Here is a 144,179-nt window from a genome sequence, read left to right as displayed (position 1 = left end):
CTTTTAATGAGTGATAGTCAATTAATTATATGTCATTGGGTAAGTAAGGTATAATATCCAAAGTATCGATATCTAGGAGACTCACTTTAATGAAACTAGAGATTTTTATGGTGTCGAGCATAACCAGTAGTGTTTCATTTTTCCTAAAGTATGATGAAATATCCAGTGATGTTGGGGCAAATGGAAAAACCCAAAGGAAGTTATCAGCAATTTCGTATCTTAATTCTACTTAACTAAGTACGAAGTGGTGCTCATTATGATTGAGATCTCATGTGCATTTTCTGTGATGGGCAGGTTAGCATCAAGTTAAAATGCCCCAAACAAATACAATGGGCATGTCAGTCTCAGCTGGCTTCACTTAGACCAGCTTCTCATTAAACACAGGAACTAGTCTCCTAGGAGCCTCCAGGTCAGGTGTCTTGCTTGGGTTATGATGACTGTTTTTATAACTCCATAAATAAACAGTGTTTCTCAACAGTTTTTGTAACTTTTAAAACTTATGTCCCACTTGGTAAATATAATATTCTTATAGTTCCCTCTCCCAAAAAATTGGATACTAAAACCTCCTATTGATAATCTCTATCACCCTAAAGATAGTCTATTTTCAGAGTATCTTCACAAAGTCAGTCTAGTTTGTCTAGCTTATTTTCTGCAGTTGTATTAAAGAAAACAACAATGTTTTGTTTGCTTTGTCTTAACATTGCATCATAACAGGAATATGCTTCTAAAACTGTACAACCTGCCTGTCCCTTCCTCAGAAAAATCCTGATTTTCTTCTCCCCAGAAGTCCTGGCACCCTCGTTGAGAATCACAGTCCTGAAGTTTAATTAGCTACAAAAACAAAAGAGGAAACTGCCTAATCTCATCATGAAATATATTCTCTCACACTTGATGGGAAAAGAAAGTGCTTGAGGAGAGAGGAGCTGAGGATGGACACAGAAGGAGGATATATGCCTTCCCTTTAGAGGAGCAGTCCAGAGCTCCCTCTAGAGAAGGTGGAAAGGCAGACAGGAGAGGCCTCATAACTTGGCCCTATTTACCAAAGAAACTGAATAAATGTCCAGCTCTGCATGAAAGTGGTGACACCCAAGTGGATTCCACAGACCCTGCTCACCCTCACTTCCTCTACGTGCTGAGGAAGCAGGCCCACTCCTGGACCCATTCTTCATTTATAAGACAGAAGGGATTTATAAGAGGGAAAGATGAAAGAAAGAGAGGGAAATGGCAACAGGGAGGAGGAAGACTTATACAAAGATAAGGAAGGTGCAAGAGGAAAAGGAGGAGAAAGGAAGAGAAGAGCAACCGATGGAGGCATCCAAGAAGTTTAGACCACAGAGAATAGGAGGGATCATTCCAATGACAATTTTCCCATTGGTAACAATAACTGTCATTTATTGGGCTCTTGCTATGTGAAATGGATAAATGGATGGATGGATGGATGGATGGATGGATGGATGGATGGATGGATAAATAAGTATGCATATATACATACATTCATTTAATTTAGTTTAACTTCATTCCAGTTAACTTAATCTTAACAAACACCTATGAAATGGACATTCCTATCCCCGTTTTACCCTGAGGATTCTGAGATTCGTAGCTAGTACTTCTCCAAGGCAGCAGAACTAGAATTTAAACCCATTTTGTCTGGCTCCAAATCCCATGCTGTAAATTACTACACCACTTATTTGTAACAAATGTCAAAGAGTGGGGTACTCTTAGTTGCATATTTTCTTGTTCAAATTACTCGTCTTGAGACATGATGCTGTTCCAGTGATGTTGCCATTGACGAAAATCACTTGGCGATCCACTTTTGAAACTTCCCATTACAGTCTTAAGCACATTCTTTATCTTCATTGATGACATCTCCTCATGCTTTGAGAGTGGAACTTATTTAGGGGACAGCCAAAAGTCACTCAGAGCAAAGCTGGTTAAAAACTGTGGATGACACTGGTAGGTAATATCATTTGAGCTTTAAGGAAAAAGAGTGTGATTATTTTGTGTGTCTTACCTTCTATCTCAGAGAAATTCCCAAAGGAGACTTGCCAGCAGATCCTGATCAATGGCCGCATCACTGCAATACATACAGAGACCTAAGACAGCCTTCAAAATTCAATATTAAACTGGTATATTCGTTAAAATACCATTCTTGTGACAATAAAGTCATACCTTAGTCATTCTTCAGAGAAAATCAATTTGATGTAGCTTTAACCACTGGTGAATGGAACATTCTATAAAAAAAGAAAGAAAAAAAAAACCAGTAAGAACCTAACAGTCTTTGATGTTAATACTGTTAAGGCATCTTGTAGTCTAACATCTTGCTGAAAAATCCAAAGAGAAATGATAATGCCCTTGGGGCATTATTACCTTTAAACTTCAAACTTCTGGTCTTCGTGAGCAAGATGATGCATAACTAGACATTTGAGATGGAATGGTCTGCCCATCTCCCGCCCTGAAACTGACTAACCTCTGGGCATCTAACAGTTGCCTCTAATACATTTGAAGAATGGCATCATATTTGAGCTGACGAGTTTCCTCTGCTGTTCATGGTCCATGTAGCAAGTGCTCTCCTCTGAATGGTTACTGTTTTTCTCAAGAGCTGCCAATTTTCATTACAGCAATGGACTGGAGGAGAGCTGAAATGCCATATGAAAACAAAATTACTGGACAGCCCCCTTTTTTTCCATTAGAATTTCAGCAAAGCGAGTAAGGCAAGGGCAGACAAGATAAGGAAGGGGTTACACAGGCATTTATTTCACTTTCATTTTTCCTTTGAGAAAGTGTTAATAAAATTAGCAGTGTTAACAATAACAGCAAGGATTATAAGAGATACATTTATCAACAATGTGCAATTTTCCTACTGGAATAATTATAATATTATATATTATATATAATATTATATATTATATAATATATAATATTATATATTAATAATAATAATAAAATGCATTTTCAAATGCAAATCTCCTATCAATGAACATATAAAGGGGCAAGATAAAGAAGGGGAAAAAGTGACATTAAGCTAATTCTCAGTCAGCTCTGAAAACTAAAAGGATTAAAACTTTCAGTTAGCTGACAAATCTCCCCAAACTTAATTTTAAACTTTCATTGAGTTTTGCTCTAAGACTTCAGCCAAAGCTCCTTACAAGGAATCATGCTAATTCTTTTGAATTTCAGGGAATGTGTCAAAAGCATCAATGCCTTCCCATCACCCACCACACAAAGCCAAAAATCCTCTTACATGTCCTCCAAACTCAGGCCCTGTCCAACAATTAAAGCCCTCCATAATCTGGCCCACTGTGCCCCCAAAGTCATTTCTCCTGTTTGACCATCACAAATCCCCAGCTACAAACTGGTCCCTTCAAGGTCTATGATGCTCTCTCCTCGATTTTATTTCTGCCTAAATCCTCCACATCCTTTGAAGCCTTTACAACTCAGCCTTGCCTTTCCCTTCTAGATCTCACCAACCTCTCACCTCTCTTATGTCGTGTGAACCAACAATTCAGAACCTGATAATAAGCCATTTTGAATGCATCACAGCTTTTTCATGGATACCACCTCCCTAGGGGAACAGTATGCTCCCATAAAGCAGAGACAGTACAGGGCACATACACATGATAAGCGTTGTTGATTGCATGATAGTCTCTATGGCCCTATTCCTCCTTCTGTAGAGATACAAACAAGTCAAAAGATAGGCAGAGAGAAACAAGGGAAAAAAAAAAAGAGAGAGTCAAGGGACCTAGATACTCCAGAAACTGGGCAATCAACTGGACATTGGCCTAAATAAGCCTGAGTTTACCATATTTTAAAGGAAAAATATACAGATGGCCTCTGCAATTTACATTAAAAGTATTTTGAGAAATATGATGATTTGTTAAATGCTGATTCAGTAAACCTAATGTAAAGGGCACTTCCAGGAAAAGCAAATAAGTAAACATAAAATATTTCCTGAAATCAAATACTAAAACCACAAATATGCTAAAGAAAAATTTCTCCCCCAAATCATTCTAAACTCAAAGGGTAAATTCATTATTGAGATATTCATACATGCTAATGATGTTGATCGTTCCTGCTGATAATAAATGAAAACACTGAAGTCTTCCAGGAACATGACGAGTGCGTTTTCACAGAACAATCTGAAGCCTCCATCTGTCTTTCAAAAGGCTAAGGCTGCACTGGATCCTTCCTGAAAAACCCAAGGAGATGCTGCCCATGGCAAGAATGATGCTAATGTTTCTATCAAACCAAAGCAATAACAATTACTTGAAAATGCCAAGTATCACAATAGAAAGCTGAACTGGTGTTAATCTGGAGATGCCAAAATTCACGGTATTTTGTGTGATGAAGTGGTATCCCTCTCACTGAAGCAAACTCTGTGAGCATAGCACCAGTTCTCGCCTCGTCACTTTTAAGGCAGCAAAGTTTCATAAATATAGAGGCTGAGATTCAGCCCAAGGCAAGTCACCAAGAGCAATTCTATAACTGGAACGTGTGGCAGGCCAACCAACTTTTTCATCTTTTACGCAGATTTTTTACTCAGCAATATTTCTGAAAGGGACTATAACTTGGGATGGTTGCAAATTTCAGCATGTTACCAAGAAATGCTTTTAGGAGATTAAGTACCAAAATAGTATAAGATTTATGTCTCTAACCCATTTCCACTCCACAAAAACATCCTTGTATTTGTTTGAAACGCATATAGAAATAGAGAAGAAAGACATAGATACTGAAAAATACTTTTTAAAAAAGGCACAGCATGGAAGACAACTATATTTACATTTCTGTCTGAACACAAATGACCACAAAAGGATCAGAACAGGATGACTAATTAAAACCGAACTTACTCACCCAGCATGCCAATGTCACACTCAAGTTGAAAAAAAAAACATATATATATATATATATATATATACACACACACACAGTCATGCACTGCATAACAACATTTCAGTCAACAATGGACCACATATACAATGGTGGTCCCATAAGATTAGTACCATATAGCCTAGGTGTGTAGTAGGCTGTACCACCTAGGTTTGTGTAAGTACACTCTGTGATGTTTGCACAACGACAAAATCGCCTAACGATAATTTCTCAGAACATATCTCTGTCATTAAGCAATGCATGACTGTTTAAAGATGTGTATATAAGGAGACTAAAGGGTCTTTATTTTACTGTACTTGGGGAATTCACTTTGGGAGTCAAATTAGCATTGATCAAAGCTACCTTCATATCCCTGTGGACTGATCTATACTGACTAGATAATGCTTCTATCTTTCATTTTGCCTTGTTGACTTGGCCCTTTTCTATGTGAAAAACACATTTAAGGAAGGGTGGCCAGTCATTTCTATGACTCCTCATGCATGCAACAAATATTTACTGAGTATCTGATATGTTCCAGGCCTTGTGAACAAGAGAGACCCTACTCCTGCCCTCGTACAGCCTACTACCCAATAAGCATAGAGCAATCAATTATTAGTGAGATTTGCGCTACTTCAAAGCACAGTATTTTGCAAAGCCTTAAAGCAAGCAATCCCAAAGTACCTAGAGTGATGAGGAAGACTCCATTGAGGAAGTAAAGTCTAAGCTGAATTTTTAAGTTGAATAGGAGTTGGTTGGGTGAAGGGGAGAAGGGAGGATGGGAAAGTGTTCCTAGTAGAGAAAAGCACATTTGCCAAGGACCAAAGGCAGGCAAGAGCTTGGCATATTGCTGAAGGAGAGTCAACATGCCTAGAAAAGAGAGATTGAGTAGGACAAGGAGGATCCAGATTATGCAAAACACTGAAAGTCACGTTGAGGATACTGGACTTTGAATCACGAAATGTTCTAGGCCCAGGAGAAATATCAACAGTTCGCATTGTAAATGATCACACAGGTTGCTTTAGGGGACTGGGTGGAGGGTGGGTGGGGAGCAAGATTAGCAGTAAGGACACTAAGAGGCACTTGCAGTAGTCCTGGAGAGAGAGAAATAGCTTGCACTAGGCTGACAAGAGGAAGAAAGCAGATTCAAGAGATACTCAGGGAGAAGAAACAAGACTTGGTGGACTGATGTGGAGACTAAGAGAGAGAGAGGAGCCAAGGTAGACTCAGAGGTTACTGGCTTAAGGAACTGGGTTGATGGCAGGGCCACATACTGAGGTGTGGTAGCTTGGAGGAGAACCAAATCTCAAAGCTGAGGGATGAGTGAATAGCGGTGATAATCCTGAACATCAGACTTGGTGTCCTGCAAACAGGCTATGTTCTTAGCTCATTTAGACTTAAAAACGTGTTGATATAGAAACTTAGAAACTTCTCCATCAATCACGGAACTACATAGTTTGTGACCATTAAGGAATTATGCAGATCTTCAAACTGAAATAACAATTTATGGGAACCAGCCACCCCAAATTCGAAGGTACAAGGTTAGTCCCAGCAATTTCTGAATTATTACTGACATCATTAATACTTCTAGAAACAAGGGATTTGTCCACCTGTGTCCTGGGCACAAGTCCCAAGGTCCTTTTAAATGTAGAATTCACACTGAATGCCAGTGTTCTGGAGCAAACAAATCCATCAGTTGCTACAGATTTTATGTTAATATTTTCAAAAAGCTTGTGGGAATGCCAGAGGTCTTTTGAGTTTTTTCACTGAACACGGACCCCTGGAGTTGTATTGATTGGATGAGATCAAGCAGAAAGCTTTCATTTTCCCCAAGTGTCTACTCCCTTGTCCTATTTCTCAAAAGAAATTCACTTAATTATTTTAGCCCTGGTAAAAAGTGGGTGAAAATAACAATTTTTAACTTGCTTATTCTTAAACAATTCTTTCACACAAAAATAATCAATTCCTGAAGCTCTTGGATCACACACTCAATAGTGCCCAGGCTGTCATCAGCCCAGAGGCCTTTCCTCTTGGCTGCCATACGTTCAATAGTCACCTTGTGCTGAAGCCCTCGCTCAGCACTTTTTATTTTTCTAATGTCACAGGTTTCAACCCCAAATGGCACTGCCAAATCTCTCTCTTCTCTGACATAATCTCTTTCTGATTTGAATGAACATTTTCTCCAGGCCTATTATAAATAACACAAGAGAGCAGCTAGGAAAGAGAAATGGGCACTTTAGAGCAGGTGATTTGGAAATTCAGAGAAACACAAAAATTCCGGGCAGAGAGAAAGGTGTAAACACAGAAAGGAGGTTAGAAATATAGGACAGGACCTACTATATATGGCCTTGATATCCCTATGATACATAATTTCCTGTAATGGAGTTTAATAAATCGAGGCCAAATTGATAGGGGTTGGGCTCTCAGCAGCCAGGAGATAGACTGCATTGGCCCAAAGACATCATACCTGTGTCTTTGGGGAAGGAATAGGAGGGTGGCACTGCATTCCAATGGAGCAGTGAAGACTGACAGGACAGCAAAGCCCCCAAAATCTCTATTTAATGGAATAAATACAAGGAGACTCTGTCTGCCATGAGCAGATATGACTATGTGCCTGAAATTAGTTCTTTGGAGGTACATGCTCTCTTTTGCCAGTATTCTGGGGAATCATGCAGAGAAAAAAGATATTTAGTTCAGGGACAGTGACTCTAATATAGAGACTGGGGTCCCTCCCAGGATTTGAAGTCTTAGTCTGGGGGAATTTAGAATCAAACCACTAGTCTTGGTTCTGGTAACAGAATCTTTGCTGACCCACCTTTGATAACCTGTTCAGTGCGCAGAGAATGGTGTAAACGCAGAGAGGAGGTTAAGTAAGGAGCCAGGTCCTGTGACACCAGGCCCTGCTTTGCCATTATCAGTGACCTCACTTAACCCTTTCCCTATCAATGACTGGCATCTTGACAGTTGCCTAGTGTATGGTTGACACAAGGGGAGAGTGGGTTGATGGGAATATACCAATATACACAATTAGAGAACATACACACTCTACAGATATTTATTGTGTACCTTCTATCTGCAGGCTCTGTTCTAGACATAATGGATACATATATGAAAAGTCAAGGACTTGTATTCTCATGGGCAAGACAGACAACAAATGGATGTAGAGCTCCTTTAATGGCAAAGCGGGAAACTCATAGAGATGGCACAAAAAAGGAAGCAACACAATAGACTCCCACATGGAAATGTGACACCCAAGTCCCCACAGGAATGTGCAGTACTGGTGATCCCACCATGAGAAGTGAGGATTCTAGCAGGTACAAAAGGGCCTCCTTTGCCACTCACATGGTCACCCACTGTCCCACAGGCTTTAGCTACAAGCCTGCCTCCTCAACAGGAGTAAGTGGAACTACTGGTGTGGACTGTGAGACAAAAGAAATCAATGTTCAATTTTCCAGGCCTAGTGGTCCTTAGCAGACCCTAATCTCAGGCCTGATGAGAACTGCTCCTAAAATAGGGAAATTTCTTAATATTCTTTTTGAGATCACCTTCAGGAGAAATGCAGGAAGAGGAAACCAGGTGTCACCTTGTGTGAAAGCATTTACCACTGAATATTTCTATGCTTATTTCATCTTGGAAATAATACCACTCTGTTTGGAGTTATATATTGGGTTTCTGATTTGGTTTAAAACATACAAGGAATCAGAGAAAGTGTAGATGAATCAATGAGACCCAGCTAGAAATAGGTACTGATTTGCAGCATTGGCCAAAAGCTCTATTGAATACGATAAACCAGCTAAGACAATAATAATTAGATAACCAGTCTTCTGCCTTAGGAGGAAATAAGCTTAAGAAAGAGTTTATTTTTGCTTCTGGGGAGGGGTGGACCCATCATGTTTTGAAGGACAGGAGTCATAGATCAACTCATCATGGAGCAAGCCTGTTGAGGATGACATCTACTCATCCTTTTCAGATGCCACTGAGACCGCACACAGCTCCTCTAAGTTGTTCCCTAAACAGGAGATTTATCAGGGACCCAGAGCAGACAAATTTTGGTCCAGAAGGAGCTATATCCTCTATTGGTCACACGCATCCTCAAGGGGAAAAGCTCAAATTGTGAAAGTTTCCTTTCCTAGAACAGGGGCAAGAGAAGGGGAGAATAGGAAGTTTGTGCCGCTTTCTACTTCCAAAATCATTAAGCCTCCCTTCCTTGGTAAAGTGTCTAATGTCAAGAGCACTCAATTTGATGAATACATGAGGCTAAGTTACATTTTGGCCACAGCCCCCACGAACTCCTGCACCTTGGCTTGAACGCTGTCTCTTCTGACAATCTCACCTGCCTGCCCCAATATCTTAACACTGGTCCCTCAGAAGCCCCATGACAGGACACTGTATTCGTTAGCACCACTGGCCTGAGCACCTTTGGCCTGCATGCAGATGCTCAGAACACGGCTGCCATCGGGGTTGGGCTTTTCCCAGCACATGCAGCAGATCTTACTTTGCAGCTGCTCCCACCCAGTGATTTGTCCATTTCCATGTCCATTCCCCTCTTGGGATGTCCCTGTCCAAGTCCAGTTATCTTACCTATGTCTAAATATGCCACAAGATATGACAAGAATGGTTTAAACCCTTTGTGTAAAACATGATTAGAATTGTAACATTCAGTTCCTCTGAATTCCTATAGCTTTTACTATCTATACAAATCATTTAGTAATTCACATTTATTACTCTATACCATCATCTTTTCATATATGTTACATCCATACACGCAAACATACTTCCTCTCCAACTAGATTCCACACCTTTTTTTTTTAAAGATGTTTTTTACTTCTTTTTCTTTTTCTTTTTTTTTGGAGGGAGATTGGCTCTGTGACAACATCTGTTGCCAATCCTCCTCTTTTTTTTTCTCCCTGAAGCCCCAGTACCTAGTTGCATATCATAGTTGTAAAGTTGTAGCTCTTCTATGTGGGATGCCGCCTCAGCATGGCTTGATGAACAGTGAGTAGGTCAACGCCCAGGATCCGATCCGGTGAACCCTGGGCTGCCCAAGCGGAATCCACGAAGTTAACCACTACACCACCAGGCCGGCCCCTGATTCCACACTTCTTAAGAGCAGGGCTCATAATTCATATTCTTCATCTTCAGCATCTTATATAATACCTCCCATTTGTAAGTACAACAAAATACCTACTACCAGTGGTGACAATGATAAAGATTTGTCCAAGACTATCTTAGTAATCTCAGTGAATAATAAGCATTGAGATGGTTGCACCTGCCCGTGAGCAGTCTACACAGATGAAGGGAAGAAAATCAACCCACGAGTGGGCTCAGTCAACAGGGTAAGCATCAGACAAAAATCAGCTTTGGCCATTTTGAGCCGGACCTGCAACAAGAACAAAAATGCCTCTAGCTTTTTGGCTAAAGAGATACTTCGAATGTACAGTGGATGCTCTTGTAAGGGATCTCCATTAACCAAGTCACCATCCTCTTCCATTTGCTCTACAAAACACAGAGGCTGACGCGCGTGTCCAATCCAGGCACATGGCTAGTAGGCCACTTTTAAAGCCCCTGTGCTTTTACGCCCACCAGTGTACTCTGTGGCTGCCAAGAGCAGGCTGAATTTGTTCTTTAACCTGTTGTTAACATTTTTACATGCTATTGAAATTAAATAATATAACTAATTTATATAAACTGATGAAATATGAGTGAATAAAGAGAGCCAATTCTATGAAAATTAGGTTGAATACTTTGGAAGGATGCTAACGTTGTGTTTAATTAGGTGGGGGTGAAGCAATTTTCAAAGACTAGGAAAATTACTATAAATAGATAGAAGAATTCTGTGCTCAGATTGCTCTCCAAGGGTCTAAGTTTCTCCTCCACTTTGAGAGATAGAAACTGAGCATGGTTGGTAATGTGTATGCAAGAGTATAGCCTCAACCCTATATCAAAAGATTGGGAAAGGAATATGTGTTCACAGGTTTTTAGGCTAAAATAAAAGGTTTGAGCTGTGTATGGATCATTTTTTCAGATTCTCATTTTTAACCACTCTTTATGTTAAAACAATTACAGGTCCTGCCACATCAGATAAGAAGGCTTTTACCATCCACCCACTCCTACCTTAGTCCCAGAACCCAATTGAGAAATTGCTCAGAGCTCAGGAAACCAGAAGCAGTAGGAGTTGTCACCTAAATTGTGATAGAAAATGTAAGAAGGAAGTCACTGCTAGGGATTTTCTTCTGTTCTGCTAGCTTTCATTTTCAATCTTAAATATGTGTGTGTATAAATATATATATATATGTGTGTATATATATATACACACATATATGTATATATGTGCTTTTGAAAGTGTCTGGGTCTATGTAGAATATTTATAGAAATACAATACGTAATTAAAATCAATAGCAACAAATGGGAATCATGAATTACCTGCCAAGCTGAGCAATTCACCTTCAACAGATCACTACACAGACTCAACACAGTCAAGCACTCCAGTGGTCAGTTAAGCAAACAGGTAGAGTAGCGTGCATAGGATCCAGAACCACGGTGCTGGGATGATACACAGAAGAGATTAGACACAGTTCCTTTCCCTGCAGAGCTGACAGTTCAATAATCAAACTGAGGCCATCAAGTTGCATTTAGTTCCTTATAACGACAGCAAGGCAGGATTAAGACGGAGGGGAGGGAAGAAAGGAGCCAATTTTGAGCTTCCCTCCTTCAATAATTCCACATTCACTGCCAAATGGATATTGGAAAGTAGAGAGCATTAGGGTAGAAATATTTTGTAGCATATTACTGTAGAAATATTTTTCATAGATTCATAAAATGTTAAAATAGGAAGGATGATCTTAGAGACATCTTGTCTAACTGCCTTATTTTACAGATGTGTAGACCAAACAGAGTAGTTGAGTAAAAGGTAACACTGCTAATGAGGAGCAAGGTTGGGACCAGATATCAGATATCCTGACTCTAAGTCCAGGCCTCTTTCTAGAACACTGTATCGCAACACTCCCTCTCTTTTGGTTAGCATCCTCTCTTCTTTATTTCATGACCCCAAATCTATCCAGAACCCCTGAAAGCTCAATTCTAAACAAGTCAAAACTCCTAGATAAATCAGTTTAAAAACTTTAACAAGTTGAACAAAACATCAAGTTGAACAAAGTTTCATGCTATTTGTGTGGTTTTATGTAGACAAAATATTTAAAATTCTGAAAGAATCGTTAATTGAGCTAACTTGAGAACATAGACCCCATTTACCTGGAAGAAAATTCAGGTAGAAAACTTATCTACTGATTTACATTTCATTCACTCAGCATATACTCCCTCTCCTCAAAAAAAAATGTAAACCTCACCAGAATTATTACAGGAATTTACATTGCTTTCTGTGACGCTGGTCTCTAAATAACTCAATTCAGCAAATATTTCATGAGTGCCTACTCTGTGCAAGGCAGTGAGCACCCACTGTGTTCAAGGCTGGGTGTCATGGGTGACATCAAGGAGAGAGTCTCACGTCTCAAGGAGCTTATAATCTAGTCTTGGAAGCTGTACTGAAATAACAAACAGACGGGTTGTGGTAAGGGTTACAGTGGAGAGAAGAATGACCTGGAAACACAGAGAGGGAAAGAGGTATGGGGGGAAATTTCATAGATGAGATTGCACTTGAAAATAAGAGGAGACATCACCTAGAGAGAACTCAGACATTCTTAACCTAAAAGAGTAGCCCACCGTCATACGTTTTTCTGCTCTTTGCCCTTGTTCATGTCTCAGCTCCTTGAAACTTCCACCTCCCACCTCTGAGTTAAAACTGTTCTCACTAATTTCTCCAGTGACCTCCTAGTTGCCAGATTTGATTGCCATTTTTTCAGTCCTGATCGCAAAGTATCCCTTTGTAAACCCTGTCACCCTTGACCTTCTTGGAACTCTTCTCTAGTTTTCATCATCTGCTCTCTCCTGCTGCTTCCCCATCTCTCTGAAAGCTCCCTCTCAATCTTCCTCTTCTCCATAGTTCCTTGCTCACATCTTTTGGTTTTTGGCTCTATAAATCCTACCTACATAATTTTACCACCTCCATGGCTCCACCTACCTTGCACTGACAACGTATCAATTTAAATTTCTAGTTCCCTATCTTTTTCTTAAACTCCAAACTCATCTTTCCAAGTATTACTGATCCGCCAATGTGGATAACCTATAAACGCCCCAAATGCAACATGTCTGAAACCTAACTCATCATCTTTCTCCCTAAACTTCCTCCTCATGTTCCTTATTTTTACTTAGAACTCTAATGCACACTCTTTAATATCTCTGTACCTTTTTACATTCTATTCCCTATGCTGGAAATTCTTTTCTACACATGAACTACTGAGAAAAGTTCATCCATAAACAATTAACACACTTGTCATCTCTTCTGTGACAGACCAGGGAGCAACATGATGTCCCGAAAAAATAACAGATCCAATTTCGAATCCTGGTTCCCAGTGTTTACTACGTAGTCATAGAACCTTGACCCCACTGAACTTACCTTTCCTTGGCTGCACTATCTACCTCAGAGGATTATAAGCTTCAACCGAGATGGTATATATGATATATATATGAAGAGCCTAATGCAGGAAATGGTACTTCCATGAATATGTGTCATCTTCCCCTCGCTGCTGTCTCTGGGTTACCAGAGCATGTGCACCTATTGACTGTAGCCCTGGTTCTATGGTGTTCCCATTCTAATCCTCCAGACCCTGAGCTCTTCAATGGGAAAGCCTAGAACCCCGCACCACCAGTGGGCACTCAGTACTTATTTATTTAATTGCAGTAAGACTGGAGACAGCTCAGCAACCAACTCTAGGACTCAGAGTCTTGAGTCTGTGTCATTGAGGAAATGATGGTACTATTAAGAAAAATAGAGAAATCGAGGATGAATTCCTTTTGGGTATAATGTGAAGAATTCCGTGTGGGGCACGCTGACTTTTAAAGAGCAGAAGGAAGACATCCAGAAGGCAGTTGGGGCTGTGCCTAGAGGAAGCCCACATTTAAGTAACAGGGAGAAGGGACAAGTGATAGCAACAAAGGAAAGAGGTGGGGGACATCAGGACAATACAGTGACAGAGAAATGAAAAAAGGAAGGAGTTTCAGGAAGAAAGCAGAGGGCGCATGGTGCTGAATACAAAAGAGAGATTCCTAGAATTAGGATAAAATGGGCTCTGTGTTTTGGTCAAGGAGGAGCAGATGGTTTCATAGAAGAGCGACGACAAAACAGATTGCAATGGGTTAAGAAGTGGGTGGGAACAACTGAGGGAAATTCCCCAAGGTAACTAAATCACGTCTAGCATCTGTATGCGTGTAAATGTGCAGAATTTTCAATTCCTGACATTTGGCACCATCATCAGCAGGGCCAAGGCTAGAACCCAGGTTTCCTGCCTCCCAGTTGTCATGATTCTGCCATGCCATACTGGAAGGCACTTGGGTCATTTTGTATTCACTTATTCTCCCCACCTCCACCCATCACAGCTACCTCACTCTTATCTAGACATCAGCCAGCAGTCTCACTCTGATGGATTCCTGCCTTCCGTCATTGACAGTTTCATCACTCATGACACTGAAGGAGCCACTAGAGGAGCAGCTTTTCCTCAATTAATTTTAATCAACAATCAGCCTTGAATGATAGAGTGGAGGTGATAGGAACTTTAGGAGGAAAGTGATGAAATTGTCTTGTAATAGTCAAGGAAGGGAAAGCTGGTCATAGTCAGATACAACTCATGGAACTTAGGAGAGTAGATTTTTATGTTTAACTGCCCACCCCTTCATCCCTGAGGCATGGAGTTCCTAAGGGCAAAATATAGGGCCCTGAACCCAGTGCTGACTGTTTAGTTTATTATTACTATTATTATTATTATTACTATTAATGACTTGGATAAACTCATGCATATCAAAATTGAAGAGGCCGGGGTCAGCCAGGTGGCGCAAGCGGTTAAGTGCGTGCGCTCTGCTGTGGCAGCCCAGGGTTTGCCGGTTTGGATCCTGGGCGCGCACCGATGCACTGCTTGGCAAGCCATGCCATGGTGGCGTCCCATATAAAGTGGAGGAAGATGGGCATGGATGTTAGCCCAGGGCCAGTCTTCCTCAGCAAAAAAAGAGGAGGATTGGCAGATGTTAGCACAGGGCTGATCTTCCTCACACACACACACAAAAATTGAAGATGACATAAAACAGGAAGAGAACTTAGAAGACTGGATCAGGACCTCAAGATCACTCAAGAGGCTAGCAGGATGAATTGAAACTAAAAAGACTAATTTTATTTAAAAAAATATAAAGCTCTGCCCTATGGTTAAAAAAGGAACAGGAGAGACATACGATGGGAATAGGATAAAGATATTAAATAAATTTATGCTTTAAAAAATTAGAAAGGATTATTAAAATTGTTAATGATAAGCACTTAGAAACTGGGAATATAATTTATAACTTGTAGAGAAAAAAAGTATGGGAACTTTTAAAATCAAGCAGAAAACAAGAAAGCAGGAAAGAAGGACAATAAAAGAAAAGTACAAAATAGATGACATAGATGCGTCCAACTATATCGTTCTTTCAACAAATATAAATAAATAAACTCAGAGTAATAAATTCAGAGTAAATATAGGATCTTTTAAAAACCCAGCTATACACTATATGCAAGAGATAATCCTAAAAAAAAATAATATTGAAAATTTGAAAATAATATAAAGGCAAAAGAAATGCAGGAACAACCTTGGCAGAAAATTTTTAATAGAGTAATATTTTCATAAGACAAAATAGACTTTAAGATGAAAAGCATTCATATGAATAAATAGGGCCCCTCTATATTAATCAAGGGAACTATTCCAATAACAGACAACAATCATTAAATTACAAGCAGAAATGTAGGATGGAAGAGCTCAGTTTAACAGCAGTTCATATGAAAATGATGTGCTTTTGCTTTCATAAGTTTAATAATGGCCACGGGGTTAACACAGTTGCCTCCAAAGTCATTGCAATCTTGACAGTGTGCAGAACAGCTCAGGTTAAGAGCCACTTTCTCTGCACTGTCAAAACTTATCTAGAATGGAGTGCTCAGGTCTGGCATGTCATCTTGAGACAGACAGTGTCAAATCGGAGAACTTCCAGCAGAGATTGACCAGGATGAAAACAGCATGAAAAAACATTACCTAAGTAACAGTTGAAGGACAGGAGATATGATTCAAGAAAAGAGAAATGTTTAGAGGAGCATGCCAACCAATGTGGTGGACCCAGGACTGGAACAGAGCAAATCTCACTACAGAGAGCATTCTAACCATTCTTAACTACTCTGTCCTACATTACCTCTCTATAAAAATACCAGAAGAAAATTAAAGAAATAGTTTTCATAATATCAGAGTGAAAAAGACTTCCCTAACCATATGTGAAGATCACTGCCCTAAGTGAAAAGAGGATTCTTTTAAACGAGGTAAATTTTGGAAATTTTGCATAGAGAAAGATACAGTAAACAAAGATTAAAGACACAATAAACAACAGAGTAACAATACAAAATGCTAGTGAAGATGCAGAGAAACTGTATTACTCATACATGGTTGGTGAGAATATAAAATGGTACAGCCACTTTAGAAAACAGCTTAGCAATTTCTTATAAAACTAAACATTCATTGACCACACAACCCAGAAATTGCACTCTTAAACATTTATTCCAGAGAAATGAAGACTTACATTCACACAAAACCTGTACACATATGTTTATAGCAGCATTATTCATAATAGCCAAACAGTGAAAACAACCCAGATGTCCTTCAGTGGGTGAATACTTAAACTGTGATACATTCAGACCATAGAACACTACTTAGCAATGAAAAGAAACAAATTATTGATACACACAAAAACTTGGATGAATTTCCAGGGAACTACGCCAAGTGAAAAAAGTCAGTCCCCAAAAGTTACTTAGCATATGATTCCATGTATATAACATTCATATAATTATAAAATTATAGAAATGGAGAACAAATTAGTGATTGCCAGGGATTGGTGGGAGGAGGAGGTAGATATGGTTATAAAAGGGTGACATGAGGGATCCTTGTGGTGATAGAACTGTTCAGTATCTTGACTATGGTAGTGCATACATGAACCTACATATGTGATAAAATTGTATAGAACTATCAAAAAGACAGACAGCAACAAGTTTTGGCCAGGATGTGGAAAAACTGGAACCCTCAAACATTGCCAATATGAATGTAAAATTGTACAGCCCCTTTGGAAAACAGTTTGGATGGTCTTTGAAATGTTAAACATAGAGTTACTATATGACTCAGCAACTGTACTCATAGGTATATACCGAAGAGAAATGAAAACTTATGTCCACAAAACAATTGCACATCAATGTTCATAGCAGCATTAACCATAATAGTCCAAATCAGAAAACAACCCAAATGGTATCATCTGATGAATGGATAAAATAATGTAGTATGTCCATACACTGGAATATTATCCTGCAATAAAAAGGAATAGAGTACTGATACGTTTTACAGCATGAATGAATCTTGAAAATGTTATTTATTCTAAGCGAAACAAACCGGTCACAAAAGACCACATGTTGTATAATTCCATTTATATGAAATGTCCAGAACAGGTGAATCCATAGAGAAAGCAGATTAGTGATTACTTAGAGCTGGAGGGATGGATAGGGAGTGACTACTGATGGGCATAGAGTTTCTTTTTGGGTTGATGGAAATTTTCTAGAATTAGTAGTGAAGGTTTGCACAACTCTGTGAATATACTAAAAACCATTGAACTGTATACTGTAAATATTAATAAATTATATAGAACTAAACACACATGCACATATTAGTACAAGTAAAACTGGGGAACTCCAAATAGTATAGGCAGATTGTATCAATGTCAATATCTTGGTTGTAGTATTATACTACCATCTTGCAAAATCTTACCATTGAGGGAAAAAGTAAAATGTACGCAAGATTTCTCTGTATTATTTCTGACAACTACATGTGAATCTACAGAAGCTGCTGCAAAACTTCACATTCACCTACACACCCTCGCTCATCAGTGCTAGAGGAGCAATACTACCTTCTGCTTCTCTCTGCTTTTCAGTCACATGTGAGTCCTCTCACTGACAGAGTCTAAATTAGAGCCCAGCTGGCAAAGGATTCTGGGACATGTTGTCATAGGCTTCCAGCACCTGATACAAGGAGAGCATAGAAGAGAGTAGGTGAAGGCCAATTATAATTAATATAAATATAAATTAATATGTATATATGTCTGTGTGTGTGTATATATATACTAAACTCATGGCATAATGTTTAAACGAAATCTGTATTTGAAATTGTATATAGTGCCTTAACCTGTATTCTCCCAAGAGTAACATCTAAAACAAAGTTTGATATGTGGGTGGTTTATTCAGGAATATGATCCCTGGAAGCAAGAGTGGAGGAGTAGGATTGAACAGAGGAGGGAGAGAGAATATAAAGATAAATATCGTGTTGGCCACTACAAAGGGAAACTGAGTGCTCCATCTCTTTCTGAGAATCCTAAGGAACGAAAGGGCATATCCCTTTGGTCAAGATTTGGGTTGCACATGTCAAGCAGTTCTCTGAGACTTGTGGCACTGACACCAGTATATGAGAGAATCAAGAGGCACGTGGTATGTGCCCAAGGTGAGGCACTGTTGGGTTATACTGAGGAAACTTATTGAAGCCTGCTTAGCCATGGATGGCGAACATGAGCAGACTTGAAGCTGTGCACCAGAGGTATCTGATAAATATAAGAAGACCGCAACTACATGAAATACATATATCGGACTGAAAAAAGTCTGGAAGGAAATTGAGTAATACGCTAGCAGTGTTTATCTCTGGGCTATAGAATTACAGATAATTTTTGGTTTATTTTTTATATGTTCTTATACTTTCAAGTTTTCCACAGTAAGTTGATACTGTTTCTGTAATCAAATGCAACAGAAATTATTTTTAAAGAACTGAGCTGTATGGTTTGAGGATGAATGTTTCTACAAAGACCAGATGACCCAGAAATAGGATTCTTCTACTGGACGGAAGGCTGGACCATTTGACCTCTCAGATCACAGGCTAGGACTCTGTGATAATCCATCTGACTGCAAAGCCTAGGGAAGTTCCAGGCACAAAGTAGCCACTCAACACAACAGACAGTTGCCAAAGAATGAATGTACTGCAGCAGCATAGACAGAGAGAGTTGAAAAAAACTCCTGCTCCCAGGAGCTCATAATCTCTTAGAGAAAATAAAAAGCAGAGACTTCAAAAGACAGAGTTACCACATGACCCAGCAATTCCACTCCTAAAAATTCAAAACAAATTAAAACATGTCCACACAAAAACTTGTACACTATTATTCACAGCAGCACCTTTCACAATAGCCAAGAGGTGGAAACAACCCAAATGTCCACCAACAGATGAACAAAATGTAGTATATCTATATAATGGAATATTATTCAACCATAATAAAGAGTGAAGTACCGATATATGCTACAACACGGAAGAATCTTGAAAACATTATGCTAAGTGAAAGAAGCCAGTCACCAAAAGGCCACATATTGTATGATTCCTTTTACGTGAAATATCGAGAATACGCAAATCCACAGAGGAAAATAAAAGAGTAGATTAGTAGATGCCAAGGGCTGGGGGGAAAGAGGAATGGAGAGTGCTTACTTCATCAGTATGAAGTTTATTTTTGGGTAATAAAAATGTTCTGGAATTAGATAGTGGTGATGGTTGTACAATATTGTAAATATACTAACAATCACTGAATTGTTCACTTTAAAGTGGTTAAAATGGTAGATTTTATGTTATGTGAATTTTATTTCAATTAAAAATGACAGTAAACAGTTCTAGGTAACACAAAATGTGTGGCAAATAACGGCATTAGAGTCTGGGGGACAGCGAGAGATCACATGGGCCAGGGGTCATCAGGGATGGCTTCCTGAAAGAGGTAGGAGTCTGGGACTTTGAAGGAGCAGGATAACAGACATTCCAAAGATGCTCAATAAATGCTTGTGGTATTGAATTCAACTCTAAGACATTCCAGAAAGAGTTATCAGCAAGGGCATCAAGAGAGCAAGATGCAGGATGAGGCCTGTGGATGATTAGTCAACTTCTCTGGGTATGGAAGATTTTAACAGTGCTGGAGTGGTAGCAGATAAAGCACAAGAAAAAAATATTTGAAATTCATATAAACATTTAACGCTGAAAAACCCTGCCCATATAATGCTTTCTCCAATTTCTATTGTTTTTATTTCTAATTAGAGAAATAATACAAAAGAAGACACTCTGGTGTAATTGTTTAAAGATTCTATGCCAGTCATGCTGCAGAACAAATAACCCCAGGATGTTAGTGGCTTCCAGCAGCAATAGTTCATTTTTCACTCCCTCTACATGCCCATGATGGATGGGCTGTGGCCATGCTCTATGTCATCTTCACTCTGGAACCCAGGCTAGCTGAGCAGCCTCTACCTGGAACTGTCATTGCAGCAGAGAATAATTAAACTGCTGCTGATCCTAAAGTTTCTACTCAGAAAGGACATCTCTTCCACTCTCCTCTCATGGCAAAGTCAATCTCATGACCTTGCCCATGGTCAATAGGTTGGGGAAGGGACACCACATATGAGTGACCAGAAAAGCAATTTATCACAAGTTCCAACCCTGGCCATGCTCCTTAACAGCTTTTGGCAAAGTTCTTTATATTCTCTGACCTTCAGATCTTCGTCTATTAAATGAGGATAATTACTCTTATGCCATGGAATTATTGCCAGGATTAAATGATCATGTAATAAAATGCTTGGTGCAATGCCAGGCACATAGCAATTGCTCACTAAAATGAACTGCTCCACCAGATGATAAGCTCCTTGAGGGTAGGGATTTCCCCTTACTCACTGTTTACTCAACACCTAGCACACTCTAAGTACTTCAATAGATGCTTAGTGATGAAGTGAATGAATGAATGAATATATGCTCACTAAAGAAAATTTAGAAAGCATAGAAAAGTATTCAGATAAAAATAAAATAAACTTACTCTTTTTAACTAATGGCCAATGCACAGGAAAGGCACTGATGAGCAGGTTATGGGTCCTGTGGGAGATCAAGATTTGGCCACCCTGAAATCTATCTCTTTACCTTGGTTGTTTTCTCTGAAGGACATTTGACCTCCCCGACTAACTGCCTAAAGAATTTGACATGGTGGCTCCTTCCTAGAACAGATCTATCATGACTGCTATAAAGATAATGTAGGATAGAGGTTACAATAAGAAAGGCACCAACAAGCCCATCTTATCGGGAGTTCTGTCTCTCTGGCCACATTCTTTGGATGGCCCTGCGAGGAGTTGCCAGACAATCATTTACAAGGGAAGTCTCCATCTGTAAAGGTATCTCCCTCTCTGTATTGGGAAGAGGGGGGATGAGCTCATTTCTAGTGACTTATCAATGTGGAAGGTGAGGCCTTGGGGCTGCATAATAAACCTTACTCTTGTTTACTGTGCTTTAGTGGTAATCTCCTGTAACTGACTCCCCCAACCCCCAAAATCCTCCTTTGTCATTGGCTGAAAATGATATTTAAGACGAGAATTTCTGCTATTGTGTTGAGAAACTCAGTGTCCCTGCTTTCTCCCATGTATACATGTTATTAAACTTGGTATTATTTTCTCCTGCTAACCTGTCTTATTAATTATTTGGCCAGCCATAAGAACCTTAAGGAAAAGGGCAGAGGGAGATTCTCCCTCTTCCCCCGACAGTCCTTTTTAATTTATATCCTTTCTTGCCCTGGCTCACACCTGATGCAGAAATCCAAGCTTAAACGCACAGGCTCTGCCTGTCTTTTGGAGGGCTGGACACTATTTCTGAATAACCTTTCTAGCTCAGCAGGGGCCTGGCGATTAACAGTCTTTATGGAGCTCAGTGTCCAGACAGGGCCCTGGATTGTGCTGGGAACCTCTTGAAGGTAAGATCAACAAGTGACAGGACGTGGCAATTACTACCCAGTTTGGTCCTTCCTGTGATGGAGTCTCCAAAGAACGGAACCCCTCTCTCCCAGGATTCCATTTACTTGTCATCAACTCAAGATAATATAAAAGTTCTTTTTGAGATTTTTTAATTTTTTATTTAAAGACCCCAAATTTAAATTTATGCCAGTAGGTATGGAAAAGAGGAAATGCCAATAAAAATTACAAATAACTCCACCCTGACTAAATGCAAAATCATATCTACTTCTTTTTTCACACTTTTCTTTCAAATATATGAATTATATATTAAATTTGCTTTTGCAATCTAAGAATTTTCATTACTTGTAGACCTTTTGATTGGCATGGCCCATTAGTACAAGGGTTGCTGTAGCTAAAGTAATATTTCCATCACACACACACATACACACACATACATGTTCACTCACACACATGCCCAAGCACTCACACACACACGGACACCTACACTACATATATGAGAAGAGATACAGTGGCTTTCTATTGTAAGGGCGCCTGTAAGGAATAGACATTGTTGTTCTGTGTAGACTAATTGGTAGAAGCCACTGGGAAATGTTTCTCAGTTAAATAAATATCTTTTCAAACAGATAGCCTTTAAAGACCCTTAACTGAGATGCAATGATACTGGTAACAGCCTGATTTAACATGAAGAGCCCACAGGGCAATTGTTCCATTGTATTTATGGCTTCTTTCTATTCCCTGAGGGTCTGACAACAAAGGCTTGTGAGCCCTGTGCTCTGCCCCCAACTCTGCTAGGAGTTATAAGGGAAGTCAGACTCAGGAGCACAGTCCCTCCCTCTGAGGGATTGACCCTCTACCTGGGCCAACAATAGACACCTATAGGAAGTTCAATGACACAACAGCTCACAAAGAGGAATGTGGTTAATTGCCAAGAAAGTGCCCCAGATGATCAGTGCAGAGGGATGGATAAATAGATCAAAATCCACTGTGGCCGCTGCCTAATCTACAGTTTTAGATTAAATACGCTGTCGGCAAAACAGATTTTTCAGGTTCTGTCAGGCAGATGTTTCAGAAAAACTTCTACCCCATTCTCAAGCCACTGATTCCTCTCCCAACACCAGCACCTCACACACACACACTTGTTACTGCCCAACGTGGGGCCTTCTGCTCGCCGCAAGACATGCCAATAGTCAAGAGGCAAGGTGGTAGGAGAAAAGGACTTTTTCATTACAGCTTGCTAGCAAGAGGGAAGATGGCCAACTCATGTCTGAAAAAAACCATCTTAAGGGGCACAAAGTCTTACAGCAGTTATATAGGCCTGTGGGTTATAGGGGAGCGGTTAGGAATGTTGACCTTCTGGTGTTACAGACTGGGAGTCGCCAAATCAGATCTTTCAGTTGTCATTGATGATAGCTATTAGCATAGATTCTCTGTGCTGGGGTCATCACATTCCTAAGGAACTCAAAAGAACAAAGTTATCATTTTACCGCAGCTGGGAGGTACATGCACAAGCAGGGGTCATAAAATCTACAGAGCAGTTAGATCTCCTGGGGGTGCATATCCAGCTGGGTTAGTTTGTCAGAGGTCATTCAAAGTTACAACAGAGTTTTTCTTTTCTACAATGTGGCTTCCCTTATGTCAACTTTGTCTTGAGCTGGTATCACACTCACAACTCCTCAACTCCCCACCCCCCACACACTCACAACTCCCCAACACCACCTCACACAAGGACCCCCGCCCTCCACATGCACACTCACACTCACACATTATTACTTTGTGGGGGAGGCTTTTCAATGGAATGGTACCTGCACTGTGCATTGTGCCACCTTCGTATTTCTCTCCACATTTTACCCCTTTGATCTGACCACTTGTTCATCGCTAAAGCCAAATGCTTCCTTATAGGGCTTTAGAACTTGGTTGGACAATCAAAACACTGCATCTGATCTCTTACAGAACACAGGCAAGATTTGAGAGGGACAGAGTTTTGAATACGAAGGATTCTGAGAAGTTGGAGGACAAGACTACTGTTCTTCATAATATTTAAAAGGAAAAAGCAGGCTTGTCCTGCCTGACCTCAAAAGGTAGAAGCTAGGCCAATAAGGTTTGGCTCAACCTAAGGCAGGACTTTGAGCGGGCAGTGCTGCCTGGGTGTGGCATGGGCCACCTTAGGAAGTCTTGAGCTCTTTGTCACCAGCAGAACTCAAGCTAAGGAGTGGCAAATGCCTGGCAAGGATGACCTAGGAGCTTGGCCTCTCTCAACCCAGAGAGTCTCTTCTATGTGCTCCCAGGAGTGCTGTGTCAAGGAAGAGTGACTAGAGCTGGGTCATGGCCATGGACTAATAGGTAAGAAGCAAGGGACAAAATTCTTGGGACAAAATCATGAGAAAGAGCATAGGGGTCAAGATCATTTGGGGAGAATGGAGGGATTAGGCCAGTGTGTCTGAATGAGAGGCTTCAGAGGGTGATGACTAGATGACAGGGAGAAGTTAGTTCAGGATCTGATTTTAGATGACCTTGAGTGCCAAGATTAAAAAGTGTGAGTTTTGTCTTAAAGGCCACTGGTTACAAACTGTTGGCCAACTGATGCCTTGTTACTCAAACTGCCCACTGTTTTAAAAGACATTTGGTTCCAATACAAGCAGTTTAGGGCCCAGTGTCTTACATTCAACAGACTCTACATGTTTCTATTACCTGCCATCCACTGTGACTGCTGCCGCAGATGATGATAAATCACTGACGATTTTAAAGTGGAAAAATGGAATGAGCACAATCAAAGGGAAATCGGTACAGCAGGGATGTGCGTGCATCTTAAATTTGAGGCAAGGGAGCCTAGAAGTCTTTCTCATTATGATAGTCCAGGCACGAGACACCTGGCCTAAACCTGAAGAGTGACAGTGGGAGAGGAAATGCAAATAGAGATGCAAGATGGGTCTGAAAGTAGAGGTGATGACAGAAGAGGAGCATCCACAGGGAGAAAGCCTTTACTGTGCTCAAATCCCCATTCAGCCAAGATAAGCTGTGTGACTTAGGGAAAGTTACCTGAAAGCTCTGTGCTTTATTTTCCTAAGATACACAATGCGAATAAAATTTGTCTATCCTGCAGTGCTGTTTAAAGGATTTGTAATAATTTATGTAAATCTACAAAAAGTTCCTAGCACAGGCCCTGCCACACAGTAAGCATTTCATAAATCATAAAAAATTTTATTGTATATGATTATTAAAATAAAATTGTATGATTGTGTGTGGTGTATTAACAGATTGGAAGTAGGAAAAGTCAAAAATTACTAATTTTAATATAAATTTGAGATGCAGATTTGAGGAAAAGATGAGTAGTTAAGCTTTAGATATTTTGAGCCTGAAAAATAATGGTTCACAGGACATATCCAAGCAAAATTTTCCAGCTGGAAATTGACAATATGTGCATACAAGTGGTGAAAAGTTGGACTGAAGCTTCAGATTAACTGGGGAGGTTTGGGCTGCAAGTAACCAAAAACTCAAAACCTTAAACAATAGTGGAAACAGATTAGCTCCCATAATTGGAAGTCCAGAGGTGAGACAGCTCAGGATTATTTATTTTAAGGGCTCTGTGGTGTCCTGAGGGATCCAGGATCTTTCCGTCTTTCCCCCAGCAACCTAAATGTGTCGGCTTATCTCTAGGCCTGCTATCCTCATGGTCACAAAATGGCTGCAGCCATTTCAGGGATTACATCAAGACGCAACAATGAGGCCACTCTTTCCTGGGAGGAAATATTTACTAGAAATCCCCCAATATATTTACCCTGTCTTCTCTTTGGCTATATTTGGGATAAATTCCCCTCCCTAAACCAAACATTGGCAAGAAGAATTGGACTCCTAATTTTGGCTTAGATTAATCCAGATTAACCCCCTGAGCCAATAGGGGGAGGAGTGGATATCCAGATGAAAGACAAGAATGGCTGCTGGGTAGTGGCGTCTCACCATCCTGCATCACTGGCTGAGTCTTGGGGTCCAACGCCTGGGGAGATGGCTCTTGATGAACTCTTCTCACTGTCATATGTCTCCTGCAGAAGACAGCTGACGTCTGGCTGCTGATCTCTTCCACCTCCTTTCCAGCATCTGGGTTTTCATGTCCTTCCAGGTGAGACAGCTGTCCCTCAGCTCCTCCAGGCATCCAGACTGAAGTCATCGCCATGGTCCTGGAACTAACTCAATGGAGAAAGGCAACAGTGGTGGCAGTTTCTCACTTCCCTACCACCACCTGCAGCAACCCCTAATCTGGCGTTGTCTTTGCAACACCAGGATGGATTGGCTCAGTTACATGGACTGCCTGACTTCCCCCACTGAGTCGCACAACAGGCAGGAAGCTGGATTGGCTGGCTGGCTGGCAGATGGTGGCAAGGGGTGGCTGGCAGACGGCGGAATGTTGCCCAGTTGCCAAGAGCAGCAATAAACCCTGGTCCTAGCAGAACATAAGCCCTTTGTCTCCTTGATCCACATGACAAACTCATTTTCCATCAGCATATGATTCCTCCCCTTTCCTGAGGTCCCCCTTGTTTATGACTGACAGAGAGGTGGCATCAGAGTGTTGGACAACACAGCTGGCCACCTGAGGTTCTCCAGATGGAGCAAAGGGGAGGAATTCAGATGAACTAGGAACCCTCCCCTCACTCTCACCGAACAGGAAACTCATAACAAGCCAATCTGAAAATGCCGGCAGGAAAAGATCATTAACCCATCTCCCTGTGTTTTGCAAGGTCTGAATCTAAGTCATCTCAGAATGACAGCATTCTCTTATAACATTTATGAAATACCACAAACTTTCCACGAACTCCCTTGGTAACAAACACACCACTAGTGAGACAGTTTGTTTTAAAATTTAGCCTGTTGACTCCAAAGCCTTTCATAAGTGGTCCCCCAAGACCATCATTCATTATTTTTTCCCTAGGTTTGGGCCACATTTTGAAAATTATTACCTTCCAAGCTATTTTCCCAGCAACAATTAATTTCCTTTTCCATCTTATATTATGAAAAGTCATATTTAACTGGGTGTGTAATAAAAACCAAGAATGGCTATCATATAATTTCCATTAAACCTTTGGTGGGGGTTGCTTAAATGTTTTAAATACTCTTTCCATTAAAAGTTTTTTTAAATTTTACTTGAAGTATAATATGGTATAGAAAAGCACACATATCATAAGTGTATTGCTCAATTTATCTTTGCAAACTGAACACACCCATATAACCAGAACCCAGATCAAGAAACAGAACACCATCAGCACCCTTGATTGTCGGCACCCTCACCCTCCCTTCCAATCACTATGCACCACCACTCCTTAGGGGTAAACCCTATCCTGACTTCCAGTACATAGAGTAGTTTCCCTGTCTTCGGACTTTCTGTAAATAGTTCTCACAGTATGTATGTCTCTAGCTACTTTCAGTCAACATTAGCTAAGATCTATGTTATACATCATTAAAGATCATGCATTCTCAGTGCCTAGTGCATATTCTATTGTGTGAATATATTATAATTTATTTATCAGTTCTACCATTGACAGGCATTTGGGTAATTTCCAGGTGTTGGCTATTTCCAATAGTACTGCTTTGAACATTCTGACACCTGTCTTTTGGGGAATTTATGTAAGCCTTTCTGTATCTAGTTTCGATACCTAGGAGAGGAACTCCTGGGCCCTAGGGTATGTGTGTAATCAGCTTTAGTAGATAGATTCTGCCTAAGTGGTTCCATTAGAGATTAAAGATTTTTGAAATGTGGAAAATAGCTTGTGGACTCCACTACTGCCTTCATGGACCCTCTAGAGGTCTAAAGACATCAATTAAGAACTTCTACTTAAAAGAAATTTATCATCTTGTTCTGTCCTCAATGAAAACAGGTAACACTTACTATTCCTCATAAAATGCTCTTCAATTATTTTGACACTGTGATGAAATCCTTTCTCAGCACTCGTACCCTGGGCTATAAAACCTTTCCTCACGGGTAATGCCTTGCCAGGGTCTTTTGCTCACCTGAGGTCTGTTTGTATGATGAGGACCCTGAGGCTCAGAGCAGTAGGTGATCACAGTGGGGGTGGGGATAGCTCCAGAACCACATCCTCTATGACACACAATCTCTCTGTTCAGTATCGGGTGGAAGGCAAGGCAGAGCAGGGTCAGGAAGGCACACGCTTTGGGGTAGACAGGCCCAGGTCTGGACACCAACTTGGTCACTCTCTGGTATAAATGTGGGGCGTGTAATTAACAAGGACAGTTGTCTGGTTCCATCCAGGAGCCTATAATTAATGTTGCTTTTCTAAATCCAGAACCTTCCTTCTCGTTGGTTGAAAGAGGCGATTGGAATGAAATGTAAATTCCTGACCTTGCTTATAAGACCCCTCTGACTTTCCCCTGACCTCGCCTCCTTCCACTCTCTCCTTTGCTCACAAGGCTCCACCTGCACGGGTCTTTTTCTTCCCTCAAACAACGGCAAGTGTGTTGTATTTTCAGAGCCTTTGCACCTGCTGTTCCCTCTGCTCTGGGTCTTCTCTCCCTTGATCTCCATGTGGCTGCCCCTTCCTTGTGGTTCAGGTCTCAGCTTACAAGTCACCCCCTTGGAGTGCCCTTTGCTGACCAAATCTCATAAAACAACCCCTGCCACCTTTTTCTATCCCATTAGTCTACTTAAGGTTCTTTACAGCATACATCATTATATGACATCATTTGCTTGTGTTTATTGCCTTCCACAACTAGAGTGAAAGATCCATAAGGACATTGCTATATTTCCATCACCCAAAATATCCCCGGCACATAGTAGGTGCTCAATAAATGTTTGGGGAATGAATGATTGAAGTCCAAGTGAAAGAGTGTGCTGGCCCCGATTCAGCTATCATTGATTGCCTTTGGGAAAAAAAAAGTGAAAGCCTAGGTCCCACTCACCATAGTTCAACATCCTGCCCCTCCTGAGCCCAGGATCAGCAACTGTGATGACCCTAAAGACACCCACTCATCTGAAGACCCAGCATCTCTCTTACCTCATTTCCACAAATCAATGTTACAAACTTTCTGTTCCACACAAACTTGCACTAATGCCCTGCAGTGAATCACCAATATACCAAGAAGACTGTTTAACTCGTCAAAAATGAAAATTGTCAGCTATAGTAAATGCAAACCTAGAGCCTGAATGCTCTGCAAGGCCGAGACGCTGTCCCTCCCAGCTCCCCGGGATCTGGGAGCCAAGACATGACCAATGGGGAAGCATCCCAGGAGGGCGGACCACACGTGATCACAGGAGGCTGCATCTGCCAAGCCTAGAGAAGGCAAGGAGAAATAGTCTGCTCGTTGTGCCACGTGGCCACGGCCAGTAGCTTCAAGTGACTCCCAAAGCTTTGCCAGGAAGACAAAGGGGCTTTATTTGCTGGAAGTCCTCAGATTTAAAAAATAGTATGTATCAGTAATTTTGTCTTTTCCCGGAAAGTGTCAGTTCCATGGGTATCAACTAACGTGTTTTTGCTTTGCTAACTTCGGTGCTGGTCAATACTTGTAAGAGGTCCAGATAAAATGTAAGACAATGAAGATGTTGAGAATCTATAAGTATTCTTCAAACAGAACACTTCAATACATAGGTTTCCTCTGAACAGAAAATGATGTAACCAACTCCAACTCTAATTCCTGAGAATTTTAAAGTTGGCCTGGCCCAGGCACTTTAAGCTGACATTTAAATAGGCCTCGAACATTGTCTGATTATTCACAGCTTTGATCTTAAAGCTCCTATTCCAACCCATTTGTGAACCAGAACCCAAACCGCCCCAATCCCACAGGCTTCTGGCAGGGCCTCTCTCCAATCAGAACATAACCTTGCCTCCCCTCTTGACCAGGTCCACTGCCATAGGCTCTAATGTCAATACTCCCACTGTGTTCGTGTCAGTCCCAGGTGAGAAACCCAGACAGATCAGAAATCATTTATGCCCACACTTCCACCTGAACCAGCTATTCAGAACTCCTTGGCTAAGTGCGTGATGTGGGTCACTATAGCCATGAGGTCAGACTGCATCTAGTGATGACTATGAAGGTCCCACTGAGGACCCAGAAGCACTGGGTGAGATCTTTGCTCAGGGTCCTTCTGTGTCATTTGTCCAGTGTGGACACATAGAGACTGCATTACATGGCTAGAATCCACACGTAGGTTTCCACATCAAAGACTCCCAGTGGAGTAGATGGTGAAGCTGGGAGGAGCAGCATAGGCCTCAAGAGTTGAGGTTCTGGGGGCTCGTGGAGCCCAGCTGGGGAAAGCCTCGCCTCTGGCAGAGCTTCAGTGTGCATGGGCAGCTCAGTTCCTTTCAAAGAAGGACATGGAGGGCACCAAAGCCAAAAGAAGAATCACTCAAGAACCGAGCCAACTGTGCTCAGCTGGTAGGAGATCAGGCCAGAAGGGAGCACAAGGAATGTTAAAGACAAAAAAATAAAAACGAGGAAACCAGGATGGGAACCTGGAATTGGCATGGAAGCCATAGCAATTAGTGCAGTCACACTGGTGAGGCTTGGGAGTCCTAGGCTGCCTCTTAAAGTGGCAGCGACCTTGCAAAAGTTCTTCAGAGACTCTGGTACACAAACCTTTCATTATATCCACTTTCGCACGATCATGGCTTATATCATTATTATTGTGTGGTGTTCACTCAGTGACCTAAAAGGGCTAGGTCAGAGATTGTAAAAGCAAATGGTATGCAGCCCACAGATGAGGATTTTTTTTTTTATTGATGTTTTAATAGTTTTTAACATTGTGAAATTTTAGGTTGTACATTTTTGTTTGTCCATCACCATATATATGACTCCCTTCAGCCCTTGTGCCCACCCCCCACTTCCATTGCCCCTGGTAACCACAATGCAGTTTTCTCTGTTCATGTGTTGGTTTATATTCCACATGAGTGAGATCATACAGTGTTTGTCTTTCTCCTTCTGGCTTACTTCACTTAACATAATACCCTCCATGCTCATCCATGTTGTTGCAAATGGGACGATTTTGTCCTTTTTTATGGCTGAGTAGTATTCCATTGTATATATATACCACATTTTCTTAATCCAATCGTCAGTCGAGGGACACTTAGGTTGCTTCCACTACTTGGCTATGGTGAATAATGCTGCAATGAACATAGGGGTGCATAAGCCTCTTTGGATTGTTGATTTCAGGTTCGTTGGATAGATTCCCAGTAGTGGGATGGCTGGGTCATAGGGCATCTCTGTTTTCAATTCTTTGAGGAATATAATTTCTTAATCTTATTATTATTTTTTTATTATTTATTTTATTTTATTTTTTTGGTGAGGAAGCTCAGCCCTGAGCTAACATCCATGCCAATCGTCCTCTTGTTGTTGAGGAAGACTGGCCCTGGGCTAACATCTGTGCCCATCTTCCTCCACTTTTCTACGGGGCGCTGCCTCAGCATGGCCTGACAGGTGGTGCATCTGTGCGTGCCCAGGATCTGAACCTGGGCCGCCAGCAGCGGAGCGTGCACACTTAACCGCTACGCCATGGGCTGGCCCCAGATGAGGATTTTTTTAACGTGAATTATTTGCCAACATTTTTACATTGAGAAATTGTATGTAAAAATCTATATTTACAATCTCTTTTGAGAAATGTAAAAATCTGACAAAAGTGAGCCTGTAGTCCAGCATGGCAACATTCGGCCAGAGCTAAGTAGCAGATTCCTCTTTGGTGAGGCCACAGGCTCTAGGTTCACTGCTGTCCACCTGGACTGCTTCCTCATTTAAGCTGCTGGCCCAGCAGGAATTAGAGTTTGAGACCCCTGAGCTTAGCTATTAGTGCACCAAACAGTGGGTGCCCATGTTGTGGGGTCTGGGGTAACATTAATCGCGGTGGCTGATGTAATTGCTATTGTCCTTGTTGTCATTGTCCAGGGTTTGCTGCTGAAGATTCTATGTGGTACGATACCCATTTCAGGGGGACAAGATAGGCATAGATCTTCATTGCAGGAGATTTAAATCAACGGAAAGATCAACGTAGGCTGATTTTGTAAGATACTGCAAAAATTCAAAGTGACAATGATTGATGGGGTATAGGAACAGAGGCTCCATAAAGAGAGTGGGAGATCATAAACTGGAGGTTCATTGCTCACTGTCACATAGGGAATGAAAGATTCAGCCTACAGTCTCAGATACAAGACAGACAGATGCACCTGGCCCCTCTCCTGGGTTTTAGTTGTAAAGTCCTGGGATATCCATAAAGAGGAGAACCTCTGACTCCAAAGCCTGACCTCATGTCAACTCAGGAGGCCCCTAGGAGGGGGCAATTTTTGAGCACTTAGTATGTGCTTCATTGAATGATGTACTTCACCTACATTGGTTCACAGGGGAGGCAAATTGTGTAGACTGGGAGCCTGGGCTCATAGTTGGCTGACTGGGTTCAAATACTTGTTCCATCTTTACAAGTTGTCTGAACTTAGATATTTAAGCTCTTTAAAATGTCCTTTCCCAACCTGTAAAAGGGAAAATTAATAGTATACCTACCATCTTATTGTTAGGAGGATTAAATTAAAGGGTTTAGCATAGTAGCTGGCTTATAGTAAATACACAATAAATAACTATTATCGTTATGGTTATTACTAAGCCTCCTTCTTTCTATAAGGTGAGGAAACTGAAAGTCAAAAAGGGTAAGCAACTTGCCCAAGATTATCATATAATAAGTAATAGAACAAGTTCACCTGCCTGAGAATATCTGTGGTTCCGGCACCTTCTTCTCAATGATGTCTCAGGGCTGCCTGACAAAGAGTAAAGATCCTAAATGAGAAAGAGAGAAAGAGTTTAAGTAATGCTTTCAAAGTACAGCACTAAATCATTCCTGGTTTCTATAACTCTTTTTTTCTAAATCCCATTGTTCTACCCGTCAGTGAAGCCATTTTCCATGCACAAGCTAAGCCCAGTTCTCTGTGGAAAGACAATGTCACCCATCCCAGGCACAAGTCACGCTTAATAGAGGTGGCAGGACAGGTCACCAGCAAAGCTGCCTGGATCTCAGCCAGTCCTCCAGAAGGTGAACTCACTCCCACTCAACCCCACTGTCCTGGATGTTCTCCAGGAATGAGTGACAGGTCCTGCCATGTGGGCAGTCAAAGGCATGGGGGCAGTGGAGATCATATGGGAGATGGAAGAAACACATCAGGGATGGGCAAAAGCCAAACAGATAGCACGGCCTCACCGCAGGTGGCTAAGAAACCACAGAAGCAAGCTGACTAATCGGGCACACGTACAGCTGGGAGAACCAGGAAAGGGACAAGGAAGTCAAGTCCCAAAGGCACCAACTTGGCAAAGAACAACTGCAGCCAGAAAACTAACGGAGATGCTTGTGGACTAGGAAAGAGTCAAACCCCAGTGGTGTGAGGGGTTCAGGATTGGCGGCAAGGAGGATATGGAGCAGAAGTGGAATAATCAGGAATACACAGCAAGCAGCAGTTGAGAGCAGCAGCCAGAAGCTAGCTTGGCCAGGTCTAAAAAACCAGACCAAGGGACTACTAACACAAGGATGGTGGGCAAAGTTAGGAAGCCTATAGACTAACACCAAGGGGTCTTCTTTTGTCTCAGCAACGGTAAGAGACCAGTTGGATTTCTGTTGGAAGCAGTCGCCATCCCATTTCTCAGAGATATCCATTGTTAATGGGCATATGTACATATACACAAACATACATCTGTGTCCATATACAAATATACCCACATATATCTTCTCAGACATTCAAAAACGGGATTAGACTATACACGTGTTGTCCAATATTTCTTCACATAACCAGATCAGGAACATCTTTCCACGTCTGTGAACGTACTGCTGCATGATGATTTTAGTGGCCTAGTCGTATGCTATCATGTATATGAAGCACAACCTACTTAGGCACTCCCTACTGAAGGGCATGTACAATAGGGGATGTATAGTTTTTCACTGTTATAAGCAATACTATAATTATCATCTATTTCCTTGGGATTAATTCCTGGATGTAGAATTTGTAAATCAAAGGACATGGCATTTTTAAATCTTTTACTACATAAGAAAAAAAAAGTGAAAGGCTGCACCAATTTACCCTCTCACAAGCAATATGAAAGGACAGTTTCTCTACACCCTCCCCAAAACTGGGTATTATTATTTTGCCAATTTGCTAAGAAAAGAATGCCAAGTCACTTTGCTATCTGCATTCCTCTGCTTATTAAAGAGATTGAACATTTTTATAAGTGTATTCATGACTCCTAGGTACAAGATTGATCCTTCTACTGAAAGATGGCATTGAAGTGGTGGGTGAAACTAGCTGGCCAGCTGCTCAGACCTGGCCCTAAAGAGAGATTTCGTCTTCATGTCTGCAGGTTCTATCAAGGGTCCCAGAGACTGTACCTCAGCTTTGCAGATGCAAAACCTGACTTCTTCTGTTGACCCAAGTGTGGCACTATTATTGGCTATGGGAACAGATGTTCACTAAACCAGGATGTTAACTATCAGCTTACAATAAAGAAATATAGTCTTTCTAATAATGGGAATATTCATGTCCAATATCTAGGATACTCTTCTGGAGAACAAACTAGGAATCAGAAGGTTATTTAATTAATAAAAACTTATCCCCAGAGACAGAAAGGAGCAGCGAGAGAGCATTTCTAGAGACCAGAATATATCTGCAGACAGTTAGAGTCCCACCCCCTGAGTGATTCTTTCTCTAGTTCCATATGTCTTGAGGACAATTACTCTCACCAAGCAGATCCAGAGACCCACTCCCTTCATAGACATGGCCAGGAGAGGGGTCTGTGGCTGTGGATGACCCACATGATGACCAAACTAACAACTTCAGTCTCAGTTACCTCCTGCTCCAACCTGTAAAATTAATCAGCCACATAGGCCCATGGGCACCAGTAGCCTCCATTAACACCCTGTTCTAACCTTCTGGTCCAATCAATCAATCAATATCTTTCTTCTCTCTCTCTCTCATACACACACTCTTGATTTCTTTGATTTCTCATGCAGTGGTACAAATGTTTTCTATTTTGCTTTAGGCTTCTTTTATCACATGAATCCGTTTTGTCTCCCCAGCTTACACCTGCCTGAGACCACCCCCTGGTTCTAAAATTGGGATGTTTGTTCCCTGGAAGGCTCACCAAGGTTTGCTGAGTTATACTTAGAGCGAGAGGATAAACATGGCTTATCTAAGAAACTCATTTTTCTAAATGTCACATAATGTAGAACATCTCAAAAGTAGAGAAAACATATATAGCAGAATACAAAATATATAGTATTCATATCAAATATTATTTTTGAAAAAAATAGAGATTCTCAGAAATTCCAAGTTGCCTACCATGTCTGATTTAACCCCTAACCAGCCTTCACCCTCCGACCTCCACACCGCACCATGGGAGGGCTATGCAACCAAGCTCCTCTGCCTCTTAAGAGCACTTTGGTGGGAAAATTTAGGAAGCACTAATAATCCGTTAGGGTAAAGGTTAAGAGCAAAGATCAGATAGACCTGAGGTCAGAAGGACCTGGCTTGGAAAACAGCACCCCCTTTACTAGTTGGGTGTCTTCGAGTGAGGAATTTAATGCCTCTAGGCCTCAATTTCCCCATTTGCTGAAGGGAATAATAACAAAATAATTGATAGAATGTCAGATAGTCATGGGAGTTTATAAAATTTGCAAAATTAATTTTTAAAAATTTATTTATAACTGATCTCGGCTCAGCTCTTGGGCTTCCATTTCTGTTGATAGTGGAAAACTTTTACTCCCCCAGTATAAGATAATTCAGTCTTTTCTAATTCAAGACTTTCTTTGGGGGAAAATATTGACTTAAATTCAAATTCACCCCTCAAACTTCTTCATCCCTGGAAGGCATCTGAGTACAAGGGGATTCTTCATGGTATTAGGATGGAGCAGTGTCTGTCACATCAGTGCCCCACTGCTGGAGTTCATATCTGTTCTGGTCCCAGTGGTAGAAGTGTCCACGCCAGCCACAGGCACAGCCTGGAGTCAGCAGGGAGAAGGCAGGCCTCCTTGTTCCACCCCTGGGTTGATCTAACATTGGTGGTCTCTGCTACCATGCCTAGGTGGTGTGTGGTTTTCTCTGGCAGGATTCAGCTGCCTCCCAGCCTCCTGGTATGCAGACCCTCAAAGGAGCAGCCAAGCCTCCCTGTGAGGCGCATGCACCACTGGGGTGTCCTCCTTGGTGTCTCAGTCGAGTATCTCCTGGGCACACTGGCACTCACTCCTGGGCTAATGCTCACACTTCCTCCACTCAAGGAGCTGGAGTGGAGGTGGGGGAGGTTTGGGGGTGAGGTTTTTGTGAAGTCTGGTAGATATTCTCCCAAGGGTGGGAACATCTAGAACCCAGGACAACTCTGCCATTCATGAAGAAACTTCCTGGTTTATCCCCTGCTGAAAACTCTAACTCTGAGGAACATGTCCAGGTAAGACGTAGGACCTTTGAGGCCAGCTCTGAGCCACAAGCTATTCAAATAGCAGTTGCACATTAAACAAAAGTCGTCATGGGTTCCCAGCCCACGAAAAGTACAGGAAACAAAATTAAATAGAAGTTTTAGTGATCGAAAGTGAAATAGCTACTGACGAAATAGCAGACAGAGAACACTTATAAACTTGAAACTTATACAAATCACGGCTTGAAATGATACTTATCTCTAAGTAGCATGAGAATTAACTAATGTTGAGCTCCTACACAATGTAAGTGATATATAAATGCTAAACAATTTACGTTTGCTGAACCACTTAGGATGCTTACTGAAACATCATGCAATACTGACATTCTAGAAGATTAATCCCCCCCAAAAAGCAAATGACTTCCAAAGTGGCTTGACAAATGACAAGGAAATAGTAGTTTTATGAATCTGATACTGATGTTTTGCATGAGAATGGAACAAACATTAAAAGATAAAAATCTATCAATAACTCCAGGATAATATTATGGTGTCTGGGTAGCTGCACCTGGCTTTCTGGAGAAAGCCATACCAAAATAACAGCTTTCCCTAAACGTGCTGGCTCATGAAGAAATGGATTTGCTATTTCAGCAAACATTTTGTGAACACTTACATGCTGGTACTATGCTTAATGTTGGGAATACAAAGATAAATAAAGCATGACTCCTGCCCTGAGGGCGCTCACTCTCACTTGCTATTTTGCCTATGTCCTCTATCTTCAGAACTAGGACCATCCCTGGGACTTCCTCAGTCTCCCTGACCTCAACAACCTGGCAGTCACCCTGTACTCCTCCATGTCCCTCAAATGCCAAATACAATTAGTCACCAAAACCAAGGGTCACTGCTCCAATCTCTCCTTGGTTGCGAGTCGCCCTTGGGGCAATAACTCCCCTGAACTTCCAGGCTGCCTTGGCATTGGAGAAGGCCTTGAACAGAGAAGCAAGGAGGGCCTGAAACTGTCCTCCACAGCTGCAGTGAAATCACAGGGAGACTCAGGGATGTGACATGGGGCACTCAAGTGTCTGTTCCACCAATTGTCCTAGTCAAGGAGGGCCATAGGGCAGAAAGATGATGACATGAGCATTAAATGGGGAGATAGTGGGGATAAGAGACTAGGGAGGGGTGGGGGAAAAAAGAGCAAGAAGGTGGAGAGAACAGGGACAGGACGGAGATGGAAAAGAGAAAGGAAGGAGTCCGGAAGCCAAGCGAGAGGCAGCAGTTAGGATCCCAGGAAAAGTTCAATCTACCTGCTCAGTGGAACAGGATGAAGGGCAGAGAGTAGATTTTCAGACAAATAAGACAGTGCCAATTATCAAAACAGGGTTAGGAGCTCTTATGGGCCTGCAGGTATGTCTCCTAGTGGACTTTCAGATAATGGAGGTGAAAGTCAGGAGGGTATCATGAAACCTAGTTGAGAAAATTAGAAAAAAAAAAAAAAGTGACACTGGGCTTCCCCCCAAACTACTGTCATATTCCAAACAGAAGGATCTGAGAATTTTAAATTTTAAATTTGCAACTTCAAGGAAGGATAAGCAAAGGCAATTACCTGGCTTTTATGTCCCACAATGATTGGCAACTTTTACTGCTGGAAAAAGTGTGATTCTTGCACTGGTCTGAGATTCCTAATGCAGTGTGACTGGGGGTTGAGGGTAGGGGAGAGAGCCAGCACCTGGAAGGCCTCTCTCCTTCAAAACTACCTTTCTCACCACCTCACTGATGCCTGAAATTCTGGTTTTGTTTCGGTAGAAGGAAAGAAATGACGACCAGATGTTGAGCCTATCCTGTGTTAGCTCTATGCAAGGGGATTTACATACATTATCACGTTTACTCCTCACGACATCCTCTGAGGAAAAGATGTTGAATCCTCATTTTACAAATGAGAAAATTAAAGCTGAGAGTAGTTAAGAAACACTTCCAAGGTCACACAGCTAATTAGAGGCAGAGCCACAACTCAAGCTATATCTTTCTGCATCAAAGTTTCCAGTTTTTCCCCTATATCATGCTGCATCCATTGGGCTTAACACTTTATCTCTTGGTAACAATGCCATCACCCCTAAAAAGAATCACACACTTTCAGGCGTCACTAACTTTGCTCATTCATTCCATGCACATCTACTGAGCACTTTGTTAGATTCATTCATTCAAGGTATTTGCAGAGTCCTACTATGTGCCAGGCACTGTGTTAGGCACTGGGGATACCTCAGTGAATGACCTGCATGTGATCCCTGTGCCCTGGTAGGAGAAAGAGACACAAAACAATTAAATTAAAAAAAATACAAATTGTGGCATGTGCTAGGAAGGAAATAAACAGGAGGCTGAGACAGAGAGTACTAGGGCATGGGTGGCCTGCACTGGAAAGTGACATTCAAGACAAGCTCTGAAGAATGAGAAGGGCGGCCATGGAAGCTGGGAGAAAGGGATTGTAAGCAGCAGGAACAACCCCAGAAAATATCCCGGAGCATGAAACAAGCTTAAAGAAGGCTTCTCTGACTGGAGAATGGTGAGTACAGGAAATGAGTTTGCAGGGTGCTTGAGAAACAGACGGGACTGATCCTACAGGGCTTTGTAGGCTCTTTCGGGATTCGGGGTTTTATGCTATGGGCAAAAGAAGCCATGACGAATTTCAGTCAGAGAGCGGACGTGATCCAACTATGTTTTTAAAAGACTTCTCTGGCTGCGCATGCAAAATGGACTGTTGGAGGCCAGTGGTAAAGACAAGGAGAACAGTTAGGAGACTGCTGTAATATTCCAGGAAAGAGACAAAGAGGGCCTGGATTCCAGTGCTAGCACTAGAAGTTGAGGGAAGTAGCTGGCTCTGAGACCGCTCGGAGGCTGAACCAAGAGGACTTGCTAATAGATCGGATATGGGAAGAGAAGAAGGTGACTGTTGGGTTTCTGCTGGAGCAATTAGATGGATAGTGGGGCCATATGTTGAGATGATTTGATAAGGGAAATAGGGGAACATAGTCTTGATTTTGAACTCTTAAGTTTCTGAAATTCAACTTGTCTATGAGACATCCAAGTGGAGATACCTAGTAAAAATCCGGCTCTGTGAGTCTGGGGCTCAGAGGAGAGATCAGCTCAGGAGATACCAATTTTGGAGTTGGAAGAATGAACAAAGAGAGAGGAGAACCCAAGGAAGAAGCTGATATTCAGACATTTAGTGCAGGAGGAAGATGCTGCAAAGAAAATGAGAAGGAGCAGCCAGTGGGGTATGAAGTGAACCAGGAGAGAATGATTTCATGGAAACAAAGGACACCATCATGGGCATCATTCTAAGGTTGCTGAGAGGTGAAGGAAGCAAGAGTAAAATGATGAATGAGACAGAACGCTCATCTCACAAGAGTTCATGGTCTGATGTGAAAGACCGATATGATTGATGAAGGAATAAAAAGCTAGCGTAACATTTATTGAGCACTTGCTATGTGACAGGAACTATGCTAAATTATCTACATGCGTTATCATCAAAGCTCCAGTGAAGTAGAAATCATTATTACCCTCATTTTACAGATGAGGAACTAAGGCTCAGAAAGAGTTGGTAGTTCAGCAAAGGTCACAGAGCTGGAAAGAGGGGGAGTCAGGGGGCCAGCCCGGTGGCGCAAGTGGTTAAGTGCGTGCACTCCACTTCGGTGGCCCAGGGTTCACAGGTTCGGATTCCGGGGGTGCACCAATGCACCGCTTGTCAAGCCATGCTGTGCCAACGTCCCATATAAAGTAGAGGAAGATAGGCACAGATGTTAGCCCAGGGCCAATCTTCCTCAGCGAAAAAGAGGAGGATTGGCATCGGATGTTAGCTCAGGGCTGGTCTTCCTCACCAAAAAAAAAAAAAAAAAAGAGGGGGAGTCAGGATTTAAAGGTAGGCAGTGTGACTCCCAAGGTACACTCCTAACCACAAAGGTACCCACCTCTAGTTGGAGACATAGACATGGAGCCCACTCCCTTATTACTCCCCTTGGTTCTTTCCTGCCTGACCTACTCCTCTCCCTGTTCCCATATAGGTCCTTTCTCGGAACCTGGGATGGCTCTTCTTCCTGCAGTGACCTTGTTCAATCACCACCTTGTAGGCATGATGCTCAGAGAGGCAGCCCCAGCATTGGGGCTCTCATGGCAGCGAGCTTTCAAGTCCCCTCCAGCCCCTCACAGCTACAAGCTTTGCCTTACCAGGACACTAAACCTCTCTCAAGGTCCCCATACGTGCCCAAAACCCAAGATCTCGCAGAGGGATATTTAATCTTCATTTTAAACCAGAAACTGACAGATCGGTCTCAGGCACTTTGGACGCTGGTTGACTTGGCAGAGCAGCAAAGGGAGTAATCATTGCTGATAAAACTGAGAAAAATGGAAGAAAAAGCAATTTTAGCTTAAATTGTTTCCTATAAGACAGTTTTGAAGGTAAAAGGTACTATCTTCTTGTCAGTGTCAACATTCCTCTCACTGGATAAGTGAAATTATGTTTCTACCAGTGACGAAATCTCTCCAAAAGGAAGGTGACATTTTGTTTGGTTTCTGGCAAGGAAAGATTAGGTTGATGAAACTGGTAACTGTATGGATGCATAAAAGAACATTTGCATAGGACACAAGTGAACATCACTAAATTTCTACTGTCTGCAATGAGTGCATGCCCAGAACTCTTAAATCTTGCTACACTAATATGGCTCAATTGACTTGATGAATATTTTTCACTGAATTTGTGCCAGCTGTTTGGGTGACAGATACAGCCAGAGACTGTAAGCTACTGCTTTCTCTCTATTACCTATTATCCAAACTCATCACCTAATTGTCAGCAGCCAATATCCAGATAGACACCTTTGCTCTCTCCTCCATAACCTCCAGCCGTACCATCTTGCTGATCCAGCACCGTAGTCTATCACTAGTTCATCTGAGTTCAATTGCATCAAAAATTCAAAAGGAGTTTAAGCAATGCCTCATCCTGCACGAAAATTCAACATTCAAGGCTCCTGACCCGAGGGTGCCAGGCACTGCATTTCCAGCTGCACTTTGTCTCCCTCTGTGTGATGGATGACATGCCAACTGAGCCCATGATAGTTAATGCCTTCACCTCCAAGTGTAGGTCCCCAAGACCTAGAGCTGCAGAAAGAACCAAAGGAATTGCTCTGAAGTGTTAAAAGCAATTCCCTCCTGTGGGAGAGAACCAAGACCCCTTTATTTCATAGCTGGTGAGCTGAAGCTTGCAATTGCTTGGCATCTAGCATGGGTTTGCATCCAGAAAACCAGAAATGAGAAATAGAAGCAGAAGCACAGCTTGGGCACACATCAATGTGTCTGAACTTAGCAGAAGTGGAATTCTCTAAGATATTAAGGAGCATTTGTGTCCCACCTCATGGTACAGCTCTGGGGCTGTTCTCAGATCTTGTCATGGCTGATTCTTCTCAAATTACCAGTTGATCTAAGTCACGTGCACCTTTTGGAAAGTTGTAAATGTGGAGCTCGCGCCAAGCCGAAATCACAAATATATGAGAAGCAGAGAAGGGGGAAGAGAAAAAAGTGAAGGAAAATTCAGAAAGAAGAGTTTAACAATTTTCACAGATTCATCCAAAGAATATAAGCAAATGTCATTTTTATTTCCAAATAATCATACAAATAAATAATAGGAACTGAAGTAAAAAAAAAAAAAAAGTTTTTTCTAAATTATGCCATTATACAAGGCATTATATTTTCTCCCACTTCTCTCCTCTTCCTCCTTCTCGACTCCCACTCTGCCTCTAAATACAGCACATTTACAACCTAAGATGTGGCTGATTATAATATGCAACATTATTTTGTGAGCCATCAAGAAAGAAAAAAAAAATGCTGCCAATTAAACCCTGAGACATACCTTGGTTTCAGAGATGTTAAAATGTGTAAAAGAGCATTTATCATAAAATCTATGAACCACAGCATAAACACGCACACACACACATCACACGCGTCAATGAATTTCTCCAGCAAAGGTGGAAAAACTGTCATCAAGAACCAATTTTCCAAACAGGCTAGATTTGTGCCACTCCTAAAAAGGAGGGAGTGGGGAGTATGAAGTTTATTTTATGGCATATATTTGCTGCCTAAAGACCACACAGAACACCACTGACAGATAATGGACCATGTTTCATATCTGAGAAATGTGTCTTATTTTTAAAACTGAAAGCAGAGAAAGTCATTATTTTCATCATACCTGTTCCTCTTTGTTTCCCTCATTTTCCATTTTCCTCTTTTCTTTACATTCATCTTTATTCTCACTCTCTCTTTGTTGGTTTTTTTTTTTTTTTACTTAAAATCTCATTTAGTTGTCTCCATATCTCATTAATGTGTCTGCCTCAAAGGTCCTTAATAATAACATATTGTACATGTTTATTACACTTGATGGGAAGTAATTTTATTGAAGCCACTTTTGTCTCCTCGTTTGCAAGTAATCTTGTGTCTCCACACCGGTAATACTGTCCCTAAGAAGGCAGTATTTTTAGTGTTATACTTGTTTGTTATACCCAGGGAGATGATAATGAGAATTCATGAGGCTGAAAAGTAGGTACAGAGACTCCATCTCCAAAACAACCACAACCCAGTGCCTGACTATAATGAAGATGATTTATATTCATTTGGCATAATGTTCCTGACAGCTAATAGGGGCCATTTTCTCTTCAAGACTAAGGATTTGTTTAGATCAACTTACTTGTTGCATTGGTTATTTGTTAAAGCCTTAACTAGATCACTCATACAAAAAGTTGGCGCCAATTAATTGAAATTTAATTATTCATCAAGTAAACATTTATTAAATGTCCAACCTTTGTCCAGACATTCTGACAGGCACCGAGAACAGGTCAATAGCTAAGATATAGTCCCTGACCTCAAGTTGAGCAGAAAAGGGAAACACATATGAATTAAACATGGCCCAACATATGAGTCCCTGTCAGCTGCTATAACAAAATACCGTAGACTGGGAGGCTTATAAACAACAAACATTTATTGCTCACAGTTCTGGAGGCTAGAAATCTGAGATCAGGGTGCCAGCATGGTTTAGTGACGGCACTCCTCCAGGTCACAGACTTCTCATTGTCTCCTCACATGGTGGAAGGGGCTAGGGAGCTCTGTGGGGTCTCTTTATAAGAGCACTAATCCCATTCATGAGGGCCCCACCCTCACTACCTAATCACCTCCCAAAGACCCCACCTTCTCACACAATCACATTGGGCATTAGGATTCAATATGTGAATTTGAGGGGGGACACATAGCACCCAACAACCCTCAGACAATTAAATTAGCACTGTCCCTCCCTTATTTCCCCCACTTGACTAGCAATTACTACCTCCTCTAGATTCCTGTTGCCCTCAACTAAGACAGCCCAAGCCTGTGTCTACAGTATTCCCACTTCCTAATCCTACAAACACCCACAAAATATAACTTAAGAAAGAAAGAAAAATGGAAGCATCAATGAGAGACATAGTCTATTCCATTATTTATGTCCTCTGTTTCATTTCTCTGAGCCTTCAAACAGAAACTAGAACATGTCTCAATTTCGCAATAATTTATTATGGAGATTTTCAAATATGTGAGGTAGAAAGAATAGACTATGAACTCCAAGTACTTATTCCCAGCTTCAATAATTAACAACAATTCTGCCATTTTGATTTCATCTCTGCCCTCCGCCTTTTTTCTTATTGGATTTCAAAGCCTAGATCTCCTACCATTTCACCCAGAATTACTTCAGCATGTATCTCTAAGTGATGGGGACTTTTTTCCTTTAAACTTCACCACAATGCCATTATCTCATCTAACAAAATTAACAAGAATTTCTTATTATCACCTAATAACCTGCCTCATTTTCCCCTGATTATCTCAAAAATGTACTTGTTAATACAGTTAATTTCTTCAAATCAGGATCCAGAAAAAGTCCAAATAGAATTTGTTTGATTAGTCTTTTAAGTCTTTTTTTATCCAAAACAGTTTTCTCTCCCTTTCTTCTCCATGCCATTTATTTGTTGAATAAAATTAGTCATTTGTCCAGTGGCTGAATGCATCCTTGTGGAGTCATCCAACACATTCCCCTTTCCTCTGTATTTTCTATAAACTGGTAGTTGGATCTAGAGGCTTGATTACATCTAGGTTCAATATTTTTAGCAAAAAGATGCCATAGACAATGCTGTGATTTCCTATTGCATCACACCAGGAGGCACAGAATGTCTGGCTGTCCCACTTTTCATGATAATCAATGGGTTCAGGTGATGTCAACCTGATTCCCCCACTAAAAAGTCTCCCCATGAACTTTCACCTAGTGTTTGTGTGGCCATTGATAATCATTGCCTGGAGCCCCTATTCCATTAGGGATTTTATTTAGATTAATTGATCCTTTCAACAGAGTGAGATAATTTACCCTTGAATTGGTAAACCAAAAAAAACTAAAGTTCAAAACATTTTTTAAAGCACCAAAATACACTTGAGACAGTTATCCAAAAAAAAGATAAAAGTGGCAGTTTTCAACCCATAGATTCCTGAACCTCTTTTGAGAACAAGAATCCTGTTTCAATGTCTAAAAATTTCACAGACCCCCTACTTGATAGTAGTTGTCCTTTGAATACTAATTGATTAGAAAAATATAAATGATGAACAGCTTCTATGAATTCAGTGCCCCTCTAAACAGATTTCTATCATATTGATCATAACAGTACTCTATATACACTTGAAATATAGGAAAGCGTGTGTGTCATAGAGATAAAATAAAACATTTAAAATTATACAGGTTGCAATCTTTCCCCCTTCTGTCTTACCTCCCAAATAATGCCCTCTCCAGAGAGGAAAGATTCCAACCTGCTCATCCAGCCCCGTGCTCTCCTCTGGAGTACAGATTCCCAGTAATGACCTAAGAGGCGGGAGGGTATGGCTGATTCAGCCCAAAGAAGCCAGGGAGGTTGAGTTGATAAACACAATAAAGAGCTGATCAAGAAAGAGAGACTGGTGGGGGGAGAACTTCTTCAGGCTAAGTGTCAGAGAGTCTGAGAAAGTACACAGAGAGCAAAAAGCAAGATTTTCTGTCCAGATTTGCTCCCCTACCCATCCTCCACCCTTTGATACTTTTAAAGGAGACTGCAGAAGCCTCAAATTCCTATTCCACTTATTCTGGACACCAGGATTTTACATGACTTACACATGTATGTGTGAGACATAGCCCTGACTCAGCTAACAATGTTTCCTTACAGATCTATAAGGAATAACTCTAGGAAGCTCCTTTCCTTCTCCCCACTCCACTGGGGTCCACAGTCCAGCAACTGCCCACTATGAGTATCTGGTACTTTGGTTCCTAACACATCACCTATAGGCTCTACCATCATCATCCCACAATAATATTAACAGTACTCTCCATTAAGTGCGTTGTCTACATAAATCCAGAGGGCAAATAAGCATATTCCCTCCATAAGGGCAACTTTTAAGCTAGAGGTTGATCCCCCAAGACCGACCAGACAGCCCAAGGCACCATCAGTCCTTGTGATCATCAAGGTAAGGAACCCCAATGGTCTTCTTTCCCACTGGGGCCAAAAAAACACACAGTGCTACTGCCTGGCTAGGCTGGTTGCTCACAAGACAAGCTAGGAGGCTAATTGGGTCAGTGATCTAAACTCTGATGTTTGCAACACACACTCGGGAGCCCCAAACTCAAGCCTCCTTCCTCCAAACAACACACCATTTGATGTTTCTGCTGATATTCTTCACTCAGTCGAAGGCATTTTACTCAAGAACTCATGAAGTGAAACTTTTGAAATTGTGAAGGAATGAAGCAATTTGTTGCAAGCAGAGCTGGCTTTACAGACACGCTGAAAAGATGGGGATCAGCTTCAATCCATCAATCAGAAAGAATTTGCAAAACATCTTGAATGAGTCAGTTCCCTGGAAAGACAGCTCAGAAGAGGGGTTGAGGGGCAGAGTGGACCTGAGGAGAATGGTAAGGCTGCCAACTAAACAAGGGTTCCTGTCCCAATCCTCAACTCCAATTCTGTTAACAGAGCTCTTTCCCCAATATTCAAAAAAAACAGAGGGGACAACTTGCCATGAGACAAAAGGCTAAATTCACTGTCTTCATCAAGCCTCTAACCCAATATTCTTCTTAACGTTTTTTTAGAATTGCTCAGCCAGAACATACTCCTGAAATGCAAATCAGGCGGAAAAAAACAGAACAATATCATGGTGATACTGATTCCAGCCTTGAGAAATGAATCTTGACAAGAAGAGCCACTGTGTCTGTCTCCCTCCTCCCCTAAGTGAAATTGGACAGTAACAAAGTCAGGCTCAGCATTCATTCATCCAACAAATGCTTATTGGACGCCCCTGTGCTAGCGGATACAGAGATGAACAGGACCAAGCACCAGTCCACAATTTCCTGATCTAACTATGACACTAACCCCAGAGCCACACAATGTGATGATGCCAGAGTAGAAGCGAGTCTACCATGCTACGGGTGGCGCATCCTAATTTTTCAGTGGGGAGTAAGGGAAAGCTAGGTAGGCACTTTAGAGTCTTGCTTTTGCTCTTGATTAATTGCAGCTGCAGGCTCTGGCTCTGAGATAAGAAGAGACTGGGTCCCACTTATCCCCCAAGAAATTCCACGTCTCAGCTTTCCAGGTTTTCCAAGGTCAAAGCTTTTACCCAAGAATTGCAGTCACCTGAGGAGAGCAATTTCTATAGAAAGAGGAGAGTGACTTACTCAAAGCCAAGACCTCCTCCCCAAGGTGATTATAGAGGAAGAAAGAAGAAAGGTGACTTTTAACAAAGATCTACTCCAGATAGGTGAGGGACAGCAAAGATGAGATGAGAAAGGTGAAGTCCGGGCCCTATTTTATTAATTAAAACTTTTATTGAGATAATTGTAGATTCACATATGGTTGTAAGAAATAATGCAGAGAGATCACTTGTACACTGTTTCCAGTCTCCCCCAATGGTAACATTATGAAAAACTATACTATACTACCACTGTCATAGGATATTGACATTCATACAATCCGCCAGTCTTATTCAGATTTCCCAGTTTTACTGTACTCATTTTTGTGAGGGTCTATTCAGTTCTATACAATTTCATCACCTGTATAGCTCATGTATCCACCACGACAGTTCCAACACCAAAGGGCCTTGTGTTGCCCTTTTATGACCACACCCACCTCCCTCCCTCCACCCCTAACACCTGGTAACCACTAACTCTGTCTTCTATTTCTAACTGTTATATAAATGGAATTATACAGCGGGTAGATTCTTGGGATTGGCTTTATTCGCTCAACATAATGCCCTGGCTATTCATCTAAGTTGTTGCATATACCAATAGTTTGTTCTTTTTTATTGCCGAGTAGATTCTACGGGATGGATATACTATAGTTTAACTCTTTACTCATTGAAGGACATTTAGATTGTTTCCAGTTTGGGGCTATTATGAATGAAGCTGCTTTGTACACATTCATATACAGGTTTTTAAATGCACAGCACCATGGAATTTAGAGACCACGTTCTGAAACAGGCTCCATTTTTAAATGGCCACTGAGCACTGGGGCTCACTGTGCACAGATGAACTGTGGAGGTAACGCATTTCCATCCCTTAGATGCTGGGCTGGCTGCCGAGTCCCTGGGCTTCAAGAGTGTGTCACCATGTGCCCTCCAGTCAGCACTAGGACTGGCTTGAATGAGTCTCAGCAGCGCTGGCAGGAAGGCACACCACGCGTCCGATGCTGCTCGGTATGGCTTCTAGGTATCCCACATCCCTGTGCTCCCTAGGCTTCTCCAACCATAATGTACAAAGGAAGCACCTGGGGAGTTCCTGCAATGCAGATTCCTGGGCCCCACCCCAGAAATTCTGATTTAGTCAGTCAAGGGTGAGCCTAACAACCTGCATTTATAACAAGCTAACCGAGTGTGGCTCCCTGGCCCCTCCCCCTTCCTGGTGTTTACATTTTTGTGTATTCCTCTTCTGGAGTGTGGGTGGGACCTATGACTTGCTTCTCAACCAAAAGAATATGACAAAGGTGATGGAATCTCATTCCTATGATTAGGTTATGTTAGATAAGCCTCCATCTTGCCAGACTTGCTCTGGAGACCCTCCTTGCCAGCTTGATGAAGCAAGCGGCCATGTTGGGAAAGCCCATGTGGCAAAGAACTGCAGGCAGCCTGTAGAAGCTGGGGCAGCCTCCAGCCTCCACCAGCAAGAAGACCATCAGTCCTATGACCACAAGGACATGAATTCTGCCCACAACCTGAGTGAGCTTGGAGGTGGATGCTTCCACAGCCCGGGAAGTCAACATCTTGATTGCAGCCTCCTCAGAAACAAAGCTGAGAATCCAACTGAGCCCTGCCCAGACTCCTGAGACACAGAAGCTAAGATAACAAATCTAGGTTGTTTTAAGCTACTAAATTTGTGGCAATTTGTTACATGGCAATAGAAAACAAACAGACCAGGTTTTATGGACTGAATATTTGTGGCCTCCCACAAATTCATCCATTGAAATCTAATCCCCAAGGTGATGGCATTTGGAAGTGGGGCCTTTGCAGGCGATTAGGTCACAAGGCCAGAGCTCTCATGAATGGAATTAGTGCCCTTATAAGAAGAGGCCAGAGACATAGCTCAATTTTTTTCAGCCATATGAGCATACAAGGAGAAGTTGGCAGTCTGCAACCCAGAAGAGGGCCTTCATCAGAACTCAACTATGTTGGCACCTGATCTCGGACTTCCAGCTTCCAGAACTGTGAGAAATAAATATTTGTTGTTTAAGCCACCCTGCATATAGTATTTTGCTATAGCAACCTGAGTTGACTAAGACACCAGGTGACTCCTATTTACACAGCAACAGATAACCAACATACCAAGTGACCCAGATGCAGAGTAGCAGGCCCTACCCTGGACCACGCCTTCAGAACCACTGACCCAAAACAAGGTGAGGTTGAGCCTCCTTAAAAGAAACTCCTGCCTTGAACCAAACCCTAGAGATCTTCTTGACATTAAAGACCTGCCTATTGCCTAGGGGGGATCCTTCAATTCTTCAAGAGTACTCTGGAGTTTGAGTAACAACTGCCTTCTGTCCCCTAGGCTGCCATCTGACTCTCCTACCCTGAGGTGGCCCAGGATCATACATGCGGAAATCAAAGAGCAGACAACTTTGTGGTTTGTCCTCTTTCACCACTCTTTGAGATAGTGGGGAGCTTCTGGAAAAATCTTCAGGGTTTTAAATGCCTCTATTTAGTCTTCTAATATCTTATTGATCATAGGATCAGCTTTTAAATGGCAAAAAGACTGGCATGTACAATATGTGTACATAAACAAACATGTATATATATATATATACACATATATATGTATATATACATATATGTGACAGGCCACATATATATATATATACATGTTTGTTTTAGTGTCTATCTCCCTCTACACACACACACACACAGAGAAATGCAAGCACCATAACATAAGGGCGGGGACTTTTTCTGCAGTGTTCACTGATGTATCCCCAGAGCCTAGAACTTTGCCTTACACATATTTGTAGGAAGGAAGGAGGGATGGAAAGAAGGAGAAGGAAGAAGGAAGTGGGGGAAGAGAGGAGGGTGGGAAACTGTGGTGGTCTCCTATCAGTACAGAGCCAAACTAATCAATGAAATTAATCCGATGCTAATGGGTGATCATTAGTTTCATTCTTTTACACCTCAAAGAAGTAGCCAGTAGAAATATTCCAGGACTGTGACATGGTGATTCACATTCCAAAGGCAGTTGTCCATTCCATCCCCTTTAAGGGACAGCAGGGCATTTTGACTGCATATTTATCTATCATAAAATACCCCTGGTGCCCTCAATCAGCCACAATTTGCAGCCAATTGAAGACAGCATGCATATTTTTAGAAACCTTTACAGTGACACACTGCTGTTCATCCATAAGACCGCTTATCATGATAATTCACTTCCTGTCAAACAGTGGAGTCACACAACACAACAGGATGGCCCACTGGGGAAGGGCCTCCTCGTTAATGCACAATAGCTTTAATGGGCCCATCTTTAAACAGACTGCCCAGTATGGAAGCTGATTAATAGAACCAAGTCTGAGAGAGAAGTTTCTCTTTAACTTTCAATTTCCTTTCCTGGCTGAAGACAGATCTGTGATATGATTTTAGCATGGCTGTTTGCAGATCCAGATTTCTTAAGCAGTAAAACCAGCTTTGTGGTAATATTTTTCCTCCACACTTCCCTAGCTTTGGGGATCAAATTCTTTTGAATCTATCTACAGATGAATCTGATGAGTTTCCTGCATTATTTATCCTCGAGTAAATTAGGAAAAGCATTACCAGCTTGCCTCGTGTTTCTTGGCAAGTCTAACCATTGAGCACACTGATGTCCTGTTTAATCAAATAATTTTAGACAGAATTGACATTTCTATTTATACTTCACATTAAAAACAGGAGGAAAGAAAAAATTGTTAAATGTCTAGTCTTTAATTTGGAACCTGGTTCACCACTATCACCTCTCTTTACTCTGGGGAGTGGGGCAGAAGGAAGGGAAGGTACTGACTGGAACACGCACTAACCCATGTCTGCCCGGCGTGCTGTGCCTGTGTGTGCTTGTGCGTGGGAGAAGAGTAAGGATTCTGTCTTGCACCATACACCTTCCCTACAGCATGATGCTCAACCAAGCTCCTGTAATTTACCCTAGATTCCAAACAAGAGATCTGAGGGCAGCATTGAGGCAGGCCATCTGCCACCAGGGTTCTGGAGAATGTTCTCTGACTCCCTGTGTCTGTACATGAAGCAACAAATACTAAATGCTCATTATATGTAAGGGACTGAACAAGGACAATGTGAAGACAGGCCACCAGATGGGGAGAAGGGAGCTACTATGTGCCACACTCAGTGCTAGGCACCGACACATTTTCTCCTTTAATTCTCATGAGATACAAATTTGTTCTCCCCCATTTTACTCAGGTGGAAATTGAGGCTCAGAGGAGTTAAGCAACTGGCTCAAGGTCCCACAGCCAATTATGAACCCAAGCCCATCTTCTTCCTGCTACATAACAAATTATCCCTGCTCTGCTATTAACTACTGCTCTTCCCCACATCTTTGTTCTTTATGCTTCCTTCTCCATTCACAAATGGTCAATGCTTTGTCTGGCTTTTTTTTTCCTTCTTAATACTGCAAGATTAGGACTATTCTCTTCCCAGATATTTTCCAAAAAGGTAGCTATTCATGTTACTGCTAAATGCATCCAACAAGTTGGGCCAGATTTGGGGCGAATGGGATGATTTATCGTCAAAATATTTAATGTAAACCCCCACCCAGTACAACTGTACAAAATGTAGGCTATGACTCTTCACACCACGAGCTGAGAAACAAGTATGTGACCCCTACGAAGAACAAATTTTGGTGGCACAAACCCTTAAAAACATAACCTTTATTTCTTCAACAGGGGTCTTTCCTTAAAATTGGACAGGTAAATAACCAAATAAACAAACAAATAAATGAATAAATAAATAAATAAGGCTTCCAAGGAAGTAAGGACCATAAAGAAAGCTGAAGGGGAGCAAAATTTGTCACCTTAAGGTATGCCACTTTGGCATGAGGATTATTTTGAGCTAAAACCCAGCAGATTTGGGAAAAGCTCTTTTCCTCCCCCTCAACTGCCTAAATTTACACTGGAAAGGGATCCTGTACCAGGAAGAGAGTTATTACCAGAGATATCTTTTTACCTAAGAAACTTATCTGCATAACAGAACAAGCTTTGTTTTCCAAACATCTCCTCTGCCTTCCTGAGAATGGCCTTCCTTCCCTTTGCATCCCCAGATTCCTTCCCCTTTCCTTAGTTTAGGATGTTATATAAGCCTCAATTGCCTTTTGAGTCTTCATACCTTTATGGGGCTCCTGTATATACGGAATTTTATTTGTGTTTCTCCTGTTAATCTGTCTTATATCAATTTAATTATTAGACCAGCCAAAGAACCTAGAAGGGAAAAGTTTTCCACCTCTAAAGTTGGCGACCACAAAGAGACCTTCACTGTCTGGACACTGCTTTCTCCCGGACGGATGCAGCTGAGAGATCCTGGGACCCCTGACAAAAGGCCGCAGAGGTAAGAATTCTTACCACCTTGGTCTCCTGGATCTCTGCCTGCAGGATCTGACAGAAATGAGTGGCGAAACTCCTTTTCTTTTTCTGAATTTAGATAACCAGGAGAAAATATTTGGGTGAACGTGTTCCTTGGGTGTAGTCACTTTGGTAAAAATTTGTTATGAGTACTCTTGTTTTCTATTGATCCCTTTCCTCCCAGAGATGGTCACTGTTTTCTTTTGTCTCTGTTGTCTTGTTCTATGTCCTGAGAGCTATGCTTTATGACCAGTTAGAAAATTCTCTATAGTTTCTGCCAACTGGAGGATGCATGTACAGGCATGCATCTGGTGGACAGCCAAGTAGGCTGTGGATCCAATCAGCAACATTCCCTTTGTCCGACTGTGCCAGCTCTCAGGGGAGTTTATCCCCTGAGGGGTTCCGGTCCATAAGGGGCCTTTGTCATCTCAACCTTCATTGTCTTGTTAGTTCTGGAAAAGTCCCATTCCAATAGCACCTGCCCGGTGTCACAGATTAGCAGGTCTGTGACTGGAGGGGTCTCATGTTCTCATGGGAAATTGGAGACACCATTTGCACTACACCATTCTTGCTGCCTGTGATAACAAAGGTCTTTGCTTTTTTAGGCTAACTCTGGGAGTGAATTTTTTGGATCTTGTGAGGGCTACGTCTTTTGCACTGTCCTTTGGGATGCCTCTTGTGTCCAGGGTTAAGCCATAAAAAGGTTTATTGATTTGAGTTGCTATTGAGATTAATACAAGATCCTACTTGTCAATGGCCGGATGACGGACCCCTTGAATTGGCTGTATTTAAAAGAAAAAAAGTTTTTTAGAGAGCTCTCATCCTACACAATTGTCCTAAACTTATTGGGACATATGGAAAGACCAAGTTGAAAAGTAGATACAAAAGAATATAACGGCTAGCCTTAGGGTCTCCCTTAATAAGATGAAAGAACAGAAATTGGACTTAGAACAAAAATTAAACTCCACACCTAACATAAATTCTCCTTCTCTACCCTCTTCTAACCCCTTTATCCCCAACTCCCTGTTCCTGACCCTCTGGAAAATCTTTTGGCTCTCTGGGCCTCTCTAACCGCCCCCTCAAAATCTGGCCCCATCGCCTCAGCAAATTCCTTTAGATCCCCCAAATCCTCCAACTTCCCCAGAAAATCCCTTAAACACCCAGCTGCCTGTTTTGACTTCCCTTTCTTTACAAGATTTACAGAGCACATTCCAGCCTGATCTCCAGGCCCAGGGGAATACAAGTTACTTATGTAAATGCTAAGAGCCAGGAAGTAAATTTAACAGAAGCACTGAGATGGGTGGTAGGGCTCACTTTGCTGTCCCTCACAATTCCTCCTACTTTCCAGGGCTCTGTGATCAGGCTCTGCCAGCTTTAGCCCTTCCTATGCATTGTCTTATGTGAATGCATCCTGGGCCCTCACCACAAAGAATTCATGTCCCCTGGACAGCAACAGATCTTCTAATTTCTAAAGCCTCCACTTTCAGAAGATCCTACAAATTTAGAGAGGAATTAGAAAGATTAGTGACCATTCACAACTCTACTCACAGGGACCTAGATTGGCTGTTAAGGGGTGTTCTTCCCACCCATGATTATACTGTAGTTATCAGACAAGCCAGGCAGCCCCCTGGGGAAAACCTCCCTCACGGAGGAAATAGGGGCCAGAATTTCTCCCAGGCCCTCCTACAAATGATCAGGAAATGACTCAGCTAGACAATGATAGTCAGGAGCTTATAGGAACAAGAGTAGTGGCTTCTCCGCTAAGGTGCTTTGGTTTAAGGTTGAATTGTGCTCTCAGAAAGGAGAAGAGTGTTCAAAGGCCTTTGTTGAATGCTTTATACTAACTTTTCAAAGGCATATGGCACTAAACCCTGAAGCTCCGGAACATAGAAATCTTTTAATTTCCGCCTTACTAAGAATTTTGTCCATGATATAAAAAAAGCAAAATCAAAATAGTGTGGTTGAGTAGACTAGTCAACCTCTAAGCATTATAATGGAAAGGTCTACCCAGTTCTTTGAAGATACCTTGCAAGAATGCTGGAGGAAAAAAAAGAGTTAAAATCAACGTCTCGATTTGCAACTTGAATCCTTAGAGAAAAAAAAGCATAATTCTGAAAGCAACTCAAAGTCCACTCAGATTCTTTCCTATTTTCCTTCAGACATTTGCGGATATCGTTAAAAATCAGGACACTGGAAGTACAATTGTCCTACACTTAAGAAAAATGAGGAAAATTTTAAATAGTAATTACTCTAGACCTCTAATAATAGGCAAATATGCACCCAAAACTCCATCTTGGAGAAAACTTGAATACTTTCGCCATGCTTTCATGATGTAGATTTTCTACCCCCACCTTCTCTAGGACCTAAGACCCATTCTTTGAAATGCAAACTTCAGGGAGAAGTTTCTCATCAGAAGGATTAAAAAAGAACTATTTGGAAATTGGGCTAATGAAAAATCTTAAATGCCCTCTCCACAAATATTAGTAAGAAGCTTTAGCCATCTTAAGTTAAGTTAAGTTAAGATAAGTTAAGTTCAGCTTTAGCAGATGAACTTAACTTATCCCAACTGCCAAAATAAAATTTATATACAACTGTTCCTTTATATTGTACCTGACTTGTGGCTAAAATTTTAGAACAAAAGTTATAAAGATCTCTGTATGTTTCTGTCTGTATGTTTATGTGTGTCTACATATGTATGTTGTAGATCTGAGATATTTTTCTACCTCTGGATGGTATTGTGAAATTAATTTGTAAAAGAGTTCTATTTAAGTTGGCTAAAATGGAATGAATTTATTATAAGAATTATGAAATTAAGCTTTAACATCAGTAGTGTACTGTATGTAAAAGTGAAACTTAATTTTTTTCATCTGTTAAAAGGATAAAGTTTTCTGGACTATTGCTCAGCTCCTAATAAGAGATTGTAAGAGGTTATTCTTTACCTTTTAAGTAATCTGCCTAAAAAGCAAAATTCTGTGTTTTATCAAAGTAATTTCCTGTGCTTTTTTTTTTTTTTTTTTTACAGATTTATTTATTTTTCCCTCCAAAGCCCCAGTAGATAGTTGTATGTCATAGCTGCACATCCTTCTAGTTGCTGCATGTGGGACGCGGCCTCAGCACGGCTGGAGAAGAGGTGTGTCGGTGCTCGCCCGGGATCCGAACCCGGGCCACCAGCAGCGGAGCGCATGTACTTAACCGCTAAGCCATGGGGCCGGCCCTCCTGTGCTTCATAGTATCTTTATTATCAACTCTTTGATTATTTAGGAAAACTGAGTCGTCTTAATATTACAAGAACTAAGTTTTACTCACAACTATATAACCTTCTTCTGTATTCGCCTTTGAAATCTTTTACTGTTGTTTTGGTCAATTAGTAATTAAGTATTGTCTCATAATGATCTGTGATCCTATTTAGTCAAGTGTCCAAACCTTTTGATATTTTTGACAAACTTCTCAAAATCAAATTCTAAATGAAGTCTTTTTGATCTGAAATTAACTTTGGGATTTTCCACAGGCCCCTAGAACATCTCAAAAGACGCTTATAAAAGAAAAAGGGAGGGGGTATTAAACTAATTAGGCTTATTTGATGTGTTAAATTACGTGGAAAGCACTATCAAATAAGAAATAATGTTGAACTTTCAGATTCTTTTTGTATGGATATATGTTATTAATATGTGTTCTAGAAATTGTATAAAATTACTAGAAATCTGATATGTCCTGGTATAATGTTATCACTTGTTAATTCTAGTTATCTTAAAATGCTGTGTGTCCAGCCAACATCACACTCAACAGGGGAAAATTGAAAGCCATCCCTCTGAGTTCAGGAACAAGACAACGGTGCCTACTCTTGCCACTCTTATTCAACCTAGTTCTGGAGGTTTTGGCCAGAGCAATTAGGCAAGAAAAAGAAATAAAAGGTATCCAAAATGGCAAGGAGGAAGTGAAACTCTCGCTGTTTTCAGATATGATTTATATATAGAAAACCCTAAATAATCCATTGGAAAACTATTAGAAATAATAATCCATTGGAAAACTATTAGGAATAATCAACAGTTACAGCAAATTTACAGGGTACAAAATCAACTTACAAAAATCAGTTGCATTTCTATATTCAAATAATGAACTAACAGAAAGAGAATTCAAGAATACAATCCCATTTACAACTGCAACGAAAAGAATAAAATATCTAGGAATAAATTTAACCAAGGAGGTAAAAGACCTATACAATGAAAACTATAAGTCATTATTGAAAAAAATTGATGATGGCATAAAGAAATGGAAAGATATTCCATGCACATGGATTGGAAGAATAAACATAGTTAAAATGTCCATACTACCTAAAGCAATCTACAGATTCAATGCAATCCCAATCAGAATTCCAATGACATTCTTCATGATAATAGAACAAAGAATACTAAAATTCATATGGGGCAACAAAAGACCCCGAATAGGTAAAGCAATCCTGAGAAAAAAGAACATAGCTGGAAGCATCACAATCCCTGACTTCAAAATATATTACAAAGCTATACTAAACAAAACAGCATGGTACGGGTACGAAAACAGACACACAGATCAATGGAACAGAATTGAAAGTCCAGAAATAAAACCACACATATAAGGACAGCTAATCTTCAACAAAGGAACTAAGAACATACAATGAAGAAAGGAAAGTCTCTTCTATAAATGGTGCTGGGAAAACTGGACAGCCACATGAAAAAGAATGAAGGTAGACCATTATCTTTCACCATACACAAAAATTAACTCAAAATGGATTAAAGACTTGAAGGTAAGCATGATACCATAAAACTCCTAGAAGAAAATATAGGCAGTACACTCTTTGACATTGGTCTTAGAAGGATCTTTTCGAATGCCATATCTACTTGGGCAAGGGAAACCAAAGAAAAAATAAACAAATGGGACTTCATCAGACTAAAGAGCTTCTGCAAGGCAAAGGAAACTATGAAGAAAATGAAAAGACAACCCATCAATTGGGAGAAAATATTTGCAAATCATATATCCGACAACGGGTTAATCTCCAAAATATACAAAGAACACATACAACTCAACAACAAATAAAACAATCAAAAAATGGGCAGAAGATATGAACAGACACTTTTCCAAAGAAGATGTACGGATGGCCAACAGGCACATGAAAAGATGTTCAACATCACTAATCATCAGAGAAATGCAAATCAACACTACAACGAGTTATCACCTTACACCTATTAGAATGGCTATAATTACCAGGACAAAAAACAGCAAATGTTGTAGAAGATGTGGAGAAAAAGGAATCCTCATACTCTGTTGAGGGAAATGCAAACTGGTACAGACACTACGGAAAACAGTATGGAGATTTCTCAACCAACTAAAAATCAAAATATCATATGACCCAGCTATACCACTACTGGGTATTTAACCAAAAAACCTGAAATAAACAATTCAAAGAGACTCATGCACCCCTACGGTCATTGCAGCATTATTCACATTAGCCAAGACATGGAAGCAACCCAAGTTCCCATCAACTGATGAATGGATAAAGAAGATGTGGTATATATATATATATATTATATATATATATATATACATATATACACAGTGGAATACTACTAAGCCATAAAAAAGACAAAATCATCCCACTCACAACAACAAGGATGGAACTTGAGGGTATTATGTTAAGTGAGAGAAGCCAGACAGAGATAGACAAACACCATATGATTTCACTTATATGTGGAAGATAAACAAATACATGGACAAAAAGAACAGATTAGTGGTTAGGGGAAAGGGGTTAGGGAGTGGGCACAAGGGGTAAAGAGGCTCATATATCTGGTGACTGACAAGTAATAATGTACAACTGAAATTTCACAATATTATAAACTACAATGATACCAATAAAAAAAAATGCTGTGTGTCACAGAAATAACCAAATTTCTTTGTCCATTGCATTATAATGAACTCTCATCAGATCTTTAACCATGGCCATTTTTAAGTCTTTTGTCATTTACAGTTATTGTTTTACTCTGATGCATTTGCGAAAGTGTTCCTGCAAAAGTGCTTCATCTTTAAGATTCATGGCAAGGACTCGGGTAAGTACAGGTTTCTGATAACTTTAAGATCATAAAACTGAACTGGGTAAGAATTTCCAGAACTAATATTAAAAAACTGGATTCAAGCAGAACAAGAATTAATAACATGGGATTGAATGAACAGACGAGGATAATTATAATTTTTATGACTTTTTGTTTGAAACATTACTAGTTCTTTAATCCTTTGTTTTCCAGGTATAAGGAAACCTTTCATCTTAAGCTAACTATGACTTAAAGCAATTTGGTAAGTTATACCTCTGTAAGCAGAATTAAAACACGTATCTTTTTCTCCCTACCTGATCCCTCCAGAATTCAGAAACTCTTAGCGAGTATTCTCATTATCATGGCAATATAGTTATTTGCAAAAGTTCAATAAGAATCTGTTTTCCTTATAACAGGACACAATTGCAAACACTGGTATATTAGCAAGGCTTTGACTGGAACGTCATATTTGAGAGTGAGGTTCATAGAATCAGATATGACCAGACAGCTTTGAGGAACCAAGGTAGACTTTGTGGAGCCAATAAAGCCCCTTGGACAAAACAGCCTGGTACCTTGCTTACAGGGTTCCCAACAGCCCAGCCAGGTGAGTAAGGAAGATCACCTGCTGGCAGGTGCAAAAACCTCAGGATATTTTGGGGACCTTGAGAAGAGAGAAATTCACCCAAATCTATAGGCATTGCAGGCAAAGTCTGATGGCAAGTCCTTGGCTTGGCTTCCCCACCTCAAGAGACTTTTAAAAGTCCAAACTAAGATTCCTTATGAAAAGTTCCAGCAAAGCAGATTAAAAGAGCCTATTTGGTCAATTGGTACTCTTGCTTCACTTATGTAAATAATTACGCCAAGTTTATTGAAACTAGAGTTATTTTGCAAACGAAGTCTTAATTTGGCTATCTTTGGTAGAAATGGGAATGATTGTACAGAGAAAAATTATGTTTCAGTAGAAACTATAATACACACTTCTGGATATTAGATTTTAGTCCTGTTAACTTCTTGAGGTTTTGCTTTCTACCTGTAAACTGAACTGGATCCTGGATTCATCTAGTTTTCTCCAATATTTGGCTATACTTCTCCAAAGTAACATTTCCAATTTGCTCCCATCATTTTGACTTGGAATCATTGAGAACTAACATTGCCCTTTTTCCTGAAGCCCTGCAAACTCAAGCTAGATGACTTGATATAAACCTCAGAGAAATTACCACAATGGCTCATGTTTAGGCAATCTTCTTTGCTCCTGTTGCTGTATGAGCCACTCAGAAAGTTTACCAGTACACCTGATGATATCATCAGAGACATTCAAACTGCAAAACAGAAAAATCTGTCAGATTGACACTGCCTGCCCTCACTCCATCTGAAGATCCTTCAAGCCTGACATCCAGAAATCTTCTCAGCTGGCAGCTCTCAAGACTCAGACACTGGATTTATAATTTGCTCCAACCACTAACCTTTGTTTTACTTTTGTTTCTGTAGAAACGCCTCTTATTAATTACCTGATTGCTTGCACAATAGAGGCCTAACTTTGGAAGCCTAGCTACCAAGACCACCTCCTGAAGTAAGATACAACTGTTTAACTGAACTGACATATTCTCAAGACTGAGACCGGTTTAATGAGATATGGAGCAACCTATCAACTTAACTTCCAGACTGGAAAACTTCTTATTTGAAAGGCAGGACTAAAGGGGAGCAAAATTCATCACCCCGAAGTATACCACTTTGGCATGAGGATTATTTTGAGCTAAAGGCAATCAAAACGCAACAGATTTGGGAAGAGCTCTTTTCCTCTCCCTTAACTGCAAAAATTTACATTGGAAAGGAGGCCTGTACCAGGAAGAGAACTAGTAACAGAGATACTATTTTACCTAAGAAACTTACCTGCATAACAGGGCAACCTTTGTTTTCCAAATGTCTCTTTTTGCCTTCCTGTGAATGGCCTTCCTCCTCTTTGTACCCCCGGGCCCCTACCCCTTTCCTTAGCTCAGGATGTTATATAAGCCTCAATTACTTGGCTGCTTCTTGAGTCTTCATATCTTTATGGGACTCCTGTACATACATAATTTTGTTTGTGCTTCTGCTATTAATCTGTCTTATATAAATTTAGTTATTAAACCAGCCAAAGAACCTAGAAGGGAAAATTTTTCTGCCCTTACAAAGAATAATGTGCTCTTTCTTTGCTATTACTGATCAAATCAACAACCCCTCAGTGCTCTGGGGTGTCTCTTGCTCGCCTATGCATTCGCCCATAAGAGCAATGACACTTGTTGATTACACCCATTTGGTTTTTAGAGGCCAAGGTGGATTGTATTCACCTTTCCTATTAGCTTACCAACACCTCCCTGTATTTTTTGCAGTAGATTTTCTGAACAGCAATAGGTTCTAATCAATCTTCCTGGCTTCATTTCTCAGAATCTCACAGTCTCCTCAAGGAACATTTCAAACCTGATTTATCATCATTACCAGACCCTAAATATTCACCAGATTCTATATTATTTATTACACCTAGTTAATTTCCCTGTTCTGGCCTTATGGGTCGAATCACAGAGCATGTGAAAGATTATCTCCACAATATGTCATGAAGACTCTACTCTAATGCAGAGTCACATTTAGAAAGAAGCATTTCGCCCCCCACAGAATAGCTCTGAACAGTAGCTGAGCCCATCTGCTTCTCTTCAAGACTCTGCCCCACATCCAGGCACAGGCTCCAAGCAGCCTCTGAACTACACGCATGCAGACACAAGCAGCAGCAACTTCCTCACCTCCCTCCAGCCAAGCAAAAGCCCCATCTGTGCTGCTATATTACAGAGCTTTGCAAGGGGCTGGGCAGGAGAAAGTGATTCCAGGTCATTCTTGTGTGGGGATAAAGTGTCCTAAGGTTATAATGAGGTGAGAAGTGGACACAGGTCACAGTACTACACTTCTGGGACAAAACAACACCCCCAGTTTGACCTGTCCTAGAAAACAAAGGTCTCCCAGTGGTGACTCTCTGAAGGAGACATGTCGCGACCTGCACCCCAAATGCCTCCCAACAGGCTAATTGTGGCTCTTCAGTCCACACCTCTCAGCCCACTCTCTTTTCCCCAAATGAGAGAAATTTGGCTCAGCCATGAGCAGTCCAAACTTGGGTTCCACCCATGGCACACAGTAACGATAGAAGAGGTTTCATTTGAATTCTCTTTTAGGAAAATGTCTCTAGCTCACCCAGGGTTCTGTGCTCTAAGAAGACCCTTCAAAGCCCTGACTCTGCCCAGGAAACAGCAGCCTGCTGTGTGTTGGGGGATGGGAACAGGCTCTTCTGGGTCTAGAGCTCCAAGAGACCAAAGATGTGTTCCATGTTGCTCCAGATGACAGAATTAGAACCAATAAGGGAAGTTGAGTAAGAAGTTTCTTCTCAATACAAGAAAGAGCTTCAAACAGAGTCTTTTTCAGAACAGTCTGTCTTGCGGAAGAGCTAAACAGAGATTAGGTAACAACCACCAGGGATGGTGCATGAGAGGCCAACCAGATACCCACTAAGACCTCTGTCAACACTAAGTTGTGTGACTCTGAGGATATGGTCTACATTAAACTCCCACAGCCACAGCATTCCGTTCCTGGAACAGATTTCTGAGTTCATCTTGTCTAGAGTTGCAAATTAGCAACCTCAAGCTGAATTCAGCCCAGGGAGAAATTTAATTTTGTTCACAAGAGTATTGGTCCACACAGGTTTATTATCTCATCCAATACTTAGCAACCAAAGATTTCACATAAAAATCTGGATGTTTCAGCTTCTCTTTTAAAACAAATCAGTAGATCTAGTCACACAAGGCCTGTGTTCAGCTTGAAGCTGAATAGTAGACTGTCCCCTTTAGATGGGGCTATGCTCTGCCATAGTCCCCACTGTCTCCTAGGCTCACATGAAAACTGGGTTTTTGTTGGCTTTCTGTTTCCTTGTTTTATCTTGTTTTCTTCCAATGCCTCTTTATATACACATCTTTTCTGTCTGGCCCCTGTGGCTATGAGTGTTTGTCACTGCTGGCCTAGTGAAATCCTAGATGAGCTAAGGCTCAGAGAAGTTAAGTGACTTGTCCAAGGTCACACAGCCAGCTAGTACAAAGTAAGGAGCAGAACCCAGGTTTCCTTGTGATCCAGTGCTCCTTCAACTTGGCCACACTGCCAGACTTGAAACTGCTTACTCCCCTGGACTGATCTGACTGTTCATATTCCGATTATGCAAACTGTTCCTCTGCACTTCCGTTTAACATATTCTAGTGATCGAGTTTCTACATTTTCCCTTAAAAAACACAATAACACAATAATAATAGCAAAAAATAACTCTTCTTTCTAGCTGACTTTGCAAATAACTAGACCCAAAGATCAAACACCCTTTTGTGTGTCCAATAAAAAATCGACCTGGTGAACACATAAGATTTCAATATTCCTTGCAAAATCAGGAATAGGCCAAAACCTTATTATTTCCAACTCTGCATTGACAGTCCAAATCAATAGTGCAAACGAGATTTCTGGGGGAAAGGTTAAAGTAATTGGCAGAACACACTGATGTTAAGCCTCCATAAACACTTTCAAAGCAAAGAATTAAATACAAATAATTGATAAGCTCAGTACAAATCGTTCTTATCTATCTATATATCTATACATATATTAAGGGCTTCACAAGACATCTCTCTATAATCTAACTTGAGTTACTGCCTGCACTTGAAAGTGACATAAGTGACCGTCTCTTAAAATCTTCTATAATCAGACCTGTAGCTGATTTAGGCTGCCTATGCTCCCAATTAGTCAGGATTTGTAAGGATTGAGTAAACCAGAGAAAAGACTGGTTAAGGACTTCTTAAAGATTTTACTTGGGGTGGGAGATCTCTCCAGGCAGGGCCCAGGTTTACTCCCTTTGCCTATGTGCTAAGCAGACTTGTGTTTTGCTCTGGCATTAAACAGAGATGCAACTTGAATTGACTTGCTATCAGGTCCCTACAGAAGAGGGAGTTGGACTTGGCTGAGTCAGGTCACATTTAGGCTCACCTTTTGGTTGAGACTAATTTAAACAGAACAAGTTAAAAGTAAGATTGCCTAATCACTAAAGCCACAGATACTGAGCTGTCCGACTACAAAACTGGGATTGGGGATTACCTTAGCTGTCCATTAAGCCTAACACTCAAGTAGACACATACCAGACTTAGCAGTCACTGTTGGCTGCCTACCCAGGATCCATTCTCTCTTCTTCCTTCTTAGGGAAACCCACATTGTGGTTAGGTATCTAGGATTGATAATCAGCTAGTACACAACAGACGGACTTACTGTTGTTTATAGCTAGCATCCATTCTGATTGGTCATGTCCAAACTGTACTAGATGTAAGGTATCTAGAATTTCAATCCTCTCCCAAGGTAGTCTACATACCAGTCCTGACTATAGAAATGAGTCCTGATTAGTATTAGCCAATCTCAGTAATCCCATCCTTTCTGCCAGTGATTGGTTTAGGTACCCTGGCTTGAGCCAATCTGTGTAGAGTATTCCCTTTGTTGACTCCCATTGGTCCAGGGTTGGACCCACAGCCTAACTGACCCAATTAGATTGAAGAGAAGGAATGAGGGAAAGTCCATGATTGAGGGAAAGATTTTTCTCTCACTCACATAGAACAAAGAAGTCACTTGTCCTGGCTGTTAATGGCAGTCCTCTTGAAGCCCTGAGGGACAGAGCCTACACACGGAGAAGGGTGAGCAGGGGGAGCATGAAGGCTTCAGAGAAATAGAGCCATAGTCCTAAGGGTTAGGCTACTGTGCCTGGAGCCTGCCCTACCTCTTGTCCTCCCTTCCAAGAAATAGTAAATCTCCTCATTGTTTAAACTAGTTTAGGTGAAATTTCTGTTCCTTACAGTCAAAAATATCCTATATTTGCACAAGCCAATATATTCAAAGCAGGTTAGAGGGGCTTTCCAGGTGAAACCAGTGTCTTCACCCATCCCCTTACAGATTTTTTAATCAGAGCAGATAGAGCAACTGTTTGGAGCTGCAAAGGAAGTTCAAAGTTTGTAATGTACCCACATTGTGCACATCTGCACTTGTAATTGGGGAAGGAAGGAAGGTTAGCAAAGTGGAGAGAACATGGCTCCGGAATGAGATAGGCTTGAGTTCCTCTCAGCTCTGCCTCTTATAAACTCTGTACAAGAAAGTGTCAATATCTGTAAATTATGGGACTAATACTTATCTGACAGCATTGCTCTGAGAATTCAATGAAGTGCAATGTACAAAATATCTAGTGCACAAGAAAGAAGCTCAAACAATAAAAGACATTTTCCTTCTCCTTTCCCCACCCCATCTTTCCAGATCTCCTGACCCAAAGTCTCAGATACTCCGATTACTCCAGCTTCTACTTCACCTCTTTTCTCTCTTCACCTCGAACTCCACATGTGTTCAACTGTCTATCCCTGTTATGTTTTGTGTGGTTGATAAATGTTTTTCATTGATTCCATTTGCTGGTACTTACTATGTGGCAGGTACCATTATGATATTTAACCCTCACGACCACAATCACCCAGTGAGGAACACGATATGCTTGCTTCATAGTTGATGAAATGAAGCACAGAGAAGTGCTTTAAACCTCCCCATGGTTTGTTTGGGGAAGTTTGATTGCTTTAAAAAGGTGAATTACAGAGCAAGGAATTCTAAGCCAACGTGACTCTAAAGGCTGTGCTCTTAGCTACTTCATTATGCTGCCCAACCCAGGAGTAATTTATATATATATATACATCTGTAAGTCTCTTCCAGTGGACTGAGACTTCTTCAAAGCAGAACTATTGTTTTCTAAGGGAAGGCAGGTAACGCAAGGACTGGACAGTCACCTATTCTAAGCCATCACTGACAACACACACTTTGGATTGTCCATTGTGCAAGCTTCCTTGAAGCCTGGGATACACAAAGAGGCATGAGACATTGTTCTTACCCTCAAGAGGCCCAAAACCAGATGCAGAAATAGGATCTCTGCATAGAAAGCAATATGATATAGCATATCTTATCTCTCCAGGGAGAAGTGCCAAATACAAGTGCCACAGGAGGTCAAAGGAGGGAGACCAGCAAGAGCTGGCTCGGGATAAGCAGAGGTGGAGTAAACACTGCAGACCCATGGGGACTAAGTAGGACCTGAGAGGGACCATCCTGTGTGCATGGCAGGAGGTGGGGGGGGGGCAATGATGGGGGCAGGCAGTGGAGGCAACACAGACAGAATACAGGAGGTGTCACAGATAAAGCCAGACACTAGTTAAAGTGGTAAGGACAGATTTTAATCAGTAATACACTACTGCAATAAGGAAAAGAGGCCAGCATGAACTGAACTCAACTGCAACTTGTACAGAGGTGACTGGATGTTTTAAATGGAGGGAATGGGGAGGGGTGAGTGGTGGCTCAGTAGAGTCATGAAGTGAAAAATCACAAAAAGCAGGAAGGAAGGTTGGTCCGTGTGAAACCCACTGGGGTTTGCTAACTGGTGCTTATTGAAGTTCAGCTCCCACCCTCCCACAGAGACAGGAAGATGGGGGCCCTATCTCAGGTGTTGACTGGAACAAACAGTAATTCTTTTAGCAGCCCTGAGTTTTCTCAGGCAGGCACTTTAAGGGGGCCTGGGGTCATCCTAGGGACGCAGCCTTGAGCTGTTAGCAACTACGTCAGTGTTTGTTCAAGTCTTTATAGGCCAAGGTTGAGGCCTGGTGGAGAAGAGGGCTCAGAGGAGCCTGGCTGGAGTTTAATCAAGGAGAGAGTCTGTCAGAGGGCAGCTCTAGCCAGCAGGCCTGGCTTTGACTGAGTTCCCTACATAGAAGAGCAGGAGATAGGATTGATAATGAGAGAGAAAAAACGAGGCTGGGATTTTGAACTCTCCTTCAGGGAGAGGGTAAGCACTAGTCCTGATTTGCCCAAGACTGAGAGGTTTCCCAGGATGGGAGACATTTGGTGCTAAAGTGGGGAAAATTAGATAAACAGAGACCTGTTGATCATTACCCTACTTGGAGGCATCATGCACCTGGGAAAGGTTATTGAGCAAGAGGCAGTGTATGTGACAATTAATGGTTTCAGCTGTAAAATCCCAAGCCTTGTGGGCCAGATAGCGGGTGTCACTGCAACCTGTGTGGTGTGTCACTAAGCCCTGGCATGCTAGTTCTGGGCATCTTAGTCTTCCAAAGTTTCTAAGCTGAGATGGGTCTCTCTCCTTTGCTTTGGGAACCTCAAACACACACCACTGTGCTGCATGAATTGTTGGAGAAGGTAAGACCACTCACTGCTAGATCTGCATTTAAAGAACATTGAGGAATTTGACTCCAGTGGCAGAAGGACTGGGTTGGAATTCCCTTGCCATCAATATCTAGCCATGTGCCCCTATGCGTGGCCTTTCCCTTCCCTAAGCCTCAGTGTTTTCATCTGTAAAACAGAGATAAAAACACCACCCAGCCCGCAGGGTTAGTGGGAGAATTCAATGAGATTATGCACGAGAGGCCCTTAACAGGGTGCCTGGGACGTATCATACATTCAGTGAGTAGCAGCTATTGTTATAACTGTGGCGGCTGTTTTGTTGTTAAGCATGGAAAAGAAGCACGATTTTATCCAAAGTGTTTAAAGGTCAACATCCTGAAACATTTCCACTGGGTTAGATTTTCAGGTGAAATAAACAAACATCAGGAATCTGTCACATAAATAGAAGTTGATCCTGGGCCCCTTAGACTTATGTAATGGCCACCTGGAGACTTCTGGCAAAACAAAGTAGACTCATGAAAAATGCCTGTATTGCCCCTGGGTGCCATCCATCAGTGGGAGAGGCCTCACCCACGACTTTATTTTCTATGTTAGGGGAAGGCCAAATGAAGGGGAATAAAATTCAATTAACAAAAACATAATTGATTTCAGAAATTCATGAACATAGGGCATCATTCTTGCTCTTCAAGGAAAGCTCTATCAGCATCAAGTGTAGTTAACAACACAGAGAGCTAAACATTTATTTTTTTTTTAAATATGCTCCTCTTGTAAAGCCTCAGGAACGAAGTATAATCAAATCATTCTGTAAAACACTGACACTGGATTATTGCTGCAGTAATGAACAAAATTCAAATGAGCAGCACAGCAAGGCACCTGTCAAAGGCCCCTGAGTCCAAAGAGCCCTCTGAAAGGGGAGGTGTGAGCAGCCAGCTCAGGACCCTTTAAAACGCAGGAGCATGTCCAGGCCACAGCACAGGCGCCTCCATCCAGCCCACCTGGCTTCCTCCTGGACTCACAGCCTGAATGAATCCTCGTTGTCACTTGCAAATTTTAGCACCAGACTTGACCTCCCTAACGCCTCAGTTTTCTCAGCTGTACAATGAGGAAGACAATACTTATTGCCCAGAATTATTTTGAAGATTAAGAGGACAGGCACGCGAAGTCCTTAGTTCGGTGCCTGGCACACAGCGAGCACCCAACGACTTTTTCCTCTGTCTTCTGAATCGCTTAGTCCTCCTGACTCGTCCAGACCAACTTACACCCTTCCCTAGAACATTGTGGTGTTGGTTTAGCAAGTATGTTTCATTTCCTCAGTATACACTTTTCCAACCTAACAACAGGGTAAATTCTTTTTTATTTTGTGAGGAAGATCAGCCCTGAGCTAACATCCATGCCAATCCTCCTCTTTTTGCTGAGGAAGACCGGTCCTGAGCTAACATCTATTGCCAATCCTCCTCCTTTTTTTCCCCTTTTTCTCCCCAAAGCCCCAGTAGATAGTTGTATGTCATAGTTGCACATCCTTCTAGTTGCTGTATGTGGGACGCAACCTCAGCATGGCCGGACAAGCAGTGCGTCGGTGCGTGCCTGGGGTTCTGAACCTGGGCTGCCAGTAATGGAGCGTGCGCACTTAACCACTAAGCCACAGGGCCGGCCCCCCAGGGTAAATTCTTCAAAGCCAGAGACAGTTGACTATTTAATAAACACATAGCATGTATGTGCCAATATTGGCTCTAAATCTCTACAAACATTGACTTGTTAAGTCCTCATAACAACCTATGGGGTCAGTACTGTTAGGATTCCTGTGTTACAGATGAGGAAACTGTGGCAGAGAGAGATTCGGCAACTTGCCAAGGTGGCAGCTTGTCAGCTGTTGTGCTGAGATTTGAACTCACGAGGGCTGGCTCCAGAGACCGTGCTCTTAACCTCCAGACCCCCTGTATTTTAGACTTCTGTGCCCCACTACCACATGGAAGGCCCTCAACAAAGACCTGTGAACAGAAAGATGATTTAGTCAACAAGTATCACTTTGCACACCAGGAAACTGAAAAACAGTGAGGTTACATAGTATGTCCTAGGTCAGACAGACAAGTGGGAAGCAGATTACAGCCCAAAGTGCCAGATCCCTAGTGGCTTTTTCTTTCTGTCACACCAGTGGTGGCCTTTTGAGGGAAGAGCTGCCCACTGATGGAAGGAGAGGAGGGGAGGGCACAAGAGCCAGCCTCTGTCCATGATCCCACACCCTGGCCAGGTGAAGGCCACACTTCTCTCACTCCACGACCCCACCCACCACGTCCCAAACGGGGTCTTCACACTTTGGGTCAGCAATAACTACTTACTGGCTTTTATTTATTTTGGGGAATACTTAGGGTTGGGCATGTATAAGAGAGCCAGCTGAACTTGAGCACCCAGGCCACTGGCAGGCCAGGCGAGTGAAGCAGAGGCCCAGCCCAGAAGCCTCGCAGGCTACTGCTTGGGGCAAGCCTTTATTGGCTTCAAATAAGCATCTCAAGTACAGGAGGTTTTCCAAACCAAATTCTGCTTCTGGGGGGCGGCAAAATTTTCTTTCGAATATCATTTCTACACCTTTTCACAATTCAGTAAATTAGTTTTTAAAAACTCAAGAGAGTATGGGGCCGGCCCGGTGCCACAGGGGTTAAGTGCGCGCACTCCGCTTCGGCGGCCCAGGGTTCACAGGTTCAGATCCCGGGCATGCACCAACACACCGCTTGGCAAGCCATGCTGTGGCAGTGTCCCACATAAAGTGGAGGAAGATCGGCATGGATGTTAGCCCAGGGCCAGTCTTCCTCAGCAAAGAAAGAGGAGGATTGGCATTGGATGTTAACTCAGGGCTAATCTTTCTCACCAAAAAAAAAAAAAAAAAAACCTCAAGAGAATAAATTCCTAATTTTAACCCTTTCTAGTCTATCAGAGTGCTCCTTGCACTGTAAGGAAAACTCACTGTTGTATGGACCTGGGCACAGACTCAGGATCCAAGGGCCCAGATTTGAATCTCAGCTCCTGAACTTGATAGTTGTAGGGCACTGGGCTTTGTGCCTCAGTGTCCTCATATTTAAAAGGGTAATAATCACAGTACCTACCTCATAGGCTTGTTTTGAGGATTAAATGAGCTTGTGCATGTATATATGTATATACACACATATATACATGTATACATATACACAAATACATATATATGTGTGTGAATATACTATATATATGCATAAATTTAACTATACATATACATAATTTTGGGTTGAATCATGTTCTCAAAAATTCATATGTTCAAGTCCTAACTCCCAATACCTCAGAATGTGACCTTTTTTGGAAATAGGGTCTTTACAGAGGTAATCAAGTTAAAATGGAGCAATGAGGGTGGGCCCTAATCCAATATAATGGGCGTCCTTGTAAGAAGGAGAAATTTGGACACAGACAAATGTACAAAAGGAAGATGATGTGAAGACACTGGAAGAAGACAGCCATCTACAAGCCAAGGAGAAAGGCCTGGAACAGATTCTTTTTCACAGCCCTCGGAAGGAACAAACCCTACCGACACCTTGGTCTCAGACTTCTAGCCTCCAGAACTGTGAGACAATAAATTTCTGTTGTGTAAACCACTCAATTTGTGGTACTTTTTATAGCAGTCCTAGAAAACGTGTGTGTGTGTGTGTGTGCATGTGTGTGTAGAGAAAGAGAGAGGCACCATCACTCAAAAAGGTAAGCAGCACATGTAAGTAGTTGTACTTAACTGTTAGCTAACAATAGTAGTAAATATGTTATTAATCAGAAAGCATGTGGTTTTACACTGCACTTTTTAAAAATCCAGACCCGTGGATACAAAATCACATACAAGGAAACATAGGATGGCTGCAGTCCACATGGACGCCACTGAAGGCCAGGCTGGCCAGGCTCATGTCTTCAGATCTAGGTCTGACCGTCAGAGCTGCACCATGTCAAGTAACAACACGGAGTCTTGATAGCTCCTTCTAAGTCCTTAGTGCTTTTCTCTGACTCTTGTAAGTTAAACATGAGCTGATATCTTCATTGATTTAACTTTGAAAAAAACATTTCCTACCGCTCCTTTTTCCAGCATCCAAATGAGTTTAATGGAAATGTATTCTGTTATATCAAGACAACCTACAGAAAAAAAGTTATATTTTATAGCTACTTATCTGTGAATTCATCTCAGTACTGTGCAATCAAATCACAATGCAGAAGTTTGGGACCTGAGGCTGATGTAAGATCGCAGCTGCCATCCATACCCCTTGTTGCTTATTTTTGTGTTCACCAAAACAGTCTCATTTTCCCACTTTGTTTATTATTATAAGTATATTATAAGCTTGAACTCTTGATGTAATATAGATTTGTCCTAGTACAGAATCCTGATTCTTATCTGTCATGAATTACAGAACTGCAGAAGATTATGTCTGAAAAAGAGGGAGATGGTGATGGTTAATTTGTTTTTTGTCAACTCATCTGGCCACAAGGCACCCAGATATTTGGTTAAACATTATCCTGGGTGTGTCTGTGAGGGTATTCCTGGATGAGATTAATGTTCAAATCAGTAGACAGAGTAAAGCAGATCACCCTCCCCAATGTGGATGAGCCTCATCCAATCCATAGGAGGCCTGAATAGAACAAAAAGCCTGAGCAAAGGAGAATTCTCTCTCTCTCTCTCTCTCTCTCTCTCTCTGCCTTTGAGCTGTGACATTGGTTTTCTCCTGCCTTCAGACTCAAACTGGAATTACACCATCAGCTCTCCTGGGTCCTCCAGCTTGCTAATTGCAGATCTTGGGTCTTGTCAGCCCCCATAATCACATGCCAATTCCTTATAATGAATTTCTTCAAAAGATAGAGATAGATCTCCTATTGGTTCTGTTTGTCTGGAGAACCCTGTCTACTAATACAGGAGCTGTTCTGCTCCTGGTTAATATTCCCCATAGCACACTCTGAGAGAAACTGCTTTTTGAATTTCATTCAAATAAACTTTGCCTCCCCTAAGTACCATTGCTTTGTTCCTTCCATTCTGATGAACAAGAATGGTGGCCAGGAAGCTCAGACACAAGATCCTGTTCAACCACAGTGACAGCATTGACCCTCACAGTTGGCATCTTTGCTTTCCCTTCATTCTCACGCTGCCTTATAGGCTACTAAACTGGTTTACTAAGGTCATTGTACACACCAAATCCTTTTTGGAAAAGTGAAGGTATAGTCAATAAATTAACCCATAGATCCAAATTTAATCTGCATCTACCCTTCATATAACAATGGTCACGTATTTTCCATGAGAGAAACAAATGAACAACTTTTGGTTTTTCTTTTCCCACTCTTTTCTGCATTCCGCCCATAGGTATTTCCTCCAGACTAGAAATGAATAATGTAAAAAAGTATGATTTGAAAATGTCGTATCACCTGACAGTTTCTGAAGCATCACCATGTTCTTTATAATTATTTTTAACTGTAGGTTCAATAGGCAGATACATTGGCTTATCTCCTCCTGCCCAGGCTCCTGAAAGACAAAACATAGCAATTACTGTTAAAGGAAAGAATTACAAAAATCATGCATCTTTAATGAAACACACAGGAATAGAAATGTTATCATCTAGCTCGGCTGGTTCCCAGTTTGGACTTTTATGATCCTGTCCTGCCAGTAATTCTGGGGGTAGTGGAGAGAACCTTGGACTAGGGTGTCAGGATCCTGGGGTTCTGGATCCTGGAGTTCCAGTCCTGACCCCCACAATTAAGTGGCTAAATCACCCTGGGCAAGTCAACTATTCTTTGCAGATCTCAGTCATCTGTAAAACTGGGAGTCTGGAATCCATCATAATTAAGGCAGTTTAGCAGAATGGTTAGGGTATGGGTCCTGAGCTAGCCAAGGTAACCTTGGATAAGTTACTTAACTCTTTGCTTCTGTTTCTTTATATGTGAAATAGAAATAATAACAGACTTCCCTCCAAGACTCCTTGTGAGATTTAACCAAATTAATACATGTAAAGTGGTCAGAATAGTACCTGGCCCAGAGCAAAGCTTTCCTTTTTAAATGTCAGCTGTTATGATTATCTCCAAAGTGCCTTATCATTTTAAAATTATTCAACTCTATGAGTCTGATACCTCCCCACAAATTCTTAGTATTCTGGGATTTCACCATTGGGATAGGAAGTGAACACAGAAAGAAAATATTGAAATCAAAGAGTCATATTTTTCTCTCTTTATCATTGTATTAATAGAAAGTTAAAAGTCACAAAAATGACTCAAGTATCAAACAGATAAAACATGCCATTGGTATAAAATGAGAAATTTCACATAGAAAAGCCTTAAAAAGAGGTGGGAAGAAGATGGAAAGAAATATTTTGTCTTTCAGAAGAAAACAGCATTCACTGAGTACCCGGTATCTGTTGGGGACTATACAACTTCAATTCACTAGATCCCCCAATATCACTCTGAAACAGTCATTACTATCCCCATTTTACAGATCAGGAAATTGAGGCTCAAGGAGGCTAATTACAGTTCCAAAGGCATATGGCTCTTCAAAGGCAGACTCACATTCCCCCTAGAATCTGAGTCTGGAATTCCTCACTCAAGATGGTAGCGGTTAGGGAGAAGTTGGTTTTTACAAAACAAATTATAATTTAAGTGCACTAGAAGAATTTGCTTTTTAACAGAACCTTTACATAAGTTTTGCTATGAAGCAAAAAATAAAACAATCTGCTGCAAAATACTATATCACTTCCTAATTTCTTAATATCAGTAACAGGAAAGTAAGAATAGTTGTCAAATTAAGGGTTGAGGTGGGGTAGAATTGGAATGCAGTGGGAAATTGGAATGCAGTGGGAAAGAATCTGAAATCAGCTGACCTAGTTTTCAGTCCTACTTTTGACACTTACTAGCAGAATACGGTCACTATCACTATCTCAGATTTAAATCAAGATAACTGCACAGCATCTCCCACACTCTATGAGGTTGGAGTGAAAGATGAGAAAGACTCCAATTTCTGCAATGCCAATTATTTGGTTTTGTCTTAAAGAAAGTGTTTTTTAAAGTGTCTTACAAGTTTGAACACTCAGATGCAATCTAAAATAGCACCTTTTCTACGAATTCTTTCCTTGACTCCTCCCGTCACCACGTGCAACTGGGAATTACTCCCACTCCCAGGTTTGGGCCTCACCATTCCATAAGTATCTAAAAGACTTGACTGCAAGTGTGTATCCTGAAACCATGTGCGATGGCCCAGGGAGTAGAGAGCAGCTCCTTCATTTTTTTGCATCCCCTACGCCTGGTATACTGAGTAGATGTTCAGTAAATGATTGCCAAATGAGTGAATGAATCTCTGACTTCCATTTCTGTGCCTGGATACAGAGCCAGCTACATAACTTACAGGGCCCAGTACAAAATGCAAATTCAGGGTCCCTTGTTTAAAAAGCAGGGGAAAAAAGTGATGTTAAAGGTACTAAAATATAAAGCTTTTTCGTTTGTTCTGGGGTCTCTCTCTTCACTTCTCATGATGTCTTTTACTTGCTATTTAATGTCATTCTAAATAAAGACATATTAGATATTTAAATTATTGGCAAGAATCTTGTTCATCTTTATACTGTATAACCCTAGCTTTAAATGCAGCTGTAAGAGTGAGACTTCACAGGTCACATGCTCATGAAGGTGGCCCAGCCTGAGTACAGTCCTAACAAATTAAGGGATAAATGACAAAATTCAGGTTATCTCCTGGCATGAAGTTACACAACAGTAGCAAGCAAAGTCAGGGAAATCGGTATATGATCAGCAGAGGGCTTTGTGGAGTAGCTTTCTTCAACTTGTAATAACACCAAGAAAACCTTCCATTTAACTCATTGCCAACCAAAGTATCCCCATGGAGATGAAGTCCTTCAATGCTACATAAAATGTTCTCGTAAATAAGTTCTATCTTCTTCGGAAAACAAGAGAAAGAAAATATGCCATTGATATAAAGAATTATGGATGGTGAAAATTGCTGGGTTTTATTTACTTAGCATTCCGTTTTACCTTTGTTCATGCAAGAGGCTGGCAAGATATTATATCATAATTATGGACTCCCCTAGCAGTTTGAGTATCAATGGTTCCTATTGTTCCCAGCCTTTTGCAAGCCCATGAGCTCCCACATTGCATCATGCACAGAAAAAGAGCAGGCGCTAATTGCATTGCATATGTATACTTCCCCAGTTCCCACCATTACCCACATAATTCCCCATGGGTTCTAATTAGCTCAATCAGGGCTGGGGGGGAATAAAATTTTAAGCAATTTTAAATAAATATGGGGTTTGCTACCACCACAAAATTTGGCAAAATGCTAACCTTACCCAACTACAGTTTCTCTCTCATTTCTGAAGAAACTGGATAGCTTTTTTTTTGTGCCTAGATTTAATCAAGGATAAGAGCTTCTTAAATAATATCAACTTCGGTGGTTTGTATTTTAGTGTTTTCCTGAAAGTGGAGGGAAAAAAATCCATTTTAAATATAATTTTTCTTGGACACTTAAGTGATAGCTACGAAGATAATATCCAATAACTCTTCTGTGCTTCCTTTCCTCTCTCGTTTTATAATCTGCAATGCCCAGAATCCTTACCTTTTAATTGTGTGCAAACTATAATGAACGGTGCTTAGGAAAAGGATTTTCCTAAAGGGAAAGCTTCCTAAAGCTCTGAGAAAAGGAGCTTAATTAATCCAGGTACCAATTAGTGATTTAAAGTTTTGAGAAATTTCTTCTTTTTTAACTGAAAGCACCTAAAACTTCTCTTAACATAAACAAGAGCACGGTCAGAGTCGCTCCTTTTCCCCCTCACCTCATTATTAATTCATCTGGCTTCAGAATCGCACTTCTAATCAGGGAGATGGCTCCTGCGGCTGCACTTAGAATCAGCTTGATGCCAAAACGGCCTCATGCAATCACCCTCCTCAAATCTACAGATGACTCCTAATGAAGAAAACCATTTGGAAGGCAACTGGTATGCTGAGACCCACTTTGTGGGGTCTAACGGCGAGAGCTCGGGACTCAGACCAGCTTTCTTTTCCTTACATGTCCAGTCTCCATCTTGGCGAAGGTCAGGCAAAGCAGGGAGAGGGAGCCTTCCAGAAAGGATCTGAGGAGACAACCCAGACCAGAGGCCAAGCCTGGCCACCCAAGGACTGAATGAGGTCTATAAAAACATTTGGTTTTTCCCACCCCTCCCCCCCAAATCCATAGTATTTTATTAGTGACTAACATTTAAATATTGGAAGTATTTACACAAAACTCCAGGGTGCTAGCTTCTTTTGAACATTCATATGTTCTGTAAATGGCAGGCCTGCATTCTGACATTTTAAACATTGGTAAATGCTGAGTCAAGGCAGCCATCTTTCCACAGAACAAAGACTCCTGGTTCTCTGTCATCCCCACCCCCCAGGCTGGTTCACTCTTTTACCTGCCTGGCTCCTATACACATATAAGTTTGTTCCCCTGAATCCAAAACCCAGGCTTCACCAAACGAGCTTTTTCTCCAAGTTTCTCCAGGTGGTGGTTGGCTTGGTCCAAAATGTCCAAGAGGTAATCAGCCCATAAAGCAAGAAAAAGAAATAAAGTGGAAGCTTTACTCAAAAGGATTCGTTTATAGGGACTTACATGAAGGAAGAATCAGGCATCATCATTCCCACATTCAATACTTATTTACTGAGCACCCACCATGTGCCTGGTACAGTTTGAGGAGCTGGAGATACAACAGTAACAAGACTAGATCCCTGCCCTCACCAAGCTTCCCTTCTCTTGCAAGACAGGCAATAACTTGAAAAATAAATATGTATCACATCTGGTAAACGGTAAGAGCTGAGAGACTGAATATACAAACAGATGATGGCCAGACTATATATAAAAATAGAATTCTGACCCACAAGCTGCAGGAACCTGCCCAGGAAACCAACCCTGGGAGCCAGCCTGCGATAAGTCAGATTTGTATGAAGTCCGACCACTGTCTCTAGTGACAGTCTAGAAAGCCAAACAATAACCCCTGTAACAACTGGGCCAAAGTGGCCAAGACTTGATTAATAACTGGTAGCTTCCCTTACTTTTACCTGTTTCTAACCTAGGACCAACCAGAGAAAGCCAAATATGCGCCCTTCACCAATCGCATAGGATGCCCCTTCTAGTTTAGCCCACCTACAGCTTCCCCAGGACAACAGCCTCCATTCAGGGCACACCTGAAGCTTTCCTTTTTCCCACTATAAAGCTTTCCCACTGCTTTGCCTACCTTTGAGTCTCTGCCAAACGCAAGGGATGGGAGCTGACTCCCTTGCTATAGCAAGCTCTGAATAAGTAGTCTTCGCTTGTTCTCATTTGGGTGGTCTTCAGGTATTTCCATAGGGCTTTGAAGCAAAATAAGGCAAAGTAAAGGGATAGAGTGATGGGTGGATGGGGAGGTTGGGAAGGAGGTGACATTGGAGCCAAGTCCTGAGAAGACAGAAGGAGGGAGGGAGGGAGCCATATGACTCTGGTGGAAAAGCATTCTAAGCAGAAGGAATAGCGACACAAAGGCCAGTGGAGAAAATAAGTTGATGTGTTCTAGAATCATGGAGCAGAAGAAAGGAGGGAAAGAATGCTAGGGGAGGAGATCAGTGAGGTGGCTGCAGGCCAGATGCCAGGCTGCGTGGGGCTTGTCAGCCATGGGAAGGACTCTGGATTTTCCCCTCTATGTTACAGAAAGGCACTGTAAGGTTCTGAGCAGGCCAGAGACACATCCATACTCCATACTTAGCATGCTATGTGGAGAGAAGGGCAAGGGTGGAGGTCACGGAGCAGTTACAAGGCAATTGCAATGATCCACGTGAGAGATGATGGCCACCAGGACTAGTGTGGACAATGGGGGTGGTGAAAGGCAGCCAGATTTAGGATATAAATATTGCTGAGGTGTTGAATGTGAGGTGATAAAGAAGTAAGGAGTCAAAGATGGCTCCTATTCCCCCTTTCTGAGGAGAGAACAACAGGAATTATATCAGCCAAGCCACGATGGTCTTTGTGCAGAAAGTTCTGAGGACCCCTTATCTAAAATGCTCCACCCAAGTCAGGAAACCACCAGGCCTCTTAGAGCACCTTCCTTCAGAGGGCCCAAAGGTTTCTCTCTTGATTTCTCAGTCAGCTTCACCACCCTTTCCTAGTGGTCCCAGTACCTGGTGGCTGACACTGTTGGTGTCCACACCCTCCGATCCCCTCACCATGTCTGTGCAAGTCAGCCTGACTTCCAGCCACCTTTCCAGCTAGAGGAACCTGGGAATGAATGCCTCCCCACAACCCCCATCCTTACCCACCCCAACCCCCCACGCCCACACAGCAGCCCTGGACCAGCGTCTGACAGATGCGGGATGTAAACACTCCAGCTTTCTCACCCCTTGGCCAGGGAAGTTTTGAGGTGTGTGTTTTGCACCATTTTCCAAAGTGACCGACTGTGGTAGCTAGCCTGATAGCACCCTTCCTGTCTCACCCTACCCTCACCTACCGCTGCCCTTCCCAATCAACAGCTTGCCCTTGAATTCTTGGCTCAAGGTCTGCTTCTGGAGAACCCAAACTCAGACCACCTGCTATGGTCTGAATGTTTGTGCCCCCCCAGAATTTCATATGTTGAAATGCTAATTCCCAATGTGATGGTATTTGGAGGTGAGGCCTTTGGAAGGTGATGAGGGTGGGCCCTCATGAATGGGATTAGTGCCCTTATAAAAGAAACACCATAAAGCTCCCTAGTCCCTTTCACCATGTGAGAATATGAGAAGTCTGCAGTCTGCAACCAGGAAGAGAGCCGTCACCAAATCCAACCATGCTGGCACCCTGATCCTGGATTTCCAGCCTCCAGAACTGTAAGCAATAAATTTCTGCTATTCAAAAGCAACCCAGTCTATGGTATTTTGTTACAGCAGCTCAAACGGACTAAGACACCACCTACAACAGATTTTCTTTTTTTTTAATTCTTAGAGAGTATCCATGTAACGCAAAAAAAAAAAAAAAAAAAAAATCAGCTCCAGATCATGGTTTATAATTACCTTTGTCTACTAAAAAGAATCAGGGTCCTTGGAGGAAAATGTGATTCCAGAGGTGGGGCAGGGTAGGTACAAAACTATCATGGAACATCTTATTGTACCAAAAAGTGAAGAAGTACTCAAAGAATGATGAGAACATGTTAAAAGGACATAGGAAGCAGCTTGAAGGGGTTCCCACCAGTTAAATTTGGGGAAATTGAACATCAAAATAAATGAAAACATTAATGGACTACAACCCATTGAAGAAAATAAGAATCCATGAGTCTATACAGATAATAAATAAAGTTAAATAAACAAACATGAAAAAAGGGAAAGCTCTTCCTTTTAATACAAGGCTGACTAAAAATAGAGAAGGAAAAATAGGGCCGGCCCCGTGGCTTAGCAGTTAAGTGCACGTGCTCCGCTACTGGCGGCCCAGGTTCAGATCCCAGGAGTGCACTGACGCACCGCTTCTCCAGCCATGCTGAGGCCGCATCCCACATACAGCAACTAGAAGGATGTGCAACTATGACACACAACTATCTACTGGGGCTTTGGGGGAAAAAAAAAAGGAGGAGGATTGGTGATAGATGTTAGCTCAGAGCCGGTCTTCCTCAGCAAAAAGAGGAGGATTAGCACGGATGTTAGCTCAGGGCTGATCTTCCTCACAAAAAAAAAAAAAAATAGAAAAATAGAATTAGTAAAACTTCATTTTAAACCATCATAGCAAAAATTGAGGCAAAAAATCATCCATGGATGCTAAATCTAGCAATTTTGACAAGGAATAGGATATTTATATGGTCTCAAAGTATCTCCCCACAAATTACTTATCAATTACAAAAGGAAAAATAGTAACTGTACAATAGAGAAAACGGAATAAAACAAAGACCATTCCCTTAGACATGCCCAAAGATTTTTACTTATTCCTTACAAAGAAGGGGATAGGAAATAAGATGAGAATCCCACTGACTCTATCACATATATCTTTGTTACATTTGCCATGTTTTTGTTAATGCACTAGTTACATGTACATAGGGGTAGGGCCACTCTTAACTACTCCCTTTACTCTTTTCATAAAGCCTAGGTTTTGTCAGAGAACCATGCCACATGCAGGTGAGCCCCAACTGATCATTCTTCAAAATCACCAGTGTTCAGTGCTGAGAAAAAGAGAGAAACTGTGGGTGAAACTGCGTGAGCTAACTCTTTACTGATGCAGCCCTAACAAAGCCAATGGCACCCAAGCAAGCTACAACCACATTCAGTGCCCGAATGAATATGCATGCTATCCCTTTTGTGCTCCTTAAATCATCTTCCCATCCTGTTTTATCTACCTAATATTTAAACATCAAATCGCAGCATAATTGTCTTTCTCTGCCTCCTCCCCAGCCCAAAGGTTGAGGCTCTTTCCATTTTCTTTTTTTTAAATCAATTTTTCTTGTTTATCATTTAAGATCAGATGTCCACATCCTAATCCCCAGAAATTGTGGATGTGACCTTATTTGGAAAAAAGTGTCTTTTCAGCTATAATTAAGTTAATCAATTTAATTTAATTGATTTTTCAATTAATTTAAAGATTTGGCGATGAAGAGATTATCCTGGATTATTCCTGTAAACCCTAAATGCCATCACAAGCGTCCTTATAAGACAGAAGCAGAGGGAGATTGGAAACACATTTCCAGAGGAGAAGGTGATGTGAAGATGGGGCAGACAAGAATGCAGCCACAAGCCAAGGAATAACAAAAGCCACCAGAAACTAGAGGAGGCAAGGAGTAGATTCTCCCCTAGAGCTCCTGGAGCAAGAATGGTCTTGCCAACAACTTGCCAACAACTCCAGATCTGTAAGAGAATAAATTTCTGTTGTTTTTAAGTCACTGAACTTGTGGCAATTCGTTATAGCAGCCACAGGAAACTAATACACAGCAGAAGTGTTCTTTCAAATGAAATCTTACACCGATATATTGAAAGCGTTCTTTCAAATGAAATCCCTCCAATATGTAAAACAGATCAAAGCAGAACTATTGGTATCAAACGGGGGTGGAGAGCAGTAGCCTCCCACCACAGGGAGGGGACCCTCTCCCTTCCTACTCTCCCATTGACCCAGGACCTGAAGCCATACTCCCATTGGCCTGGGAGCACCAAAGCAGCTTTATGGAACAGAGTTTGAAAACCACTCTTCTAAAACATTTGTCACAGTCAGTATTCTAATGCTTTAATTCCCTGGCTATACATCTCATCCCATATGTCTGCTTTTCCTCTCCTTGCTTTTTTATTTAACCAACCCTTGCCTTACATGAGTGTCCTTTGGAAAAGGTGACAAAAATAGGCATGCAGGTTGAGCAGATGGCTCTCAGTCCCTGAGCCACAGCCTCTGGGACAGTCTCCTGTTAACGACAGTTCATTCTGGTTCCTGTCCTCTGTTTTAAACTTGTGGTTTGGTGTCTTCCTCTCTTCCTCAGCCTCCAATTTTGATTCCACCTCCACTCCCAGGGTCTGTCTTTCGCCTGTTCCAGAATCTCCCTCTTGATTTCACTTGTTGTTTTTCAGCCTCAGGCTTCTGATCTTGACCTTGGCTTGCGGTTTCATTTTGCACTCTCTGAAGCTCTCCTGCCTGGGCCGAGTCACCTGCTCCAGGCCACACATTACCTCTCCACAAACACAGCAGGTGTTTCCTGCCATCCCTTCTAGGCTTTCTGAAGCCGGTAGAATTATTCCTTCAAGTACCATCCAGAGTTGATTCTAGAGGTTTCAGTGCCACTCACGGCCACGATTCACACTCAAGATGCAGAGGCAAAACCACTTGCCTTATAAAAACTCTGTGAGTAGGACACGGAAGCAGGACAAGAACGAAAGTGCCTCTAATTCAGACAGTCTTTTAGATGATTCCTGCCATCACTGATCCTATTCTCAGAGCCCTCTCAGATTCAAGTAAAACCTGGGGACAGGTGGGGATGAAAAGAAAGGGTAAGAGAGAGGTGAAGAGGAGAACTAGAACTTCATATCAAATAACCAACTTTGTAATGCAATTAGCGTACACCTGAGGTCATCACTTGAAGACTGCCGGCACGTTCTTCTCAGCATGTTTATCCTTCAGTTTTAAATGGCATTGACCTAGCAGCCACCCATGCAGCCTCTCCCAACTTCTCATGAAATATAGAGGCACCTCAGTTTTCATATTCAACTTCCAAACAATCTGTACATTCACACATGATATACTATCACTTCAAGCGTCTTTTCATATGCCAAATTCTGACTTTCATTCAACAGCCAAGGAATGATCAATTCAAGCGATCACATAGTGGTGTTATCTGAGAGTGACTTGTTCTGTTTCAGTCCAGAAATGTTTGTGCAATTATTTGGATGTTTATTCTACTTTGCCCTATTATTTTATAAAAAATGAATAGAAAAAAGAAAAATGAGACTGTTGATACAAGTGATAAGACGTATAGGTCATGTAAACCTAATGCAATTGAGACAAAGATGAAAATCATTAAGCAGCCTGAAGACAGAGAATCTTTCACCTTAATCAGATTCTCATTGGACTTAGGCAGGTCAATTGTGTGTTCAATTAATTGTGAAAGAAAAGAACACAATTAAAGAACATGTACTAAATGTTGGCAATAAATCATAAATGATTGTGTTTAAAAAACTGAGGTGTAATTAGGGATCTTATCACTCTTTTAGCTCTCTGGGAATGAAACTCCTACCTCTTTTATATCAAGTAAATCTATTGTCTGGCTTTCCCATATTCAACTCTTGTACAAATTTTCAGGAATGTATTATGCATGAAAGGAGAGAACTGCCTGTACTTATGACCAAAAAAAGAGAAAAAAATACTGAAGTCTAAACTGATATCAACCTAATACCAGTATCTGAGGGAATTCACTTGTACTATAAAGCAAATAAAGCTGAATGGAGAAAACCTAACCATGGGCTTCTCCCCAGACCAGAGATCACCTTAACAAAAATATAACAACAAAGACCCTAAAGACAAACCTCCCCAAGTATGAAATAACTTATGCACAAGGTTATTTGTGGCTGCAGCATTTGTAATAGCAAAAGGCTGGAAACCTAAATGTCTCTCAGTAGGGGACTGGTTGAATAGTCCATAGTACACAATGGAGAACCATGTAGCCATACAGCATAGTCAAGATCTCTATGAATTAATGTGGAGTGACTTCCAGAAAATTTTGCTAAGTTAAAAAATCAAAGTAGGAAATATTACATGGAGTTTGGCATCTTTTACGTAAGAAAGACAGGGGAATAAGTATACACAAACAATTTGCTTATTTTTCAAAGAAACATAAAAATTAATGGTTGTCTACAGAGGGTGGTGATAATAGGGTGGAGAAGATAGGGATAGAAACTTCTCTAAATATATTTTTTGCACATAATTTTGATTTTTGAAGCATGTACGTATTTTGCATATTTAAAAATCAAATTAAATCAAAAATAAGCCTGAAAATAATACACAATCAGAAACAAACACAATTGCATATAAAATTGGTAACCATACAGAAAAAATCAGTATTCAAAATTTCTTTGAATACAAAACTGACTGTACCTCCTTAGGGGTGTATATTCTAAAAAGAAAGAACAGCAAAGAAATTGTAAACTTAGAGGGTTTACTGTCAACATTAATATTAGAATTCTAATTTTTAAACTATTTAACTATTTTGACAGGAGCAGTTTTTAGCCAAGAATTTTATACCCAGCCAAGTTGTCTCTCCAATGTAAAGGTAAAATATGCTACCACATATTCTTCTGTGGAAACAGAAGTCACTTAACAATATGCTTCAGGAACCAAGAGAAGAATCACATTTAAGAGATCAAAAATGTGTCAGTTGTGGTATAAAATGATTTACCAGTCTTCCCTTCCGCAGTTTGGGCCTCAAACAAGAATGTCTGTTGGATTTTGTGTTCCCAGATGGATTCCACCTCTCAGGATATAGGTTGGCCCTGCAATGCTACTCTTGGCTGCTTTCTCTATCTTACTAATACCAGAAAGCATGTTTCTTGAGTTCTGTTCTTTATCTCAAAGTTGATATAAAAGTTTTTGCCATATTTGGTTACCACTTAAAATAACCTATGTTATTCAGTTCTAGTACTTGCTCTAACAATAGATAAACTATTTACATGAGTACAATGCTGTGCTGAGAGAATCACTAACCTAAAGCATTTTTACTTTCTTCTTTCATAAAATTATAGCTGCATTGAGCAACATAATAACCATTTTCATTGCCAAAGAACTCAAGTAATGATTTTCTGCAACTTTAAAACTCATATTGAATGACCTAAGTCTCAGAGTTGTTTTGTTTTTCCTAAATGATAAAAACTAAATAAAAAACTACTCTATAGCAGATATCATCTTCTTTAATCCCTCTTATCATCTTCCACCTAATAGTTTCAAATGCCCCTGCATTTACTATATTTTAAACTTCTAAACAAACATATTTTAAAATGCATACAATAAATGGAGCATTTAAACAAATACATTTTAAAATGCGCACAATAAAATGGAGCGATAGCATTTATCTCTGGATGGTGGAATTCTGTATAATTATTTTTTCTTTATACTTTTATATTTTTCAAGTTTTCTACAAAGCACATGTATCACTTTCATATGCACAAAAATAGACGTTTATATCAGTACATGCAATTTTGTATACATGATATGATCATAATTATGATTTTTAAATAGGTACACACACACACAAACAACACAGTTACTTTTTCTGATAAGACTATGACTAATTGTTTTCTCCTTCCCTCTGCTTTTCCGTATTTTCCAAGTTTTCTATCACAAATGTATACTAGTTTATAAGGCTTAGGGGATTTTTTTGTGGTTGTTTTGGTGGTGAGGGAACGAACAAGTCAAAAACCTTGATCAGTAAGAAATCACCAGGCTAACTGTTACTAATATGAAAGGAGGATAGGGAATAGGCAAGAAAGAGACATTACGGCATACTTCTGCTCAGGCACACTTAGCTGCCACATCTGCTCCAGCCACACACAGCGAGCAGCACATGAACATCCTGATAAATACATGGCAAGCAATAGGATATATTGGAGCATATGAGGAAGCCATTTGGGGTAAAACTAATTAGGCCTGAGTTTGTTTTTCCAAAAGGGCCTGTGGCCTGCATTGGCTATCTGCTTTGCCATGTCCCAAAGAGAAGAGTAAATGCCCTTAAGATAAGGATGCAACTTCCCCCACATTGACATTTCCTTAAGGATAAGCATATCTCCCTAGGCAAGGATTTGACTGCTGCACTTATCCTGTCACCACCCAGCTCGAAACAACAGACCTGACACCAGTCACGCCCCTCAAGACAGCAGACCTGCTCCCCGCTGTGTCCATCAATAGCTATTCTGGCAGGGCGATCTTGTGGCTATTGTAAAAGGGACATTGCAATCATATGTGATACATGCTCTTTGACGGTCTATAACCGCACTGTACACCCCACTTCTTCAGTGCCCTTCCTTAAAGGCCCTGGGCCACGGTCCTCAAAAGTTGCCTCATAATAAACTCACCCCAATTTTGATTTATAGATTGATTATGGATTATTTATGTCAACAATCCTTATCAGACTGATATTACTCATGGTCCCAGTTTGCAGTTCTGCACCATTGTTGGTGTAGGAGGGAGGTGGACTTTATTACCACCTTTCCCTCCCCCAATTTTCCACCATGCCATTAAACCAGCACAGTCCAATCACCACATTAATACTCTTTCCACCTGGCATGTGAATTGGATAGCTGTGTGTTTATTTGCAAAGAAAGAAACAGTTGCCTTGTAATGCCCAGAATTAAGTGCCCGCAACAGATTTTGGTTTACAGGACTCTTTCAAACTGCATTACTTTTCCCCTAATTTTTCCTCCTTGCTGCCACAGTAGAGAGGAACATTTTACCACTCGCCTTTAAAAATGATATGGCAGGAGGCTGATTGCGCAATAAGAAATTTGATTCCCCTGATGAAAAAAGCAGCCCTAGCAAATGTTACTCTCTAGCAACTAATAGCCTCTAAGTACAGATACCTCTGTTTTTTGAAACATCCCAGTGTAAATGCCTGCTGTGCATTTTGTAACAAATTAACAAGTTTTCTTCTGCTAGCGTGTTAGCCTGGGTGGACTAAAACGAAAAGAAGTGGCTGATCTACCATGGGCTTTAGAATTATTTTTAATAATCCGCGTTGCCTCTTCACTCCATGATGACAAGGAAGACACAGGGGTGGCAGCTATTACAGGTCCTCCTCCCTCGAGTGTTTGCACCAGCATTGCGTTCATAATCATTCCTCTTCGAGCTGTGCTGCAGGCAGAATGATATTTTCTTTTTTGTTTTATTTCTCCTAATACCCTTCACTATGGTATCCAATATTTCTTGGCCCCTCTGGGGCACCTTGGACCAATTTTTTCAGAAAATGCATCTATGCTGCTTTATTAATTCCATTTTTGGGTTGTCATTTTATCTATCTCTGCACCTACTCCATACTCCAAATGAGAGGGACAGCTTTTCCCATAACAGAAAAACACTGGGCTGTGGAGCTGTTACTGAACCAAGTGGGCTCGCCTCCTAGCGAGTTAAATAAGACTACATCAGTGGAAGTTGTCTCACAAAGTAAAGCGTATTTGCAGCAAATAGGAGGCCATGAGGAATAATTGCCAAAGTCATGGCATCCCCGAACAAAGGGAAACAAGTACTTTTATTTGGTTGGAGAATGACTGTTCAAAAGGGAGGGGCGGGTATTCCCTTGCACAGGCTCAGCTGGAGAACATGCTTCCACATAATGAGGCCCAAGCTCCCCCTGGAGAGATCTTTGCATTAAAAATAAGGGAAAGGCCATGGGCACAGGTCTTGTGGTGAGGCTTGGTCAGTTTCAGGATGGCTGGTGGTTACATCTTCTTAACATACAAAAGGAAAAGAAACAACTTGGAAAAGCAGTGCATTGCTTCCAAACCCACCCTTGAGTTTCTCAAAGCACCTAGTGGGGACAGAGCCAGACACACCTTGATTCTAATCCCAACTCAGCCGCTTACTGGGTTAATAAATTAGAGGAGGCAACTCACTCTCTGAGATTGAACTTGATCACTTAAAAGATAGATAAATAAGTATCATTTACATCACAAAGCTGCTGCAACAAAAAGAGATACAGTGTGGAAGGTTCCAGCCAACAACAGACCTCAGGAAAGGGCAGATGTTATTCTAATCAGTCACATTATTTATTAGCCCTTGTCCTCGCTGACCCCTCCTGTCAATGTCTTCCTTGTAAGACATCGCGCTAAGGTCTTTCCTTATTGCCGTGTTATTTCATTGCTTAGATGAGGTTAGTGTTGTTCTGAGCTCTACATATTTCCCTATGCGCTTTCTCTTCTTTATCACCCAAGATTATTAAATACCGTGGATCTGAGCACCAGTCCTTCTGGGTCTCTGCCGTTAAACCTTCTCTAGTGAAAAGTAAAGCTATTTTTCCCTCTTTCGTTTCCTATGTTGACCTAAGTATGTATTCAGCAAACACGACTGAGTACATGGACTTGTCCTGACATGTGAAAGCAAAGCTCTGCCTGCCCAGAGCTTATAGTCTAGGAGAGGGATAATAATGTGCACACTCATAACTATCCTGGAAGAAGCGGGGCTGAACTTTTTATAAGAGATTTTATTTTGGGAAATCAAATAGTAACAAGATTGTACAACCCAGCCTGACTTGGCTAAAGCCTGAAGCCATGCTAAAGCAGGAAATGTCTGAGCACTTTCTTGTATTTCCAGGTTGCAAATAAAAGAGGAGGAGGTGAAAAAGATAAACACTGTATCATTCCATTTATGTGAAACACCTGGAATAAGGAAATTCATAGAGACAGAGAGTAGATTAGAAATTACCAGGAGCTGGGGCAGGGTGGGTGGCGCAGTGGTTAAGTGCACGCGCTCTGCTGCGGCGGCCCGGGGTTCGCAGGTTCAGATCCCAGGTGCGCACCAACGCACCGCTTGCTAAGCCATGCTGTGGCGGCGTCCCATATAAAGTAGAGGAGGATGGGTACGGATGTTAGCCCAGAGCCAGCCTTCCTCAAGAAAAAAGGGGAGGATTGGCATCGGATGTTAGCTCAGGGCTAGTCCACCTCACAAAAAAAAAAAAAAGAAATTAGCAGGGGCTGAGGAGAGGGTGGAATGAGGAGCTATTGCTTAATGGTTTTAGAGTTTCAGTTTGGGGTGATGAAAAAGTTTTGGAAATAGTTGTGATGGCTGCACACATTGTAAATGTAATTGACGCCACTGAATTGTACACTTAAAAATGCTTAAAATCACAAATTTTATGCTATATATATTTTACCACAATAAAAAAAGTGAAATCAAAATACAGAGTTACAAATAGCAAAGTATCTCCCTTCTCCCATCACATCCCAGCCCCCCTGGACTACATGTGGTTCCGTACACAGCCTTTCATAGTAATTTAGTCAGTAAGTGTGTTTTGAAAGCCCAATGTGTGTCAGGCACTGTGTTAGGCATTAGAAAAGAACAAAAAACATCTCAGGCCTGTGCTCAGACCAGACAACATCCAAAAATGCCATTGTTCTTTCTGTCCCACTCGAGTGCCACCTCCTTCAAGAAGCTTCTAAGATCACCAGGTTGGAATGAATTGCCCTCTAGTCTGTATCACCATTGCTTTTGTTGCCCTGTTGTCTGAGCCCTCATTTCAGTCTTCCTCATATTTTGCCCTTTACATGTCGGTCTCTGCCCTGGCAATCTCCTTCCAGGTCTAGAGTCTATCTTTTTCACTTTGCACCCATCCATTCACACAATGCATGCACAGTAGACCCTCAATCTCTGTTGAGTTCAACTGTCTGGAGAGCAACATTTTCAGAGCCTGCCAAGGACACAGTAGCAGCCCCCTCCCACTCTGCTTTAATCCCTTAATCCTCTCATCCCTCCTCACCATACTGCCTCTATAAACCGCTTCTTAACCACCAATTAAAAGACCAAAAGTGACTATTTCTCCTTTGTGAATTAGCCTTAGCATCAGGAGTGCTGCGATGTGCTCAGCACAGGTCCCCCATCCCCAGCTGATAAATGGAACACACCTATGAGTGTTCAATGCACAACAAATATTTTAATTCTAGACAAGGTCAATCATTACCAATCAAAGAAATAAACGTGCTCAAGAGGAGAAGGGAAGTATGAGGGGGAATATTCAATTATACAAACAGAAAGAACGTTTATAACAAATGACCAGCAGTCCTAGAGAGCTGATTTCTCCTTCATTGAGCTCTAACCGAAGCACTTATACATGCAAAGACTTTGGAAAACCTGGATATAGTATGTTTACATTTGTATTTCAATGTACAAGCCTTTTGTGAGGACAAAACACTGGCACCATTTACTAGGTACTTACTACATGCCAGATACCATTAAAGCTGACATATATTAGCTTACTGAACTCCTACAACAATCCCGAGAGGACATAAATACTGTCACCCTGAGGACACAAGTGCCCAGAGAAGTAAGTCCCTTGTCCAAGGTCACATAGCTAGGAAGTGACAAAGTCAGGATTAAAATAGGCTTTCTGATTCCAAAGTTAATATCTTATTCAGTACCCTAAAATGACTGCTCACTGGTCATTAATGTCCCCTGTTTTTGCCTGTCTTTGTACTTTTGCCAAAAACCCAGCAGTCATCTCTGATTCCTGCCTTTATTTGCTCCATATTCAATCAGTCATCAAGTCTTGTTGGCACTGCCTCCAAAACGCATCCTGAACCTGGCCCATTTCTCTCCTCTTCTACTGTTCAAATTCTGATCCAAGCCACCATCACGTCTGGCCTGGACCCCAGTGTGGCCTTCCAGCTGATCTCCCTACTTCCACTCTTGCCCCCGACATCCTATTTCTCTACGTGGCAACCAGAGCGATCTTCATAAAGCACCAATCAGATGTTACCACTCTTCTGATTAAACCTTCCAAAGCTTCTCATTGACTTTAGAATAAACTTCTAAGTCTGACCATGGTCCACAAGGCCTGTCCTACACAGATCCCTGGTTTTGACATCATCTCCTTGTCCCTTCCCTCCCTCTTATCCCCCCAACACTGTCCACTGTACTCCTACCCACTGGCTTTCTCCTACCCCCTCCAAACATGCCACTGTAGCTTACTTGCCTAGAATACTCTTCCCACAGGCCTTCTTTTCATCGAGGTCATGTCAGAGAAACCTTTCCCACCCTTTCTAACTAAAGTGCCAGCCCCCATCCTCTGCCACCCCACCTAGTCCTTCTCTATTCTATGCCATATTTTATTTTCTCCATAATACCTTTATCTAAAATCGTATCAGTTATTGATTTAAGTATTTATTGGCTTCCTAACCCTATCCCTCAACTAGAACATAAGTTTCATGAAGGCAGATATTGTATCGTCAGTGTGTGGAATTGTGCCTGGTACATATCAGATACTCGATGATTACTGGGTAAATTAATGTGAGTGGCTCCCTCTGCATAGCCTTCCCTCCCATCTTCACCTAACTCCTACTTGTCCCTCAAAACCAGCTCAGAGATCATCTCGTCTGAGAAGAGTTCCCAGCAATCTCAGCTGAACTCCCCTCCTCTCTGCATCATCTACTCTCTTCCATCAGAATACTTATCAAACTACTGTAATTGTCTCTCTTCCACACTGGATCATGACCTCCTCTGTCTTTTACTTCTATATACCTACTCTCTAACACAGCCTGGCTGCACAACAGCAGCTCAATACATGTTTGATGAAGGAATAAATGATCAAATCATTTTTTATTATTTTTTGGCAAAGGTAACTAACGTTCATGTGCGGGAACTTCTTGGAGTACTTTTAGAAGAAACTGTACTGAAAAAACTAATTTTTTAAAAATTAGGCCGAATGTCTTAAGGCTTATATTGAGAATAGCAGTCAAGATGAAGGGAGGGATGTTATAATCCTAGGTAATGATGCACAGGAAATGATTAGCAAATCCTGGTTGGATGATTGGCAGTCTGACCTGAATGAGGCTTCATAGACATGGACATCTCAGGTGGCCAGCCACCACACAAATACACTATTTCCTTGACACACACAGTAGGCCATGGTGTGGCTTCATGAAGCCTTTCCCATGACAGAGCACATTTTTCCAAGGAGGCTAAATGGCTAAAGGCTCCCAGATGCTCTGCCTTTGTCCACTGAACAGCATGAGTAAACCAACCAAATTCTCAATCCTTGGATCCCCTTTCCTTTAAACCCATGACAACAGCCCCTTCTCTTAAGAGAAGTCTTTCTTTGGCCATGTTAATCCATCTTTCTGGCTACAGCCATGCCCTGCTCTTCTGGTTTGGGGCCTATTTGAGATGCCTCTGCAGAAGTCTGATCTCACCAATGTAGGGCTGACTTTTCTAGCTTATGTCACAGAGTTCTGGGGATCCCTCAATTTTCACCCCATGCCATCTACACTACAACAGTCTAGAATTTTCATTTTGTCATTTATTAAATCCCAGTGCTCTCCAGCAAAGAAGGATTATTTCCTCTTGCTGCCTGATCTTTACCCTTTTCTGCATCTTTATTTGAGTTGTTGATAGAATTTTTCCCCCTTGATCTATTTTGATATCATTGTGTGCACAATGGCATGCCATAAATAATCCTCGTCTCTAGGATTGTACTGGCTTTCTCCCTAAATTGCATTCTCAGAAGCAACTGCCTCATTTCTCTGAGTTGAGTCTATTTAGTCAATATGGGGTCAAAAAGGCTGGGAGGCTGGAATTTATGGAAGTTCCTACCTACAACTCAGTAGTAAATTCTTCTAACACATTTACTAGACATTGTAAGTTGGATTCTATTTTGCTGGCCCTTCTTACTTCAGATGTTGACAAAACAATTATTTCTTAGCTGACGCTGAACTCCATTACATCTTACTTTTGTGAATTCAAAATATGGATTGCTGGGGTTTTTTGTTTTTGTTTTTGTTCAGTTTGCTTTTTCCCAACTTTGCGGGTTTAATATTTGCTTCATGTTAAAAGAAAGCAGTGGAAAAACTGCCTTCTTATTGATAGTTTTTTAGTCTCGGCCCCTTTGCTAACAGATCCGAATCTCAGCCCATCCAAGTCCAGTCACTTAGAAATCATTCCTCATAATTCTGTCACCAAACATGAGCTCATACTCATACTTATCAAAATCCTCCTCCATTCTGCAAGGACAGCAACCAGAAAAAAGGGAATCGAACCATCTTGAATCTTCCTCAGTGTCAAGACTCGAGAATCTCACCATAAAACTGGTAACAGGAGAGCAGAACCAAGCAGGAGTGCTTCCGGCCTGCACTTTATCCTACGGAGTTTTATTACTGAAGAGTCATAATGGAGACTATGCCAACGTCATGATCCTGAAGCTCTGACATGTGATCTTCTGGAGACAAGATGAATCTATGCACTCAGTAGCTCTTCTGGAGGGACTGAGAAAAGAAAAAATGATGCCCTCAACCTGAGTGATATTTGGAACATTCTAAGTAGCATTTCCAACTAATGAAGAAATAGTCCAGCACCCACAAGGTTGCATGAAGCATTTGATTCATACCCAAGGTTTTAGCTTTGTTTGTATAGAGTAGTGATAACCCTCTTTAACAGGCAAAAGGGGAGAAAACTGAAATCACTAACTCAATGTAATGGCCAAGGCTCAATTTAACTCAAACACTGAGTGCCTGCCGTGATCAGGTATTGTGCAGGATGGTATAGATATGGGAATGCAGAAGACAGTCCCTACTCTCAAGGAGTTTGAAATCTATGGGAAGAAACAAACATATAAATAATTAAATACAATTTGGAGGTGAAATCATAGATGTATACAAAGAACAATATGGAAAAATGTGGAACGGCATTCAGCCCAAGGGAGGGGTCTTAAAAGAACAGTAAGAATTAACTTTATTTATTTATTTAGTTTTTCCCCCAAAGCCCCAGCAGATAGTTGTATGTCATAGCTGCACATCCTTCTAGTTGCTGTATGTGGGATGTGGCTTCAGCGTGGCCAGACAAGCGACACGTCGGTGCGGGCCCGGGATCTGAGCCCGGGCCGTCAGTAGTGGAGCGCGTGCACTTAACCGCTAAGCCACGGGGCTGGCCCCCAGCACAGCAAGAATTAGATTCATTATTCAAATTCCCTTCCAGGGCAGTTTATAATTCTTACTCAAAGACACCACAATAGTTTATGCCTAGTCAAAACATAAAAATGATATTTGGAAGGCAGGAGGATAAATATTACAGGCAAAAATTTATATGAGCCTTTGAATCGTCAATGCATGAAAACTACGTGGGTGTCTGTGTGCATGTGTGTGTGTGCTTGTGCACGCACAGGTATATTTGATAAATGTAGGCTTAGATAATAGGTACTTTACTGTACTTTTAAAACATAGGTTGACAAAGAATTAACTGAATGAGAATTACAACCCACACATGTGTAATATATTAGTTTCCTCACAGATTTAGAGATAATCAGCAATCTGCCCACACAGGCAAGAATCTACAGCAAAATCCACTCACAGATTAGCTTAGTTATGCCTTCTTCATTTCAGAACGTGCCTTTTAGGAGAAAGGATAGTATGCCCCAGTCACACTGAAAATGAATGCTTTGGGCTCGAGCTTCTCATTTTTCAATCTCACTTTTTAAGGGAAAGAAAAATAACACTAGTTGAACACCTCCTAAGTGCCAAACATAGATCCATTACCTATATTACACTTGGTTAATCTTTATAGCCATTCTCAAAGGAAGGTATTGTTATTCCCCAGCCCTATGCCCACCACACTATACACATTTTACACATGAGGAAATGAAGATTTGGGGAAGTTAGGCATATGACAAGGGTCCCACAGCTAAGTCTGACTTCTTCTAAACATGTGTACCCTGTTTTCCCAAGGACATAAAAGATTCTCCAATGCAAGGAGTATGCTTTCTATTTCACTTATATCTCTCCGCAGTGCATCACAGAAACAACAGTCTAAGTCAATAATAACTATGTTGGTTACCTCAATCTACCTGGCAGGCGGAGGCTGAGAACAGGTTTACAGGTGCTTTATTTAGGCAAGAGAAAGTTCTAAAATATGTAATATCCCTGTATCCTAGATTTTCCAGAAATAATTCTAGTGTAAAATATTATAGTATGACCACCACAAATCACCAAAATTATAACAAAAATAGAGCTTCCAGTGAAAATGGCCTCTCTCATATCTTCATGGAAACAACTCTGAAGACATACTCCAAGAAAAGATAAGACTCTCAACACTGAAACCAAAACCAAGAGTCAAGATATTGCAACAAAAATGAGGGACCCATATTAAAAACTTGGCCCACTGATACCAAATGGAGAAGTAGTTGAGAAAGGTGGAAGATCTTTTCCCTCCTCCTGCACTGTCTGCTTCCCAGTTTACCAACACACAGTCTGTGCCAATCAGATCTTTAAGACATGGGTACCACTCTCTGAGGCCACCATAGAATTTCCCCTGTTATCTAAATTAGTGGTCCTTTTTAAAAATTTTGGTAAAATATATATAACATAAAATTTACAGTTTTAGCCATTTTAAAGTGTACAGATCAGCGGCATTAACTACATTCACATTGTTCTGCAACCATCACCATCATCCATCTCCATAACTTTTTCATCTTCCCAAACTGAAATTCTGTACTCATTAAATAACAATTTCCCATTCCTCCCTCCCCTCAGCCCCTGGCTATCTACTACCTACCTACAGGTTGCCTACTTTCTGTCTATGAATTTGACTACTTTAGATGCCTCATATAAGCGGAATCATACAGCATGTATGTTAGTAATTTAGTTATTTTACTTATCATAATGTTTTCAAGGCTCAACCATGTTGTAGCATGTATCAGAATTTCCTTCCTTTTTAAGGCTGAATACTATTCCATTGTATGGATATACCACAATATACCGCATTTTGTTTATCCATTCATCCATCAGTGGATACTCGAGTTGCTTCCACCTTTTGGCTATTAGGTGAATAATGTTACTATGAACATAGTTATGAACTGCTGCTATAACATGCTATGAACACTAAGTTAGTGGTCATTTTATACACATAATTGAAGGCTACAACTCCTAATACCAGCTAGGGAGAAGATAGACAAATTTGGGGTGGGGAAGATAGCATTAGCATATAAAATTCTGAGAGATGAAAGTACCTCCAGTGAAACATCAAGGACGTGATAGAGAAAAGTAGAAACCCAGTGGGAGTGCACCCAGGTAGCTACTGGGTCAGGCAGAGAAGGAAGGAGAGAATTCCAACTCAGCCCAGGAGAAGTGCCATAGAGGACACCCTGATAACACCAGATTTAGGGATAGGGCCAGTGCACGTACAATCACTCTTGAGAAGGGGATGCGATCAGCACCAAAGTGGGCAGACTATGGGGCCAAGTTCTGACCTCTCTGTAGTCAAATACTAACTCTATTTAGATCTCTCTTTGTTTGAGGGTGAGAAAACAGAAGAGGAAAAAAATGAGATTTATGCAAACTCATTACAGAACAAGGGAAAGTCATACCAAAGACTAGCAAAAAAATAGGCACCTCTGAAAATGAATTACTACTAAAACCAGATGAAAATTATTAAAATCCTCATGAGAACACCGACAGACATAGCCTTTGTGGAACATGTCAGAAAATCACAAGAAGAAAGATTGAGATATAAGAAAAACAGGGTGATACGAAAACAATAACGTGATGAGAGATGGCAAGGTCACTAGAATGCAGTAAGAGAATTTAAACCCACAATGCAGGTAGTAAATAACAGAAATGCATTGTATAAAACAAAATCAACGGCAAAGAGAATAAACCAAGAGTTGTAATAGATCATGAGAAAGAAATCCAGAATAACTGAGAAAGACGAAATCAGTCATAATAAAAGAAAACCTTCCTAAACGGAGTAGAAACTGAGACTTCAAATTGGAATGATTTATTCACTCATTTCTTTACTTGCTATTAATGAGTGCCTGCTAAGTGCCAAGTTTACAGACGTGAGCATAATTGCATTTCAGGAAAAATAATTTAATAAGAGATCCACACCTAGTCTCAACATGCTAAAATTTTTGAACAATTAAGTAAGGTTAAAAATCTCACATGTATTATAGCAGTTTTTGCTATAATGGAAGGAAAAAAATTTAGGCTGGCCTCAAATTCTCTTCTGAAATAGGATATGGAGCAACATGTTCTACATTTTGAAGGAAATTTTGAGCTAAGAATTTTATACTCAACTAAGAATTCTTGCTTATGTGGAAACAACAGAAAGATGTCCTTGGGTACGTAGGGTTTTATAAAATATAAGCTCCACTTACTGTTGAAAAATTTAAGAAGATAATCCACCAATAATGAAATTGAATGAATAAATCTCTTCTAGTTCAAAATGTCAGGATGAATGCACATGTTTCTCCTCCTAGTCTTAAAACAGATTGTAATGGCCATAAGAAAGGGAATACATTCCTCAAAGTGCTGAGACTTTTAGGGAGGGATATCAGTAGACCAAAGTTTCTAATACATTTCTGAAAGAGAGAAGAAGGCAAACAGGATGAACTACAGCAGAAACGCACTGCTTAGAGCATGCACCAAAGAAGGCTATGGTGGAGGTGGGAGCCTTTCTTCATGGAAGAACTCTCTGAAGGTGGCAGGAACTCAGAACAGGGATGATACGAGGGACAGAAATTGAGGTCATCGATTAAAGAACTGTGCCATAATGGCATTTGCCCCAAGGCTGAAGGCACAGAAATACTCTCTGAAGAAAAGGAGTAATCTGACAGGTGCAGGCTGGAGCTCTCAGAGGGGCTGACACCCCAAAAGTAAGATCATCCAAGGTCAGGGGCGTCGCCTGCCTTCTCGTCCCCACTTGCACAACCTAAAAGCTTCCAGTAGACAAGCCCTGTCCACAGAAACAGGGCACACTCTCAGCCCTCATTCAGCTCTGTACTGACAGAAGAAACCCACCTAACTACCCATTAATCAACAAGTCTTTCCATTGTAACTATAAAGGTACAACCAGATATTACCAGAAATTTGAGTAAAAACAGAAAGACCATGAGAAACATGAAGATAAAATACTAAAAAACAACCTGAAGGGACTATTTAATTCAAGGAAAAATTTTAAAGTATTAAAAATATATAATTAGTGTCTTTTGAGAAGTATTATTTCCAGATAACAAGGTCGTACTTCTGAAAAAAGAATAAACCAAGAACAGAATTAATGGAATTAAGAAATATGATTGCTGAAGTAAAATATTCAATAGAATGACTGAAAGAAAACATTGAAAAAATTACCAGATTGGAGAGTGAAAAGTCAAAGCTTAGAAAAAAGGAGAGAGAAGAGTGATATCAGTAAGATGGCAGAATAGGAGGTCTTCCACTCATATTCCCCTCAGCAACAACAATTTGGCAGCCATCCATGGACAAAAGTACCTGTGTGGGAGCTTTGGGATCCAGTTAGGAGATTGTGAAGCCTAATGGAGTCCAAGACCAAGGAGGGGCATTTTAAGAGGGCAGGCCTATGCCCAGGTGGCTGACCTGCCTACGTCATCCTAGCTACAGACCTGGAAACAGCTCTGTACCCGAGGACTTGGCTACAGCCCCATTTGGCTTGGTCCTGCCACCAGCCCGTATGTCAAGGGACCTCAGAGGAGTCACATCCATCCATGCCTCAGGTAATAGGCCCACAGACCTTAGTCCCAGCTGGTGGACCCTGAAGTAGCAGGTGTTCCAGCTCCAGCCCCTCAGCCACAGTCTGGGAGCCCTTAGAGGCAAACCTGCCAAACTTAGTGTAACTGTAGATTTTTAAATGACCCAATAACTGAGCTCCAGCCCCTGCCACCCCCAGTCCATGAGCAGTCCTGCTAGCACAGGGACCCACCGGGATACAAGCCCTCATCAGAGGCAGGCCAAACAACCTCAGTCTGACAGCAGATTCTGAAATGGATCTGTGACTTGGCTCCAACCCCTCCCAGCCAAGGTCCACAAACAGTTTCCTCCACCCAGAGACCTACCAGGAGACACACCTGTTCATGCCTCTGGAGCGCCAGCCTACTGAATAAGGTCCTGGAGGTAGACCCATCCACTCAGAGACTAAACAGGATCCACACCTGCATGAGCTCCTGGAAACAAGCCCACCAGCTGTGGATCCCTCTGTGGTCCGAGCAACAGCCTCCTGACCTGCCTCCAACCCAGCACAACTGCAATTCCAAAGGTAATCCTATCAGCCCAGGGAACCAACAGGAGCTATTTATTTGCCAAAATTAGTCTATAAAGACCGGAAGAAGTGTTTGCTCCTTCAAATGCACAGACACAAAAACAAGGCTACATGGGTCATGAAGAATTGTGCAAATATGACATATGACACTACCAAGGGAAACTAATAAAACTCCAATAACTGACTCCAAAGAAATAGAGATCTGTGAATTGCCTGACATACAATTCAAAATAATAATCTTGGGGCTGTCCTGGTGGCATAGCAGTTAAGTGCACGCGCTCCGCTTCAGCAGCCTGGGGTTCACAGTTTCAGATCCTGGGCGCACACCAATGCACCACTTGTCAAGCCATGCTGTGGCGGCATCCCATATAAAGTAGAGGAAGATGGGCACAGATGTCAGCCCAGGGCCAATCTTCCTCAGCAAAAAGAGGAGGATTGGCGACGGATGTTAGCCCAGGGCTGATCTTCCTCACAATAATAATAATAATGATAATAATAATAATGATAAAAATAATAATCTTAAAGAAACTTAAAGGAATGCAACAGAGCACAGGTAAACAATTTAAATAAAATCAAGAAAACAATGCATGAATAAAATGAGGAGTTTAATAAAGATATAGAAACCATAAAAAGAAGCAAATAGACATCTTGGAGCTAAAGAATACAATGACAAAACTGAAAAATTCAATTGAGAACTTCAACAGCAGACTTGGCAAAGCAGAAGAAAGAATCAGCAAATTCAAAGACAGGTCACTTAAAATTATTCAGTTAGAGAATTAAAAAGAAAAAAGAATGAAAAAGAAAGAAAGCCTAAGTGAATATCAGACACCATCAAGAGAACTAATATTTGCATCATGAGAGTTCCAGAAGGAGAAGAGAGATAGGGACAGAACTCTTATTTAAAGAAATAAAAGCTGAAAACTTCCCAAATCTAGACAAAAGAGAAATATGGACATCTAGGAACCAGAAGTTAAAATGACCACAAAGAAGATTACCCCAAAACACATTATAATCAAAATTTTAAAAGTCAAAGACAGAGAGGACTTTGGAAATCAGCAAGAGAAACACGACTCATTATATACAAGGGAACCCCCAAAAGGCTATCAGTGGATTTCTCAGCAGAAAACTTGCAGGCCAGGAGGGAATGGGATGATATATTTAAAGTGCTGACAAAGAAAACCTGCCAACCAAGAATACTCTACCCAGCAAAACTTCCTTCAGAAATGAAGGACAGATAAAATCATCCACAGACAAACAAAAGCTAAAGGAGTTCATCACCACTAGACCTGCCTTACAAGAAATGCTAAAAGGAGTGCTTCAAGTTGAAATTAAAGGATGCTAAGTAACAACATGAAAACATATAAAAGTATAAAATTCACTGGTAAGGGTAAAAAAAAAATTCAGAGTACTCTAATACTGTAATGGTGGTGTGTAAATCACATTTATCTCTAGTATAAAAGTTAAAAGACAATATTATTAAAAATAACCACAGCTACAATAATTTGTTATTGGATGCACAATATCAAAAGATGTAAAGTGTGACATCAGTGGCATAAAAGGTGGGAGGAGGAGAAGTAAAAGTGTAGAGCTTTTGTGTGTGATTGAAAGTAAATTGTTATCAGCTTACAAAAGACTGTTATATCGATAAGATATTTTATGTAAGCCTCATGGTAACCAAAAAGAACAAACTTTTAGTAAATACACATAAGATAAAGAGAAAGGAATTTCAGGACACCACAACAAAAAAATAAATCACAAAGGAAGACAGCAAGAGAGGAAGAAAGGAATAAAGGAACTAAAAAATAGGAAAAAATTTTAAAAATGGCAATAGTAAGTCCTTACCTATCAATAATTACTTTAATGTAAATGGATTAAATTCTATAATTAAAAGACATAGAGTGGCTGAATAGATAAAAAACAAGATCCACCAATATGTCACCTACAAGAGATTCACTTTAGCTTTAAGGACACACAGAGGCTGAAAGTGAAGAGATGGAAAAAGATATGCCATGCAAATGGTAACCAAAAGAGAGTAGAAATGGCTATATTTATATCATATAAAATAGACTTTTAGTCAAAATCACTCACAAGAGTCAAAGGTCACTATATAATGATAAAGGCGTCAATTCACAAAGAGAATATAACAATACAAATTATACATGCACCCAACATTGGAGCACCTAAATATTTAAAGAAAATATTAACAGAACTGAAGAGAGAAATAGACAGCAATACAATAATAGTAGGGGATGTCAATACCCCACTTTCAAATTAGATAGAACACTCAGACAGCAATTAAAAAGTAAACAGTGGACTTGAATAACACTAAAGACCAAATGGACCTAACATACATATAGAGAACATTCCATCCAACAGCAGCAGAATACATATTCTTCTCAAGCACACACAGAACATTCTACAATATAGATCATATGCTGGGCCACAAAGCAAGTCTTAACAGATTTAAGAAGATTGAAATCATATCTTCTTTTCTGACCACAATGCTATGAAACAAGAAATCATTAATAGGAGGAAAATTCACAAATATGTGGAAATTAAACAACACACTCTTGAACATCCAATAGGTCAAAGAAAAAATCAAAAGAGAAATCAGAAAGTATCTTGAGATAAATGACAATGGAAACACAACAAAGCAAAACTGAAGACGTAAAGCAAAAGCAGTTCTAAGAGGGAAGTTTATAACAATAAATGCCTAAGAAAAAAGAAAGATCTAAAGAAAAAAGAAAGATCTAAAATAAACAACCTAACCTTACACCTCAAGAAAATAGAAAAATAAGAACAAACTAAACCCAAAGTTAGCAAAAGGAAGGAAATAGTAAAGTTTACAGCAGAAATCAATGAAATAGAGACTGAAAAGAAAATAGAAAAAAATCAATAAACCTATCTTTTGAAAAGATAAGCAAAATTGACAAACCCTTAGCTAGACTTAGCAATAAAAAAAGATAGGGGACTCAAATAAATGAAATTATAAATGAAAGAGAAGACATTACAACTGATACCACAGAAATACAAAGAATCATAAGAAACTACTATTAATAATTATATGCTAATAAATTGGTCAACCTAGAAAAAATGGATAAATGTCTAGAGACATACAATCTACCAATGATGAATCATGAAGAAAATAGAAAATCTGAACAGACTAATAATGAGTAAGGAGATTGAATTAGTAGTCAAAAACCTCCCAACAAAGAAAAGCCAAGGACCAGATGGCTTCATGGGTGAATTCAACCAAACATTTAAAGAAGAATTAATGCCAATCCTTCTCAAACTCTTCCCAAAAACAGAAGAGGAAGGAATGCCTCCAATCTCATTTTATGAGTCCAGCATTACCCTCATACTAAAGCCAGATAAGGATACTATAGGAAAAGAAAACTACAGGCTAATATTCCTGATGAATGTAGATGAAATATCCTTGGGCTGGCCCCATGGCATAGCAGTTAAGTGCGTGCGCTCCGCTGCTGGCAGCCAGGGTTCAGATCCCCAGCGTGCACTGATGCACTGCTTGTCAGGCCATACTGTGGCAGCATCCCATATAAAGTGGAGGAAGATGGGCACGGATGTTAGTTCAGGGCCAGTCTTCTCAGCTAAAAAAGAGGAGGATCGGCATGGATGTTAGCTCAGGGGTGATCTTCCTCACAAAACAAACAAACAACAAAAAAAATTAATTAAAAAAGAAATATCCTCAACAAAATACTAGCAAACAATTCAACACCAAATTAAAAGGATCATACATCATGATTAAGTGGGATTTATCCCTTAAATGCAAGAATGGTTCAGCATATGCAAATCAATAAGTGTGATACACCACATTAACAAGAGGAGGGATAAAAATCATATGATCACCTCAATAGAGGCAAAAATCTATTTGACAAAATTCAACATCCTTTCATGATAAAAACTCTCAAAAAACGGAGTATAAAAGGAACAAATCTCAAAATAATATATGAACAACCCACAGCTAATATCATACTCAATGGTGAAAGGTTAAAAGCTTTTCCCCTTAGATCAGGAACGAGACAAGGATGTCCACTCTCACCACTCCTATTCGACGTAGTACAGGAAGTTCTAGTCAAAGCAATTAGGCAAGAAAAAGAAGTAAAAGGCATCCAAACTGAAAAGGAAGAAATAAAATTGTCTCTGTTTGCAGATGACATGGTCTTATAGATAAGAAACTCTAAAGACTCCACCAAGAAACTGTTAGAACTAGAAAACGAAGTTGCAGGATACAAAATAAACATATAAAAATCAGTTGCATTTCTATACACTAACAACAAACTATTTGAAAAGGAAATTAAGAAAATAATCCCATTATAATAGCATTAAAAAGAATAAAATACTTAGGAATAAATTTAACCTTGGAGGAGGTGAAAGATCTGCACACCGAAACTATAAGACGTTGATGAAAGAAATTGAAGGAGACATAAATAAACATAAAGGTATCTCGTGTTCTTGGAATGGAAAATTTAATATTGTAAAAATGTCCATTTTACCCAAAGTGATCTACAGATTCAATGCAATCCCTATCAGAATTCCAATGGCATTTTTCACAGAAATAAAAAAGAAAAAAACCCTAAAATTTGTATGGAACCACAAAAGGCCCTGAATAGCCAAAGCAATCTTAAGAAGGCAGAACAAAAGTTAGAGGCATCACACTTACTAATTTCAAACCATATTACAAAGCTAGAGTAATCAAAACAGTATGGTACTGACATAAAAACAAACACATAGAACAATGGAACAGAATTGAGAACCCAGAAATAAACCTACACATATATGGTCAACTAATCTACAAGAAGGGTGCCAAAAATACACAATGGGGAAAGGGTAGTCTCTTCAATAAATGGTGCTGGGAAAAATGGATATCCAAACACAAAAGAATGAAATTAGGCCCTTATCTTACACCTTACACAAAAATTAACTCAAACTGGATTAAAGACTTAAACATAAGACCTGAAACCCTAAAACTTCTAAAAGAAAACATAGGGAAAAAAACTCCTTGACATGGTCTTGGCAATGACTTTTTGGATATGACATCAAAAGCACAAGCAACAACAACAACAAAAAAAACAAGTGAGACTAGAGGCTATACTGAACTGAAAAGCGTTTGCACAGCAAAGGAAATAATCAACAAAATGAAAATGCAGCTTATAGAATGGGAGGAAATATTTGCAAACCATATATCTGATAACAGTTAATATACAAAACGCATAAGGAACTCATACAGCTCAACAGCAGAAAAACAAATAAACCAATTAAAAAATGGGCCAAAGACCTAAATAGATATTTTTCCAGAGAAGACATACAGATGGCCAACAGATACACAAAAAAGTGCTCAAAATTACTATCATCAGGGAAACGCAAATCAAAACCACAATGAGATATCACCTCACACCTGTTAGAATGGCTATTATCAAAAAGACAAGAGATAATAAGTGTTGGCAAGGATGTGGAGAAAAAGGAACCCTCATGCACTGTTGGTGGGAATGTAAATTGGTACAGCTGTTATGGAAAACAGTATGGAGGGTCCTCGAAAAATTAAAAATAGAACTACTACATGATCCAGCAATCCTACTACTGGGTATGTATCTGAAGGAAATGAAATCAGCATCTTGAAAGATATCTGCACTCTTCTGTTCACTGCAGCATTATTCACAACAGCCAAATTGGAAACAACCCAAGTGTCCATCGATGGATGAATGGATAAAGAAAATGTGAAATACACACACACACACACACACACACACAGGAATATTATTCAGTCATAAAAAACACAAAATTCTGCCTTTTGCGACACCATGGATGAGCCTGGAGGACATTATGCTAAGTGAAATTAGCCAGACAGAGAAAGACAAAGACTGCATGATCTTCACTCATACGTGGAATCTAAAAAAGTCAAACTCATAGAACCAGTGAGTAGAATCGTGGTTACCAGGGGCTGGGAGGGTAGAGGGAGGGAATTGGGGGAGGTTAGTCAAAGGATACAAACTTTCAATGATAACTTATAGGGACCTAACATACAGCATGGTGACTATAGTTAATAATACTGTATTATATACTTGTCCTTTGCTAAGACAGTAGATCTCAAGTCTTTTCACTATAACAACGACAACAAAGGATAACTATGTGAGGTGATAGATGTGTTAATTAGCTTGACTGTGGTAATCATTTCACAATGTACAGATATATCAAACTATCACATTGTTGTACACTTTAAATATATACCATTTTTATTTGTCAATTAAACCTCAATAAAGCTGGTGAAAGAAAAAGAAAAAAGGAGTGAGAAGATAAGAGAAGATTGATTCAAGAGGGCCACATACATCCAATAGAAGTTCCAGAAAGGGAACCAAAAATATGCAAGGGATGAATTAATCACAGAAATAATCAAAGAAAATTTCCCAAAACTGATGAAATACTCAAGCCCTCACAACTCTTCTCATATTTAAGAACACTAAATCTAAATGCAAGATCCAGAATGAGGGGAAACAGTTTACCTGCAAGGGATAGATTTTGTTTTAAAAATTGACAAGGTCTTCTAGCTATTTTGGATATTAGAAAACAACGAAACAATGCTTTCAAAATTCAGAAGGAAAAATGATTTTGAACATGGCATTCTATACTGAGCCAAATCATCAATCAAGTTCAAGGGCAAAATAAAAGACATTTTTTCAGACATGCTTTAACTTAGAAAGTTTAACTTCTATAAACACTTTCTGAAAAATTTATTGAGAGTATACGCCTCTAAAACAAAGAATGGAAAATAATAATTAAAGAAAAAGTAAGATATAGGATCCTAGAAACAGTATAATCAAGTTAAAATACAATGAAAACAAATCCCAGGCTGACACCTGCGCAGCAGGCCTAGAAAGACATTAGGATATTCAACAAGCATTTTGCTTTAAACTGAATGAGCTCAGGTATGTGGTGAAGAAGGCATACGTTCCTCCAGTCAACAAGAAAAAACAAAAAAGGAAGGCAATTACAAACTTTTAGCAAAGTAAATACGTGTTCCTAGAAAGTTGTATTCGAAATATGAAGCAAACCAAGGCATAATTTTGAAAAGAATCCTTGAAACTTGGAGTGTCTTCCTTTCAATGGCCCAAGTTTGGTGATATATTACATATCCTTTTCTGAAGGTATAGTAATTCTAACCATTCCTACAATAAACATTATAAATGATATTGAATCTTGATATTTTATTTAATTAAAATGTAATATAATGTAAATGCTACAAAACTTTGTAATAAAAACGTATGGGGAAGGTTGACCAGCTGAGAGGTAGATGAACGAGAGACAGTGGGAAGTGCTGAGGCACTAAATTTCTCATAGAGATTAGAAATTAGAAAATTAATAAAAATTAGGAGGAAGAGTGATCAGATTAAAAGGGTAATGAAAGTGAATTTCATCCCCATCTGTTTTATTAAAGTATCAATAAACACAATTTAAAGCTGATGAATGAATTGAGGTATATGTTTATTATTTAGAATTATGCTTCCTAACACGAACAGAACTGGGTTGGGGAGTATTTCACTATTCATGCTGTACCATTCAGTACTAATATTTTAATCTCCATATACATCTACTACAATAACAATAATATAACAGGGGGCATGAGTTCACCACTGTCCTGGCCCAAGGGACAATTTCCCACTGGTTCTGTCCAGACCCCACTTGGCCCCATCTTGATCAAGAGGCAAGGCTTTCCTCTTCACATCACCATGGCAACCTCTCGAGGGTTACAATTTCCCCAATCTCTATCCCCAAAGGCTTACAGTGGCCCATGACCAGCAGCACGTTATGACTGGAACAGGGAAAGAGACAGAACAGAATCTCCTTGGCCTGGCCAAGCATCACTTTGACCCAGACACTCATGGCTGATAGGCCAATCACTGGCTGTTGGTGATAGCAACAAGCAGGACAGCTGAGTCAGTCTACCAGGAGTCCTTGCACACAGTCCACAAGAGGTCATGCCATCACCCCTCTCCAACCCAGGCTTGAGGGTTTCCCACTCTTTCCTCTTCCCTCGATCCTTCAAATTCCTCCCTCTCCTTCCCCATATCAGTCATATGCAGTTTATAGAACTACATAAGACTGTTTCCAAATCCTGTGTCTGACTCTTTCATCTGACGCTTTTACAAGCAGCTTCTGTCTTCGCATCTTAGGCTCTTAGCTGCTGCCTCTGAAGCGGTGACCCAAGTCCACAGATCTGAGCGCGGGAGAAGGGAAAAGGCCTCAGGACACAAGTCAGAGACCTTAGTGTTCTAGTGAAGCTGAGAAACATGCAGGAAACACACAGATAGAATCCAGCTATGACAAGAACGACAAAAACAACAAGAGTAACAATATTGCGCAGATTAAAAACAAAGGCTTCTCAGAGAACCAAAAAAACTGCTTCTATCCTACCATATTAGCCAAATCTTCACTGAGCAGGAGAAGCACTTGGAATGCCTATAGGAACCTGATATATATAATAAAGACATTATTATTTTAGGATAGTATATGGTTCATAAGCCTTATGATAATATGGAAATGGCTTTGTACCCTGTGTAAACAAACGCTAAAAGTAAATCTACTGTATGTGGGTACATAAGTCGATTTTAAAATGATGGAACCATTCATTGACAACTGGTATGCAGAACACTCCATGTCTAAACACTAAAATAGATGTCCTTTATTAAGAACCTTGAGTTTTCAGCAGCCATTTCCACCACGTCTCCAAATTTCCCCTTTTCCATTTTACTGCTGCTTCAAGCTCTAAATTAAAAGATTAGGAAAATAAAATCCAACCACTCTTTAATCCCATACCTTTCCAAAAGGTTTGCTGGCTCCTCCACCTACCAGTCATGTGACCCCAGGCAACTTCCCTAATCTCTGTGTGCCTCCATTTCCCCATCTGTAAAATGGGGATAATAATAGGGCCTATTCCTCATAGGAGTGTGATGAGAATTAAATAAATGTAACGGACTTAGAATGAGCCTGGTACATAGTAAGCCCCTGATAAATGTTATATGCTACTGTTATTTCATTTTAGCAACATAAAATATTCTTTGGACTTGATAATGGCCATCCCAGCACCCACCACACTCCCTTTACCACTTGATATGTGAAGCTGGAAGGCTTCTAGGTAGAAATTCAGCAAATTTTCACAGAAATCAAGGAGTTTCTTGGGAGAGAAGATACCGAGATGCTGACCCATGTTTCCCTTGAGGTTCAGCTCTTTTAGAACATCTTTGCTGGTTCTAATGGCTCCAACTCAGATCAGAGAGGCAGCAAATTGCGGTGGTGGGAGCTTGGGCTCTGAAGAGAGAGTCTGGGGTTTGAATCTAGGTTCCACCATTTACTGTCTGACCTTGAGCAAGTTATTTAACCTCTGTGTACCTCAGTTTCCTTCTTTGTAAAACGAGTGAGATGGTAATAGTATCTACTTCATAAGGCTGTTGGGAAGATAACAGACAATTTCTATAAAGCAGCTGTCACAGTACTTGACATATAATAAGCACTTTGGTAAAATGTGATTGCTATTACTATAATCAGCGGGCAGGAAAGAGCAGCAAAGGCCCTAGGGTAGTCACTAGTGCTGTTTGACACATAGTCTGCCTCTCCAAATTCTGGGCACAGGGTGTGGCCATGTGACTAGCTCTAGTCAATGACATGATGTGTGTCAGTTCTGTAGGGAGGAAAAATACTTTTCCTATACTCTTTTATGTTCAGTGACTGAGAACTGCAAATTAAACTGACAAAAGACAGATTAACAGGAGAAAAGGTTTATTTTGCATGCACACAGGAGTTTCACAGGAAAGAAGTGAAAATGCAAAGAAGTAGTTAGGCTTGAGAGCTTATATACCATTTAACAAGGGCAATAAATTATGAAGAAGTGACAAGACAAAGGAAAAGGGGTTTGGGCTTCTAGGGATTTTAAATTGTGGGAAGGTAAATATATGCAGGAAACTAATGGAAGATAAGGGTTTTTTACTAAAGTTAATATGCAGACTCAAATCAATGTCATCTCTAGGGATGAGAGTCATCTCCAGTAATTAAAAGTCACTCTTGGGCCGGCCCTGTGGCTTAGCGGTTAAGTGCGCACACTCCGCTACTGGCGGCCCGGGTTTGGATCCCGGGCGCGCACCAATGCACTGCTTCTCCGGCCATGCTGAGACCGCGTCCCACATACAGCAACTAGAAGGATGTGTAACTAGAAGGATGACCTACAACTATCTACCTGGGCTTTGGAGCGAAAAAAAAGGAGGAGGGTTGGCAATAGATGTGAGCTCAGAGCCGGTCTTCCTCAGCAAAAAGAGGAGGATTAGCATGGATGTTAGCTCAGGGCTGATCTTCCTCACCAAAAAAAAAAAAAAAAAAAAGTCATTCTTCTCTTCCTGGTATGGGAGACGGGAGGGGGCAATACCTTCACCCTGCTTTCAGAGAGAAAGTAGAGAGGGCAGAGAGTTCCTCCTCTGTCTGCTGTTTCTCAATTGCCTTCAGCTCAAAATAATCCTTATGCCAAAGTAGGATATTTTGGGTTGGCATATTCTGATCCCCTTCACTTCTAAGCTGAAGCATTTAATTAACAGTGCAAGACCCTCTAGAACTCTTTCCCTCTGATATGACGACCATCAACTTTCTAGATGGTGGCTGCTCAGTCAGCTTGGGGCACTGAGTACCTACAATAAAAGCAGAGCCACCTCTGTGACCTACAAAGGGCATGCAGCACGAGCAAGAACAGAAATCAACCTTTCAACCTTTATTATGTTACACCACTGAAATTTAGGAGTTGTTACCATAGCATAGCCTACCCTATCCTGACTGATCGAGCATAACTACCACCCACCCCACTGCCAAGGGGAGCCCACCTTGAAGGAGGAGGGAATTTGGATTATTGACTGAGGCTAGGGCAGGGGTTAGGGATGCTGTTTCTGAGCAGTGTGTGGGGCTGAGACTGAAAACCCTCTTCTTACTCAATAGACATTGTATTAGTCATCTATTGCCGCATAACAACTTATCTCCAAACTTAGTGGTCCACATGCACAGACCATCACACCATACTGTCAATATTCAGAGCTGGATCTCCCACCTCTCCCAGCTCCTGTTACCTTCCTCTCTTTCTCTACTGAATTTATACTCTGCAGCATGTGGGGATTGTACAAAATGTCAGGTATAATTCAAGTTGCTGTGAAAGGAAAGAAAAAAAGCTTACTGTGTCTCAATGCTTAGAAAAACACATGGATAAAAGACCACTGTGAAACACAGGTATGGGAAAGGTGTGGGCAGAGAGCATGAGCCAGGGGTAGGTCACACCTGTACCCTTGGTTGGTGGGGTGAACAAGCACATAAAAATTGTGTCCCCCACGGGCTACCTTTTTTCCTCATCTGACCATCTGCCCACTGATGTTTCAATTGCTTCTTTCATACAGCTTCCCAAAGGTGTTTTCAACATAATCTTAACAACCTATCATGCCAACATATTATCTTACAAACAATTATACGAAAGAGGCCACTAGAGAATGTGCTGACCACCTTGCCCCCTTTAGCTACATCTGGGCCACCAAACATTGTCCCAGCAAATCCTAGCATGCAAGTGGGCAAGTCTAACAAGGGCCCTGATTTAATATCCCAGAATTCAGGAACCATAAAGAGTTACTGAACACCAGAAAATGCCAAGCAAGAGGCTGCATCAAGTGATTTAATATTAACAAGGCCAACACCCCTCCTTCCCAAGGAAAAAGATGGCTATTAGTGGTTCCTCCTCTCCCCAGTTCCATGCACAAATAATTGCTTCAGGAAAAGCAGACAGGGAACCACTGGCATATTCTACTCTCAGATAGCCTGCCACTCCCACAGGCAGTGTTTCCAATCAGGGTGTGAGCGAATGGAGATGACAGAGTTCTTCCCTGGAGACAAAGAGGTGTCATTTGCAGAGAAATGGAACAGGGTGGGAAAGGGATGCTAAGAATCAGGCGACTATTCCCCAGGCATGGTTAACAAAATAAGTTAAAGCCACCATTTCAAGATTAAGGCAGGAAACATACAGACACAATGCTATAAATACAGTGTCCCTCTGAGCACCAAGTCATGGATCTTCACAAGCCAAGGGCTAAGTGGGACACATGGTGGGTGCCCATCGCTGTTGGGCCTGATGGATTGATAGGCAGACAAATATGAAATGCAAGGCTTGCAGCCAGGCCCTGCCCTGGGTGAAATTTTATTACAATGCACATCAAAGATCACATGGCAGGAGTAAAGAGTAAAAAACAAAGCAACAGCCAGCTTAGAGGGTTAAGAAAAAAGGAGAGGAGGAGAGTTAGCTTTAGCCAGGAACCATCCCAGCTGCCCGCTGGCTGCCAGGCCTTCAACAACTCAGCAGGCTCCTCTCGAGGGCCATGGGGTCTCAAAACCATCCTGCTTCACAGCCTTGGGATGGACCCATGAGATACCATCATAATACAAGAACCACTTCACCATGTGCCAGGCACTGTGCTAAGTGCTCTGTATATATTCTCTCATTTCATTACCCCAGGGGTTGGATAAGGCAGGTATTATCCACCATACTTCACAGATGCAGAAGACAGAGGTCAGAAGACTTTAGTCAATGGTCCAAGATCACACAGGTGATAAAGCTGGGGTTTGAACCCAGATATTTTCAACTCCAAAGCTTATGCTTTTATCCCCAATGCCGCTGCCTCAGCTCTTGTAGTATCACAAGCTGTCTGGGCCCTCACTGCCACCACCCTTCATGGCAGCTGGGCCAGAAATGGAACACACATGCTGCCACTCCCCCCCCCATGCCCATTCGTCACTAATTAATGATCACAGGCCCTGCGGGGCCTGGACTCCACCGCAGAACCCTGCTGAGAGCAGGTGTAGTGTCTCAAGAGGAGGTGATGGCCAGCACAAGAGGCCCCAGTGAGAAAAGGACACTCCTCACCTGCTTTGTCACACGTGTCTCCTCTCTCAATTCCCACAGCTAGTGGCCTAGCTCTGGTGCTCCTCATCTCCCCTGGGCACATCGTGGCCATGTAAGTCCTAGCATATGTCTGAGCATGCCTCTCTCAAGCTCAGAGTCCTTCAGGGGCTCCCCACTGCCCCCTGGATCAAGGGAATACTCCTCGGCAAGATCTCCTTCCACAGGCCCTCATCCACCTTGGCCACCTGGAGAAGGCCCTCTCAGCTTATAAGATTTGGCTCAAAGACATGGACAGGCACATACCAAACTATTGATATTGATCACTTCTGAAATTGAGATTATAAGGGGATAATAGGGAAATTGTCAGGTCTCTGTTTATTCAGCTCTGTATTGTTTTACTTAGCATGAATATTTATCATGGTTTTAAAAGTCATGATAATGTCAAAAAGTCATAAATACATAAGGTGGGGGAAATGATAGCTAATTCCACATACCCCTTCCCTCTCCTCCTATGCAGATAAGACCCAGCATCCAGAGTTCTGTACTGCACTTCCACTGGTCAGATTTCACTTCCGCACTCCTTGAAGACAAGAACTTTCTTTTACATCAATGAATCTGTAGGGTGACTGCCCGATTTTGATACTATTTGTTGAAAAAAATGAATAAACAGTGGAATGAATGGGAGTGAACAAAGTCTCCCTAGAAATTTTGTTCACCCTGTGGCCAATGTCCTCATCCATGACGGTTATGAGTCTGTGCAAAGGGCTAACTAAGTCCACGGTGGAATTCTCCAGAAAGACAGTTTTAACTTAAATAAGAAATACTAGATCAGTGTTACTCAAGATGTCATCCGTGAAACTGTGCAGGACACATGACCCATTTCTTCAATGAATATACAGCACAGGTTTAAAAAAAGAGGTCTCAGACTTAAGAAATACAACCACCAAAAACAGTGTGTTGGTCTTTTTTGGATCTTCACAAACCAACTCTAAAGAAATGTTTTTGAGACAATTAGGGAAATTTGAACAATGATGGAGCATTAGAGGATGTTAAAGATTCTGGTTACTTTTGTTAGGTGTGATAATGCTATTGTGGTCATGTAAAAAAAAAATTCCATGCTGGATATGGGTTAAATAATGTCTGAAAAGTGCTTTAAAATACTCCAGCCTAGAAGGAAAAAAAAAAACGTACAGGGATAAGCAGATGAAATGTTAGGAAAACGTGTTGCTAATTGTTGGAGCTGAATGAACATATATGGGGTTCTTCATTCTCATCTCTCTTTTTTTTATGTATTTTCAAAGATTTCCATAATAAAAAGTTTAAAAATAAATTTAAATGGGCTTCTAATTTAGAAAAATATGTTTGTAGTCCATGAACTCTGCATCAGAATCACCTGGTGCTTATTAAAGCGCAGATTTCCAGGCCTGGCTGCCTGGCTGGCTGGCTGGGAGGAGGGCCGCGGCCTTAAAGCTGCACTTGAACAATCACTCCCACCCCACACCCAGCTCTAAGACACCTATGGTTCTGACAAGAGGATTCCACTGAGAATGACCAACATCCCATCTGCCAGGAGCCGGCTTAGTTTACACCCAGTGTCCCATGTAATTATTAACAGGAGTCCCTCCTCCACTCTCAAGAGTATCCCAGTTTGCACAACAAGGTATACAGTCATCCAAGTTAGAGTGCACCATGCTCACTCCTCACATGCTGTCCCCCACCTGTAGGTGTTGACCCCCAACTCGTCTGCCAAGGCCCAGCTCAAGCACCTCCACCAGGCTTTCTCTGATGACTCCAGGCGAGAGAATTCTGCCACCTTTTAGACCACAGACAGTACATAATGCTGTCATCGAGTGTATCTGCCTGGATGGCTGTGATATTGTGATATAATAAAAAATATATATTTGGTCTCTGTCCTCAGTTCCTGGCACAAAATTTCCAAAACTCGTGGAATTTTCTAAGTGGTACTAGTGAGAGGAGTGTGTTTTATTATTAATCATAAGCTCCTGTCGACCATACCTGAGTTTACGCTAATGAGGTGACTCTTGGAGGATGGAGGCCCATTGCCAGAGGAAGAACCATGTGATTAGAGGGTTAGAACTTTCAGCTTCACCCCCAACTTCTGGGCAGGGGAGAGGGACTGGAAATTAAGTTAATCACCAATGGTCAATGATTTAATCCACCATATCTATGTAATGGAACCTCAATAAAACCCCTAAACCCTGAGGTTCAGAGAGCTTCCAGGTGGTGAACACACTTAGGTGCTGGGAAGGTGACATGCCAGAGAAAGCATGGAAGCTCCTAGCTCCTTCCCACATACTTTGCCCTACGCATCTCTTCCAACTGGCTGGTCCTGAGTTGTATCCTTTATAATAAACTGGTAATTGTAAGTAAAATGTTTCCCTGAGTTCTGTGAGTCATTATAGCAAATTATCAAACCTGAGGAGGGGTCATGGGAACCACCACGTTATAGCAGGGCAGTCACAAGTACAGGAGGCCCATACTCGTGATTGGTATCTGAAGGGGTTGCAGTCTTGTGGGACTGAGCCCATAATCTGTGGGGTCTGTGATAATTCCGGGTAGTCAGTGTCAGAATTGAATTGTAGGAAATGCAGTTGGTATCTGAAGAGTTGGAATTGGTTGGTGTGGGAAAACCTCCACACATTGTGAGGAGAAAATGTGAGTAAGTATTGTGAGTAGAAAAAATGTTTTTCTTTTAATGGCCATCCTTAGTTTTGTTAAAAAACAAACAAACAAACAAACAAAAAAAACAGGCCCAAAATAGAGTCATTTGTGCTAAGCTCCACGTCAGCAAACCAAGACTTAATATCTAACCTAACTGCAGTTTCAAGCCTCTCCTAGGAATATAATCTTTAACCAGTCAACCTGGAACTACCTGGTCAGCACTAGTGAAGTAATCTGCCTGACAGACCCCCGCCTTCCCCCAAAGGGAGGTGGCCTTGCCTGAAACAATCTACTCTTTGCTAGAATAACTTCCTTGCCCTGCATCCTTCTGCCTATAAAAGTTTTCCACTTTGTACAGCTCCTCAGAGCTCTCTCCTATTTGCTAGATGGGATGCTGCCCAATTCATGAATCATGAATAAAGTCAATTAGATCCTTACATTTACTCGGTTGTATTTTGTTTTTAACATATTTGGTGGCGCAATGGGATCTAAAGTAAATTTCTGATGGCTTCAGGGACAACAAGAAACACAGGCTTGGTACCCACAAACCCTTTGAGTTCTCTTTCTCGCCATTTCTGAGGGCCGTGGGTAAGTTCCTCTTGGTTCTGGGCTCCTCTCTCTTTGCATCAAGCTCCTGACATAATTGGCTTTCCAGTCCAGGGCAGGTCAGTTTGAGCTACTAGATGTGTCCACCCAAAACCCAAGCCCCTAGTCCTTGGTTTAGTCTGCAATTCCTCACTTGACTGCAAACCCCAGCACTTGGTTCTGTCCTCAGATTCCATGTTAGGAACTGCTGGTGGCAGCTGCAGTTCTCCATGTGTTTGGAAGCAGTCTGCAAGGCCTGTTCTTTGGGATCTGCTGGTTCCGTCCTTTCCCCATTCCCAGTACACAGTCCCCATTCTTTCTCTAATCCCCAGTTCCACGTTGGGAATTGCTGGTGGTGTGTACAGGGCCTTCTCTTGGCGAGTTCACAGCAACATCTCGTCAGTTACTGCTGGTGTCCACAGTCCTGTTTCTTCAGTTACTGATGGTTTCTATTAATGTGCATATGAGGTAAAGGCTATTGCTAACAGGACCAGGAAGCTGGAAGCCGCAAAAATTAATGGGCATGGGTTGAGCACTTAAAAGCTATTAGAGTGTTTGCCACCTAACTCCAAGACTCCTGTGTTAGTAAAAGTTGGTCAAAGAATGCATTAGATTGACACTAGGTCACCTGCTAACCTTGAGAAAACTTCTGTACGACGAAGTACACTGTATAACACCACACAATCTCCAACTGAGGAGCACATCCCCTTTAAGTATTAGTTTGGCTCCGAGAGACCCAGAGGCTTAACTAAAAAAGAGTGAGATCCTTAAATTCCAAAAAGTTGAATGTACCACCTTCTGGCCCACCCACTCATTTTATGTCTAAGAACTATGGTCTTGGAAGCTATAAATATCTATAAAAGTGGCAAAATCTTACTAAAAATAACCTAGAATTACAGTAGCCATTATGAGAAATGGTCCAATTAGATAAGATGATTTAAGAAGTGGACTTGAAAGCAAGGGCTCCCAAATAAAACAGAATGGGATACCTATTTTAACTGGCATGCAAAAGCCTCCAAAAGGCTTCAAAATTCCAAAATAGTTCCATTGAATTCGTTGTAAAAGGCTAGTGAAAAATTAAAGACACAAGAGGTACCTAAAACAAAAGATTATAAGACTGATGTAACTCCTACTGCTCCTCTCCATCCTCCTTTATTTGAGTACTCATTCTACCAATCTTCTGTCTGAATTGTCTTCCCACTCTAAAGAGACTACAAGACCATAAACAAAAGTCCATCAAGTTAATGGCCTTACAGATGTTCCAGTGTCTACCTCCAAAGGAGGGTCCCCTTATGGGCCCCTCCAAGAGCTGATGGGCCTCTGAGGGATTGTCTGGTAAACTGCTACTTTATTCCCTTAAACAGATGAGGAGAAACTAAAACTAACATTAATGGAAAATCTTCCCAAATTCTGGTAGGTACCAGAGCCTGCAGATGGAATCCTGGGAAAACTGACAGAAACCAGCTAACCATGAAAATCCTTCTCAGAGTCAGCTTTCCTGAATCTCTGTCTATAGTGCCCACTTGAGAGAGGGAAATAAAATTTCACACTGTCCCTTCCTTTCCAAATCCACACACGCTGGTTACTGATCCTTTCTCTCCCAGGATTTCTTTTGTCTATCTTTGTAAGTGGTTCTGGATCTTGGGAAGGTAATATCTTTTGAACCCACTATGGGGATGGCTCTTAAATCCTAAGAGTTACTCAATACTGCCAGAAATATTTACTGTTAGTCCCAGCTGAAAACTGACAAGATATTTAAAAGAATTTTTAAGTAGCTCTATGGTCATAAGTTGGTCAGATTAGAAGCTCATATTTAGAGCCTGATAGGAATTTGTTTAGGCCTTTTCCCCTAAGCAAATCGAAGATGATATAGTTGGATGGGTAGATCAGCCTCTTGATATCATTTAGGCTACAACCCAATTCTTTGAGTTATTAAAAGCAATTGTCCTTACCTTACAAATCTTTGCAAAACCAGAAATGCCGCTCCAGAAACAATTCAAAGTCCACCTATCCTTTTTAAGAATCCCAAAACCTCTATTTACCTCAAAAGGCTTGTAAGTATTGTAAAAATTCTGGCCTTAGGGAACAAAAGTCCTTCTTGGAGGAACTTGCATTCTTTCCCTGTGCCTTTGAGATGTAAATGTTTTACCAGTCTTCTCCAGAAACTCTTATCTAGACCATCCCCAATTCCTAAGACTAAAGAACAAAAAAAAGGAAAAGCTTTTTTAAAATACAAACTGTTATAGAAGCTCCCTTGCCCAAAATCTAGCCCATAGCTTCCATAAAATTTCTTGTGAAGGACAAAAACAAATCTTAAGTGTCTTCTCCACAAATATTAATAAAAAAAGCTTTAGCCATCTTAGCAGATAAACTTAACTTATGCTAACTGTTCTTTTATAAACTAGTTAATGTTTCATTATCATACCTGTCTCTTGGCTAAAATTTTAAAACAAAAACTATAAGGTCTCTGTTTGCGTTTGTCTATATGTTTATGTGTATCTATGTATACATGTGTATATGTGTTGTAGATGTGTGGTATTTTCTACCTCCAGATGGTATTGCCAAAATTAATTTGTAAAAGAGTTCTACTTAATTGGTTTAAAGAAAATTAAGTGTTTATATAAATTAAGTATTCATAAAATTCTCAAAAATATAATAGAAACTAACCCAAATGATTTTCAAGGTAATATGATCCAGGAAAATATTCAGTAAATAAAAGCTAGTTTGAGTTTGCTGGCTTAATTAAAATAGACATGTCTTCAGAGTTATCAACATTTAATATAATACAGACATGCAACTTTTATTCGACCTGATTTTTTAGTCAAATAAGTTCATGTTATCCCTGTTATAAAATTTGTCAGCAAGAAAAATAACTTGGTTTTTAAGGTATGTCTACTTAAAAATAGTTTCTAAATCTTTTTGGTAACCTAAAACCTTAAAGTTTTGCTAAGTTAAATTAAATGATGGATAGTCATTAAATATCTATCTAATTTCCAAATAAGATAAAATACTGAAGCCTTAATAACTGAACATAGGTTTATCCACTTTTGGCTTCCTTTTACAGAGAAAGCTAAAGATAAATTTGGGTCGATTAGTAAACATGTTTTACACCACACTGAAAAAATTACTATGAGGAAGAATATATTTCTAGACATTATGAAATGTATTTATAAATTTGCCAAGCCACAGAATGCTACTTTAAGAGACAGTCCACAATTGCTTACTTCTTAAATGTCACTAAAAATTAAGGTTTTTAAGGGTTAAAAATTCTAGTATATGTAATTAAAGCTACTAGAAATAATAAAGGAAATATCTCCATATGCAAGGAAAGCAGAATGTGTGTTTTTGGTAAAAGAAGATATGAGGAATGGAGATGCATTATTTTTTTGTTGAGGGAAAAGAATGCGATTTTGTCCTAAAGTGAGGCTAGTTGTTTCATAATGGCAAAGAGGAAAAACAGGAAAAATCTAAATGTAAAAAAAAGTTATTAGAAGGTTTGTAGAAAAGGAATCTTTGGAAAGAAATTTTAATGTGTGGTCAAGCTGGCTACGATTAGAATTAATTTAATTAAGTTAATATCAAAAGTAAACTACTGCAAAATTAGAATTTGAGTTTCTCTCTTTTATAAGGATGACTAAACATTGTTCCACAATGACTTGTGATCCTATTTGACTAAGTATTTTAAAACACTGATATTTATGACAAACTTCCCCAAATCAAATTCTAAATGAAGTCCTTTTTGACCTTGAACTAACTTTAGGATTTTTCCAGAGGGCCCCTGGAACATCTCAAAAAATTTGTTCTCTCTCCTTATAAACAGAGAGATGTTAAATTAATTAGGCTTATTTAATATGTTAAATTACATGGGATGCATTGTCAAATAAAAAGTAATAGTAAGCCTTCTTTATGTTGCATTTGTATAGGCATATGTGACAAGTGTTCCAGAATTTGTGTGAAATTCCTTGAAATCTGATATGTCTTAGCATAATATTATCACTTATAATTCCAGTTATTATCAAAATGTTGTGTGTCACAGAAATAACAAAATTTCCTTGTCAATTTCATTATAATGAATTCTCATCAGATCTTTAACAACAGGCATTTTAAGTCTTTGTCATTTACAAAAAGTTATTGTTTTACTCAGATGCTTTTTCAAAAGTGTTCCTGCAAAAGTGCTTCATCTTCAAGGAGATTCATGGAAAGGACTTTGATAAGTACAGGTTTCTGATAACTTTAAAGTCATAAAACTGAACTGGGTAAAAATTTCCATAACTAATGGAAAAACTAGATTCAAGCATAAAAAGAACATGGGACTGAATGAAATGAGGAAGATAATTATAATTTTTTATGACTTCTTGTTTGAAATGTCACTGATCCTTTAATGGTTTGCTTTTCCAGATTTAAGGAAACCTTTTCTTTTAAGCTATCTATGACTTACAGCAATTTGCAATACTTTTTTTTTTTTTTTTGTGAGGAAGATCAGCCCTGAGCTAACATTCGTGCTAATCCTCCTCTTTTTGCTGAGGAAGACCGGCTCTGAGCTAACATCTATTGTCAATCCTTCTCCTTTTTTTTTTCCCGAAAGCCCCAGTAGATAGCTGTATGTCATAGTGGCACATCCTTCTAGTTGCTGTATGTGGGACGCGGCCTCAGCATGGCCAGAGAAACGGTGCGTTGGTGCGCGGCCGGGATCCAAACCTGAGCTGCCAGTAGCGGAGCGTGCGCACTTAACTGCTAAGCCACGGGGCTGGCCCTTAACAGCAATTTGGTAAAGTATACCTTTGTAAATAAAGATGAAACTTTTACTTTTTCTCCCTGACTAATCCCTCTAGAATTTGGAAACTTCTGAGTACTCTTTTCACAGCAATATAGTTAGTTATTTGCATCTGTTCTCCTTGTAACAGGCAACTTTGGCTATATTACCAAGGCTTTGGCTGGACTGTCATATTTGAAAGAGATGTGTATAGACTCAAATATGACCAGACAGCTTTAAAGAACTGCTTAGAAATATTGGTCTGGTACCTTGCTTATAGGGTTCCAGGAAGCCTCACCAGGTGAGTAAGGAAGAACACTTCCTGGTAGGCCTAGAAAACTCAGGATATTTTTGAGAACCACGAGAAAAGAGGAATTCACCCAAACTATAGATATTGCAGGTAAAATCTGATGGCAAGTCCTTGGCTTGGCCCCCACCTCAGAGGCTTTTAAGAGTTCAATCCGAGATTCCTTACGAAAAGTTCCAGCAAAACAGTCTTAAAATGAGGTTATGTGGTCAATCAATATTCTTGCTACACTTATATAAATAATCAGGCCAAGTTTAATACAAACAAATTAGTTTTACTATGATTATTGTGGTAAAAAAAAATGGGAGTGATTGTAGAAAGAAAAATTATGTTGGCACATTTGTAGATATTAGATTCTAGGCTAGTTAACCGTCTTCGAGGTTTTGTTATATACCTGTAAACTGGACTGGATCTTGAATTCTTCTAGTTTCCTCAAATGTCTGGCTATGACTCTCCAAACTCACATTTCCAATTTTCTCCTACTTTTCTGATTTGGAATCACTCAGAACAAAGATTGCCCTTGAATATTCTTGGTAGGGATTATGCCAGGTCCTCTTCACTAACCAGATGGCAGCCAAACTCCAGAGACTCGAACCTTGGGTATACATCTCACAGCTGAAGAAGGCTCTACCTGATATTGATCCTGTGCAAAAGCTGGAGACCTCAAAATCAAGTTGACAAGGAAGAGAAGTAGCTGACATCAACGTAGACTGCTTCTTTTCAAGACACTGGATCAAGACTTCATACTTTAAACATGAAACCCTTCTTCTTTTTCTTTCCTTTACTCTGGCATTGGCCTTGAAAGATAATGCCATCATCTGTATCTCACAGGCCATTGCTAAGGGGGGTAACCGCTCAGACTGTTGGGTTTGTCATCAAAAACTCTAATCTGTCCATTAACAGGGTCACCTTAGCATGAATGGTTTCTGCCCCAACAGGATTTTCTTTGTCTGTGTGGTTATCATTTTCCTTGGGCCTGTGAATACCCAGATGGCTGGCGCATAACAAGACAATGCCTTTTAGGTTATCTAACTCAACTCCTAACTGTTCACAAACAAACTGAGACACCTCATTGGTCAACTCCCCTGAATTTACATCATCACATTGGAAAAGACCTACCAGGAGGCATTCATGATTTAGGATTTGCTTCCTCTGGAGGTCCCTACTTTCCTGGTTGGGCATGAATACAAATGAGGCTCTCATTAGGAACCTCTCCTAAACTCTTGCAAGCATTGCAGAATCCATTGCTAAAGCAATAGCTGCCCAACAAAGATCTTTAGACTCTCTGGCCAAAGTTGTTCGTGATAACAGGATAGCCCTTGACTATCTTTCAGCTGAGCAAGGCAGTGTCTGTGCTGTGGCCAACACCACTTGCTGCACCTCGATTAACACTTCTGGGGAAGTTGAACTCAGTTACATAAGATCCCTGAGCAAGCCACTTGGCTTAAAAAGGTGACTCCATCAGCGGGGCCATTCTTTGACTTATTTGATTTTGATCATTTTGGGTTTTGGGGACCATGGCTCTGAAGTACACTCCAGACATTGGGAATTACCCTACTTACAATAACCATAATAATCCCCCTGATAAACTCTATTCTCTGAAAAGTTTTAATGCATGTTTGCAGCCACTAACCACCATGCAAATGATCTCCCTAAGACGGGAACGTCAGAAAAGGAATGAAGAAAATGACCAACTTAAAAAAAATGTGAACCTGAAGTTGCAACCTGTGAATACCACAGAGATTCAGCAAAAAACCTCACAACCTGTGAAGACCACACAGAAGATCAGCAAAAACTGTGAGAACTTCAGAACAGTAGCTGGGAGTGGCACTAATGCCTTAAATTTTTATCACATCTCTCAGTTAAACTGAGAATCTGAGCAAAAGGGGGAATTGTTAAAAAGAGAAACAACAGGCCCAAAATGGAATCACTTGTGCTAAGCCCCATGTCACTAAACTGAGACTTAATACCTAACCTAATTGCAGTTTCATCCTCTCCCAAGAATGTGACCTTTAACCAGTCAATCTGGAATTACCTGGTCAGCACTAGTGAGGCAATCTGCCTGAGAGACCCCCTCGCCTTCCCCCAAAGGAAGGTGACCTTGCCTGAAACAATCCATTCTTTGCTAGAATAACTTCCTTGCCCCACATCCTTCTGCCTATAAGCCTTCCATTTTGCATAGCTCCTCAGAGCTCTTTTCTATTTGCCAGATGGGATGCTGCCCTATTCATGAATTGTTGAATAAAACCAATTATATCTTTAAATTTACTCAGCTGAATTTTGTTCTTTAACAGTTTACACGTCACTAGCCTGGGAACTTCTTAAAGGCAAGGACTGTGTCCTATTTACCTCCTTCTCTCCAATGCTGGCACAGCGCAGATGTTTGATAAGTGTTTGTTCAGTGAATGAGTAACAAACAAATTAATAAATAAATGAGAGTCACTGTGCTGGGCACCTCCTGTACAGATAGCAATTCTGATATATTGTCATGATGAAATGCTAGGCAGCCTTAATTTAAGATGACTAGTGTGAAATCTGGATAAAGCATTGGGGAAAAGTGATACATTATATGGGGGAAAAGATTAGAATTCCAGAAAGTATATGTACATTAATTGTAGCTATAAAAACATATATGAATATTATTACTTTTTTTTTTTTTTTTTGCTGAGGAAGATTTGCCCTGAGCTAACATCTGTGCCAATCTTCCTCTATTTTGTATGTAGGTCACCACCACAGCATGGCTTGATGAGCAGTGTGTAGGTCTGTGGATATGAACCCACAAACCCCAGGCTGCTGAAGCGGAGCACGTGAACTTAAACACTAGGCCACGAGTCCGGCACCCCTGAATGTTATTATTTTTATAAGAACAAAAGCCAAAAAGTAATACGCCAAAAAAAAAGCAAAATAGTGGGATTCTAGGTGACTGTATTTGTATTTCCATTTTCCAAATATCTTTTTTTTTTTTTTTTGTAAGGAAGAAGAAAGAGGGAAAAACAGAGCTTGGAGACTGTTTTGGTCTGCTGGTAGCCTGCAGGACAATAATTGAAGTACCATAGGGATCCTCCGAAGGCCCCACCAACCTCAGCAGGGGAGAAAAAGCCTGCAGTGCTGCCCCAGGCATTGGGGGTGGGGGAGGGAGATGGAGACAGATCTTTTTTCCAAATAACTCATAGGGCTTCCCCTACCCTGGTTGAGTCCAGCAAGACCTGCAATCCTAAAACAGGGAGTCTTACTAAATTTACATGTTCTGCACTCTACCCAGGCCTGTGTGTACCTCTAGAGGTATTTAAAAGAACAAAGAGCTTAAACTGTTACTTTGTTCCATCTGTACTGCCAGCATTCAGGGCCTTCCAAACATCCTGCAAGGAACCTGCTCAAGTATTAACAGATATCAATCTAGTATATTGTGCAGCAAGCACCATTATTTTCTTCCCAATCTATTGTACCTGCCACGTCTCCCAGGGGCAGATTGGAAAATATGTGGTAATTACATATTGATAGAACGTGGGAGCAGGATATATATACAGACCCACTGTACTTGTCTTCCTTATTAACCAGCTAAAACGTGCGCTGTGGGATCCTTCTTTTCTCTTTTAGGAATCTTCAGAGCTGAGCTCTTATTTTGCTGTTTATGATTCTCTCCTTACTCATAAAAGTTATCCAGTTTTGGGCCGGCCCGGTGGCATAGCTGTTAGGTTCACGCGCTCTGCTTTAGCAGCCAGGGGTTCGCAGGTTCGGATACTGGGCATGGACCAATGCACTGCTTATCAAGCCATGCTATGGCCGGCGTCCCACACATAAAGTAGAGGAAGATGGGCATGGATGTTAGCCCAGGGCCATCTTCCTCAGCAAAAAAGAGGAGGATTGGCATCGGATGTTAGCTCAGGGCTAATCTTCCTCACAAAAATCAATAAAATAAAAAAGTTGTCCAGCTTTACCAGAACCTCATGTGTATAGAGCCAAGACGGGGCTTTGAGGCAGAACCCCAGTGTCATCCTCCTCAGCAAGGTTCCCATCTAAAGCCCGCCACTTGCACCCAGAGACACACAACAATTTCACTGGGCTGCCTGCCTGGTCCCCTGCACCATCTAATTAAAGAAGAGTTAGCATGAAACGTACTTATTAGGAAAGGGTCACTGGACCATATCTGTGGGCCTTCAGAAGAAATAAATTACTTTTTTTAAGGAAAATATTAAGCTGTGGGTTTAAGAGTAGGTTTTCCTTGTGAACACTAATGATAACGGCCCCCAGTGAAGAAGCCACAGGAAACAGGAATGGGCACCTCTGGGAACTTTAATGGTCTTGACTTGGTTGATTTGTTTAGAATGTTTAGGCAATGAGGAGGGGGCTTCGTGTCACAGACATTCAGGTAAAAGGCAGGATGGAAAGCAAGTCGACCCACAAGCGCTTTGGGACTGCTGCCCAGGTGATCCAAGTGGACCTTAGGTCTAAACGAAACGTGAGGAGGCCACATAATCCAGGTATTGAGGGTGCAGCCAGACTGTTGCAAGGTGGTCCCATCACTCAGCACACATTCACTCAGCATTTCCTATAAGCATGATGGCACCCAACACTCCGCAGCTGCCCTACAGAAAGGTGGCAAGTGGCAGGTCACAACACTGGCTCATCTCCTGCCAGCTCTGCCACTCAACTAGTGGGCTGCCCTTCCTCAAGATTTGTCTCTCTGTGCCCTTTCTAGTTAGAAAATAAAAAGAGGGGGAGACAGTAGGAGATGGCTTATATCCCATCCAGCTGTGACAATTGATCGCGTACGTGAAAAGAACCCATTAAAATCAGCTACTTGTTTCTTAGTCTGGTCTTGTCTGTCTACGCGGCTCTTTCACCAAAAGATATCCCGAGGCAGCTTGAGCTGAACAACTGTGCAGGGCTTCCGTCAAGTAGACCTGAAAAGGGCACAGGGAAACAGAACTCACCTTTTAAGGCAAGAATCTGCTGATTAAAAACGCAAGTCCAGAAATCATCATTTAACTTATTAAATACAACTGTTCCACCACCCCCCCTTGCCAAAGAAAGATACCCAGCCAGTGTAACTGCAGCAATAAAGTAATTAGGGAGGCACACTCCCTCTAAAATGAAACCACCAATACTGTAACTTCCAGTTAAATTTAATTACTGCTTAATTTCCTTTACAATAGATGACCTACTTTTTGGACAATATTCTCAGAAAAGAGATTATGTGTGGGTGTAAAACTCTGCCCTATCTTGGAGAAGCAGAGAGACCATTTACTGGGCTCACCTAATCCATCCAGATATAAATGTGTGCAAGGAGAATGGATAAGATACAGCCCCAGTGAAGAAACATGCTCTGTTCTTACACAAAAGCCAAAGCAGCAAGCGGTCCAACATTTATGCCTCGAAAAAAAGCAATTCCACGTGGACTCGTGAGCTGTTTGTCAGACTTGCTGACCAACTTCCAGAGGGCAGCCTTGGACGTTTGTATGAAGAGCCAGGCTGTGCCTCTGCCCATCACCTCCTACACGTGCAGACCCAGCCCATGCCCCCAATCCCTAGGTCCCAGGACAAGGATGGGGCACTGGCACAGAGAAGCCCCACATTTTGGGGGCTGCACAGACTCTCATGCCTTAGAAAGTCCCCAGTCTGGCAGGACAGCAGAGAGGGTGGGTCCATGGATGCTGTGGCTTCCCTCATACCAAAGTTCTCCCAGGCTGAGCTGAGCGCAAGGAATGGTGAGCTGAGTGCTGTGAATGGTGTGACATGTGGATGACAATGAATAATGACATATGCAATAAATGGGTGACAGAGGGGTGTCACGAGCATCCCAATCCCAGGCAGCCAGAATATCCCGAAGGACAAGGTCAAATGCCTCTTCATTCTTTATTTCCCATAATTAAAACGGTGTGTGTGGGAGGGGGGAACAAACATCCTACTCTCAAGGATCTCAGAGACTAGGAGGGAAATAAATATGTAAACAGGCAATTACAAGAGTGTGATTAATTGTATGGCAGGAGAGTACAGCGTATTATAGGTGGAAAAGGCAGTAGGGAGAGGAGTCAGACAAGGGGAGTGAGGATGGCTTCCCAGAGCTCGGGACCTTGAAGCCCAGATCTAAGATATAAGAAGGAAATAAGAGGTGTGTGGCGGGGAGGTGGGAGAGACTGGACTGCTTAGGCAAAGGCGTCAGCAAGTACAAAGGCCTGCATGCAGAGGGAGAGGGTGGCAGTTTGAGGAAAGGCAAGGGATTCCATGGGACTGGGTGTGGGAGAGACGAGGAGACAAGGAGCAACCAACAAGGCTGCTCATAAGCGGGACCAGTGGGTGCAGACTATATGGTTTGCACCCAATCCCGCGGCTTTGGGGTAACACTGACAAGTTTCAGGTAGGCTAGTGACAACTCCAGGTTTGTGTTTAAGAATGATCACACTGAAATGACATGATATTTGGGAATTACAAAATATAAAGTTTGCTACTCAAGCAAAATATAAAAACAAAAAGGGAGATTGATGAGAAAATGGTGAACTGTTGATAATGGTTGAAGGCAGGAGATGGGTACATGGGGGCTCATGATACTATTCACTCTACTTTCATCTAGGTTTGAAATTTTCCATAGTAAAAATATTTTTTTACATAACATGTATTATTGGAAAATATTGGAAGCAGTTATATTAAATTCTTACATTTTTTTAAAAAACATTATATATCCTAAATTATCAGCCAAAAATAAATGGGAGCATGTTTGGATACTTTTTCTACATTTTAAAAAGATCACTGTGCTGCAAGGTGGAGAGCAAATTGGAAGGAAGAAGAGGAGACAGGAGGCCATTAGGAAGCTGCATGGGGACCCAGGTGAGGGATGGTGGTGGTCTGTACCAACACAGTGGTGGAGGCAAGGAACATTTAAAATGTTTTAGAGGTAAAATGGCCAGGACCCAGTGATTGACTAGACATGAATGAATCATGCATTCAATCACTCTCTCCATAAAGATTTAAGGCTACCGCTCTGCCCACAGCACTGCCAGGGACTGTGAGAGGATGAAAAGGCAGGTATGACATGAGGCCAGACATCAGCACAAGTATCTGTGACAGTAATAAGATGAAATAAGCTAAAAGAACAAACACAGTTTTGCAACAGTAAAAAGTAAAAGCCATAAGTAAATATCAGCTTAAAACATGTTGGAATAAATACCAGTAAAATCAAAAAATGCTGCAAAATAAATCTGATGAGTTGAATAGTGTGCACCTAAAACGTTAAAACTGTAAAAGATGGCCAAGATAAAATAAACAGTAAGATTACATCATAAAAAAACAGATACTACAATAAAAACTACAGATAAAAAGGCAAAAGTAAATATTAGCTGATGGAACATATTAAAAAGATTAAATAGTTTAATAAAATTATTTAGGATGCATAAATTTTGCTAAAAGCACACACTAAAAGGTAAAGAGAAATACAGGCTACAACACGGATGCCAACACACAGGTGAGCTACCCGCCTGGTCGACCTCACCTCCTGCTGCCACTGTGAAGCACTCTGAGCCCAGCCGTACCAAGTACTTGCCATTCCCAAAACCTGCCACGTTTTCCTTCAAGGACACCGCTGGGGGGAAGTGAGGATTACACTGCACAATCCACAGAAAAGCCCCACAAAAATCCTCTTTAGACATCTGTCCCTTTCCTCAAAGCTTCCCACTCACAGCAGCTGCCAACACACTCTCCTCTCACCCACCCTCCCAGCTATATTGTCCATTCCCATGCACATCAGCCTTCTCTGCTCCAGCATCCTTGCTTCTATGGGAGACCTTCCTTGCCATACCCATCCCCTGGGGAAGGACAGCCCATCTTGGGCCTCCTGGTGCTCATCCTGCCAGAAAGCGCCCCCTAGACCTAAATGAATGGAATTCTCCACCTCATTACATGTACACATAAGCCAGGCTTCTCCCAAGACTGGGATCTTGGAGGAACAAGTACGACAGCCCTTCCTAAAGTGTTCTGGAGCCTGGCCCTGGGCCCGGCACATAGTTGGTGCTCAGTTAACATCTGCTGAAGGTAAAGAAATGAAAGGAATGATCAGGAGCCTTCAAGCTGAGATGCACAGGGCTCAATTATTCCACACGGATGAATCCCACAGCAAAGGATCCCAGCCGCCATGGTGGCTTCTTAGGGCTTCTCTCTCATTAGAGGTCCCTGGGGCTCTTGTCGTTCATGTGGGCTTCATCAGCTCTTCCCAAAAGGCACATAAGACAATGACAGAGATGTCCTCACACAGCGTTCACAGCAACAATGCAAGGAAGGAAACAGCAGCACTGCTGAGTGACCTCAAGGAGAGACGACTTCCAGGTGAGTGCTCAAGGAGGGCTTAATGAAGGACAGGGGTTTGAGCCAAGGCTTGGAAGATGGCTAGGCTGCATGGATGGAAGGAGGACAGAACAGGACTCCTGGGAAGGGCACAGGAAATGAGCTAACACACAGAGAGACAATTTCAGCCCTCCACCAAAGGCTGCCCTTTCCCTCAAGTCACCGGCGGAAACCAGCCACAGAGCCCTGCAGGCAGGGTTTTGTCCAGTGTGGACTAAGTCCCCTAACCTCAATAGCAGGAACCCCCTTTTGCAGGAGCTGCTGAAAAGCCATATGGCAGGGCCACTGATCTTGTAGCCAGATTACATCTTTAGGATGCCGAGACTCGCTACTAGGCTTCCAGCACACGCTCCAGCTCTCGGGCAGCCACTGCATTTGCATCTTGGACAGCCATATGTGTGAGAAGCCATCACGCTCTATTTTCTGAAAGAACATAGCAATTCCAGCTGCCTCTTCCATAAGGCACTCCCGGTGACGTTGAACTAGACAGTGACAGTTTGCAGCATTGCACTCCTAAGCGAGGATTTGCCTAACCTCTTGTACGAGCCAGTTTTCAGCTCTCACAGCCATTCGGATTATGTAAATCATTATACATACTTATTACCACCAGGACAATTGCTGGCTTTTTATTTTTTCAATTCCAGGGAAAGCAGGAATCTTGTCTAAACTTTAAAGAAGCCTTAAGGGGAGGTTCACCAGCTGTAAAGCTTGCATTCATCTGGAAGATGATGCTAGACTGGAATTCTTCCTGTCTGTTGCAACTGAGATGCCGATACCACAGATATCAGATGGCAAAGTGAGTATAGAAAGCCTTGCTACAGACTGGATGTTTGTGCCCCCCCCAAAATTCATATGTTGAAATCCTAACCCCCAAGGTGATGGTAGTAGGAGGTGGCACCTTTGGGAGGTGATTAGGTCATGAAAGTGGAGGGCTCACGAACGAGATTAGTGCCCTCATTAAAGAGACCCCAGAGAGCTCCCTTGCTCCCTCCCACCATGTGAGGACACAGTGAGAAGACAACCATCTATGAACCAGAAGGCAGGCCCCCACCACATATAAAATCTGCCAGCACCTTGATCATGGGAATTCCCATATTTCAGAACTGTGAGAAATAAATTTGTGTTGCTTATAAGCCACCCAATCTATGGTATTCTATGATAGCAGCAAGAACAGACTAAGATAAGCCTCCAATGCAGAGTTTATAGGAAATGGTTGGGAACCAGTTTCATGACTCTTGAGCCCCTCACCCAAAGGCCTTTATTTGCTTTGGGAATAGAAAATTTTGAGAGAGTGGAGGAAGGGGAAATTTGTGAAGTGATTGTACTGAAGAGAACTATTAAGATGCTGCGAGTCCCACCCTATGTTGCCACGTGAAGGAAGCAGGATGTGCTTTCTGCCACCTCAAGCCTAGGGAGGGGACTTCCATTGGGCCATTCAAGGGGCATGAGGACTGTCCCAGTACTTAGGGGACTGCACACTGTAGAGAAAACTGGGCAGCACATGGCAGCAGAAGAGAGCATACAGCTGGGTGGGCCTGCACCCCCAGGGTTTACAGGGACGAGATGCGGGCCATGAGAGACAGCCAGCCTGGATTCTTTGTAAAGCCTGCCCAAAAGGACTGCCTGGGAGGGTGTGAGGCCTCCAATGGTGAGAAAGTGTGTGGAGAAACATCAGAGAACCCAAATGAGGGGAGCGCAGAAGGGGAGGAATTGCACGGTCTGCACGAGGGAGCTGCACTGGGGTTCCCAGGCAGAGGCGTTCTCAAGGAGCCCCCCAGAGCATCCGTGAGAGAGAGTCAGCTAAAAATATCTGCCAGGCCTGGGAGTGGGAAGCACAAGGCAGTTTGAGGAAGAGCTCTCCCGTCCCTCCTTCCCCTTCTCCCTTCCCACCCTCCAGCCCCAGAGGTCAGGAACAGCAGTTATAGAGTACAGACAGAAGAGCAGCCGAGAGAAGAAAGACACTCCTCTGCCCCAGCAAGGGATAGGTCACAGTGAGGGTCCAGCTGCAGGAGGCGCACAATCTCGTGTTAACTAAATTCAGAGATTTGATTATTGTTGGAATCTGGTTATCCTAATATCTGAGATGTGTTTGCAACTAACATAACCATTGAATTGTCTGCTGCCTAAGAGTGAGCAGAGGAGCCATAGACCTGCCTAGATTTTCATCATAAGCAAGGAAAATTCACCCCCAGCCCACCCAATATAATTAAAAGGGGAAACGAGAGATAAAAATAAAGCTACACGTGATTATATCCCCAAAGTCAGCTTTGTTCAACATGTAATAAAAGCCATGTATTGCTGTTGACGTCTACATAGTCCAAAAGTAATTCTTTAAAGCTCTTTTTAGTTTATACACCTTTTGAGCCATAAATTTCACATCTAGAAATCATCCTAAGAAAACAATCCTAACTGTATACAAATATTGGATACTGAATGCCTCATTGTCTATGTGGTAGCTACTGCAGTTCAGCCTACCCAACGGCTCTCACCCTTGCCTGCTGTACAGGAAAGGTATAAAAACTTAAATGTTCCTTTTCACAGCCTCACTTGCAGCTAGGAGTGGACATGTGACAAAGTTCTGGCCAATGAAACACAGCCAAACGTCTGCAGGTGCTGCCTTTCACCTTCTGCCTCCTTCCTCCACTAAAAGCAGCCAAAATGGCTAGAACTGCAGCCACCATCTTCAGCTCTTAAGCAAATGACCAAGGGAATTGCAGAGAATCCAGCACTGACATCACGAGCCATTGAATCTGCCAACAACCCCTCCCTGCAGATGTCTCGTTAGGTGAGACAAATAAGCATCTATTTGTTTAAGACCCTGTAGTTGGGTTTTCTGTCAATTAAAGCTAAATGCAACTCTAACCTGTAGGACCTGCGCACACACAGGCACATGCACCCATACACACACACACACATAACACATACATGCATACCAAAAAAATAGTGGGGGATACGACAAAATGTATGGTGGTGGAATTTTATGTCATTTTAGTTTATTCCTTTTTTCCTGTTGATATTTTTAAAATTTTCTACAATGAACACATATTGCTTTGTGATAAAACAAAAAATTTAAGGGGAGAGGAAAGAGGGTGAAAGGGGTAATATGGCACATGTGTAGAGTAATAGCCATAATGAGATATAATTGATATGTAACATTGTGTTAGTTTAAGGTGTATATGATGATTTGATACACATATATATTGTGAAATGTTTACCACAATAAGGTTAGTTAACACATTCTTCACCCTACGTAGTTACCACTTTGTTGTTATGGTGAGAAAATTTAAGATTTACCATCCTAGGAACTTCAGTTATACAATACAGTATTTGTTAACTGTAGTCACCACACTGTACCTTAGACCTCTGAAATGTATTCCTCTTATGACTGAGAGTTTATACCCTTTGACCAATATCTCCCCATTTCCCCCACCCTCCGACCTCTGGTAACCATCAATCAACTCTCTGTTTCTATGAGCTCAACGTTTTTAGATTCCACATATAAGTGGGATCATACAGTATTTGTGTTTCTCTATCTAACTTAGTTCACTTAGCATAATGCCCTCAAGATCCATCCATGTTGTCGCAAATGGCAGAATTTCCTTCTATTTTTTGGCTGAATAGACATTTTTGTTTGGCTATTGCAAATAATGCTGCAATGAACACAGGAGACCAGATATCTCTTCAAGATACTGATTTCATTTCCTCTGGATATATACCCAGAAATAGGATTGTTGGATCATATGGTAGTTCTATTCTTAATTTTTTGAGGTACCACCATATTGTTTTCCACAGTGGCTGCACCAATTTACATTCCTACCAAAAGTGCACCAGGGTTCCTTTTTCTCAACATCCTCACCAGCATTTATTATCCTTTGTCTTTTTGATAATAGCCATTCTAACAGGTGTGAGGTGATATCTTATTGTGGTTTTGATCTGCATTTCCCTGATGATTAGTGACTTTGAGCACTTTTTCATGTACCTGTTGGCCATTCATATGTCTTCTCTGGAAAAATGTCTATGCAGGTTCATTATCCATTTTTTATTTGAGTTATTTGGTTTTTTGCTATTGAGTTATGTGAGTTTCTTTATATATTTTGGATATTGACCCCTTATCAGATATATGCTTTTCAAATATTTTATCCCATTCCATAGGTTGCCTTTTCATTTTGTTGTTTTTTTTTTTTTTTGCTGTGCAGAAGGTTTTTAGTTTGATATAGTCTCTTTACTGATTTTTGCTTTTGTTGCTTGTGCTTTGATGTCATATCCAAAAAATCATTGCCAAGAATGATGTTAAGGAGCTTTTTCCCTATGTTTTCTTCTAGGAGTTATACAGTTTCAAATCTTGTGTGTAAGTCCTTAATCCATTTTTGAGTTAATTTTTATAAGTGGCATAAGATAGGAGCCCAATTTCATTCTTTTACATGTGAAAATCCAGTTTTCCCAACATCAGTTATTAAAGAGACTATCATTTCCCCACTGAGTATTCTTGGCTCCTTTGTCATAAATTAGTTGACCGTATATGCATGGGTTTATTTCTGGATTCTCAATTCTTTTCCTTTGGTCTTCGTGTCTGCTTTTGTGCCAGTACCACACCATTTTGATTACTATAGCTTTGCAATATAGTTTGAATTCAGGAAGTGTGATGCCTCCAGCTTTGTTCTTTCTCAAGATTGCTTTGGTTATTCGGGGTCTTTTGTAGTTCCATATGAATTTTAGGATTTTTTTTTCTATTTCTGTGAAAAATGCCATTTCAAATTTGATAGAGATTACACTGAATCTATAGATGGTTTTGGGTAATGTGGACATTACCATTAACTCTTGTGATTCATGAACATGGGATATCTTCCCATTTATTTGTGTTTTCTTCAATTTCTTTCCCCAATATTTTAGTTTTTGGTGTATAGATCTTTTGCCTCCATGGTTAATTTATTCCTAAGTATTTTCTTGCTTTTGATGCTCTTCTAAATGGGATTATTTTCTTTATTTCTTTTTCAGATAGTTCATTGTTAGTGTATAGAAATGCAAGTGTATGCAAATGCAACAATATGTAAATACAACTGCATGCAAATGCAACAGTATGTAAATACAAACTGATTTATGTATGTTGATTTTTTAACCTGAAACTTTATTGAATTCGTTGATTAGTTCTAATAGTTTTTTGGTGGAATCTTTAGGATTTTCTATGTACAAGATCATGACATCAGCAAACAGAGACAATTTTATTACGTCCTTTCCAATTTGGATGTCTGTTATTTCTTTTCTTGCCTAATTGCTCTGGCCAGGACTTTCAGTACTCTGTTGAATAACAGTAGTGAGAATGGCACCCTTATCTTGTTACTGATCTTAGAGGGAGAGCTTTCAACCTTTCATCATTGAGTATGATGTTAGCTGTGGGTTTGTCATATATGGCCTTCATTATGTTGAAAAATGTTCCTTCTATACCCAATTTGTTGAGAGTTTCTACCACGAAAGGATGTTGAATTGTGTCAATTGCTTTTTCTGTATCTATTGAGATGATCGTACGATTTTTCTCCTTCATTTTGTTAACATGAAGTATGATGTTTATTAATTTACATATGTTGAACCATCCTGGTATCCCAGGGATAAACTCCTCTTGATTATGGTGTATAATCCTTTTAATGTGCTGTTGAATTCGGTTTACTGGTATTTTGTTCAAGATTTTTTCATCTACATTCATCAGGGATATTGGCCTGTAATTTTCTTTTCTTGTAGTCTCCTTGTCTAGCTTTGGTATGAAGGTAATGCTGGCTTCATAAAGTGAGACTGACAGCTTTCCCTCTTCTTCAAATTCTAGAAGAGTTTGAGAAGAACCAATGTTAATTCTTCTTTATTTAGTAGAATTCACCCCGTAAGCCATCTAGTCCTGGGGTTGTCTTTGTTGGGAGGTTTTTGATTACTGAGTCAATTTCCTTACTTGCTATTGGGCTGTTCAGATTTTCTATTTTTTCATGATTCAGTAGTGGTAAGTTGTATGTTTCTAGGAATTTATCCATTTCTTCCATTTATCCATTTCCATGCCATTTGTTGCATACAATTGTTCATAGTAGTCTCTTATGATAATCCATATTTCTGTGATATCAGTTGTAATGTCTCCTTTTTCATTTATAACTTTGAGTTGTCTCTCTTTTTTTCATGGTAAGTCTAGCTAGAGGTTTGGCAATTTTGTTTATCTTCAAAAAACAAGTTTTGGGGGCCGGTCCCGTGGTGTACTGGTTAAGTGCCGCACGCTCCATGGCTGGCGGCCTGGGTTCGGATCCCGGGTGCTCACCGATGCACCACATGTCAGGCCACGCTGGGGCAGCATCCCATATAAAGTGGAGGAAGATGGGCATGGATATTAGCCCAGGGCCAGTCTTCCTCAGCAAAAAAAAAAAAAAAAAAAAAGAGGAGGATTGGCATGGATGTTAGCTTAGGGGTGATCTTCCTCACAAAAAAAAAAAACAAAACAAGTTTTAGTTTTGTTGATCTCTATTGGTTTTCTATTCTCTATTTCATTTAATTCTGCTCTGATCTTTATTATCTTCTTCCTTCTGTTAACTTTGGGCTTAGTTTGTTCTTGTTTTTCTAGTTCCTTGAGGTGTAAAGTTAGGTTGTTTACCTGAGATCTTTCTTTTTTCTTAATGTAGGCATTTATCACTATAAACTTCCCTCTTAACACTGCTTTTCCTGCATCTCATCAGTTTTGGCATATTGTGTTCCATTTTTATTTGTTTTAAGATTTTTTATTTCCATTCTGATTTCATCTTTGAGCCCTTAGTTGTTCAGGAGTATATTATTCAATCTCCGTATATTCACGAATCTTCCAGTTTTCTTTCTGTTATTGATTTCTAGTTTCATACCATTGTGGTCAGAAAGGATATTTTGTATTATTTCAATATTTTAAAATTTGTTAAAACTTATTTTATGACCTAACATGGGATCTGTCCTGGAGAATGTTACCTATGAAGAATTTGTATTCTGCTGTTGTTGGATAGAATATCCTGTATATTTCTGTTAGGTCTGTTTGGTCTAAAGTATAGTTCATGTCCAATGTTTCCTTATTGATTTTCTGTCTGGATGATCTATCCATAGTTGAAAATGGGGTATTGTATTCCCCTACTGTTATTGTATTTCTGTCTCTTACCCCTTTCAGATTGATAATATTTGCTTTGTATAGTTAGGTGCTCCTATGTTGGGTGCATATGTATAAACATTATATTCCCTTGATGAATTAATCCCTTTATCATTATATAATTGCCTTTTTTGTCTCTTGTTACAGTTTTTGACCCAAGTCTATTTTTTTTGCTATAAGTATAGTCACCCCTGCTCTCTTTTGGTTTCCATTTGCATGGGATATCTTTTTTCATCCCTTCACTTTCAGCCTATGTGTGTCCTTGAAGCTGAAGTGAGTCTCTTGTAGCGTATAGTTGAATCTTGATTTTTTTTCCATTCAGCCACTCTATGCCTTCTGATTAGAGAATTTAATCCATTTACATTTAAAGTAATTACTGATAGGTAAGGACATTCTATTGCCTTCTTGTTAACTGTGTTCTGGCTGTATGTATTTCCTTTGTTCCTGTGCTCCTCTCTTGTTGTCTTCCTTTATGAATCGATGATTTTCCATAGTGGTATGCTTTGACTCCCTTGTCTTTATCTTGTGTGTATGTACTATGGGTTTTTGGTTTTGTGGTTATGTTAAGGTTTACTTGAAATATCTTATAGATATAACAGTGTATTTTAAACTGATGACAACTTAAATTTGATTGCAATCAAAAACTCTACCCTTTTATGTTTTTTATGTCACAATTTACATCTTTTTATATTGTGTATCCATAAACAAATTATTGTAGCTATAGCTATTTTTAATATTTTTGTTCTTTAACCTTACGCTAGACTTAAGTGGTAACACATCACCTTATTACAGCAGTAGAGTATTCTGAATCTGATTATATATTTATTTTTACCTCTGAGTTGCATATTTTCATGTTTTCATATTAATATATAATATACTAATTAGTATATTTTTGTTTCAGCTTCAAGAATTCTTTTAGCATTTCTTGTAAGGCTGGTCTAGTGGTGATGTACTCCCTCAGTTTTTGTTTGTTTAGGAAAGTCTTTATCTCACCTTCATTTCTGAAGCACAATTTTGCTGGGTAAAGTATTCTTGGCAGTTTTTTTCTTTCAGTACTTTGAATATATCATCCCACTCTCTCCTGATCTGCAAGGTTTCTGCTGAGAAATCCACTGATATCCTTACAGGGATTCCCTTTTTTCTTACTGATTTTAATATTCTTTCTTTGTCTTTGATTTGAGACAGTTTTATTATAATGTGATTGGAGAAGATCATCTTGGAAGAAAATTTTGGGATGACCTATTAGCTTCATGAACTTCGATGTCAAAATCTCTTCCAAGGTTTGGGAAGTTCTCAGCCATTATTTCTTTAGATAAGCTTTCTGCTGCATTCTCACTCTCTTCTCCTTTGGGACTCCAATGATGCTTAGATTGTTTCTCTTAACAGGGTCCCATAAATCCCATAGGCTTTCTTCATTTTTCACTCTTTTTTCTTGGCTCTTCTGATTGGATAATTTCAAATGATCTGTCTTTAAGTTCTTTCTTCTGCTTAGTCCAGTCAGTCTGCTGTTGAAGCTTTATATTGAATTCTTCAGTTGTCATTGTATTCTTTATCTCCAAATTTCGATTTGGTTCTTTTTTGTTTTCTATCTCTTTGTTGAATTTCTCATTTTGTTCTTGTATTTTCCTGATTTCATTAAATTGTTTATTTGTGTTCTCAAGTGGCTCTCTGAGCATCTTTAGAACAATTATTTTGATATGTTTGTCAGGCAATGCCTGGATCTCCATTTCTTTGAGGCCAGTTACCGGAGATTCACAGTATTCCTTTTGGTGGTGATTCTTCATGATCCCTTGTGTAGCTATCCTCACATCTAAAGAAGTTGTCACCTTTTCCATACTTTATGGACTGACCTCAGTAAGGAAAGACCTTCATCCATGGGTGGGGGCACCCTGGAACGTGCTGTGACCCCGGTCTAGTGGTACAGGGCACCAAGTTGGGGGGGGCATGTGGCATGTCTGTGTCCAGAGGGGCATGATGTCTCATCAGCATCAGAGTCCACAACATTGACAACTGCATGGTCCCTGGTGAGTGCTGTGGAGGTCTGCAGTGGCTATAAGGGCTGCTAGGGTTCTCAGCAGCACCTCCAGGTCCAGTGGCTAGGGACCAGGGCAGGCAGTGCTAGTGGCCGGAGCCAGTGGTATGTACACACTCACCTGCAGGTACCTGTGTAATGGCAGAGGCCAGATGCATACACACATATAGTGGCAAGGGCCATGGCTAACAGAAAGGACTGCGGCCAGCTGTAGGTGCACTAGCAGCTGTGAGGACCCTGGCTGTCAGCGTGCACTCCTGTGGCTGCAAGGTCCCAAAATGGGTCTGCGCGCAGCAGTAGAGGCTGGTGACAAGTTGGGCCAGCAGGGTACAGGTACACAGCTGAAGGGGCTAGCTGCAGATGAACCCAGTAGTGCCAACGAGTAACAGGAGTCAGGGCTAGATCCAGGCCAACAAGCAGCTGTCGGGGCCCTGGCTGCCAGCGTGCACTCCTATGGCTGCAGGGTCTTGCCAGAGGCACACAACATTGGAGGTTGGTGACAGGAGTTGGACTAGAGTCATGCAGGTGCACAGCTGGAGAGGCTAGCTACAGGTAAGCCCAGCAGTGCAGGCCAGTGACAGGAGACAGGGCTGGATCTGGGCCCACAGCAGCTCTGGGGGCCTTGGCTGTCAGCACACACTTCCATGGCTGCAGGGTCTCACCACAGATGCACACACGACAGTGGAGGCCCATGACAGGAGTCAGGCTGGTGGTGTGTAGGTACACAGCTGGAGCGGCTGGCCTCAAGCACACACACAGTGGTGAGGTCAGCCACGAGGTCTAGGCTGGCGCCTTGTGCTTGCACAACACAGAGGCTGGGGCTGCTGCCAGTGCAGATCCCAGGCTGGCTGCGGGGTGGGTAATGGGGGAGAGGTAGGGAGGAGCGAGGGACTCAGGCAGCTGGTTCTAGTGTACACAAATACCGGTGGGGTGAAAACCAGTGAAATCTGCAGAGGGTCTATTGGTTTCTTCCGTGGCAAAAGCTGTTGGGGTCCTCTGCAGAGCACATCACTGGGAACTGTGGTCACTCCCCCTGGGTGGCTGATATTGGGATCGTCTGCTCTTCCTCCTTGTTCCCAGCCATCTCTATATGTCTCAGCTTTGCTGGTCTCTGGGTGGGGTGAAACCAAAGTGGGTCCTTTGCGCAGTGTCCTGAAAGGCTGGGGGAGCTGGTCACTCGCCCTGCTCTCCCTTTTTCACAAGGGGAACTCTTTCTAGCTGAGGAGTTTCCTCTTGGTGCCAAGCAGTGCCAGCCTGAGGGATGGGGTGATGCAGGCAAAATGAAGCTGTGCTTCCTCCCCTTTTTATGTGGTTATGCTCAGGTTTTTTGTTCTACTGTGTTGAAGCTTTTAAGTGGACTCCGGAGCTCTCCCAGAGCTGTTTTTGCTCATGGATAGCCATCTAATTGTTGATTTTTGTGGAGGGATGGAGGCTGGCGTCTCCTACTCTGCCATCTTGGTGACACAGGCTTTTTGAAGGAAGGGATCACACAGTATCCCAGCCCCTGTTACCTAACAGATGTTCAGTAAATTAACAGATACAGAAACAAGGAAACCAATCAATGAATATAGAGAGAAGTTCCTACAGAGATTATTTTAAGGCAATAAAAAAGAAGAGCAAAGAAACCACAGAGAAAAACTCTTCCTAATCTTGCCTCTAGTCTGCCCAACTGCTTCCCCTGTTTATCTAAAGCCTTCATTTTTCAGTTGGCTTCTCTGGCAAAAAACTGACACACCTTTGTACACTTCTTATTGCTTCACCAACTCTCCCTGGGACTCAGTGGGCTGCAAAGCTCTTTTTTAACAAATTAGTCCCCAGGTGCTCATGAGAGAAGCCCCCGTTGTCAGATTGCCAGATGGATGGTTTTTCCAGTTTGACAGACGGACCAAGCCCACGCACCACTGCTCCGGCCAGGCTTCTGTTGCATCAAAGCCCCGGAGGACCATAGGCCCTTCTCCTACATGATTGACCAACTATCTCGCCATCTTCATCTTATTTCAAAGGCAAACTGAATCCTCGACTGCAAAGAGCTCCAGACTTGGTAGATTTATGCTCAGTATGTCAAGATCCAGGAACTCATTATGACACAGTAAAACCACAAAAGCATAAATGAAAAGAGAAACCAATGAGCCACATGGCAACAAAGTATATAAAACAGCAGGAACCACACACACTCCAATCCCATTAGGAAAAGAGCAGGTGACTAAAGGGAAAAAACAAACGACTCTGATGCTCTCATGTGGAATGGCTACAGTCTTTCCCTGAGTCGTCATTTATGAAAATAAATTCACTTATTTCCAGCAAACGATGCTAATATATACGTGTGTATGTGTGCGTGTATATATACACAATAAGGCCTGGGCCTCTTTCTCAGTTACTTAGGCTTTGTATTAATTAAGTCCAGGTCAGGGGTTCAGTTCTCCTGTGGCCTGGGTAGTTTCACCAAGGATGACTGAATGTGCAACCCCAGATCACTCTGCTGCCCGAGCTCAGCCTTCCCTCCAAGCCAGCACTGGCCACAGCTATCATAGGTGGACAAGGAACCCTTCCCCAATTTGGAAAAGCAACACAAAACCTTTATGCTTTAAATGTGGTGCGTCGTCAGGCATCAACATCACTTTTTTATTTATGCCATGCTACGGGCTGAATTGTGTCTCTCCCATAATTCATATGTTGAAGCCCTAATACCCAGTACCTCAGAATGTGACTGTATTTGGAGACACAGTCTTTAAAGAGCTAATTAAGTTAAAACCGAGGTCACTAGGATGGGCCCTAATCCAATATGACTGGTATCCTTTTAAGAAGAGGGAATTTGGACACAGACACACACAGGGAAGACAATGTGAAGACACAGGGAGAAGACGGCCATCTTCAAGACAAGGAGAGAGGCCTCAGAAGGAAGCAATCCCACTGACAGTCTCAGACTTCTAGCCTCCAGGACTGCGACACAATAAATTTCTGTCTCACAGACTGAAAGCCCCCTAGTCTGTGATACTTCATTTTTGCAGCCCCAGCAAACCAGTACGTCACCTCTCCTTTAACTAACTTTGCAATTCCAATACATCGTAAGCTCCAAGAGGGCAGGAATTTTCACAAGTTTGCATCACTTCTGTATTTCCAGTGTCTAAAATAATGCCTGGTAAAGAATTAGTACTCAATAAATATTTGTTGAAAAAAAGAATGAAGACTTAGATGACATCAGTCTAAAATACCATTTCTGACTGCTTTTCTCATCCTCTCCTACTCCACTCAAGTCAATCCCAGTTATATTGTTTAAAAAAATGATTCGGAGAATCCAAACCACCAATAACTGCCATGCACCATATTCATTTTTTCCCAGCAGGTGTACAGTCTAATCAGATGTGCACACATTCTCTGAACCTGCTTTCTCTTGGATACACAACTGCTAGTGATGGATTCTGACCTGTTGGGCACAGGAGAAACCATCGTCTTTGTTCAATTTTGCTGTGGCAAATCCATATAACTGAGACAGGTAGCTAGGTAGACATAAGCAAGGGATCATAGCTGGAGACGTTGCTGCACCAATGGAGCATCTTAGCGGCATCCACACATAAGCAGGTGGAATCACAGCTGGAGACATCGCTACATCAAAAAAGTGTCTTGAGATTCCCCTAAAAGGTCAAGAACTCCCCCTCCCAATGTGTGGGTGGAGGAAAAACCATTATTGGCAGATAACCAGATAATGCTAATTCCCTTCTAAACAGCCCCCCAAAAAAAAACTAACCCAAGACTCGGGGCAGATCCGTTCTCTGGCACCGCCCGTTCCTCACTTGGAGTGTATGCGAGCTTTCCTCTAATAAATCTTTGCTTGCTTGCTGTTGCTGTTTTGTCAGTGTCTGAATTCCTCTCTTACACTGACCAAGAACCTGGGCAATCGGACTCGTCAGTGTGATTACATAATGAAGAGTCATCTCCAACGCCCAAGACTAGTGACTGCATAGGAGCCAAGGGATCCTGTCTCAACTCACCCAAAATGCCAGACTGTCCATCAGTCGAGGGAGCTTTCATCAACGGCTGCCTCCATCCCTGCCTCAAACCTAGAGTATCCTCCCATTACACTTAACAAGTATTTATTAAGCACCTACTCAGTGTTTAGCAACATAGAAAGCAAAAGGAAATGGAAGAAATGGATGTAAAAGCATGAGCCCAGCCTTCAATCTTAATGATATGGCGGGAGGCCAACGCTGAGATGCGTGAGGAAACCAAGGAAGCAGGTGGTCTGGAGCCAGCAGGGAACCTGGATTGGAGTCAGGAGACCTGCTGACCATGGGCAAGTCCTCTCCCCTGTGGAGCCTCAGCTCTCTCATCTGCAAAACTGGGAGGGCAAGCAAGGCTTTCTGGAAAGTCTCTTCCAATCTATCAGGCTATGGATTTGAGACCATTAACATAGGCTACCTTGTTGGATTACAAAGATGAGAGACCCAAGCAAGTCACCTCCAGGGAGGGGGTGGATGAAGAAAGTTATTGTCAGATACACGGGGCTGGACGTGAACCTGGAAACCCCAGAAACAAGCAGCCCTGGGGGCTGGTCTCCCTCTCTCTCTCTCCCTCCCCTGCATGGTGCTTCTGATTCTCTGTGATCTGTGTAGATCTCTTTGCCAACATATTTATATTGTTTGTTCACTCATAATTTCATTTTACATGTGGCTTTGGCCGTGACTCTGTCCTAACTCTGCCTCAGCAGATCGCTGGTCAATCCTTCCCGTGTTTAGTAGTTCATATTCCTGAGAAAGCGCATCTGATTTCCCTTGCTCATCTTTTTACACCAGTTCATAATCATAATCCACCATGGCCTGGTGACACTTGTCAGGCCTCACCCCTGGGCCACCTATAAGATGGAGCTGAAGCCCAGGGCACCCTGGCATTAAGCCTGGCAGCTGAGGCGATGGCTGGGCAGCTTCCCTTAGAAGAGGGTGTAGGTGGGTAAGGATCTGGAGGTCAAAGGTCATAATATATGGTACAGTCAACCAAGGCCTAACAAAGGACATTATCTGGAATGTCGGTTGGATTGCCATAAATGATGGCACTTTATCTACTATACCCCTCCTCCCTGAATCCATAATTAGATTGTACCAGGAGCTGTGTGGGTCTTTACCCTCTGACTTAAACCTTCTGGAGATGGGGAAAGAACGAACAGTCAATCCCATGGCCATAAATAATCCTGGGGCTATCCCACTGATGGGTCATGCCTTTATACACAGTGGGGACTGGGATCAGGTAGAAAGCCCCTGGATTACAAATGAGCATCCTGGGCCATTTGTGTGACCTTGAGAAAAATCACTTAACCTTCTGGACCTTGATTTCTCACTTGTAAAATGAGAACAATATCTTCCCTACATCCTTTATAGAATTATAATGAGAAACAAAGGAGGAAACAGATTAAAAATTGCTTTTAAAAGCATAAAGTCCTAAGTACATTTAAATTAAAGAAATTAACAATAACTTTAACTAAATCAGGAAATGTAGTCTATATTTAGGCATAGGAAAAAAAAAGACTAGAAGGAAATAAACAAAAATGATCAATTATCTCTGGTAGATAATGGTAGTTATCTCTGAATGGTGAGATATCTGTGATTTTCATCTCTTCATACTTTCATCAAATTTTCTATAATAAAAGTGTGATAAGGGGCCGCCCGGTGGCGCAGCAGTCAAGTGCGTGCGCTCCACTTCGGTAGCCAGGGGTTCACAGGTTCGGATCGGATCCCGGATGCGCACTGATGCACCACTTGTCAAGCCATGCTGTGGCGGCGTCCGATATAAAGTAGAGGAAGATGGGCATGGATGTTAGCCCAGTGCCAATCCTCCTTGGCAAAAAGAGGAGGATTGGCATCGGATGTTAGCTCAGGACTGGTCTTCCTCATACACACACACACAAAAAAGTGTGATAAGCAGAAAAATATTCTTTAAAAAAGACGTGGGTCAATGAGATGCCACTTCTTTCCCAGGCCACGTTAGTTGCCTTCTGGACATTTTATTGCTCTGTTTCTAAGTGTTTCACTTAGAGGCTGGGCAAAGGAAATAAAAGAAGGTCAGCTTCAAGCCAGTCAATTTCTGCTGCGTGTTAGCACTCCTCTGAAAGGATTCGATAGAAAGACAAGGCTGAAACGTCGTAGCTGATTGAGGCTTAGACAGCAGGCTTGTGCTTCAACTATTTGGGCCGCCCTTGCTCCCTGCCGCTAAGAGTTGACTCTGCCGTGCTGTTTCATCTCGTTCGGGGAACCCATGATGATGTCGTAGTGAAAATTACTTAAAAGAAAAAAATGTTCTCTGATCCTCAAGTAAGGAGGTACAACGCGGAATTTGTTCATACGTGATTTATAAAGGGGTACTGCATACCCAGACCCAGTATTTCAGCAGTGGTCATCTGACTGTAATGGTAACAAAAATACACAATTTCGTCCCTGAACTAAATATTTCTTGAGTCCCTACCCTGTGCCAGATTCCGTGCTGAACAGAATATGATGGTGACAAAGACAGACCCAGTCCCCCAGCACCTAAGACAGCGCCTGGGCATACAGGAGGCTCCCCATCAACAGGCGCTGAACGAATACACGAGCATCTTCTGCCTCTACGGCTGTCCTCTCGCCCACAAACGTGGGCAGGGCTGTCCCTGAAGGGCTTCAGAACTCAGGGTCGCCCTGAGGGAAAGGGACTGGTAACCAGGGGTGAGCCAACTGTCTGCCCCTTTCACCAAACCCACTCTCTCAAAAAATAGAGGGAAAAAACATTATTTATCCCTTTGGAATCAAATTAAAATAAAAAATAAAGGAGAGGGGAGGCTAGCCCAGTTGCGTAGCAGTTAAGTTCCCGCACTCTCTGCTTGGGCTGCCTGGGGTTCACAGTTTGGATCCCGCGCGCAGACCTACGCACTGCTCATCAAGCCATGCTGTGGCGGCGTCCTACATACAAAACAGAGGAGGATGGGCATGGATGTTAGCTCGGAGCTAATTTTCCTCAGCAAAAAGAGGAAGATTGGCAATGGATGTTAGCTCAGTGCCAGTCTTCCTCACAAAAAAATAATAAAATTAAAAAAATAAAGGAGAGGAAGAAATGTCTAAAAAGCTAAACTGAGCACCAAAGATAGACAGACTATTAGATGAGACTAAGGAATCACCCTTAAATTTTTTTTGGAGTGACAATGTTATTGTGCTTATGTGGGTTTTTTTTGAGTTCTTATTGTATACTGAAGCATTTAAGGATGATATAACATAAATCCGGAATTCGCTTTAAAATAATCTGGGGGGCAATGGAAAATCGGGGATCTAGGACACAAGAGCTATAAGATCAGTGAGACTGGCTACATGTTGATAACTGTGGAAGCCAGGTGACAGGGACACCAGTGGTTCTCAGACTTGTCTGTAATACATGGGAACCAGCCAGGGAGCTTCACAAATACTGATGCTTGCGTTCCAACCCCAGAGGCTCTGAGATAAATGGTCTGGGGGGGTACCTCAGTGCTGGGATTTTTACAAGATCCCAAGTGATTCTAATAAGCAGGAACCGCTGGTTACACTATTCTCTATACTTCTGAGTACATTTGATAATTTGCAGAATAGAAGTGTTTTTTTAATGCAATGGGGACAAAAT

At 41.2% G+C, this 144,179-nt stretch overlaps 1 long non-coding RNA gene across 1 annotated transcript; it reads right to left on the bottom strand.

Moving 5' to 3' along the window:
* Positions 1-32,505: 32,505 nt before the first annotated feature.
* LOC131410691 (uncharacterized) lies at positions 32,506-116,028 on the bottom strand. Its single transcript, XR_009221386.1, has 3 exons — positions 115,966-116,028; positions 72,036-72,132; positions 32,506-32,572 (listed from the first exon to the last, which is right to left on the bottom strand). It is a non-coding gene; the product is annotated as an uncharacterized LOC131410691 (long non-coding RNA).
* Positions 116,029-144,179: the final 28,151 nt, after the last annotated feature.

The sequence above is a fragment of the Diceros bicornis genome, chromosome 10 (assembly GCF_020826845.1).
Source record: "Diceros bicornis minor isolate mBicDic1 chromosome 10, mDicBic1.mat.cur, whole genome shotgun sequence".
NCBI classification, from domain to species: Eukaryota; Metazoa; Chordata; class Mammalia; order Perissodactyla; family Rhinocerotidae; genus Diceros; species Diceros bicornis.
The sequence above is the reverse complement of the archived record's forward strand: the minus strand, read 5'-3'. Positions and strand labels throughout refer to the sequence as shown.